This window comes from Pungitius pungitius, chromosome 13 (assembly GCF_949316345.1).
Source record: "Pungitius pungitius chromosome 13, fPunPun2.1, whole genome shotgun sequence".
NCBI classification, from domain to species: domain Eukaryota; kingdom Metazoa; phylum Chordata; class Actinopteri; order Perciformes; family Gasterosteidae; genus Pungitius; species Pungitius pungitius.
Genome location: NC_084912.1, coordinates 7,992,327 through 8,114,222, shown reverse-complemented (window position 1 = coordinate 8,114,222; position 121,896 = coordinate 7,992,327). Strand labels below are relative to the sequence as shown.

The window sequence follows — 121,896 nt, the reverse complement described above, 5'->3', positions numbered from 1 at the left end:
ATGAGCCTCCGGATGACCGCTCTTCAGGTTTGGCAGTCTGCACGTGCCCTGTAGATAGCATAGAGGGACACTGTTGTGCTTAACAGTTTTCTGGTGACTTGAATAATGAGCCATAAAGAGGAGACAAAGGGGCATGTGTTTATAAGAAAGAGCGAGAGAGAGAGAGAGAGAGAGAGAGAGAGAGAGAGATAGAGATCGCTCCATCCTTCCTGGTGGGAGGTTTGAGATGCGCTGCGCAGACCCATCCGCTGCCGACGCGCACCCCCCACCACGCCACGCCACCCCCCCTCCCTCCCTCTCTCTCCCGGTCTCTCCCGGTCTCTCTTTCCCTCCTCTTCTGTCTGCCACTAGCCTACCTGAGGGGGAAGCGCACAAAGCCAACAAGAAAATCTGGCGTGTCGGCTGGGCCCTGCGCGCTATGCTGCGGTAAACAGAAGAAGGAGAAGAAGCAGAGAAAGAAACGAGGGGCCGCCGCTCGCGGTGTTTTGCGGGGGATGTTAGAGAGGGACGGAGGCGCCGCTCTCCCCGACCGGACCGCTCCGTGCGTCTGCTCCGCTGCGGCCGGCCCGCTGCGTCGCTGAGCGGCCCGCCGAAGCCCACAAGATGTCGACCAGAACGCCATTGCCAACGGTGAACGAGCGTGACACCGAGAATGTAAGTGCCGCAAACACCGGCTCCACACCGGCGGGATACCGGAGAGGGGAAGGGGAAGGGGAGGAGGGGGGTGACCCGGCTGCATGGCTATTTCTCGCACTGCTCGGTGCAGGTTTATGGCAGCGCTGCTTTTCTGGAGGGTTGCAGAGCGACTCGACCCGTGAGCATTACGGCTCATTTTTTTTTGTTTGGAGAGGGGGTGTCTCTCTCTCCCCCCCTCCCCTCCGACGGGAACAGTAGCACGGAGCCGAGCGACCTAGAATTAAAGTGCAGTTCCGTTACGTCCGCCCCACTTTGTGGACACGATACGGCGGCCACACAACGCACTGCGTCAGTGAGCTTTCATGACACACGCGAAGCTACAATGTTCATGTTCATGGAGGATGAATTGTGGCCTGTGACAAAATGGTGTTTGCTGAACTCGTGCAACCGGGGTGGGTTAATGGGAAGGGGTTGGGGGGGGGGGGTGTTGGAGGGTATTTTCTATTCTATTCTACTACGTCAGTGTTGGTGGTGGGGGAGGACGTTGTCCTACTTTTCAATGGTAGCATCGCAATGTGACATCCATCACCCATTGCGGCCTGTTGTAACTGCTCTCTCAGTGCTGAAGAAGAAGAAGAATGGGGGGGGGGGGTAGTCTATCAATCACCACACCGCTTCCACGTCTGTGATACGGACATTTAGGCTGTTTTTATTTTTAAAACACCGGGTTGGAACCGACAGAGATGTCTCGCTCACCGAGTGGAGGAATGTCTATGAGAGGCCACCCAGCTGCTCGTGCTCGTATACGCGCACGCGCCTACAATCACGGCATAACAACACAGATCTTTTGGAGATTGGCCCCAAAGTAGGACCTGGGGATGCAGGCTCTGACATATCTAGGGTCGTCTGGTTCTTTTCCTGGAAACAAGGCAAGGCACGAACTAAACCCTCCTTGTATTGTATCCTGCTACAAGCTGTAAAATCAGCTGGGAGCATCCTTTTATTCATTATTATTATCGTTCCCCGATTCAAAAAAAGAGGAGGATGTGTATCTGGGTTATCAATTGTCAGGTGATTGCATTACAATTGGAAGATACATTTCCCAAAGATTCAGTATTCAGAAATGCACCAGTGCTGCACCCTTCTAATGTTGCTCTAGGTCTCGTAACCGTAGACTGCTAAGCGGCTATTAGAGCCCTGCCTCAGCGGCCATGGCTGTAGCCGGAGAGCCTAGCCTGCCTCTGTTGGACTCCATAATGCCGCCCCAGGGCCCACTAGCAGCAGCTCAAATGCGTTGCATAACGGCTAATTGCTCAGAAAGACAAGTGTCTTTAAGTGCTGCAAAACAGAAGAAGCTCTCTCCCTTGGCTTTTTTTCTTTTTTTATAAATGTGTGTATGTGCAGGTGTGCGCTATTTGTTCAGTGTCCGGCCTCCCTGAGGACATACCCTCTGTGTTTGAGTTAATAAGGTGTCTGGAGAAGCAAACTGTGGAATAATCAAGTGCTCTAAATCACCTGCCTGTCCGGATGCTCATCTGCCGATTTACGGACTTTTGGAGGCAAGCCAAGGGTGTGCTTGTGAGCTAAGGCTTGTGTGTCTGAAGGACAAACTACCCACATGAAATATCTGATTTGAAGTCGATGGGAGGAACCAAAGTTACTTTAATGTTGACATATAACGGCTACATAATAAGAAAAGCAACACACATGTTTCTCTCTTCCAGGGAGATGTTTGGTGCATTAGATGGGAAGAGATTGAATCATGCAGCGTAGCTCTCACTCACTCAGGATTTATTCGATCCAAGGTGATGTGCACCCTACGCGGTGTAGTGTTTCTCCAGTGAAACGGAAGCAAAAGAGGAGGCTTTATTCTCTGGCTGGGTGTGGTGCTCAGGAGCAAAGGATCATGGGATCTCTGACCTGGACTGACATCAGCAGCTGCTGTGGAGGAGAGGAAACAGGCCAGCAGACGCTGTGCGTAGCCTGTGCCAGCTCTGTGCTTATAGCAAGCCTTTCCTAATTCACCTTCAAATGCCATATTGCTGGGACCCTGGTTAACAGGTCCGGCCGTGGGGCCGGTAATATTTTATTATGACTCTTGACTCTGTACCGTATATTTTGTAGGTATTCTCAAAGTGAAAAGGTCAGTTTACTTTCTTTAGTTATTGAGTCTTGTCTTTTGTCTGAAGGTCTTTTTGAGGTTGAGGTGTCAGAGGGAGTGGGCGGGCAACACTGTGTGTGTGTGTGTGTGTGTGACGGCATGTAAAAAAAAAAGTAACAGTATGAATGCATATGCACATGTGGATCCCCTGCTTGAATCTAGCTCTAGGTTTATGGGTGCATCTCCGCTTGCACAACAAACCTCCCCAAACCTCCACTCCGCTGCATCGTTTGTCTGTGTGAGGCCCATCTAGCAAGAGGGAAGGGTCACCTTTTGTATTACCGACCGTGTCAAAAAGTCAGAAAGGTTGATGGAGCCGCACAACTGGTGTCCGTTTAAATCAGCGGGGATGTTATTTATCTCGATCCGGTGTCTTTTTTTCCCCCCGCAGCACTCTTCGGTGGACGGCTTTGTTGAACCGCCGGTTCCCCCGACGAAATCTGCGAGTCGCCACAGCCTGCCGCGATGCCGCAACTCTTTCACCTCCACAGAGGAGCACCCCCATGTTGGCAATTATCGCCTCCTAAAGACAATTGGGAAGGGGAATTTTGCCAAGGTGAAGCTGGCACGACATGTCCTGACTGGACGGGAGGTGAGACAAGTTTTCATTTACATCTTGGTATGAATCCATTGTTCATCCCAAACTTTGTGTGTGAACCTCACTCTTTAATTGCCACATGTTAACAGTTGAGACTGCAGCTCACTATTACCTGCAGCATCGCTTTATCTATCGATCGTTGTACTTATGGATTCAAGGAGAGCCATGGAGGCAGCGGCCTGGGATTGATAACGACCCGCGGCCCTTTGGTGCATTTCATCTCCTCTCTCCCCCGTTTCCTGTGATTCTCCAGCTGCTCTAAAACCAGCAAAGAAAAACCTTAAACATTATCCCAGAAATTAAAAAATGTCCATTGCAACATCTTGAAATTAAAATCAATCTAAAGTCAAAAGATATTAAGTTACCATAGCAAACCATGAATGCTTTCAAGAAGAAGATTTAAAGAGTACTTACAGTGAGGTCATCTTCTCATCTTAGTTACAATTTTACACATCCATCAGAGAAACCTTAGTGTAGCAAAAAGAAGGTGTTTAGTAAATGAGAAATGTTGTTTTAGCATGTTAAACCTCTTTTTTGGCATGTGCTGATTCTCAGGAGAACAATTGATTTCCTTTCACGGCAATATTGTCCCCGTCCATGTTAGTTCTCCCCATCAGGTCGGGTCAGGCTCTCTTTTTCTGCTTTACACACAAACACACACACATACACTGCTGACCTGTCAGACTGATGGACATTCTGCTTTGGTGTGTGTGGTAATTAAAGCTTCTGTTTCCCTAAGGAGAAAACCGTGACCTGCGATCTGTCTTTCAAACGGCACGTACCACAGCACTCACTGGGAGCCCTGAGCTACCTCACATATCCCGTCATGTCTTTTTCTTAGCCTCTTGTTTCATCATGTCCCTGCTCTGATCAAAGTACGGAGGGCATGAATATTCTCTCAGGTCCAACCAGTCTGATCCATTCTGCGTCCTTTTATGCTAATGTTAAGCAGGCACATCTAGCACAGTGCCCACTGCTTGCTGAGAAGGTCAGCCTGTCGCTTTGTGTACCTGAGTGCCCTTGCTGGCTCATCAGAATGCAAAGACATAGATCAGAGCGAGAGGTGGAAAGAACACAACGCACACAAAAAGAAGGACGCCGTGTGAGCTGCAGTTTGTTATCGGTTGTTGTTGTTATCGGCAAAAAGCTTAAAAAAAAAACAACCTCTACCTCTGTAGAAAACCATGAAAAGAGTTCTGTCTAGGGAGCAGCAGCCACTTCTAGGAGACAGAGTGTCCTCTATCTCTATCTAGGAGGGGGACTACATGACGTAAAAACACACACACACGCACATGCACACACTCCCATGCTCAGCTCCACTGATGGAAACCTTTGTCCTCATCTCCTACCCAGTAGGGAGGGCGATGATACATTATTATTTATGTATCTTAATGATACCTCATCTTCTCATTGTTGCACTACATTTTGACCAACGTTGGTTGTTTTTTCATTAATTGATCAACCCATGAAGAAGTTAGCATAGCTGCTGCGATGCTATAGTGTCATATTTTAAAGAACAACATAAAGATGTTTTCACTCTTCTCCTGACTTGCTTCAGCAAGAGTTTGATTGAAAAACGTTTCATCCAGTAACCTGCCACACATTTTTAAAAGTGCATCCCCTTTTCAAACAGTTCCCAAAGAGGGATTCTTTCTCGGCTTGTTCTTCATAAACCATACGACGAGTCAAATGAATCGATCGATCGATCGACTGACTGTTTCGGCTCAAATGTTACACATAAAAGGGGCAGTAACTTTTTATGCACACACAGAGAATATATACAGACACCATACTAAAACAAGACAACAATGCTAACCACAAATAATTACAATAATAACAACAATTTTTATTTTTATAGCCCAAAACTAAAGGATGGTTACCAGAATACTTGCTAAGATAAAAGAGTAGTACGTTCACTCTTATGCATCATATTCTTATATTCGAGCAACAGTAATGCCTTTCTCTCCTGCGTATGAAATAGGACCTTGTGCTCTGCCACAATAGTTCCCTTCAGCTCACAGAGGTAGTCTAGCTCAGGCGGAAATCAACACGTAGAGGAACATGTAAAGCTTTTTAGCACACAAGTGAAGCTATGATTCAATTTCCCCTCCATGTCCTCCAGCTCGATGTTCACGTTTACGCCGCTGAATTACGTGCGCAATCGGAAAAAAACTGCATTCGGTGAGGAGCACCAGAGTGTGTTACGAACAGCTGAATAATTAACAGTGACGCGTGTTGCCCTTCTGACACGCTGGAGCTAAATTATTCACCCTCAAATCCTGTACACGGAAAACCCACATGCACACACACACACACACACTGGGATATGCCATCCCCTCGTTCATTGAATCTGGGGGGAAAAGGAAATATTGGTACGGTGTAGCGGAGAGGAAGTGTAAAGGATATCTCTGACTCATGCAGAGGGAATAGTGTAAGATGAAACAATGGAGTTATACACATGAGGACCACACCTGTGGGCATACTTTTACGCACACAAACAGGCATACGCACATCTGCGTCCACCTCAGGTTGAGTTCTGACCAAGGGGGCGAGGTCTGTCACGACTTCAAAATGTGTCACTTTATATCAACGCCACCATGAAACACATTTAGCGTGAATGTTTGTTTTTGTACATACGAGATGCAAAACATGGTAATACTCATTATAGAGACTCTTTCATTGCAACTGCATGACTATGAAACCGTTTGGATCTCAGTTCACACCAACATTTTTAAGATGTTTAACACTGTGAAATGGTCTAAACTCCCCCTGGGGCCCAAAGGAGGCCCAGCATTCCCAAATTGGTCTTCCTCAAACCCCTGTGTTCTCTTAAGCAAGGATGAAAAATCTCAATTGCTTGGTGGGACCGCAAAATAAGACATTTGTTTTCATTTCGCCACTCTTAAGACTATGCAAATAAAAATGTAAATATTGTATTAAAAAAAGAGTGCAACATCAAAAGGCCACATGTATTACTTGTGTAAAAGTGATTATTATAAAACGGCTCCTCTAATCTCCTATCAGCACAATGCTACGAGCTTACTGGGAGTCTGCAGTGTGGCTCAGCTAGTTTGTAAAAAGCTGCTGAGCTCTCAGAAAGGGAAGGGAGCAGGTCGGTTTCAGAGTGCACGTATTGAGATGGATGGATGCTTCAGACTAGCAAGATTTGACCGGCCAACAATAGATGCCCGACCTGCAGAGTCACACGTGCTAAAGTCGGCCTGCCACACGGGGAGGGGGTCTGTGGATGCATTTATCATCTTGCATTCATCATTTTTTATCTCTACACCCCCCCCCCCCCCATTTCTTCTTTTGACTCTGTTGTTGTCTTTTCTGTTTCTAGGTGGCGGTGAAGATTATAGACAAAACCCAGCTAAATCCCACCAGTTTACAAAAGGTGAGTCACTCTTTTTATGGCCACATGGTAACATTAAAGTCTTGTTTTTTCCATTAGTCATTTCCACGTTGCTGCTGCTCGTGTGTCCTTGCTCTTTGAACTCCGGATGTGCCGTTTTACATAACGTAATCAGATGAAGTCAGGAGAGACCACAAAGGTACTTTAATCCAGTGCCCCTCTTGACTTTCTGTTGGTATGCGGCGACGAGCCGCCAAAAATACCCCCGCCTGCCTGTTTGTCACTTACCCTTGTCCAGCAGCCATAACACATTACGGCAAAGAGTTGGGGACAGTTTCCTGATTACTAGATCCAAATCCAGCTCTTTCTGATGATTAAACGCACACAATCCTCCCGGTAGATTACACCATGTGGAAGGAAAGCTGCTGTAAGCATCACCTACTGTGAGTCTGAAAGTGATGCAGGTCTGCAGCTCACAGACAGGATTTATTTTCTAAGGTCAGAACATCATTGTACCTTGTCTTCCCATATCTCCTCTTTTAAATTGAGCGTTTTTGTAAAGGATGGAGAAATTGCTAAGCAACTTCTGGAGGGACTTGTTGGTCTGTAATAAAGGGCTACTGTTACCAGCACCACACCTACATAGTCGATGGCAGTTGATGTCTTGATGGACCTCTAGGACTGCCAGGCCGAGAAAATATTGCAGCAACAAGCTGTCTCAAATAGCAACAGCAATTTGCTTCCCAAAATGTCTCCCATCCCACATTTGTCTGAGTGGGTAAACCAATGAGTCTGGCTAATCAGACCCGGTAGAATTGTTTTACAAATGGTCATATTTGTGTCTGGCCCTTTAATCCTTGTTGAACTGTGAAACAGGAATATCGGTTCTCCACAAGAAAATAATCTGTAATCATCTTGGATCTTAATGGAATCCGACTGCAATTCTTCAGGCAATCGGGGCGATGGAGCTTTGAGAATTCCAAGCTTTGAGTTCTGCACTCCTCTAATCTGACACAGATGAATTTTATTGTGAGAGGTCTTTTGTTAGACAGCCTATTGTGTAATTTCTAATCTGCAAACGCACAGTGGGGTAATGAACATTTGGAGTGTGTGTGTGTGTGTGCCGCAATGCAAATGTGAATACAAACTGGTTTCCCCCGCTTTGGGTCTTGTCTCGGTCAGGAGAAGTTACGCACCCCTTTGGTTGAGATGTCCGCTGCCTGTTGACGGTCACGGCAGGCGCATCATGTGACACTACTGACCAATAAGGATCTGTCTGATCAATTATTCAGTGAGCCTTTGAGATGTCCGCTGTAGACCCGAGAGGGTCAATATGGAGAATTATTTTTGCTTGTCATGGGGGATGAGCTATTGTTGGTATGAAAGCAGGTACCAGTGTAAGTGTTTGTGTGTAAAGTCTGGTGTGTGTTCGTGTACTGGAGTGAAAAGACATGTTGATATGTGCACGGCTTGCAGTTGTATAAAGAATGATGTCAGCTGCTCTGCACTATAGATGCTGTAATGGTGGTCAGAAGTGGCATCTGCAATGCAGAAGCTTGCCTTATAATGCAGCAGTCGTCTCCTGGGCTGAATCAATAGTCTCATTGGGTCAGGGTGTATTTGCTATCCTTCTGAAAGCCCCACTGTGCATTAAATGCATTAAACATCCACCTTCACACAGCTTTTAGACAAATAATATTTGGAAAGAATGAAGTCAGTGGTTTTCATTCCTGTGTTTTTGGGGGGTTTGTAGTGCTTCTGGTTTTCTAGTTAATTATATCTGATGGCAATGAAATCGGATGACGGAGTAATAAACAAAACAAGGTATTAGTCCCAAGGAATGGAGTTCCATACCAACACACTAATTTAAGGATAATTGTAAGGATACTTTGGTTAAATTCTGGTGGCTATAATGACCTCGTCTCCTCTTGCTTTGGAGTTGTTTGTACTGGGGATGAACCATGCATATATTTAATTCCCTGTAATAAAACTGTTTTTTATTAGTGATTCCGCCTGTCTCGTCAGTGTGGGTGAGCGAGGTTTCAGAGGTCTAATCTGGCCACATCGCTCCTCCTCTCACTGTTAACTGCAACTCATTCACGTTATCCCGTCAAAATGCAACTGATCTGTCTTTTTGTGGTCTCAGAGGAGCCAGGCTGTGGGCACACCATCTGCCTCAGTAGGCACAGCCAGCGCACTGGCAGATCCCACAAAGCTACACACACGCACGCACACACACAAGACTGCATGACAAATACATAGGTACATACACAGGAGATCCTTTGGTTTATGCAGAAGCCTCCAGCTGGCACAACCTTTTTTTTTTTTCAGTCACATTTGGCATAAATTCATTCGCATGAATTCCTGGATTGATGCAACCATCAATTCATCCATACACATGCAAACAACCTCAAAGCTATCTCAAGAGTATTTCGAGACCTCAGAGAAAACAAATATTTTGTTTTGGGGGTTTCCCTCTGATTATTTGATTTGAAAAACAGGTTAGCTTAGGCCGACAATTGAGTCACATGGCTAGAATGAAGCTCTGGTCTGTTCCTTTATGGTCCTATCTTCCCTGGTGGGACTTTTTGGTGGTTTCAGTGTAACAGGAAATGAGGTCAGCTGAGCTTCCAAAGCACCTCCTTAGATCAGCCTCAGGAAATGCATCTCATGTCATCTCTGGTCAGGCATGTTGACGTTGTCAGGGTTTTTAGGCATGTTAGCCCTAAAATAGGCCTCTCTGTTAATCCCCCTCTTTCAGTAGGCAAACGCTTCCCTGATCCCACCATCCCATCGCTCTCTGTCGCTTCCTAATCTGTAAATATGAGTCGAACAATGACATCAACAACAAAATATTAAAGGTTATATAATGTGCCGCTTCCAACACACGTTAGAGCCTGGTGCTTTTCAGAATGCAAGACACCATCACATTGGGAAAAGGTAGATGATGCAAAACAGGCCGGAGAAAGTGAAGGGAGTAAACAAAGTGACAGAAACACTGGCAGCTTCACAACTTTTTTTTTTTTTTTGTAATCTCCTTTCCTCTGTGGCTCAGAGCCGTAATGCTGCTAACCTTCAGTCTCCCAATGTTATGTCTCAGTGTCGCCGTTTTACTGCAGCCAGAGCGCGTTCAGAACAGCATACTGTATTTTCCTCCAGTTGCAAAAAAGCTCACCATGGGGTCAAGCTCTTTTAATGGGTGTTGTTTATGTTTCTGTCTTGCGCCTGCCACACTACATTAGCCAACAAAATGCTGTTGAGCCCATTGGCCACTGGGGCTCTTGTCTGGTTCAGATGACTGGAATGTGATTGGACAGACAGCGCTTTTCACTGCCGTGAGACATGAAACTAATCAAATGTTGAGGCGGGAAAATACGGATGCATGTTTTTATGTATGTGGAGTGTTCAAACACAGGTGTTTAGTGCTAAGTTTTCACTCACGCAGTACTGATCCAGCAGGATGTTTTGATTGGGAAGCGAGTAGCCAGTTGTTCCTGTGCAAAGTAAATTAACTAAAAAAAAAATGCTACGGTGCCATGATATCACGTCTATGCGCAGGCTCGTAAACACTCCACAATACCAGATCCGACATTTTAGGCTAAACGAGAGGAATCCCCAACACCCAGTAATGGGCTCCCTGGTAGAAGTGGAGTTGTGTCTTGGTGGCACGTCTTTGCAGAAGCAGACAGGTGTTATTTTCAGCAGCAGGAGAAAAGGACAGAGACACCGTGTTCCCACCGCATGTCTGTCGTCATGTCTTCTTTTGACATTATTTACATGCATGCGTTGTTCTAAAGTGTTATTGGCGCATATGAAGACACGCACGCACAGACACACCGATCGGAACGGTGAGGCAACTCATCCTATCAATAATCCCCATGTGGAATGAGCAACTGCGCTGCTGTGACAGAAACAGTCCAGCCAGTCCCCCCCCCGTCTGATATCTGCTGTTCTTCTCCTTCTGCATGGGGGGCTGTGCTGTAATTAAGGCTAGTTTGGGAGTCTGGGTGCCCCTGGGTGGCTGGAAGTAGGTCACTGGCACAGACCACTGACATGCAGGCGCATCGGAAACGTTGCGTTTGTGATACACATATTGTTTTTTTGTCTCAACTCCCCATCTCAATCAATATTTTGTATTATCCAATTTAGTTAAAACAAAGTAATTTAGCCTCAAGGGAAGTTGGCCCAGATATTCAGGACTCACCTTCTCCGGAATCACATTGACAGCCACGCTGTGACTCCACTGTATGCCTGTAGGTAGTATTGATATTAATTGTAGACTAGATCGGAGAACATGAACTCATTATCTCCTGTCAGCCTCCTTTGTGGCTTCCTACATCCCTGTTGTGCTTTTATCGTCGGGGCTGCGTTTGTTGTCCTCGTTTTCCTCCGCTCTTCTCAGATTTGTTCTAATTTTTGTTTCCAAGCGGCTGCACGCGTGCGTCCCATGTGAAGGGCTTTAGGGCAATGACGCCAACTAGAGAGAGAGAGAGAGAGATGACTCTTTGGTCCATCACTCATTCAGATCAGAATCATGTAGTCGTGTCTCGTAGCGTGCGTCACATGTTGGAGCATGTGAGTGGGTGGATGCATATAAGGCTGCGACTTGTGTGTCTCTTCTTGTGTACTGCAGGATCTTTTGGTTATTGTGTCAGTGCGTTTCCACTCTAATTGACTTTGTTACCGCGGGGGAACCTCTCGGGGCAACGCAGCAGCTGATGAATTTGGAGCGGGGTTTGCCACCCAGGAGAAGCTCGCTGTTCTGAGCCGCTGAGCAAGGGAAGGTTTTTTGTTGATAAAGACATTGGTGCCATTTGAATTATGAAATCTGTATGTACACATTACTTTACAATGTTCAGTGTTTCCCCTACCAATAGAACAACAGTTTTAACTTTCTAAATCAGATTTAAGTCCATAAATGTATATGTGTTATTTAATAAGTGAGTAAACAGCTATTTTTAGTGTAGTAATACACAATGTACATGGGATTGATTAAAAAAAAAAAAACTACAGTGCCTATCTTCCCTCTAACGAAGGCAGATGTCACCCAGTGCAACAATGCGTCTCGCTTTTTTAAATTGTATTCCGACAACAATGGAGCTCTTGGATACAGAGGAATAATCCATATTGGCCCTCACAAGCAACACTTGTCAGCAAGGGGGGGGGGGGAAATGTTAGTTGGTTTTCTAATTTCTTTCATTTTCTGCGATTTTTGGACAATGAGAAGAATATAGAATCACAATTTTTTTGGAATGCCTCTGCAACAGCACGCTGTGTCAAAAATCTAAGACGAGAGGCAGGAAAGAGGCAAGTAGAGACAGAGAAGAGAGGAAAGAATTAGAGGGAGAGGGAGTACCTGCATGTTGTTGAACCAGACTGTAGCTGAGAGGTCCTACTGGGTTGGGCCTGCTCACACTGGTATAATGGCTGTGTTAGATGACCTAGAAACATAGACTATCCTGAGCACTTATGTAAGACCAAAAAGGCCATTAGAAAAACTGCAAACGCACACTGACTCACACACACCACTACAATGTCCACTCTCATTTCTAATTTGACGTGTTCCGTAACGACGCGTGTAGTAAACTATTTTTATTTTATTTTTCAAACTTCAAGGACACACACGGGAGGAGACAGCAGTGTCCCCCGGGGCATGTTTGCTTAACCAAAAAGCCTGAGCAAAACGGCAAAATCTGTGCTCTGTTTTAGTGGATGCTGAATCCCAGCAAGCATTGTGTTGAAATTGAACACTCACATGCAGCCTGAGCACGTAAATGATTCAACAGCACCTCTAAGTGGCTGCAAGAGCGAGGAGGCAGCTTCAAATGAATGCAATAACTGAATTCCCTTCTTTCTCTCTCTACACGGCGCTCAGAGAAAACAAACTTTGAGGATGTGATTTTCCTTTTCTTGGTTTCCTCGGGAGACCGATTCAACACCTTCACTGCTTGAGTCCTATTGCTTTCTGCCGTGCGGTAGATGCTCATGTTCCTGTGGGCCGGGACCCTGACTCTGCTCAGCTCCTTCTCCTCAGCGCCCTAATCAGAGCGTGATCACATTTTTGATCTGTGTTTTTTCCCAGAATAGATGAAGCCGACACTCAGGGTCATGTTGTGTTATTTGTTGTGTCTTTTTGAATTGGTTGAATCTCCCTCTGTGTCTCAACAGCTCTTGAGGGAAGTCCGAATAATGAAGGTGCTGAATCATCCAAATATTGGTAAGTTCAAACCGGAGCCTGAACCAGCTCGATGGCAGCACTGATGTTCCTATTTGATTTGGATCAATGTTACCAGTTAAACCGACACCCAGCACCAAGCAAAGCCACAATAACTTCCTCAAATAGCCTCATGGAAATATAATAACTCTGAGCTCTGAAATCTGAGCTTGCACTTTAATCAGAAACCTTTAGTTTGTGTTATGGATTTCCCATGTTTTGCAGTAAATGAATGCATGTATTTCTATTTCAGTATATTCTGTCCTTCAAATTTGAACTTTTACCAGATATTGGGGAATCATCCGGTAGTTAGATGAGCTTAACACTTGGATTGGTTACACACAAATACTTGGCTTCCCTTGACAATGAAGTGTGTTTACTTCAGACTCAGATATGAGTTTTATTGCAATGAATGAAATTTCATTAGATGAGTAAACTCTTATCTATCTTTATTAAATAACTAATGTATTAGTTTCTCTCCCCTTTCTAATTGCTCCTGCAGTGAAATTGTTTGAGGTGATTGAGACGGAGAAGACGCTTTATTTGGTGATGGAGTATGCGAGTGGCGGTGAGTCACACATAGTTGACTATTTGAGTGTATTTCTGCTTTTTATTTCCGCAATATCAGTTCTAGGGCAACTTCATTAGCAAACACGGACAACTAAAGTCATGACTTTACACCACAAGGTCATGTAAATTACAGCTGCCTTTAATCTAATATCCATATACAAAGAATACACTATTTCGTTACTATGAGGTATCTAGAATACCTCATAGCAACAGGGACTACTACTATAGCTGTGACAAAGGTAACATAAATGGTGAATATACTGACTCACAATTGTATGTTTCCTCTCTTTACTCCAGGAGAAGTATTTGACTATCTAGTTGCTCACGGCAGAATGAAGGAGAAGGAGGCCAGGGCCAAGTTCAGACAGGTGAGTCATCAGTATCGCTGCCCTCTGTCGTCATTCCACTCACTGCATGCACCAAGATCGTCACCGACTGCAGAGCAAAGATGGAGCGTTGAAAGCTTGGCCAGAGAGAACGGGGGGGGGGGGGGGGGGGGCAACTTCATAACAGATGCTACCATGACACCTAGTGGTACTATAAGAGCAATAAGCCATTGACAGCAATTCGGTGGCCTCTTTTATGCTCACTTATGCACTGAAAATGGACAGAATTAGACCAGTTATTTCACATCCACGCTGCTCATGTTTAACATCCCCCACTGATGGTCATAGATGACTCAGAGGAACTGTGTGTGACACAGTGTGGGAGGTTTGTGTGTGTGCATGTGCATATGTGTGTGGGTCTCAAAGAAGTATTTGTGTGTGTTTGTGCGCATAAGAGCTGGAAGGTGGGCGGCATCTGTCAAAGAACAGTGTTTTGTTTTATTTGATTGATGCTATTCCGGCATATGTTAGTGATTTTACAACTTTCAGCTGTCTTAGTGCTTACTATGCGTCATTAACGTGATTAAAGGGACTTTTAGGCCTAAAGATCACAGAATTTGCTTGCATGAAAAAAAGGTCTAGGCCTTGGATAAAGATTTAAAAGCCTCAAAAATGTCCAAAAAGGCAGAAAATACTTTACTGTCTCCTCTGCTTTTGCCGATCGCATTCTTGTTAGCCCGTTAACAATATTCAGGATGTCAGCACAATTTCCTTTACCATCTTCTTGAAATTTTGAACATAGGAGACGATCAAAATTCTGAAATCTGAATAATGGTTTTACTTCTGCTCTCATCAATGTGTTTTTTTAATCTATTTTTATTTGCTTACCTGTGAACAAAATGCATTTAAATGTTGGTGCTGAACCACCTTTGAATATGGGATGAACCTGTGGTGTCTCATGACGTGTATGTTTGCATTTTAGATTGTGTCTGCAGTGCAGTATTGTCACCAGAGGAGAATAGTACACAGGGATCTAAAGGTGAGGATCTTGTAACTGATTTCTCCTTATGGAGAGGCATCCATGCGCAGCCTGTAAATCTTGAGAAAACCTCTTGATCATCTTGTTTTCCGTAGGTTTTGACATGTTATCAAGCCACATGATGAGTTTGCTTCATCTCTCCCCAACCTCAGGCAGAGAACCTTTTGCTGGACGCTGACATGAACATCAAGATTGCCGACTTTGGCTTCAGCAACGAGTTCACTGTGGGCAGTAAGCTGGACACTTTCTGTGGCTCCCCGCCGTACGCCGCTCCAGAGCTCTTCCAGGGAAAGAAGTACGATGGACCAGAGGTGGACGTGTGGAGCCTCGGGGTCATCCTCTACACGCTGGTCAGCGGATCACTGCCCTTCGATGGACAGAATCTAAAGGTGTGCACTCTTTTTTTTTTTTGAAGAATGCATTCCTTTACACAGCTCTTACAATGTTGTTTTACGTTGGATGTCGTAACTTCTGATCAGCCAGACATGTTTCCACAATTTTAGGAGTTAACACATCAGGTTTGGTCACACGGTGCTTTCAAATCTTGTTTGGTCTTTCATTCACCTCTATTTAACACTGTAAGATTTTCAAATTCACGCATGGGTTTCCTGTTTTGGTGCAATTAAGTCATGTTCTGACTTCTGCTTTTTTTCATCTTTGTCTTAGTAGACATGCTAGGTCTGATGCTTATGCGCTGTATCTGGAAATGGTGACTTTTTTCTAGTTTCATCAGCATGTTTGGTACTTAATTGAACTAATGCGATTCTACCTGAGATCTTTACACAAAGTCTTTACCACTTCATGCTGCCAAGTTTGAATTTTTAATTTAATTTGCTGTTTGCAGAGAGAAATGCAACAATAAAAATTGCTTTGATTGTATGAAAGCGTACAGCGTCTCCGCCCTGCTATTTGATGGCGGCTTTTACTTGTCTCTATTCAGAAAAGCTATTACCACTTTGAGAAATATTCAGAGGGAAGACACCCCAGCTCATTTAAAAAGGGCTGCAGCTTTCTCGATTAATTGATTGATTGCTTGGGCTTGAATATATGAAATGATTGAAAAATGCTCCTTTTAACAAAAAGGCCTATAATGCCGTTCTTAATTGTGTTGTTTTGTCTACTACTAACTAAAAATACAACCAGACTAAATTTGCATGGACAGCAAAGGCTAAAGTGTATGTGATTTCTCATGCGGTTTCATGTGTGTGTTTGTGTGACTTGGTGTTCAGGAGCTGAGGGAGAGGGTCCTGCGGGGAAAGTACCGTATTCCTTTCTACATGTCCACCGACTGTGAAAACCTGCTGAAGAAACTGCTCGTGCTCAACCCTGTCAAACGAGGCAGTTTGGAGGTATTTCTGCGGTTTTTATTTATCCACCAACACAATATTTCCCTTTGCTGTCAATTCTGAACCATTATACATACGTCTGACATCAAAGAGTGGTCTTTAATAAAAGCATTAATAACAAAGTGAAAGCACTGTATGTGATCAACATTTGTCTTCCAATGTGTCTATATAATCAGGGAAAGTTGTAGCTTATTTCTCCTTTGACTGCAGTATACAGTTGTTGGATCAATTAATACTCCGTCTGTCTAGTCGATTCCGCCCTGCACCCAGAACCACGCCGGAGTTCAATAGTAAAGATTTCTCCACCAAAAATAACAATTGATTACGTTGTTGTTCAGCCCCAGCTGATTAAATAAACAAGTCATTTATTTCTGTGGTGCCATTTGCCTAAAACATAGCCCTCATGTTGTGTAATTAACAGTTTATGATTCATTATATGAGCTTATATGATTACATGAGCTCTAACTGTCCTGTTTCTTTGTTAGCAAATAATGAAAGACCATTGGATGAATGTGGGTCACGAGGAGGAGGAGCTAAAACCTCACATCGAGCCGGAGGCGGACTTCAGCGATTTATCCAGAATAGGTATGTCTGAAAGTCTGTGACTGTGTGATGATGTCACTCACCATGTCCTGTCTAGTTTAGGGATTCATTTTGACCTCTCTCTGTTATCAGAGCTCATGGTGACGATGGGCTTCCCCAATGACGAGATCTCAGAGTCTCTACAGGGCCAGAAGTTTGATGAGGTCATGGCCACCTATCTGCTGCTGGGCAGAAAAGCTCCGGAGGTCAGCTTGTTTTGACTTGCATCATCTCGACAACATCACCAGTGGTTAATGCACTAAGTCATGTGACCACGTCCCTCACCCTATGTCTCTGTGCCTCAGTTTGAGGGGAGCGAACCGATCACTAACAGCGTCCTGGGTCAGCGACAGCGGCCGACCAGCGACATCAACAACAGCTCCAGCATTTCTCCTGCTCATCCCAAGGTCACACGCAGCATCTCGGCCAATCAGAAGCAGCGCCGCTTCAGTGATCATGGTGGGGATGATGAGGGTGGTGGTGGTGGTGTCGTAGAGAAGCCAAGTAAAGTAACCTCATCTTTCCCGGCTCTGAGAGTGCTGCTGGCTGCGTTCTGTGTAGGGGGAAGTTGCTCTCAGTCACTCAGAATTGGCCTGTTGATGTGCTTATTAGCAAGGCATTAGCTCCTACCATCTTCAACTAGTGTTCCTAGATGAAGCAAGCTGATTGAGCATTAAAAAAGATAGTAAATAAAGAGGTAAATAAGTAACTTAAAAGTGAATACAAATGGCTTGTTTTAGCATGTTTGAACCCGGTTAAGTGATTTAATGTTTATTTTCAAGATCAGTCTATCCAAATGTTCAAACCAGTGACTCAACCTCAACTCTGCACCGGTTGTTTAGCAGCTTCCTCCTAAGTCTTGTGGGGCTATTGTGTCTGGCGCCATCTGCTGGCTGGCGTCCTTCCTGCAGCTCCCTGAGCAACAGCACCTCAAAGCATGAGGAGGGAACCACTTTGCTTTGTACATGCTTGTACAACCCTGGCTTCTGTAGCTGTACGACTTGATGAACAATGTGTTGCAGATCTATATTTTAAAGACTAGATGGTGTCTAAATCTTTGCTTTGAGTGGCTTTGCTTGACGCTATTGTAACAAAGACACTGTGCTTGTTTCTTGCTTTGTTTTTTTTGTTCTTTTGAATTCCTGATTTGACCGGTTTGAGATTTTTTTTTAATTTCGTTCTCATATGTTTGTGTCTGCTAGTTGGTCCATCTGTTCCCCCGGCAGCATCGTACACGAAGCGCGGCCAGGCCTTGAGTGTGGAGAGCGACCACAGGGAGGAGTGGGACGGAGCGCGCCGGCTGGAGCTCAGCACGTCAAAAGGAGACGTTCCCGCCTCGCCACTGGGGGTGCAGGAGAGGAAGAAAACTACAAGTGCTGTAGGGGTGAGGAAGATGAGGACACAATTCCTCACACATGTCCATAGACGGCACATGCGCTCATACAAATAGGTGCAGGGGGTCTAAAGCGAGCTGGCTTTACTAATGCTTTAGAGGCTAAAAATGCTTTGTCGTTCTTTGTCTCTCTTTCCACAAACAGACCAATGGATCCATGACCCGCAGGAACACGTACGTGTGTGAACGTTCCTCTACTGACCGCTATTCAGCTATTCCCAATGGCAAGGACAGCAGGTAAACACAGACACTTAGCTCTCCGGTATCTCTATCTTTATTTTATTTTTTTCATTTAATAACGTGTTATTCAAATACTTCAATACGTACTAGTTTGACCGAGGTGTCGGGGAGCACCTCGTCGACTGCTATGAGCTCTACACGTCCTCGCCACACCAAGTCCATGTCATCGACGGGGCATCCTTCAAAGAGCACGCTGCCCCCCATCGACGACAACACAGAGCTGAAAGCCAGGTGAGCGGCCTGACCATCACCGGACCATCTGTAAAACTGTAGCTGCCAGGACTGCGTGTTTTATGTTGAAGTCTATTAGGGGCACAGATAGCGATGCTGATAGAATGATTTACCTCTAAAGGACAGTAATGCGAGCATGCAGATCTTTGTCTTTGTAATCCTATTGTTGCAGCTCCTCTCCGCGGGGTCCCTCCGCCTCTCCGTCAGCACACAGTATTAGCACCCCGGAGAAGAACCGCTTCCCCCGTGGTACCACCAGCCGCAGCACCTTTCACGGAGCTCAGCTCAGAGACCGGCGCAGCGCCACTTACAACGGCCCCCCGGCTTCGCCCACGTTGTCCCACGATACGGGGGCTCTCGCTCAGCAACGCAGGGGCACTTCCACCGGGATCATCAGCAAGATCACGTCGAAGTTTGTCCGCAGGTCAGTGAAGACAAACCACCGCCCAGCAGGGGTTGTACTTTGATCACATTTCCTTTGGCCGTCGAGTCTCAGCTCTCACAAATACCACAGGAATAAAAAGCCAAGCGTTGCTACTATGTGACTTAAGTACTGGCATTCGTGAGTCCTTCAGTTTTCAAGTAGTTGCGGTTCCTTAGCAACTGAAGGTTGATTCATACTCCTGCTACTGTGCACCTATACAGCCTTTGTATCGGTCATAAACCAAAGAAATGGACAAATAGAATAGCTAAGAAATAAAATGGCTAATTCTGGATTCAAAGTGCCGGCAGTGACATAAAAACTATAGTAAGATTCTCCAAAACCAAACTAAAGAGATTAAAGAAGTATTGTGCTCGGATTACTCTAAACTTTTTGAGCAGTAAACACAAAGCATCACACACTCTCCCTGCTTCCTGAAGACTCTCGGATCTACTCCCAGCCCTAAATGCTTATCCTAATTCCACGCTGTTATTGTGACAAAGAATAGGACCACATGATGCAAACAGCAGCTCCTCATGTCACCTTCACGGCTGCCCATAGCGGCTCACAGCTTTCTCTCCTTCTCTCTCCACATAGAGCTATGTCTTTCAGGTCAACCCGGAGGTAGGAAAACACAACGCTTGCTGCACCTGCCCCCCCCCCCCCCCCTGTCCAAACACAACTAACAGAACTCTGTGCCCACTATGACCTTGGTCCGTGTTTCCTTAACCCTTACGTATTTGCCCCACGACACCACATCCTTTGCCTACTGACACCCTTGTTATGCCGTCTTATTTCCTTCCCTTGTGTCCACTGCCTCGAGAAGAATTCTCAGGGTTCACCAGCCGTTCCTTTACTGAACGAAACAACGGTATTAATTTGCCCCTTAAGTGGTCCTTGCTCTCCCCTCGTCTTCGTGGGGACCTCAAGCTAAAAAGCATGTAATGGCAGCCGGATCAGAAGATTTTAGATCACATCAGTTGGGATTAAGGGGAACATAGCGCTCAGTACACGGGACGGTGCTTGTGGTTATTTTGAAGTATGGGCATCATGGAGTCTCCTCGTTGTGTGCTGAACCCTGTGGCACCGGGAGCGTGGATTCTTTCCCGGCATGATGCCTGACACCCTTCTCTGTATCCGTTCATGGTGGGGGTTTGGGTTGGGAGTGTGGTGGGTGAACTCAGTGTTGACGACAGCCCCGGGGGGGGGCCTGACAGTGTGCTCCTGGTTTGTTTCAGGGTGCCTAGCGAGGGAGAGGCCAGCGCCAGGACAGAAACGCCGAGGTGAGAATTTGATTGAGGCGTAGTTTTCAAAGAAAGCACGGAACCAACTTCCGCCTCCTTCTACGCTTCTATTTCTCTTCTGTCTCCCCTTCTGTTGGTGTAGAAGTGCGTCAGGCGACACCAAGGAGGACGGCTGTCGAGACTCCAAGCCCCGCTCGCTCCGTTTCACCTGGAGCATGAAGACCACCTCCTCCATGGAGCCGGCCGAGATGATGAGGGAGATCCGAAAGGTTCTCGACGCCAACAGCTGCGACTACGAGCAGCGCGAACGCTTTCTGCTTTTCTGCGTCCACGGCGACGCCCGCCAGGACAACCTGGTCCAGTGGGAGATGGAGGTGTGCAAGCTGCCCCGGCTTTCCCTCAACGGCGTGCGCTTCAAGAGGATATCGGGCACGTCCATCGCCTTTAAGAATATCGCCTGCAAAATTGCCAACGAGCTCAAACTGTGACGGCAGATGGAGTCCCAGTCAGTCTTTGGTGAGCGCTGGTTACGGTCTATTCTCATCACTGGATTAGTGTTGACTTACAGGACAGCACTTAACAATTCAGCACTGAAGGTCCTCACCTCGCAGAATTAAAGGGGGGGAACTCGGCTGGTAAACGTGCAATTACTGGCCACGAATGTACTGTACAGGGTAGTGGGTCGGAGAGCGAGCGCAAGGTTTAGCCTCTGTGACGGAGAGAGAGAGATAGAAAAAACAGCTAGACCCCAGTTTTGTTTTTCTTCCGTCCGGCCCTCTCGTCATAGCACACATTCATGTAACACGTGCAGTATGCAACTGAAGATGACCATCCTGCAATAAGGTTTCCCATCTCTTTTTCTAAACGCCTACTACGAGATCTACTGTCCTTGCTGAATAACCGTTTAGTTACTGAACGCTAAGATAGCCGCTTTTCCACCTGTGTTAAGTCAGTATATAGATCAGGCTGGAGCCAATACTAAAACTACGTAAAAAGAGAATTGTACTGTATGCATAACATCTGCAGGTACTGTATTGTATAATGATTTTAAGTTCTGTACATAATTTTATTGTCAATAATGTATTTTTTTTCATGGGATTTCAGTTCTTTCCTAATATAATTGATGTCTCTTAAAGCATTATCCTTTTTGTCTGTGAAGTTGTTGTTTTTTTTAAGTCTTTTTTTTTAAGAGCCAACATTTTGAAAATAGTGTTTTTAATTTAATTTAAAGAGCACTAAATTATTTTGTGGAGTATTAAGGGATGTGTTCCCTTGCCTTTTGTGTTATATTTTATTTGCCTATGGAGAAAAAAAATACTAAGTTGCATAGACTTGAGTAACTTCAGTTAAACCCGAAAATGTGTTCACTTTATTTTGTCTCCGCAGACGGTAGGTGATTTGGAGACCCTACTGCAATTGCACAATTTTTTCCAGGGTGATGATCAGGCATGAACATGAGAGTATGCACCTGTATTTCCTTCATGTTGGTTTGGTAGTCCTCAGTTTAAAACAAGCAGGGTAAAACTGGTTTACTTTGGAAAGCAGAGGACGCTTTTATCCTGAAAACCTGAAGGAAAAGTCAAACAACCACAATGAAAGAAGCAGTTTGTCTCAAGAAGCCTTTCTAAAGAGTCTGATTTAGTCCTCCCACCAGGATGGTTGTGCAGGTACTTGTGTATCTCCTTGCTTGTGTTTTCTTTTTCTTTTTTATTCTACAAATTTTATTGTATTTATTCCATTACATTGTAATGTGCTGCTTTGTAGAATTGAGGCGTGCACTTTGTTGGAGAAAATAAAGATGATTTTATTTGTTTGTATCTATTAAATTTCTTTTCTTCACGTCAATTTCCTTGGAGCAGTGAGGTAGTTGTGTTTGTGCGTGTTGTTGTTTTGCTTTGGTGTTGGTATTTCACACTGAAGCATTGCAGTGAGACACAGTGCCATTACAAAGCTCAAATAAGATGTAACAGCTAACAATGTAAACCTTTATTGACTCTACAGAGCATGATATTAGTCAATAACTTAATTCTAATCATCACACAGTTGATTTATTATGCGCAAATGTCAGTCAAAGGTAAAATATCACAAACAATATCCTTAGTGTCTTAATTAAGTTCCTTCAATTGTGTGAAAATAGTTCCCGTATTCCCAATCTGTTTCCATGCTTATGAAAAGCTGTTATTTTCAATACTTTAAACATTGTACAAACCATTAACAATAAAAATGTCAGTTATACCGGATACCTGAAAGGATTTTTTAGCTATATTCTTTACACATTAATGTGGATATTTTCCAAATTATAAATATAATCTCAAATCCTTAACAAATACGTATCCAACCGGCATGGTCCCTCTTAAATTTACAAAAGCTACATTTACAAATTGTTTAGCGCACAAGTGGAAAGACAGAAAAATGTAAACATTTTGTTTTGGCAGATTTGTTCAGTTAAACATGTTACTAGATCATAAAGTACCATTTCATCACTACTTTCTGTAGATAAATATATGAGATTACAAATGTATAAACATTGCTGAGACACATCTAAAGCTGAACATAAAAAAAACAACCTACAGGCAAGATTGAATGGATTATTGAGCATGGCTGTGGGGATGGCCGCGGTGAGGCCCTGCTCATGCACTAACGTCATGGTCTAATCCTAATTTGAGGTGCATGCATTAAAACAATATGCATCTCAGCCAAATGTATTTGGTTGAAAATACATTCACACCTGCCTTGCTCAAGCTAGGATCCCCTAAAACTTGCAGTGTTGTTGTCTAGATCTGCTACGACAAGCAAAGTAACCAACGCAAATAATCAAACAATCCGCTAAACCGGTCGAGAGATCAGTCGCTCAGATCGATGACCAGGTGCTCGTAAATCTGAGTTTTCCCTTTGAAACTGGAGGCCAGCAGGAACTGCCGGTTGTCTATGGAGATGGGAGAGAAGGCCCTCGGCGCCTGGATGTTCACCTCCTGGAAGTGGACAAACTCGCCCTCCTTGGCGTCCCAGCGGTACACCTGGGTGAACGAGTAGTCGCTGCCCAGCACGGCGTACTGCCAGCTGCCCACGGAGAAGGGCTGGAACACCATGGAGCCGCGGGAGGGCATGGTCTGCAGCTCCCTGAAGAGGGCCCCGTCCCAGCGCATCACCTTGGAGTCGCCGATGAATCGCGTCAGGCAGATGAAGAGGTCGGACTTGACCTGGAAGTGCTTCACGGCGTAGACGTCCTCCATTTCCGGGATGTCGGTGCGCCTGTCGAACAGCTTGGTGGTTTTGTTCCACTGGTAGATGACCGGCCTCTGGGAGCTGCTGGACAGGATCAGGTGAGGCTTGGAGGAGATCTCCATGTACTCCACGTCCGTGTCCCGGTACCACGGGTGGAGCGATTGGTGAGAGTAGAAGCCGTTGCCGTTCCACTTGTAGATGGTGGTGGATCCGGCCTTGGAGCTGTCTGCTACGACGAAGAAGGACTCGCCGTCGATGCGGAACGTCTCCACGTCGTTCGGTTTGCGGATTTTGAGGATGTCGATGCCTTGGAGCTTGATGAATTTGTTGGCAGAGGAGTCGCGCTTGTAGATGTGTGAGCCGCCAAACAGCTGGGCCACTATGACGAAGAGCTGGTTGTCAATGACCAGAGGTTTGCAAATCACTGTGGATGTGCCTGCGGAGGAGGAGGAGAAGAAGAAGAAGAGAGAAAAACAAGATAGTTTCACTTGTTCCAGACGAATGTCTCCATCTAGGGGATCGTCTTTCAACCTCATCCCCCCCGCCCCCTCATTTTAGACTCACACAGCTCATTCACAACCACATGACAGCTTATGTGAAACAGCCTTTGCTTACTGTCAATGTCATCGAAGCTTCTGAAGACCATCTCCACGTGATCCCACTCTAGAAAGCTGCATTTCCCTATGAAGGGCTGAGCAAACACCACATACTGATCGCTCCCAAAGGAAAAGGCCTCCACGGATATGGATTCAAACTTCAGGGACTGGTAGGAAGCGAACTCTATATGACAGGAACAAAAACATGGCGTCAGTGATTTAAAAAAAAAGCCAGGAGAAGCTGGCCTCGTTGCTATAAAAAAAACCAAGCTGAATAAGAAGTATTTTGTGTTCTCCACCTGTGGTGATGCAGTCGAAGGACAGCGGCACCAGGTCGTTAATCTTCTTGTCCAGCTGTGAGGCCGGGCCTTTACAGTAAATCTGGTCCACTGTCGCGTTGGTGCTGTACATCCACTCCACCAACCACTTCAGCTTACAATCACAGGTGAACTGGTTCCCTCTCAAGTCTCTGAAGGGGAGAAGACCAAACTCACTTCCAGCGGCCATGCCGTGAGCCTTTTCCAATGGTAAATGCAGACGTTGGCCTCTGGCCCTCACAGCTCAAGAGGAGACCACAAAGGAGAAGTGAACATCTTCAGCGGGTGATGGATTACAAACCATCCCTCTTTCTCACTGCCGCTTGCAATTTTAATGGCGCTAAAAGCACCACCCACTCATTTGTCAAGCCTCGGCTGAAGAGAAATGATTAAACACAGGTCTATATATAGAAGGACTTGTCCACCTTATACTTATGTAACACTGTGTAATTTATCTCTTTGTTTCTGGATAAATGAAGGATTTAAATGATCCTACTTACACTTTTGTCAAGGCCTCGAGACCCTTGAACAAATCTTTGGGCAGAGTCTCCAGATTATTGTAGGCCAGACTCCTGGAAGAGAGGAAGAAAACAACAGATACTTTGCTTATGGTTTGTGTTTCACCATGTGTGCATTGTTATATCCATTTGTAAAAGGAACTTGCAGTGCCTCATAAAATCCAAATGAGGATACTGTATGTTATGCTGTGATTCTTCGCAGAGGACTATAAGGATATCTGTTAAAGAGTTTGGGCACATCTTGCCACCCTGGAGACGGGAGGCAAGAACCTTGAGTTTGAGGAAGACATTAAGCTATTTTTAGAACTCCCTCCTCAGCAAGTTAATGGGTCTCTCTGCTGCGAAACCAATGGTAAAAAATGCTTCTCATGATAAGAGATTTTTCATCTGAAGCAAAATGTACATGTAATGGGCCTTCTAAGCTCATCGAACAGCTGATGTGACTGGCTTCATAGTCGTGTCAACAGCAGCATCAAACATTGTGCATCACTGGAACAGTTTGTACTGCACGAAACAGAAAGCTACTATACATTTGCTTTTTAAAGGGATACAATTTCGTATTAAAATGGAACAGAAATCAGCACATCATCCTATCTTTTGCATTAGCTCTACATTTCTTGCGCAGGGAGTCAGAGATACTGTTTATACTTACAGATGCACGAGGGTCTTCAGGCCACGAAAAGCAGACGGTGAAATCGATTTAATTTGGTTGTTTTCTATGAACCTGAAAAAGGTGTTGAACAAATGCACGTTAGGGGTAGACAATCGTGTTATTTAACAGCTTTTCAACAGCTTGTAAAATTGGGGCATCGACTCACAGATACTCAAGATGGGGAAGACCGAGGAAAGCATCCTCGTTTAGAGATTCCAGGTTGTTGGCTGTGAAAAGACTGTGCAGAGAAAGCCATTATATTTCAGCAGCTCGGATGGAGCTTAAACCCATCAACAGGACCAATTGTTTGAAGGACACAGTGACTACGTCAGCCCTTTAGACAGGCGTGACGGGGAAGTCCCTGTTCAGAAAGAGGGATTCCCCATCAATAAATCTCCATCTGAAACCAAGTCTCACCACAGACACACGTACATGTTGGGGTAGGACTTCTACCACAGCGTGAGACGGTATCATTTTGAAAAGGTATATTTCTCCAAAAGGCTTTCAGATTATCCAGCATCCATTCTATCATAATGTGTTGGGGGGGGGGGGGGGAGATGTCTTGAGCACTAAACATGGCGTTGATCACCTCACTGGGGTCTGGCAGCATGCAACAAAGACTGAAGAACAAAAAGCTCCAGAGAGATTTCTCACAGGAGATGCAGGGCAGGCGTGTGGATGAAGCTCTCCTTCGGGATTTCAGTGAATTCAGACTTGACGAATGATCTGAGGGAGGAGGAAGAGGAGGAGGAGGAGGAGGAGGACACATGACAGGCAGACACCGGTTAGCTTTAAAACACAGCACAGACTGTCTCATGTGAACAGTGATCCCTGTAAGCATCCATGTGCAACATTAAAAGTACGAAATCCACCACGTGAGTGGGTTCAATTCTCAATGAAATAAAACAATAATGTGACTTACAGTGATATGACATCGGGCGGAAAGCTGCGAGGGATCAGTCCTGCGCTTTCGCACAGCGCGTTATCTTTGGTACATGTGCACGATGAGGGGCAGCGGGGTGGTCGGACTCTCTTGCTGCCCACCGCAAGTAAAACACACGCCAAGACCAGTGCGCAGAGCCAGTGGGATCTCCCGGGCGTCCTGCGTGTATTTGCCATTCTTGTTGCGGAGCGCTGCGGGCACGACGTGCGCTCGGAACAGTCCAGCACATGAACCGCGGCTCCACTTCTCCCACTTCTGCAGGCCGAGCGACACGCTGTCCTCTCCTGTTTGTCTCCGCCCCCCCCACGCCGTACGTCCACAGCGCACTACACCCCACCCCACCCCCTGACAAAAACAAATCGATATCCCCTGTGACAAAAATAAAATAAAATGATATTCTAATCTAATCGCATTCGCCGTAGTGGCTGAAGCTCATAAAAACCAGCAGCCGGCCCGGTGACAAACGCGGTGTGAGGGCAGGTGGGGGTCCCAGCGGGAGCAGACGCAGCATCTCCATCCAAAACCACGCCTAGAGGGGGTTCTGCTCTCTGCGTGTCCGAACCTCGCGGAGGATTCCGCACCAACGGAAACGGGCTAAATGTCGGTGAATCAGCTGAAGCCCCGAACGTGAGCCAGCGGATCGCAGCCGGTGGCGCAGACGCACACGGGCTGTCTATGCGGGGAGCGGGCGGGAAACCCCATGAAAATGAGTCGTCGTCGTGGAAATGCCCTCGTAATGGCTCATTGAGCCCCTCTAGACTGCCAACATTCTGCCATTAAATAGCTTGTAATATTATGGCTTTGGATGTGCTCATATTCTTTGGCACTTTTGGGGCTCAATACCCGGTTTGCACGTGGTTTCCATGGCGACTAGTGGATGCAAAATCTGGCTGCCCTGTGATGGAGGGGTGTGGGGAAGCCCTCCTGTCAACCGGACATCTGCTGTGCTTTAATCGACTGGACCCCATCCCCCTCGAGGCCCCTCGCAGACAAAGGGGAGGACTTTGCTCACATCCTTCATTTTTTTTTCACGAGGTTGTTTTAATGTCATCTCAAAAAGCCACATACTCTTTCCTCCCCCACAATCCCGCTTATTGTATTTCGATTAAAATCTGCCTTATCTTCTTTTTAACATAATTTCTCAATGTCCCGGATCCCTCCAGAGACTAAAGTTAGATTAATATGTTTATTCAATTTTCCTGGCAGCGCTGCATGCGTCAGACCCCGAGTTTAAAAAGGTTGCTGAATAAAAACACGGTGCTCTGGAACTCTCTGTTATGATTAAACCATTTGTTATCCAGTGTCTGTTTAGGATGCAATACTATTTTGCCTTAAAAGAAAGCAGGGGAGGAGCAGGGTGGTGCTTCATGCAATGCTCCCACAGACTGAGAAGGGAGGAAGAATAAAGCCAGCACCCATTGGTTTTTGAGTGTAGATTAAGTTGAACGAACAACATTTTATTATATTTGATTAACGGAATCTATTCATTTGAGATGAATGTGATCAAAATCAGTTGGGCTAACTCAATTTAATCCCATTTCATGGATGTTCGGTTCTTTCATGGATGTATTGGATGGATATCCTGCACACAAATTAATTGAGTTCATTCAATGACTTTTCTTTTTTCAAAAGCAGCTTTGAAACAAAATGGAGAACAGGGGATATAATTGTTGTGCTATAATGACGGCTAGTGTCTGCGCTTCATAAATGCCGTCATTCATCTGAAGAATAGAACACACTCTGTCCAGCAGCTATTTGACCACAGCGATGTCCACATCTATTGATATGCCCCAGCCCGGTGTTTCTGGCTGTTGATGGACTTTTGAGATCTGAGTTGTTGGTTTTCTGCCAGTGATGACCAGCATATGACTAGACATAAGGCAAGTGCATGATTTCACTTGGCTTTCATTACAATTAAATGTACCCTCTTCTTGTTCCAGGTGCAAAGAGAGCCTGTATTACCCCAGCACGCCACTAGAGGGGAATGTAGAGCCATGGTGCAGGTGATTGATTTATTTTAGTTCTCAGCTCCTTACAGGTATTTGTAGCTATTTTTTTTAAAGGAAAATGTATTTAAAAACTTACATCAAAAAGCCACTGATGCATAATTTTAAATATCTTGAAATGTAGACAAGAAGTCCAATGTTGTGAAAGCACCTCTTTTGTTAAGTCCAAAGACTGCGTTGCCACAGCAACAGAGTACATGAAATGCTTCTTGAGTTGTCATGAAGGAAGTGTTATGTTCGTGTGGAACACAACCCTCACCGAGCTGTCACAGCATTGTCCACTGGTCGTGTGTACTGGTTGTGTAGTGACCCGACACACAACCGTCCTTATTGGCCACAGCCCTGACCTTAAAATTTACCAAAGAGATCCTTCAAAATAGGAGAAGCAAAGTAAAATTTTCATTCAGCAGCAGCTATGTGATTAGTAGAACATTTGAACCAAAAATGCAGGTCAAGCATTGTGATGTGTGATGTTTCCAGAGGCCTGGAAGAGGTAAAAACCTCCAGTGGTTTACAGGAAAACGCCAGAGAAAGAAAGACTTTGCCTTTAACTCCCTCTGATTTATTTTGGATCCATTAAACCAGCGATTCCCAGCATGTGCGTCAGAACTTGGCAGGAGTGCGAGATTAATTTAAGGGGGTGTGAGAAGATTGATGGGATGGGGAAAAAACAAAATGCAGAATTCAGGAACATGACATTTTCCATTGTCTTTCATTCTCTCCTGATAAATGATTGTCTTTATTCATGCTGTCATGATGTTCTGTTGGGAAGTGTCTCTCTCACTGGTCGAATGACAGACTGTAGTGGAGCAGTCCTCCAGGGATTCCAGGCTATGTTACACTTTTGTTATCTGAGTCTGATTTCAACTTTGTTTCACGCCTTTCTTTCCCTCGTGAAGCAGGTACCCTCGACATAAATCGCTGAGGATCACCTTTCAGGTATTAGTGGAATACTGCTGACAAGACTTAGGTCTCTAAAAATGTATTCATTCGTGAATGAATACCAACTGTCATCTTACATGCTTCTCACGCATAGCTTTGTACAAATCATTAAACGCTTGAAAAAAACGGCTACAGAATGTCTGACTGACTGATAAGATCCAGCGTTTTGCTTCTATGTGTTTCTCTGACCCTGTTCTGGCTTTGGGTTTAACACTAATGACCTAAGACTTGCACACTCACGTCCTCAAGCACGTGTAGAAGTATCTGGACACTTCAGAGCAACCCATCTTGCAAATGCTGCAGTCAACTTTCCGTTAGAGGCACTTAGCTTTCGGACCTCCGCTGTCAGCGGCTATTAAGCCATTAGAGGTCCATTATAGCAGCCTTGTAATATGCTTTTAAATTGAAATCCTCAGCTCAGCCCGAGGCTGATGGGAATGTTGTAAATATATCGGTTATTTGGTATTAAACCAAACTTGGCCCTGACCTGATAACAAGCTTCATTACGTCAGGGCACCACCAAGGTCAGCAGAAATGTATCCTTGAATATCTGTAACAAAAACAACAAAATCCATCCAATAGTTAGATTGGATTGATAATTCACTCACAATCGAAAATGTGAACCTCATGTTGGTGACCACCAGTCATTAAAAAAACATCCTATATCTCGTAGATGTTGTGACTTTGACCTGCTGCTAGAGTTTAAGTCGTAGGAATCAATCCTCTAAGGTACTTCAATATCCACAGATCTGCTAGTGTGACTACAAATCTGCTATTGTCTGTTAACCAGAGCTTTGAGAGTTCATTGAAAATCCTATGAAGCGAAGCCATGGCAACTGATCACATGGTTTATTAAGTTGACGTGTTCCTCTGGTTCCACAGCAGGTTAAAAAAAACAATGCATAATCCAGAAGACACATAAAGAAGGACTGGGCTTGGCTTATTTGAGACAGATCTCCAGGTGGCTCATCAGTTCCCGGTGGTGACTGACTGGGTACTCGGCTCGGCAGCTGGGACACTCCAGGAAGCTTTCGTTCAGCAGGTTGCGGGGGGGGGTCCATGTCGCGCTGTCTCTGGAGCACAGGCCTGACGTGTGATCCTGCTGAATGGAGTCAGCAATCATGAATGAAAGATAAGACTTTGGGTGATTAAATTAGCTTTTCATGGAGCGATTTTTTTGAGAGACACTTAAAGCTGTACTAAAAAGCTGTAATATTAACATATTAACAACAAACAACAAAGTTACTATGATAAGTGAATAAGGAGTCACTCCTAGTCCAAACTGCTTTTTTTTCAACAAAAAGCATCAATGAAGATAGGATACAATAATAACTAATGAAATCCTTTTTTTTATTCATGCAAACCTGATTCTGCAGAACTCTGACTATTTTCTTCTTCAAATATGAACAATTCTGCTTCTCATCCTCAAGGTCTTGTGAATAAATCTGGATCTAAAAATGAAAACACAATATTGTATAGTTGTTGGATATTAATTTTCAAAACACAAAGAATGAGATCACTTGCTTAAGTGAGGAAAGAGGGTAAGTAGGAAAGGCCCAATTATGTGAAAGATTGACGTTTAGATTCACAAAGGCAGACTTAAGTAGACGAGCTGATGAGCCTCCTCAATGACTGCTTAATGGATTAAGAGTATCCCTCGATTTTCTCATTAAAACTAAGGATTATATTAAGTAAGGGGAGATGATCGACAGATTCATACCTGTCGTTCCAGTTCCGCAATCTTTTCTTGACCAGTTACCAATAACTTCTGAAAGACAGAAAACTGAAGAGAGATTTAACTTCTATTTGTCCTGATTGCTTCCTTTGCGTGTTAAAGATATGATTCTTCAGTTCAATGAAGACTTACCTGCAGCGCAAAGCCAGACAATCTTCGCTTCTCCTCATCCGGTCGGCACTGAAGGTCTTCGCTCTCAGCACTCAGCCATTCCTCTTCATCCTCACAGCATTGATCGTCGGACCATGAACTGGTTCTGCTCATATTTTCAGTCTGCAGCTGTTGCTTTAGCTCGTCTACCTCCCTCTCTCTTTCCTGGCATCTGCACATAAAATGGTCCATCTTGCCGGTGACTACCAACTTTATGCCGCAACGTATTCTTCATTTTTGAGTAGCAGACATACTGGTTTTCGGTCATTATCAGTTTCCGCTCTATCGTTTTGAAGTTCTCTCTGAGCACCATCAGCTCGTCTTCAGCTTTCCGTAAGAGTCTTTCATGGTGCTTCTGCATCTGGTGGAATTTCTCCACTTCTCTAATGAGAGCTGAAAAGTTAAATGTTGAAAAAAAAGACACAATTACACAATCAAAGATGCCTCAGACAGCTGTAATCACGCATGGCGTAGTATTGAAATACATGATTTGGACCCATGCATTGCAAGCCACGTATTCTGTAACAGCCAGCTACTCGAGGACAATCTTGATATCTTAAAAACCTTGTTGTGACAATCTGTTACCCCTTGTGCTCCCAGCACCGAGCGCCCGCTGCCCACTGTCTCACTCACCATTTGAATGGTCCTCATTGTTCTGCTGTAAGAGAGCCTGATTAGCTGCGTTCAGCTGCTTCTCCAGCCATAACATTCTGGCCAGAGTCGCCCTCACGTAGGCCTCTCTCTGCTCGTCATATTCCAGCCACTCCTTGTTTTTCTCCAATCCCTCGGGGGAGTAAATAAAATAACGAGAAGCACATAACAGCAAAAGCAAAAAAGCAAGTCTTACCGGGGGGGAGGTGGCTCTGAAGCAAAATATACTCAACAAGACATGTACACTGTACACAGGCCCACATAGAAACAAATGTGCATACAAGGTAGCCACTTAAAAGCAACCACGGATACAAAAAAGGTATTGCATTGTTGGTTGAGGCCCATTCTTCATCTGAAGTGGAGTCCAATTTAACGACAGGATGAAACAGTACAGTATTAAACATACATAAATGAACAATTTCACACAATTCTCCCCACTGCTTTAATAAGACATTACTATGTGAAATGTTATGACAAGGCCCAAAGCCCAGAGGATTGCATTATCCCTTGATCACTGTGAAGGTATGCTCTGTATGAAATGTTTTTTTTTCCATTTAAATGGAGAACAGGATTCTTCTTCTAAATTGAAGAACCTTCGAAGTAACTGCTGCCATCTAGTGGTCTAAAACTGGTAAGAGCGGTTTAGACAATCCAAATTATACAAGGATATATATAAGCGTAATATAATATTGTTAATGCTGCTAATAGCACCTGTAATTATCTACACAATAAGAAAATGGTCATCCATACTTCACGTAAGGTTGGAAAAAAACTCAATATTTATTGTTAATGTAACACTGGGATTTAAGTGCGGAATAGCATCACTTTTAAAAGGTAATTGCATTAGAAAAAGAACAAAAATAAATGACTTTAAAGTTCCTTCAGCACTTCTAGCAACTCTCGAGATATTAACCTAGTAGAGACGCTCACAAGCTTGTTCTTAAGTTCTTTGGTCACTCTTGAGTAAGTGGAAATACTTCTCTTTCTCCTCATACTCACTACGTCTATCTGCTTCCCTTCTTTCTTGCTCATCTCCTCTGACTGCAGAGCCATCTCGTCTTTGGTGGAGAGCTGCTGACTGCTCCTCAGCTTAACAGTTTGAAAAGAGAAGAATCTCTGAAAAAAAAAGAATGAGTTTTTATTTTGCAAATGCTCAGCGACAGTAAATTAATACCCTGCACTAAAACATTTATAAGATCCAACATCATTTAACAGCTTAATGTGAGAAACCCTTGCGAGTGGACTTGTGTTAGTACACAGTTCTTGTTCTGATCTACCTCTGCAAGCCGGATTTGTTGAACCAAGGTCTTCTTCAGACAGGCATTCTCGGCCCTCAAGCTGATCACAACCACATCGAGCTCTGACTTTTTTTTTAGCTCTTTCCTGAGAAAACGCTTGGATCTGGTGGAAGCCATCTACGCATGCTGTGGACAAATTATACAAGGGACAGACACAAAAATATTACATTTTTGTCACAACATACAATTTGGAGAAAAAAAAATGGATGGATTCCGTTGCAGATGTTTTCATTAGCAGTAATGTTAGATCCAGGATGGTTTTCTATGCTTTTCAGACATTTAGCCTTTGCTACAGCCACAGATGGGAATAGTTAACACTATTACAGTGTAAATCCTTCATTTAAATTATTCATCCCACAATAATGTCAAAGTTTCTTTGTATGACATTTAGTTAGTGTTGACTTAAAAAATGTATTGTTAATATTGGCTACCGTTAGCACGACTTTTAAAATAAGAAAAATACTGTAACTCAACTTAACAAAGATATCCAGTGATATTCTTAATATAATGAATGCAATATATAAAAGGCTAAGCTAACTACATTTACTACAGTGACCAATAGTGAACAAACGTAAGCGTAAACTTTACCTTTGTTAATTTAACGCTAGCAAACTTAAGTAGCTAAATAGCTAACGTTAAAGTTAGGTTAGCTAAACGTCAACTCATCCAATGACTATTTTCAGATTTTTTGGTTTTGTTAACAACAGTAAGTTTGAACAGCAAATACATAACATAACATTAAGGATAATTTAGTTGCGTGGTAACTAACCTTATTTTTTAGATTCCAATTTCACCAAGTAACGTTAGTAACCTGACAGCTAACGTTAGCTAGTCAGGGAGGCATTTGTCTAGCTAACGTTAGCTAAAGCTAACGGAGCTGCTACAAAAACTGCCGCCTTAAACTCGTCCCGGTGCAGCCAGAGCAGTTCCGTGCGAACATCTAAAGTTAAGTAACAACCACAAAGTCTCTGGAGCAGCGTGTTTTTGTGACTTAATTATTAATAAGATGGGAATTTTATTTGTTTTTAAAAGTTCGTTCTTGTTATTGTAAGCATGGGGGGAAGGCGATGCGTCACACGCCACCGGGGAGCGCTGCAACACAAGCCGAGAAAGGTCCAACTCCGCGGGCTTTGCTGGATTTCACACGATTTGCCCCTTAGCTCTGCACAGTGGTATCAGGCACCATTAAGTTATCTGCACGAATCCCTTTTTTAAAAGGCAACGAGGAAACTAGGCTGTGCTTTCCTTGTTGTCTCTTCCCCCACCCAGGGAACCTGTGACTCATGGGTGAGGCAGCCCTCTGGGATCCAGTCCTCACCCCTGTGCACATCTGTGTGTTTCAGTTCCGTCTGTGGAGGCTCCGAAGATGATTCCTTTCTCTGAATAGATGTGGACTTAATCAAAATGCTTCGTGTAATTGTGGAGTCGGCCAGTGGGATCCCCAAAAAGAAAATTGGAAACCCAGACCCAATCGCTGCAATTATCTTTAGAGGTGAGACTATTGCATTAAAAATATATATATATAAATCTGAGGTAACTGCTGTATGCTGTATTAACTCTTTTCTCATGCACACATTGTTTCATTTGTATTGTCAATCTATTATTTTTTTTTGTAATCTGTGATCAAAGATTTTGGATATTACTTTTGCAGCAATGTGAGAGAGCAGTTTACAGTAGTTTTAATGAATAGGCAGTGATTCCTAATCAAAACGAGAAGTACATCCTTATATTATCATAAAAGTCCTCTGTTTACTGATAACAGCAACTGTATTTGCCCTCACAGTTTTAACTTTATATTTACAAAAGTATAGATGCCTTTATGTTTTCAGGGTTACGCTCTTTCTATAAGATTGTTAAAAGTTGATTGAGTACTTTTTTCTATTCTCTGCATGAAATCAAAATACACAATGCATAAACAAATATGTTTTGTTGTGTTCACAGGTGAAAAGAAGAAAACCAAAGCAATTGACAATGATTTGAATCCTGTATGGAATGAAGTAAGTGCAGAATGAGTTGACTGTGATGAGAGACATTTACTTGGAAATTAATTACTCAGCAGCTGCTGTCATTTCCTCAGTGAACGTTTCTGTATGTTGTTGTTTAAAATGATTCATCGCCTCTTTCCTGTAATTACAGGTGCTTGAATTTGATCTGAAAGGCTCTTCCTTGGATGCATCTTCCTTCATCGATGTGGTTGTCAAAGACTATGAGACAATCGGCAAAGACAAGTACGAAAATGATGAGCGTTAAAGCATCAAAATTGCGATATATCCGTTTTACCATCGCCGTTGAGAGCCAAGAGCATGTTATAACTTCACTGAGTTTAAAAACCACAGGACTCACTGGCTGTGTTGAGACTTGCTGTGGTTTCAGTGTCAAGGAAGAGGCTGTTTCGTCTACCTAAGAACAGCACTATCGCTCTAAAGAGCAATGTTACCTTAAAAGGAAAAAAGTAACTTCTTTCCAAACCCTCCCCCCACCCTTACACACATAATTTATGCAATTTATGTGGGTTCTGCTTAATTTCTCATTGTTTATCTGTTTTTATGTGTTTTGGTCTTCCTGCAGTGCAGACAAGAATGTAGAAGTAATAATAACAACAAGAAATACAATTCCACTGAGTCACTCTACATTGTGTATAATATAAATCATCTTGGGGCAGGCACAAGGGATGGGGGCGGGGGGAAGAGGGAAGGAAGGAGAGGGTGGTGGGGGGGGAGGGGGGTTAGTGCTTCGGCCACTTACACACAGGGATATCTTTCCATGATCACTGCATGAGGTGAACAGGAAAGCTTGTGTGGACTTGTCATTGGCACATTTTGGAGGACTAGTTGTACCACAGCCTCTAATGCAGTGCAGAATAAAAAATATATCAGTATGTCAGTGAAGCAGATCTAAATATTTGAATGTTTTTCTCGTTTCTGAAGTGAGTAACGCCAACAAGCCGAAATTTGTATTATTGTATTAACCAGTCCTTGCATGCGGCCTCTGCAGTGGGCGAAGCAATACATTCTGCGTTGTGAAGAATGTAAACGGCCTTTCCAGATTCTGTCTCATCCTCCACAGTTGACCCTCCTTTCAAACGACGAGCCACGTTTTGTAAGCTCGGTGCAATGATTAATTACACAATAACGGCACAACTGTTGAGAGAACGAAGCCTGAGCACAAGCATCAATAGGGTTTCGCTTGCGCTTGCGTTGCTACGGCTGCCTTTTACCCCCTTCCTTTGCTCTAAATGTTTCACCACACTATAACTGGGCACATGCATGTGATAATGGAAAATGCCCATTGTGATGAGATCTATTGTGTTGAATAACCATTGTTGCTATGCCACTTCTGTTGGGTAGAAAAAGCGTGGTTTCTAGGCTTCTCATAATATGTGAAAAACGAAATAGGGAAGTACAAACCGCCAACTGCACAGCAACGAGTAATAACATTCCCAAACAATGATTTGAATTCCCTCAAGTGGAAATGGAAGAAGTTTGTCACAAACTGGAACCAAAGCATCCTCTTATTGTTGCTTTTAGCTTTTTAAGTTGTTTTATCCGGACGTAAGTAATAATGCATTTAATAAAAATGTGTACAGCTGTCGGTCCCGTCGAAAGCAAAAATATCTGTGTTTTGTTTTCAGGTTCATTGGCTCGGCAAAAATTCCGCTGAGAGACTTGGCCAGTGGTCACATGACGTCTCTCCCATCGAAGAACGTGCCCTTGATCAATGAGAAGCAACGAGCTACTGGGGTGAATACATGTAATTGGTGTTAAACATATACAGTAGAGATGATGATGCTAATTCAGAAAGCATTTTCTTTTATTAGGCAAACATCAATTTGCTCATTCGGTATGAAGCACCTGACGACCTTAGACCAGACCCAAATGAGCAACCTGATGGAGAAACGTCTCATGTGGATGCAGGCGAGTAATCTGTTCAGTCTATTGAATGATGGGAGATGGTGGTTGTGATTTTACTTATTTCCTTCAAAAATAACAAAACCAAACATCGCATTTCCAATAATTCATATCAGTGTTTTCTGTAAGGTATACAAAGTCATACAGATAATTAAACAAATCAATTAATAAACCCATTTAAAATTAGCATTTTCAAAATTAGAAGTTTTAACACCAACATCAAATTTTAAGGTATCTCCCAGAAATATAGAAAAGACACACTGATTATTATGTCAATATTTAAATATATTTAATGACATGTGTAATGGTTAGCATATACAGCAAATACAGGGATGTCAGTATTTGACCAATGAAAACGTGTCTTTTCTCCACAGGAGACGGTGGTGAGGGTGATGAGAGGGATGCAGACGTGGGAGGAAGAATTCAGAGTGGAAGCCCCGGCGCTCCCACTTCCCCAAACCAGGCCGGGAAACCCAGACACAAGTCAGTCCACCTCAGCCGTAAGAAGAATAGAGCCTTGGCCAATAAGCCTCAGGACTTCCAGGTATTGTTCACATTTTGAGTACTGGGTTCCTGGATCATCACTAATGCCAGTTTGAGGTGTCAAACATGACAGTATTCTGATGCAAATATACCAGAATTTCATAACATAGTGAATTATAACACAAATCGTTCATTTAAATATTTATTCTGGAAAGAGCAAGCATTTTTACTGATTATCTTTTGGAAATCTTTTTTCTGTGTAAACAGTCTTTGTCAGTTTTTGTCAACCCAAATATATCAATGGTACCTTTTCATAAATGAGCCGGGTAAAGGTTCCCACGGTTGGTCCAGCTTCCTCACTGCGACTTTCAATGTTCAGATTCGTGTCCGGGTCATCGAGTGTCGACAGTTGCCTGGCAACAACATCAAGCCAGTGGTTAAGGTGAATGTATGTGGACAGACGCACAGGACCAGAATCAGAAGAGGAAATAACCCGTTCTTCAACGAGGTAATTAGTCTGCAAAAAAATCCAATATAAAGTAACTGATGACTGCTAGCATAGCATTTCATCTTGCTTGCCAACATCCACTTGTCTTCTTACTAATAATCCCGACCATCTACAATAACCCTCTGGTTTATTTCTCTTGGCTGGTTATATACCAGTTGACCGGATGGTCAGTTTATCTAAATCCTCCACTACATTTTCCTCTGTCTCCATTTCTTGCCAAAGCATAAACATCTCAGCAAGTTGTAAGTCTTTTCATGTTTGTCACAATCCCTGATAACAATGTGTGTCTCACATCAAAATGTATTGTGGGAACTACTAATTTCTTTATGACTTTTTTTTCTCTCTCAGATGTTTTTCTACAACGTTAACATGCTACCTTCAGAGCTCTTTGACGAGAGCATTAGCCTTCGGGTGGGTAGAAAACTCCTTCTTGAAGCAAATCTATTTTGCAAACACAAAAAAAGAACACAACATTTTTTTAATGTCGCTTTTAGGAGCTTTAAAGTTGTGTTTTTCTCGACAGATTTATGACTCCTTCTCCCTCAGAGCTGACGGTCTATTGGGAGACTTCAAGGTATGCCCATTTAATTGCCAGCAGGATCACAGATTTAACACTTTTCACTGATAAAAATGCATTTTTTTCTTGCTCACCCAGCTGGATGTTGGCTACATTTATGATAATCCAGGTCTGTATTTCCATATAAAATATATACCATGTGCAAAATGAAGATTGTTTGTATATATTTTACTATATTGTGGGTGTTTGAAAATGTTGAATATAACACAATGTCCAGGTCATGCAATAATGAGGAAATGGCTCCTCCTGAGTGACCCTGATGACTCTAGCTCAGGGGCCAGAGGTTACCTGAAGGTCAGCATAACTGTTGTGGGGTCTGGAGATGACCCACCGGTATGTGTACCTTCCTCCTCACCAACAAGTTTACATCTACTAGACACAGAGTACATATCCGTCCTTAAAAAGACCACGACGAGTTATCCTCTCTTCTCCTCTGCCCAGACTGAGAGGAAAGAGATGAGTGAGGAGCATGACGACATAGAAAGCAATCTCTTGGTGCCGGCAGGTGTCACAATGCAATGGGCCACACTCAGACTCAAAGTCTACCGTGCCGAGGACATGCCACAGAGTAAGTGACCTATGGATACCTGGCGCCATCATTGTTTAATGCATTCAAATCCGCTTGACAGACTTCTATTTGGAACCTATTTTTCATTGCAGTGGATGATGCCTTTATTCAGACAGTAAAACAGGTCTTTGGAGGAGAAGGAGACAGAAAAAACTTGGTTGACCCATATGTGGAAGTCAGCTTTGCTGGCAAGAAGGTACTTCATGTTTGACTTAAAATAAGACAAAAAAAATTAAATGTTTTTTTTGTGTGACTATTATCTTTACTTTGTTTTAGCTGTGCACCAAAGTCATTGAGAAAAATGCAAACCCAGAGTGGAATCAACTCATCAATCTCCAAGTCAAGGTAAGAAAAATGGGACATCAAGATGTTTCCAGTGGGCTGGATTAAACATTTCAAACCTCTGCACAAATCAACAAGTACTTCTGTCTGCCTCTCTAGTTCCCGTCCATGTGTGAACGCATACAGTTGACTGTATATGACTGGTAAGAACTTAAATCAATACAGCGCTGCACAAGTGACGTTACCAAAAACCAATAATGAAGTGCCAGTTAATTCTTCGTAGGGATCGTCTAACCAAGGATGATGCCATAGGAACAACGTTTTTAAACCTGAGCAAGATGTCTTCCTCTGGTGGAGAGATTGAAGGTCATAATGTAATCTGTTTTTTTATAATGATACAATTGTGACATTGTTCCATTGAGTGCTTAAAACTCTTGTTCTTATGCACCTTATTGCTTTAAATAATTGCAACTGTCCAGGTTTTTTTTTTTAAAGGAGTGACTGTATATTACAGTGAGCACCGCAGCATCAGAGGTGGGTTTCCTGCCAGCTTTTGGGCCTTCCTACATCAACCTATACGGCAGCCCGAGAGAATTCACCGGCCTGCCAGACCCATACGACGAACTCAATTTCGGAAAGGTAAGCACACTTACATGCTTACATGCTTAGTACATTTGATCCACTACTACTAGGTATAGACACCGGATGCAGTTCACCTGCATGACAATCTGTACATTGTATTTTGATGCGTTTCAGGGGCAAGGGGTCGCCTACAGGGGGCGGGTCCTTGTTGAGCTGTCCACAGAGCTTGATGGGAAGGTTGATATGAATGTGGATGACATCTCCAGTGATGACATCCTTGTGGCACAGGTACACACTTTAACTTAAACTACCACTTTCTCCATTTTTATTTGATTTATATGATAATCCTTACGATGAAAAGCCCAAGTCGTTATACATTACTTTTTTTCCTTTCCAGTTTTACCTATTTACCTATAGAAATCATCTACATCTATACTGTTAGAGTTTCTAGCAAAATATTTTTCTAGCTGAGAGCAGAGACAGAAATTTCTTCTAACAATGCCACATCCTTATTCACTGAATGCAGAAATACCAGCGGCGGAGGAAGTTCTCTCTGTGCGCGGTCTTCCACAGTGCGTGCATGCTCCAGGAGCCCGGCGAGCCAATCCAGTTTGAGGTCAGCATTGGTAACTATGGTAACAAGCTGGACTCCACCTGCAAGCCCCTGTCGTCCACCACCCAGTACAGCTTTGCTGTGTTTGACGGTATGAAATGCTAAAGCCTGCAAGAATTAAAACACTTTAAAGTTATTAAGTTTATCATGTTGTAAATCTGTGGTTCAGGGGTCACGCAGCCAAAGAGAAGAACCACATGCTAATGAGCTTTTCTTCTCCAGAACTTGTGCTTAAAACGACTGGGTGTATTTATTCTCAATTGTGCAGGTAATCACTACTATTACCTGCCCTGGGCTGACACTAAGCCTGTGGTGATTCTCACCTCACACTGGGAAGACATCAGCCACCGTCTGTTCTCCGTCAACATTCTCCTCTTCATTGCTGAGAGACTGGTGGGAATAAGTTGCAGTTTCACGTATTAATCGTCTCTACCCAGGTAGTACTGCTCACTCATCGGCTTTCATCTGTCTTTATTTTAGGAGTCCCACCTCAACTCTTTAAAAAACGCCATGTTAGCCAAAGAGGCTGAGACACATCTGGAGGAGATTTGCCGTGAACTCATCAACCACATGATTGAGGACCTGAACAGGTAAGACATGACTGGTATTGTGTGTTGTATGAAGTAATGCTATAATGCAACTTATCATTAGGATAACTGTCATGTGGTTATTGCTTTTATGTTAAATGCAATTTCAGGTGGTTACTATGGTGGAGTTATGTCATTACCTTGTGTTGATTGCATCCAACATACTGTAACCAACTTTTATAACAGTTTTCAGCTTCCAGTGGTAGAGGGCCAACCCCATGTGACTGCACTGGATCTCCAGTTGAGAAAACTGCGTGATGCTGCTATTGACAGCATCAGAGAGATGGCCAATCGCATGAGAGAGGGTGCCATAGATGTCAAGGCTACTGTTGAAGACATTGAGGACTGGTTGGACAGGATCAAGCAGCTCGCAGAGGAGGTCAGGAAATTCTAAAAAATATTATGAAACGGAGCACATCAATCACATTTTATTATGTAACTGAAATGTTTTGTGTCTCCATCAGCCTCAGAACAGCATGCCAGATGTGATCATCTGGATGTTAAGAGGAGAGAAACGGGTGGCTTTTGCTCGAGTCCCAGCAAACCAGATCCTGTTTTCAAACTTTAGCGAACAGGCTTGTGGGAAACACTGTGGACGCACGCAGACCATTTTCATGCAGGTACAAAACTAGTCGACATACAGATCATACATTTTTTATTTGATATTTCCCTGTTACATTTTTCGAAAGAGTTCTTTTCGGTTGGTCAGTATCCCATGGACAAAAACAAAGGTGTGAAGGTCCCTGTTCAGTTGCGGCTCAACATGTGGCTCTGTCTCTCTGCCCATGAGAAAAACTTCAACAACTTCTCAGATGGGAACTTCAGCGTGTACGCTGAAATGGTACAGTACCTGCTCAAAGCATGAACCTTTTTTTAAACAAATCAATATTTAACCTGCTTTCAGTTGTGTTATCTCTGAATTTAATCCCACAGTATGAGAACCAGGCCCATGTTTTGGGGAAGTGGGGAACTACCGGTTTGGTAGGTCGTCATAAGTTCTCCAATGTGACTGGAAAGGTGAAACTCAAAAGAGAACGTTTTCTGCCACCACGTGGATGGAATTGGGAGGACGACTGGTTTGTTGACCCAGAGCGATGGTAAGTGTGTGAAACTGACCACATACATACACAAGCGCACACTCGCACAGCTGTTTGTGCTCCACAGCTCATTTTAAATACAAAAATCCAAGTTATCCATAAGCATGATCCTGTTTTTATTTCAGCCCCTGTCCTCTATTAATTGGCAGTAATCATAAATCACTGCTTGTACCAGCCACATCTTGAACACAATGACAGGAAATGAAAAAGAATTTTGGCATCACTTTTGGGTTTAAGTAGGTCTCCCTCCCACACAGACTCATGTAAACAATGTTAGCTCTCCATAGCGCTTCTTCCTGAGCGTTTCCTGCATCGCTGCCCTCTGACTACCACAGCTTCTCATCACTGTGGTGGTGTTCCCTACAGGCTGTTGACAGAAGCAGACGCCGGCCACACAGAGTTCACAGACGAAGTTTTTCATAATGAAACACGTTTCCCTGGTGGGGAGTGGAGCGCTGCGGCGGAGCCCTACACAGACGTGGTATGACATACTGCTCTCACAGACCCAGTATGCACACGTTTCATTTGTGTGGAAAAATGTGGGGGAAGATAACAAAACAAAAGGTGGTCTGTCCATGTTAGTTTTCAATGTTATCAGTTTTTCCTGCACCATCATTTGCTTAAGAAAGGTAGGATGCAGAGTTGTTTTTATTCAGATAAACATATGACCTGGTGTCGACCTGGTATCATTTGTGGTTTATAATAATAAGTAAAATTACTCATGTACCTTTTCTGAACAGTATACAAAATAAATGAAGCTGCTATTTTCAATATTTTAATGGATGATGTGCAGAGTGGGTCACTCAAAGAGAACATCACCCAAAACTGCTCAGTTTCTTGGGGGCTTTTTGCATCTTTCAACTTATTTTAGTTTAATTTCAGCTTTACTATCAGATTCCCTTGCTTTTCAGACAGATTTCTGGTAAACGCAGGCTACGCTACGAGCAACAAAAGATAAATGCAGCAAATGAGCAAATAGCTGGTGATCATGAAAACTATGTCTGGCTCAGGAGTTATAGAGCCGAAAGGAGAGGCCATACTGGATTCCACGGTGTCACAAGTAGTCAAATAAATTAGTGATAGAAGGTTTAAAGGTGACAAGCATTTTATAGGGATAATAACGAAAATGTATTTTATAAAATAATGGTCTGTGTTTTCTAGAATGGAGAAACAGCTCAGAACCCCAAAGATTTTGAGTGTCCAATGGGATGGCGCTGGGAAGATGACTGGAGCTTTGACAGCGACAAAGCTGTTGATGAGAAAGGTAACGTGGAGACTGAAACTGAACTACGTCATCAAAACTTCACTTCACTGTGTTCATCTTCGGAAAAACTGCAGGTTTAATTGGTCTGTGTGCATGTCTGTGTGTGTCTTATGGCACTAGGTTGGGAATACGGAGTAACCATTCCTCCCGACGATAAGCCCAAATCATGGGTCGCAGTGGAGAAAATGTATCATGTCCATCGCAGAAAGAGACTCATCAGACCGCGGAAGAAGATATCTGACAAAACGGCTGTTACTGAGGTGAGGAAGAGGCGACAAAGAGTCGATTTGGGGGATTCGAGGGAGTTCAATTTCTCAGAACTTCTGCCCGTCTTTTACCATACCGCAGACGCGAGACCCAGGGGAGGGCTGGGAATACTCTTCCTTGATTGGCTGGAAGTTCCACAGGAAGGAGCGCTCCTCTGATACGTTCCGGCGCCGCCGCTGGAGAAGAAAGATGGTCCCATCAGACCGCCTTGGTTCTTCCGCCATCTTCAAGCTGGAAGGGGCATTGGTGAGTCGGCGATTGTCCCCGAACGTCGCATCGTCCATTCCAGCTGTGTCAGATCTTGTCATTATTGCCCTGTGACAGTTCCTCTCAGATGTTTGCAAACCAATCAGGAAGTTTATTTTGGTTCTGCTGTCGTTTGTTAACAGGGAGTCGATGTTGACGAGAAAGCCAGTAAAGCGGATGCAGCCAAACTATTTGGTGCCAACACACCCTCTGTTTCCTGCCACTTCACCCGTAAGTGTTTGGGTCAGATAAAGCTAATTACTGATCACTCAAGCTGATTGTTTCTATAAACCTCCTGATGCACTTTTGATAAAGAAGTCTGTTTTTGCAGTTTACAGTTTAACATGCTGATAAATCTCCCTTCAGAGTCTTACCGTTACCACTTGAGGGTGTATGTGTATCAGGCGAGGAATCTCTGTGCCATGGACAAAAACAGCTTCTCAGGTAAAAACAAAGCAAAGTACAAGCCCAGTCAAGTAGAATCCATTAAAATGACTCAGGATGTACCATTTTGCCACAGTAGAAAGACCATTTCACAGCAAAGATTCACATGTTCGGTCTCACCTTTCCGCCAGATCCCTATGCTCATGTGTCATTCCTACATGTGAGCAAGACGACTGAAGTCATAAGGTCCACCCTGAACCCCTCATGGGATCAGACTCTCATCTTTGAAGACATTGAAATCTACGGAGACCCACAAACTATTGCCGTCAACCCTCCAGATGTGGTGTTGGAGCTGTGCGACAGTGATCAAGTAGTACGTTGGGTATTTAATCTGCCTGGGCTTCAGGCTCAAAGTGATGGGCTATGCTAAGTCTCTGTGTACCATTCTGCTTCCTTTCGAAGGGTAAAGATGAACCCCTCGGACGCTGCACATGCCCGCCAGTAGTGACACTGAACCCCAGTATGGCGGTCTGCCCAAAGCTGCTGTGGTTACCGGTCACCAAAAAAGGTTGCAGTGCCGGGGAGATTCTGCTGGCTGCAGAGCTCTTTCTGAAAAACAAGGTAAATAGGAAACCAGAGAAAGTAAATGTACTGTAACTTTAATTCTGCAGCTGTATTTAGGGGGGGATGCTGTGCTTTACCTTACAGGAGACTGACGGAGATCTGCCCCTGGTGCCTCCTCGCCGGGGAGAGAAGCTCTACATGGTTCCCCAGGGAATCAGGCCCGTAGTGCAGCTCACTGCGATTGAGGTACACCATCACATCGCGCTGCTCGCGCACATGACTTGATTAGACAAGACCGGCTAAACCCAAAGATTTCTGTTGTGGTTGCATTATCTTTCACCTGTATCCTACAGCTATGCTAGTCCCTTAATCTGCCCACTAAGGTTTTTGTGTTTTTTTTATCCCAGATCTTGACTTGGGGCTTGAGGAATATGACGACCTACCAGTTGGCCACCGTTTCCTCCCCCAGTCTGATAGTGGAGTGTGGTGGGGAGGTTGTTGAAACCGCTGTGGTCAAGAATATCAAAAAGAACCCCAATTTCCCCGGATCAGTGCTGCTGCTCAAAGTGGTACAAACCCTAAAACTTTCTATTCTATTTATGTGTTTTATGTCAAGACTTCTCCTGCAAGTTCTGTGCTATTGTTTTCTCGCCTTAGCTTCTGCCAAAAGAGGAGATGTACACCCCTCCTATTGTGCTGAAGGTAATCGACCACCGGCCATTCGGTAGGAAACCAGTCGTGGGTCAGTGCACCATCGACCGCTTGGAGGAGTTCCGCTGTGATCCCTATTGCATTAACAGTGAAGTCTGCATGTCTGCTAGAGGTATATACAAAAAATGCATGCATATACAATACATGCACATTCAGCTACACACAGTAGAGACTCATTGTATCCTGTTCCCGTTGACTTTGCAGTGGCAATGATAGCTGCGTCCCACGGAGAAGTTGTCATAGACATTGAGGAGGGAACCGTCGTAAAATCTGAGGTAAATAGGAATGCAACCAAAAAACATAGGCAACAATATTTTTACGTATACTTACTTTTATTAATAATAATTCTTTGTCTGCTTGCCACCATGCAGCCTCAGGCAGAAATGGTGAGTCTCTTTTTCGGAATTTATAGTCTACTAACATCCCGTAAAAATACTAAGTTCACCCTTATTTTCCATTGTGTAGGAGGAGACAGTTGACTGGTGGAGTAAGTTCTACGCCTCTGTTGAGCAGCAGGAGAAGTGTGGGCCTTACCTGAAAATGGGATACGACACATTACATGTAAGAACATGATGTTGCCCACCGCACATTTTTTTGATTTTACCGTGGCTTATTTCCTTGATAATTTTGGTTCCACAAGCAGCATGCAAGATGTGATAGGCCGGCGTGCTTGCTTTTGTTCCTTGACATAATAGTTTGTAGAAGTGTGTATCCAAAACATAGTTGCTGACAAGGCAGTCTAAGAGAAGGTAAATAAGTGTATATGTTACAGGTCTCAGTATGACAGAGCCTGATGACAGGCTTGTGCCTCAGAAAGGTGTAAAAAAATAAGACGGACAAACATGTGGCTACTGTGGTTAGCGTCTTTATCTCTCACTTCTAGTAGAAGCGATCATCTCCTCATGTTTCTCCATGTTTGCCTGACAACACACTGCAAAAATACATCTCAAACAAACCCGTAAAGGCTTACATCACTATCATAGATGACATCATTACGTTTACTCAACAAACCTGTTACTTTGAATTAAACCCTTAACTGCACTTTACAGCGCTTCACCGCCACCTGCTGGGCACAGATAGTAATACACATTACAGAAAAGTTTTTTGCTCCAAATGAATAATAAAATACAAAAATGTGGCCATACATTTTGTGTGCGTCACAAATAGGTATCGTGAAATCCATTAGTAATGCTTAGTTTTGTGAAGCAGATGCATGAGTTTCCGCCTGTGATGTGGTTGTGTCATTGTTTTCAGATGTTTGACAGTGAACTTGAAGAGGTTGCAGAGTTCCAGGGACTCAGTGATTTCTGCAGCACCTTCAAACTTCAGCGAGGAAAGACTGAATATGACGAAGATGATCCCTCTGTGGTGGGAGAGTTCAAGGTACCAAAATTACATTTCAAAAAGTATTTCCCTCACAAGCATCCGGTTACACCTGAGATATTAGCTGTGTCTCAAAGTCGCCAGGCTGCATCCGTAAGGACGCATTCATCGACCGTATACCTCACTGACTTTCGTGTCCCATTCCTCTGAACACGGTCGAGGTTCGCAGCCCTCCAGGAGCCGATTTGAAGGACACATCGGATCTATTCTTTGCGGCCGAGCATATCCCAGCATGCAGTGCGGGCCAACTGGAAGAGTTAACTTGTGTATTGTGTAATGTAACGTTAAGTAATATAATTCACTCAAATATCTACCAATATAAATGTTATAATATAATACAATATATAACATCACATTTTAGTTTATGAAATCGCTTAAGTTACGTGATGTCGTGTTTTTAAATTCACATAAGACTAGGACAAACTGCCTCCCCCATACAGCCACTGACCTAGACCTGAACCCCCCCTGGGTCCACATACTGTTCTTATGAACATCAATGTAGCAACACACATTTATAACAAATACACAACGAGCAGCTCACGTTACCGGGAGCCGCTGCGCTGTTAAGCAGCTCGTCTGCCCGGATTAATAAATGTGTTTGCTGTTGTCATTTTTATTGAAAACATTGATGGAATCTCCACTGCCTAAACTCTACTTTTAGCTGAAAATAATTATAAGTAAAGTATTATACATTAACTTATTTAATTTGAATTTAAAATAACCAGATGTCTCAACCTGAAATATATTATGGTCTGGAGGAGAAGCGTATCTTCTGTTTATCTTCTTAATCTGTACTTTAAAGGTTTTCGGGTTTAACAGCTCTTATTGTTAAGCTCAGCAAGTTGCTAGGCAACGGAAGCAGTTGAGGTAATGCTGATGACGCAAGCAGAAAGTCCCCCCGTGGGGCAAATCGTGCCATGTCAGAGACCGTTGGGTTCAGCCCAGGTCTACCACGAAGGCTGGAGGCAACAAAGATGCAGCCTTGAGACTTTGAGACACAGCCATTGTAACCTGAGCGCCTCTGCTGGTCTCTTGCTGTTCCACAGTCACTTCTGCCCCCTTGTGGAGGATTTATGAATGTCATAGACATAGAGAATATACTGTCCATAGTGTATTGAGAGTATTATAAATTCAGCCAGCAGATTGATAGTCTGTTCCATGGTATTTCATCCTGTCCTAAATGTTAAATTCAGTACAGCTAAATATTGAAATGGAATTCCCTTGGAATGATATATATCATTATTTCACATTGTTGAAAATATATTTAATAATTCAAATATATATATTTATATATATATATGACCTCAAGTTCCTGTGTAAATCTAATCACATTAAAGATGTTGCATGACTAATGGTGCTGTCCTTTTTGGTGATCCAGGGCTCATTCAAGATTTACCCTCTGCCTGATGACCCCGGGGTGCCAACTCCACCCCGCCAGTTCAGAGAGCTTCCTGAGAGTGGACCTCAGGAGTGCCTGGTTAGAATTTACGTGGTGCGCTGTCTTGACCTGCAGCCAAAGGATACCAACGGCATGGTGAGCATTGTATGATGCTTCAACTCACGACCACACTGGTGTCTTGATAAAGAATTAAGTCACAACTAGGATCTACATTTTATTGAGTGAAAACGATGACTAAAGCTAATGAAGCTAATTTTTTTCCATTCTCATTTCAGTGTGACCCATATGTGAAGATTTCACTGGGACGGAAAAAACTGGATGACAGAGATAACTACAAACCAAACACCCTCAACCCGGAGTTTGGAAAGTGAGACTGAACTTTTTGTTAATTTATTATTTGTTCAAATGATGGCCGCTTTTAAATGAATTCTTCATACCCAAAATGACCATCTGTTTATTAATGTACTTGAATCTAAATGTCTGCATGTCCATGGGGGCCATATTTACAACAACAACTATAAATCATCCATTTACAATCTCTCACAAAGGTTTCTTAGGATGATTCGAGTCTCATTTACTAGACTACTTCCTGAACACATTCCTCTTTGTTAAAATCTTACAAAATCTCTCTTTCAACATTTGCATAAATGGTCTCACCTCTGCATAGGTGTGTAGCACACACAGTTTTTTAGGAAGGAGTCTTTTAAAGGAACAACAAATACATTAAATGCCCTCCATTTTTGTCCAGGATGTTTGAGTTGTCCTGCTTCCTACCTCAAGACAAGGACCTGAAGATTGCTGTGTATGACTACGATCTACTGAGCAGAGATGAAAAAGTCGGTGAGACCGTCATCGATTTGGAGAACAGACTCCTGTCTCGTTTCCGGGCCGGTTGTGGTCTGCCAAAGACTTACTGTGTGTAAGTATGCACTCTACAATATCTACAGTGTTATTAATAAATCCTACAACGTAAACCTCAAAGGCAAACCAACAAAGCTACATTATTCTGACAGCTCAGGGATCAATCGGTGGAGGGACCAGCGGAAACCTTCTCAGATCTTCCAGAACGTGGCCAAAGTGAGAGGCGTTAGTCCTCCACTCATAGAGGGAGATGGCAGCTCCCTGACTTTCTCAGGAAAACGATACAACCTGCAAGATTTTGGTAATGTCATTATTGAGCGCCCTATTTTTAGCAGAAGTATTACTTGTTTGTACTATCTCATTGGACATGTCTTCTGTATATTTGTGTTGTAGAGTATTTCAAAAGTATTAATTATGTTGAAGTTGCCGTGGAATCTCATTTTGTTTGTTTTACATATATGCAATATTAACATCTTCTGCAGTATACTACCCTTTCATCCTTGACTATGTTGGTTTGCTGTGCAGAGGCAAACACTGTGATCCACCCGCACTTAGGACCAGCCAGAGAGAGGCTGGCTCTGCATGTCCTCAGAACCCAGAACTTGGTGCCAGAGCATGTGGAGACCAGAAGCCTGTGCAGCTCCCACCAACCAAACTTGTCTCAGGTTAAAACAACAGCAGTAACACCTTTTTAGTGGAGCTAGTAGTTCATTCATTTCAAGCGTATGCTTTCTAAAATAAATAAACTCAAATTGTTCCATGGCTTTGTTTAAAATACTAATTGTTTTGCACAAATCCAGGGAAAAATTCAAATGTGGGTGGACATCTTTCCAAAGAGCCTTGGTGTGCCAGGGCCTCCATGGGATATCACTCCACGCAAAGCCAAGAAGTAAGAGACACTCCAAATTATGTTTTATCACAGACTATTCAAGCATCAAATATGACCGTATATTTAAAATAGGTACGTTTTGCGAGCCATCATTTGGAACACAACTGATGTTACTCTGGACGAAAGAAGCATCACCGGAGAAGACATGAGTGACATCTACGTAAAGGGGTACATTACTTGTCCTGTCTCTTACTTCAACCCTTCTTCTGTGTTCACTATCAACTGGACTCGTTCACAAAAAGCCAATCTGAAGTCAACATTATGATGTTTCCTAGATGGATGCCAGGTATGGAGGACTCCAAGCAGCAGACTGATGTTCACTACAGATCCCTGGATGGTGATGGGAATTTCAACTGGAGGTTCATCTTTGGGTTTGACTACCTGCCTGCAGAGCAGATGTGTGTTGTTTCGAGGAAAGTGAGTGAGATTGTGGAACAGGAAGGAAGCATAAAGTGACTGTTACTATGGTATTTTTAGTTTTTGCTGCTATGAAGCCAGGTAATAATCTGAATAAAGTGTTTGTATATTACAGGAACACATTTGGAATCTGGACAAAACTGAATTAAGGATTCCTCCTAAATTGATCATCCAGATTTGGGACAATGACAAATTCTCTTTGGACGACTACTTAGGTGAAACATCATTGTTATTAAATAAATTCTTTGCCATGACAATACAAAGGAAAGACCTTTAAAGAGAGCTATCGGCCCAAGAGGACTACTGCGTGGGAGACACATTTGTATTTTCAATCTTTGTATTTGTTACAGGTACAGTTGAACTGGACCTTCTCAACCTGATCTCTCCTGCTAAGAGCTCAGAAAAGTGCAGCCTGAAGATGTTGCCTTGGAGAGAAGGCTCAGTCGCCTCTAAGAAACCTCTGCCCAACTCACTTTTCTCCCAAAAGTCTGTTAGAGGCTGGTGGCCATGCACGGTCGAGCAGGATGGGAAACTTGTGCTTGGTGTAGGTCTTTGTCAACAGCACAGTCCTTAGTTAATGTGTTTTTACCCAAGTTGCTGTTCATGATTGTGTTTCAAACCTCTGCAGGGTAAAGTAGAGATGACGCTGGAAATAGTGGAGGAGAAGGAGATGGAAGAGAGACCTGCGGGGAAAGGCAGAGATGAGCCAAACATGAATCCCAGACTTGATCCACCCAAGTAAAACATCATTAAAAAAAGACAAACAAAGCATGGAATATGAGGTTTCTAGTCCAATAGATCGCATACAATGAATCATGTGAATGTTGCTGTCATTCCCATTCAACAGACGCCCTGACACGTCATTCTTCTGGTTTACAAGCCCTTGCAAGACCATGAAGTTCATTGTTTGGCGAAGATTCAAATGGATTTTCATTGGAGCGATTCTTCTTCTGCTGGTCTTCTTGTTCCTTGGGATCCTGCTTTACTCCCTACCAGTAAGATTACATATTTTACTGATCATTTATTAATTTCTGTATTTCTTAAACTGGTATAAATAAGTTGTTTCCTTCACACTTTTCCAAAGTAGTATGTAATCTGAGTGGCTACCTTAATACATTCTATATCCACAGAACTACATCTCAATGAAGATTGTCAAACCTTTCTCATAAGGATCATTGAGGAGAAGTGCCTTCCTGATGGAATCGTCAGTGTTTCCATCACTGAGAAACATGCAATAACTTCTTCTGTTGATGCCACAACAGATTGATATTCAGCATTCTAATCCCACATTATCACACCAGATTTTCTCTATTTCTTTGCACTACTGCAATCTATATTTCTTGTGATCCAAAGTGTTTTATCTTTACATGTAAACAAAAAAAATCAAGAAATTCAAGGATTATATATTGGAATAAAATGTGTGATAAAGAAGTTGTGATTGGTTCTGCACACGATAGAAATCATTACACATATAATGTAAAACTGTCTAACGTTGTAGGATTTTAACTATGAAAATGTAACACACATACGTTTTGTAACATCAAAACCAGGGACATCTTCTGTGTACTTTAGGTTGTTAACGTCAACATAGTGGTATACTCGATGCCGAGTAAAATTTACAATGAAAGAACAACATAAAAAGTGTCTTTTAGAATCTCATTACTGATTTTTGATGTACTTTTCTTTACCCAACATCATTTTGCTAGTTTTTTTACTTTTGTCTAATTAATATATATATAGAGAGAAAATAAGACCACAAAATATTTAGGAAACAGTCCAAGTTCCTGTTTTCAACACAGATACTTAATTGAACCGTCTTTGCTGTGTAGGATTAAAACTCAATCCCCTTGTCACCCCCGACTGTCACCATGTCTGCAGAATCCTCCAGGTGAGTCTCAGAGGAAAAAACCTTTGGGACAAACACATGTTTTAAACATTCAATTTTACATTCTTTGTTGGCTAGCTCTCATTAAAGATCTTGTATATTCACATATTATATTTGATGAGGAAATATAAATTGGATGTACCTTTACCTCACTCACCCATCTAGTAAACTAATGCCGCTTTAATGGTTTCACGACACTAAACTCCTTTTTGGCCATGTTGCTATGATACCCACTCATCATCCCGCCTCTTTTTTCTGGTAAACGTGTGATTGGTCCGAGTGTTTGTGCCGTTGACGTACAGGAACTGTCTGCAACAAAGAAGGAAATGTGAACCAATGACCGCACAATAACTTTTGAAGTGATATCTGGTCGGGGAGAGAATTGTCGCTGGTTGTATATGGCAATGTACTATGATAATGTAATGCAGATAGATCACAAGTCTTACACAAAGAAGGACATGCTTGTAAGTTGTATTTTTTCGTTTAATGGACACAGCCCCGCTAGCTTGATTGTGGTTGAATTAAGTTACGTCAGCGCTATCTACGCGAACTGGTGCTAGCAAATAATAGCTAACGTTTTGATTTTAGCCAATCAAAGCTAAGTTAGCTCAAGATGACTTGATGTTTTTGTCTTGCAAAATGTTTCCGCATCAAAGCGGTAAGCTACTGCCCAAACCTCTGGGAAATACCCACCGCACATCTATGGTTGATAGCCCAAACATTAGTTCAGTGAAGATAACTAAACCAAACGGTGTGTTGTGGTTGGTTAGCTGGCTAATTGTAGCTTTGTTGAACCTGCCCCGAAGGAGCCCTACGTCGTGATATAATAGTGAAATGAAACCTATCACTTATGCCGAATCGAAAGAAAAGACTAGTACTGCTGGCTGTCCACACTGAAGGTTTGATTGTATCTTCCGTCCATCACCAGACTTGAGACAACTTTAGACTCCATTGTCACAGCAACACGGGCAGGATATAACTACATTATAACTAGATGTTTCTACATCATTGTAAAGATTGTCGCAGCTTCTTGATACTTGATTTGCTTTTTCTTTCTTAAGCAGCTATCGTTGATCCATCTTGTCTGACCTGCTGAAGACGCCGGAGGAAGGGATGGACTCTCAAGAATAGTAAGTTAAATCAATCCTGCCACAATTTGTTCCAAGTAAGTTTATAGATAAGCCATCTGGGCATATGAGATACTTGTCAACAAGGGGCATTCTGGGAAAAAAAGGGGGCAGATGCAGCCTCCTAACAAGGCCTTCTCTCGCTTTGTTCTCGTTCTGTCTTGTTCCAGTGTGACCGCTGAAGTCGAGTCAGAGTGCGTCAACGAGGATGTTTCAAAAACAAACTCAGCGGATGGAAAAGACGAGCTCTTTTGTGGACCACAAAGCAGTGACGCAACGAAAGACTGTGCACTTATGGAGAGCACGCAAGCTGCTGCAGCATCCCAGACTTCGTTGGATTGTGGTTCTCACAGTGGGCCGGATGAACCTGTTTTTACGGGAAGCAGCAGTGACGCAGCTCTAACGCACACGTCTAATGGGCAGAAATCTAAAAGGTCATCTTCACCTGGTCATCACCCTGTTAAAACAACTTGTGTTGCTGCACACTCTTCGAATCCCAAACTCACCCTCTGTCTTAGAATTAGTCCCAGGAAGGATGTCAGCACCCCTCCCTATGACGTGGAGATGTTGAGTCCAGACAGCCCCGTTTCTAAAACCGCGTTGGTCGACGATCGTGACGGCACGGCATGTGCAGAGGACTCTCAGCAGTTTGTCAAATACTCTGATTCTGAATGTTCTGCTAAAGAAAACATCAACATGGGAAGTGAGGATGCCGAGAAGGCTGAGTACGGTGGATCATCTGAAATCAGCCAGGACTTAATTGGAAGCCAGTCAGGAGAACTTTTTGAAAGGTACATGTGAACAATTTCTGTGTCAGTCTTTTTTTGTCATTTTGTCACAATGAGTGAATTGGTTTTCCTGTGGTGCCCTACCTCCACCGTGTTCTCAGTCTTCTTCAGTAATTGTGTGGCATTCTGCCCTGTTGTGTTTTTCTTCTCTCCCTCGTTTCATTCGCGCTGCATTACATGGACAGAGGATGGCTCGGGACACCCATAGATGAGCTGAACCGAATGCCCCAGTGTGCCCCCCCACTACCTCACCTGAAAGCAACGCATAACCACACTGTCACAGTCCGGGTGAGTAAACGCCCACTTGCTCGTTTTGTGTTCTTTGTGTGTAGTATGTGGTGAAGAACACGCCGTCAACTGACCACTGCCACCCAGGCAAGATTCTCTCCATTAGCCCCTAAAATCACGCCCTGTTTTATTATTGTTTTAAGAAAATTATACACATCTACATTAAAGGCAGGACAGATGATATTTATTCAGGATTCAAGGAAAAAATGAGTTTTGGTAAAACAATTCTAGGGCCAGAATTCCCATTGTTTTACTGTACGTTTCCGGTTTAATGTTCATGTGCATCTGTTCATTTTTTTATTTTTAATAGTTAGTAATAAAATTTGCTAAATTAACTGACTTCTTTATTTCACGTCATTGACCATACCTTGTAATAAGTTCCTAAAGCATTTCAAATCTAACAGTTGCATCTTATCGATAGGCAAAGAGGAAAATTCATTGTAAAAAAATCTTTTTTTTTATTCTGTTACAGACAGATTTCCTCAGAGAGGGTGAGGTCCCTGTTCCATATCCCAGCAAGTTTAAAGATGCATGGGACGACGTGGCCGTAAAGATGCCCTGCTCTGAGAAGAATCTGTTTCCTATGGAGACTGAGGTATACTAGTGCATCCCAACTTTGCATGCTTATATACTAGTGTACCACAACAGTGTTTGTCACTTTACGAATGTTGAAGTAAGGGCGATGTGTCATCAGGATGGCGGTGGCGTTCAAAGTCGCTGGGAGCTGATCCAGACTTCCTTGCGGGGAGGGATGAAAAGTTCTCTGGATGTGAGGGTAAGACAACTGGAGCTGGAGTGGACTCCGCTGAATTAGTCCCAATCGTCTTCTTTGTCCTCATTAAATGTCCCCACAGAAAACAGCCCCTCTTTATATTGTCAAACAACAACGTCGCACATTACAGCCATCATCTTGTGAGGACTGTGTTCACTCTGTTTGGTTGGAGTAGTTCTGACCTCTGTTCTTCCAGCTCCTATTTTCCACGATTCAGTAGAGATGAACATGGTTAAGTTTGTAACCAGTGACTACCGAAAAAGAGAGACCAAGTGATGAGAGACACCACCATAGTACGGAATATGTCTGATAAGTAATAGTTTTTACCAAAATGTGGGACTCAAGTTTTAAGAGCTGAAAATCATTCTGATGTGTATTGTCAGTAGCTCAATATATACAAACATGTTCCACAAACAACCACATGGTGGCAGAGTTTACAAAAGATATAACTGTTTTTCTGTTTTTAAAAATCCTTAATCTGAGATCCTAAAACTTGTTGTGCTTTAAACCTGCGATCATTCTGTTGCTGTACATGTAAATGGTCTTAAATGTATAAATAACGTCTTGTTCCTCTCTACAGGACGCTATATTAAGATACAACATAGCCCACGCAAAGAAATGGGACTTCACGGCTCTGAACCTTCTTTGCACAGAGGTAAGCTGTCAAAAACATCACTGATACCTGTTTTTTATTTGATTTTCTTCTACCAACCAGGAAGAATACCGCTTCCCGAAGTTCTTGAACTGTATCGTCCCAACAAATCTTGAATCTTTGCCGGACATGAAACGTATTCTTTTTAAATCCAATCATTTGGGAGAGAAACCTCATTTAAAGAAACAATACTAACATTTAAAGCCTAAATCCACAATCTGCAGTACAACAAGATTTTGCTTTTTTTTATTTTAATTGACTTCTAAAGAAACACCTCATAACACCTCCTTTTGTGTGTCTCACAGCTCTGACAGTTGCAGTAAACCTGGCAGTGTTTGTTTAACTCACCATGATTAATGATGTCCTTTTTAAAAAAAAAAGAACCTTAATGATACTCTACTGGAGTTGTTGTTGTTGCAAAGGGAGCCCGCTCTCCATCAGTGTGCTCCGTCCCCTCCCCGTACCTGGGAGCCTCACGGGAGCAAAAATGCTTCAGTTAGGACAGAGGAGCACGGAGCATGGCGGCAGCAGATGCTGCTGGTGAACCAGGGGAATGACTGTCTTTTTTCTGTCTACTTCCTCTTTTTTTAACACTTCTTTTTCCCGTCTCAAGACAGTTATGGACTGTAATCACATACCTGTTGTGATAGAAACTTCCTCCCATGTGGGATGAGGATTTATTTAACTGTCACGGTGTTATGGCTTACTATAATTTAGTATTTCCACAAAAAGCTTCAGTCCTTTTGCAAAGATTCCTTCCATATCTTTTAGATGATATTTTTAGTAATTGCCTACTGGACTTAAAGTAGAGTTAGAGTTTATCTAAATGACATATTTACACCCAAATTGGCCAAAACAAAGGAGACAGGGCCTTTGAATGGATAGTAAACACACCTAATTTGGTTACCTACATGTATTAAAGCATGTTGTTTTTTATCCAACTCTTTCAGGGTGGGCTCATTTCTTGGCTGGAGCCATTAGGAACGAGGACATTATTCCAATGAAGCGCTTCCAATTAAGTGGGAACATTTCATTCTTGTTGCGGTCCAGTCAGATAGTCGTCTGAACGTGATGTTCTTCTCCTCGTTGATTACTCAGCAAAATTCAGCCCTTTAGTAAATTATATTTCCCCTCTCTAAAATAATTTCTCTGAGTAAAGCAGAGAGCTCGGTAGATCATTAGCTCCATCAGCCTTTTTATAGCTTAATCCAATTGAATTAAAAGGTCCCATTAAATCTGCAAGGACGCTGACTGTTGCCAGCAGAGAACTCGCCCTTCCAGGAGTCTTTTGAGTCCGCGGCGCCACTCGCTGCCCCGTCCCCAGTATTTCCTTGCATTCATTTCCTGCAGAGGAATTTAGCAACGAGGGATGGTGTTGGCAGAAGAAAGACATGTCAGCGTTATGTGCAGTAGTTGATAACGGATGTAACAATGTACAGGTGCAAAATACCGCTTGGTTGTGACTGCTTTCTATCCCGTTACATTTCTATTAGTTCATTGATGAGGATGAAGGAGCATTTAAATTCTAAAATTCTACAGAAGATGTACCACACAGAGAATATTTTGGTGAAGAATCTCGTGGACTCGTTTGCCATTTTTTGGACAATCCAATTCATTAGTAGTTGATAGAATTTTTTTTTTTTATTGCTCGCCCACTCATGTCTTTTTATTTTTTTAAATCTATTTATCTTTCTCTCACTTAAATAAATCTGGAGCAACATTTGTGCAGCATGGAGGTAATTGTCACGAGGTACATTGCCTGTGGGCCATTGATTGACACGCCGTTCAACATGTAATAGCCATAGTGGGGGGGGGGCTGGGATGGGATGGGAGTTATCCAAATCAGGGCTTGTCTGTAAATTGTCTTGGTGTTTCTCCCCTGCCAATTTCAACAGTCACTGTGTCACTGTCTGATGAACGTCTTGATTGACGAGCAGGAAAGCGGTCCAGAAGTAAACACAGCTGATGGTACCATCGTACCTCAACACTCTGCAGCAAGACCACTGTTACACATTCTCACTCCCCTGTGAACTTGTGACTCGCGCGAGTGGAGCTACCAGGAAATCAAAGTCACTCATATAAACACGCGAATGGATGGAAAAATAGGAGTGTGATCGATCATCAGCCTCCGCAGCGGTGCTTGTGGAGCGTCCCGTCACACGTGTGCATGTGAAGGTGTGGTTTTTCGTGCGCTGCCTAACCTGCGTGTGTTGCCACGGTGGCCCGGCGGCTGGAGCTGTGGAAAAGGCCTGGGAGTCCGCTTTCTACACTCATCCTGTCGCATCACCAGCTACCATCTATTAGTCCCACGAGAGCACTTTACGATGCCTGCCCCCTCATTACTTGTGACAGCATTTACTCAGACCTGCTCCGCAGCCGTACAAATGCCCCTCGGGCCGAATCACCCACCGAAGACTTCCTGCTGAAATTCGAGCCACCCTGTCACTCTCATCCCAACTGGCCATTTGCATTTACTCCAGAAGTCCATTTAATCAGCACCAGCCCCCCCCCCCCCCCCCATTGCTTACCTCAATAGAATAAGGCAAGTGATTGATGAGTAAGCCAATACACTCATAAGTGATTGGGTTGTAAATCTGGGTCTATGATGGAATAACTGGGTGTTTATTTTAGAGGGGATTGCAGGTGGATGCTGAGGTAAGCTGAAGGCTGGAGAATGGATGCTTCGGCCGTGGCAGACTCGCTTGCAGATTGATGGTAGTTTCTTCTGGAACAGGTTTCTGTGTAGCGAGCAGCTCTGCAGCAGTTCTTTTTCTTCTTTATCCGCTGAAGTGGTGGGATTATTGATATCTGAGGTGTGGAAGTTCCCTCTAAAACAACTATAAACCTCAACCGACAGAGTTTTCCCGTTGGATATGAGAGATTTGAGATTAGATATTGGTTACTGGTGCATGACCTCTGACACGGTCTCAAGCAGTTATTAGACCATCTAAAGCTTTTGTGAAATATTTGGCTGCTCCTCATATGCTTCTCGGCCAGGTTTTCTGAAGACAATAATAAACCCGAGAAAAATTGATTTGTGTCATTGTATTTTGTAGTTTGAACAGATATAGAGGTTATGGGGTGTGGGCTGTTCAGAGCGATGCCCAAAAACAGTTTTCTATAAGATAAGGGTAACGCAGCGTATATATCGAATGTGATGTGAACAACTAAGACATTATTTGAATCAATTTATATAAATAACATTTATTCGGATACAAAATGATACGTAACTAACCACTTAAATCAATACATCTCCCTTCTGTTTCTTGCTGAAGTTTGCGTTATCATTATTGCTAGTATTGTTTGATAATGATGTTAGTTCATGAATATTTCTTTTATCGAAGTCTGAATTTTTTCTCTTTTTTGTACCATGTATTCCAGGGTTTGTAAGATCATTAAAGAATCCATAGAATTCCTGAAACCAATGTAAGGGTATAGTATAGCCAATATAACCCGGAGATAAAAACTGTTAAATTTGTCTGTCCTCTATAAAAGAAAGCAATGAGACCAGATCAGTGGTGTTACAAACCCATATGTCACTTCAGATCTAATCATTCACTCTGACTAGTGGCTCTGAGGCAAAGAGATCCCATCTAACCAACCTGCTGTTTTTTTTGTTCCTCTCTCCAGTATCTTGACCAATCAGAGTTACAACCCCTGTTTGATGTTGTACTACCAGCTATGGTTGACCTAGCCCTCAGTGCTCCTGTCCTCTGCACAATGGTAAGTGCAGTTTTATGTTGTGTTGTTTGAGACAATCGTATGGTGAGCCACTGCCGTTAAACAGAGATCAAATGGTCAGATGGTGGCAGTAAATAAAAGATCAGCTCATGACTCACAACCGGCAGATAATGAGTCTCCGGTTTTGGGCCGTATCATGAACCGCTTCATCAGGGAAGAGGGCTGCGACAGAAGAGCTCTCATTTCCACTCATCCATCCGATGTGTCATGCTTGTGCACTTCGGGAAATTCCTCTTATGAAATAAATAAAGTCAGTCCGTTCCTTCGGACACATTCGATGCGTCTCCTCCCGGCGATGTGTTTTGACAAGCAGGGGCCCTCTCTTTGACTCACAGAGAATTGAGCTGATCCGTGTCACAGATATTTTAAATGTCAACCCCATCTGTCTTCATTTTGGTTCTGTCATCAATTATAGCGATTTAAAAATTCCACGATCGGTATTTCTGTGATTCGGTTATCTACTTCAAACTCCTCCGTTTAATCGAATCATCTTAGATCAGCTCCCACTCTGGGGAACGTTGAAGACTGCTCACGCTTACCCACAGGAGGGGAATCTGCCTCCGATTTTCCACCTCTGAATCATTTGTAGCGGTTGGCCAATGAAGCTTTCCGACTCTCCGCTTTAGATGGCAGTATTAAGCGTCGAGGTGTGTGTGTGTGTGTGTGTGTGTGTGTGTGTGTGTGTGTGTGTGTGTGTGTGTGTGTGTGTGTGTGTGTGTGTGTGTGTGTGTGTGTGTGTGTGTGTGTGTGTGTGTGTGTGTGTGTGTGTGTGTGTGTGTGTGTGTGTGTGTGTGTGTGTGTGTGTTATTCGAGCCGGTATTGATCTGCTAACTGCACAGCCTTGGGAGGCTCTTTAGCCCTAATCAGTGAAGATAGATGGGCCCCGTGTGTCTGACTCGACGGACCCCCGGGGGGGGGCGAGGAAACCAGGACCTTAATTACTACCACCCATTTACCTAATGGAACTCTCCCCGTCTCCTCTGCTTGCTAGATTGCTAAACTAATCATCTTCCCCCCCTTAGCCATCAGAACCACACGTCACCTCGCGCTGTGTGTCTCGTGCGTCTCTCTCTCTCCGTCCCTATGTTCTGACCTCCAGTCCCTCAGGTGGGGCCTCTTTGTCACCTCTCTTGTTCTCTGTTTCTCTTTTCAGCCGATACCCCTTCTGAAGTCCAGGATGAACCACTCCCTCACCCTCTCTCAGGAGCAAATAGCCTGTCTCCTGGCCAACTCCTTCTTCTGCACATTCCCCCGACGCAACTCCCGCAAGTCGGAGTACTGCAATTACCCCGAGATCAACTTCTACAGGTAAAGGCACGCTGTCCTTCTGGAGCTAAACAACGACCGGTAATTGAGGGTTCTCCAGTTGTTTTTTATTCACAAAAGGACATTTCTCCCCACGAGACTTGAGTAGGTCTGAGACTCCGATATCGACCTTCAGGTGGCCTCATCGTGCTTTAAGAAGAAGCTTACTAAGCGGTCAGACCGGGGGCCGGGAGCCGTTTTTGCAGAGCATCCCGTGTTGCACTGACAGCGTCTGACCCACTCGCAGTACGCTTGCATTGAAAATGCATTCAAGGATAAATATTATTGTTTATTAACTGATAGGATTCCAATTGACTAGCTCTGGTTTTAGTGATCCCACCTCTCTGATTTCCATAAGGGGGCACTACTGTCTTAAAAACCTTGACAGAATTCATCTATTAATTCAGCTTTTATCCGTATTTTCACACACAGTGATCTGGGATTGTGTGTTTGTGTATTTGTACTGTTGGTGTCTACTGTATAGTGACAGTCACCTATTGGCCTCGAGGACGGGACCGTGGGCAGAGTCTCTTTGAGCTTCATGTCTCTGTCATGCCCTTTTGAGTGGGAGTGGGAGTCAGAGTGGGAGTGTGAAATTGGGGTTTGCGGTGTACCTACTCGGAACCAGTAGGTGTTTTTTTTTTTGTCAAGGCACAGCACCCCTATCTATCTTTCACTGGCTTCTCACAATGTGGAGGGAGGTGATGCATGAACGCAGTCGCGTCCACATTGTCGTGACTGAGGTACGGGGCCTCTGCTGTGCTGGTGTCACGTGTCATCACACTATTCTGGAGTCTGTCTTCGCGGTCCCGCTTGTTCTCCGTTGGAGGAGGTCTGTGTTGTTGTTGTTGTCACGCTTGTCTATTGTTTCTTAAGACGTTGGAGGAAGCTGATAAAGGTTACGGATGTTGTGTATGGGTGATACAACCTCAGTACAAACTGACTTGACATTGTCCAGATATCACCTTAACTCAATTACCCTGTATTTCTTTGTGGCCGCGTCTCCTCCGTCGTGACGTGTGGAATCACTTCCAGTGTTGTTGCCTGACAGGCTGGAGATGTTGTTGTGGCAATACCTTTTTGAAAAATATAAAGGGTAGGTATAGTACTAATATCATTTTGATATTACTTTACAATCTGCATGGCTGCTACCTGCTATCCAAAGTCCAATTAGCCATCTGCTCCACCTTCGGGGGTCGAGCAGTATTACTTTATGACTCCCAGGAATGGTCATATTGATTATGGGGGATTTCCCCACCCCTTCAACTCCCTCATTTTATCTGAATCTTAATTGTTACTCTCACAATCAGTCATCTTGGCAGGTGCACGTGCTTCCACATCAAATGTTAGTGGCCCGCTAAGTGAAGAGGGCTCTGTAATAATGTCAGCATTGATTCCTCTTGCAGGGATGGCTGCTCTGATACCAGCACTTGGTTGCCTGCCTACCTTCACTATTAGACTTTCCGCAGTTTAATACAGGAAAGGGCAAGCGGGGGGGGGGGGGGGGGGGTTGTGTCTTAGTGTTTCTGAGAAGATGAGACGAGACAACCAGCGCAGTCTAAAACGGGCCCTGGATCGTTACCCTCCCCCCTCCCCCTGTAATTGAGGTGGTGTCCGTCACTTTGCTTATCGGCTACAGTAGCGCTCTGTCTGCGGAGCAGCAAGCAATCTGCTGATTGCTGTTTTGGCAGAACTGTCAAGGTTTGTCCTCTGTTAAGTGATGGATAGATTTCGAGGAAGAGGACAGAAAGCAGACTTATCTCTTCAGCGTGTTTTCCTCTGGATGAGAAGATGACATAGGAAGCCTGTTTGGAAGCAAGACAAAAGCTCACTATTAAAAAAATACATTTTTGGTCTTGTTTCTGAACCATGTGACCGTAAGTTGTGACACTTTATTTGCAAGAAAAAGCAACCTTTTGGGTGCATATGCAACTGTCAGAATTCGTATGTCTCCTGGGTCACAGCAAGTTACTGTGGATAGGATAAAGTAATTATATGACTTTTGATATGCTGGCATTACCTAATACATCTTTTTCTTCCTATTCCTTCCTTTCAGTGCATATCATTTTCATTGGACCTTCATTGGTTTCTATTTCTTTACTGGTGTGGTCAGAGAGTGGCATGAGACTAAGATGAATGCTTAACGGTGATTAATCATCAGCGCAGGTCGCTTGGAGAGGGAGTACCAGTATGGGGTGATTTTTAAAATGTCCACCCGATTCACGCTTTCTTTTCTCCCTCCCTCCTTCCTTCCCTCCTCATCCTTTTCCTCAGGCCACCCTAGTTTTTATGGTAACTCTAAAGAACTGAAACACGGCCCTGGGCCTTACCATTGTATGAAGGACAGAGGTAGATGGAGAGACATCCAGCCGGTTTAAATGCGTGACCTCACTCATGACATGTTGTGGCATGGTCATGCACTGAGCTGTAGATAATAAAGGAAAAGATCCATGTTTCTCATCTGCTAATACTTATATCTATATATATATATATCAGATATATAGTTTAAGTAAAAGAAAATAAATATTAAATATACTATTCAACAAAATTGGTACTCTACAATCTCATGTGAGCTCAAATTCCTATTTGCTTTTTTTTCAGGTTTTTTGAAGGTACTTCACCAAAAAAAATTGAGAAATTGAAAACTCTGCTGTGTTACTTCAGGAGAGTCACACAGACCAGTAAGCATTAATAATCCCCCACGTGATTCTGCATGTACTGTTTCTCTGCAATGCTCTCCCATGTTTTTCAGTTGATTAACATTTTCTATTTGTTTTTAAGAGCCCAAGGGTCTTGTTACATTCACAAGACAAACTCTGAACACTCCCCCGAACTGGGAAAGGTATTAGCTTCTACTAATAATTATATCATTTTAATGATGGAGCACAATCCCTATTATTGGAGATTGGTTTTTCAAATTTGTCCAATATTTATTGACATTATGTTTTGGGTCAGTAAATATTTTTTATATAATATAATATCTTTTTTTTTTTTCTCTGAAGTTCCAAGACTCTGCTGAAACGCCTACACATCACTTGTGAGGGGACAATTGAGGATGACGGATATGGGATGCTGCAGGTAGGAATTTGTTGGCACAGCAGCATATTGTGCATATAAAGCCATCCAGAAGTCATTAATCAGCCTGGCCTAATTAAGGTGTGTTTTCAGGGCAGTGTCTTCCAATCTTTGGGGAACTTCCCCTTTTAAATTATTTCCCTTTCTCAATATAAACAAAATGTCGGGCAGAGCGTCGGATTGTAACTACCGTACGTGTTTTGCATTTGTAGTGGTCAAGCCTACTGAATAACATATGACCATCATCAAGCCTTCAAAGCTTTCAAAAGACAAAGGGACACTTAGTGTGTTTTTTTTATCCCAGTTGACAGCTGATCTTTACACTTGAGCAGTTTAGAAGAGGCCAGGGGAAGGGGGGGGGGGGGGGGGATGAGACCCTTGGGTGGAGGATGAGGGAAAAGATGTAGAGGGTGGGCCATCTCACTTGGGGCGACCCAGTGGGCCACAAGTCCTGCAGGTGGATTGATGGCTACTTCGGCACGCTGGGCTGCGTGTTGAGTTTAAAAAAAAGAAAATGTAGGGCAGAGTGTGCTGTCATTCTGTCAGGAGGTGAGATTGAAGGGGGGGGGGGAGGAGGAGGAGGAGTTGGAGTTAGATCGGAGGTGAACCGGTGAAGGAGGTGAGAAGTCGAGCTACTGGTTAGACGACATGCACACATGCAAACACACTCGCTGTCACAGAGTCTGACGCAGCTGTGGGCCAGTGAGCAGAACCCTCACCCCTGACAGCCTGTTGGCATAGCAGTGTTGTGATGGAATCTGATTTCTCTGTATGCCACAAACACAAGGAGTGGGCTGAAATGGCACAAAGCAGCAGGCTTACACCTAATATTTGGCTCCATTAAGGAGAACTTTGTTACACTTAAAGCACACATAAAGTGGAGACATCAGTAAACAGTGAGCCAACACAGGAAATGGCAATAAACGTGGTTTAAAATGATTACAAATAGAGTCAGTCTGCAGACATTCACGCAGATTCTTCATGGCTGCTGATTTTTAACTGAAGATTTCAATTCAATATCAATTTCTGAACTATCTCTGTACATTTCATGTGTTCTGCTTCAACTTCCTGATTGGATTATTCAGTAGCAGGAAGCAGTACAGTGATCCTTAGTCATTCATCTGCTTTAAATGACCACAGCGGTGGGATAGATGATAAGTAGACACTAATCATATGGGGTGTGTGTATATACACACACACAAATATCTATAGTCACTGTAGCTAAACCTCACAGTGCTTTGGCTTAGTAGACAAGGCAATATATTAATGTTGTTGAGTAAATATTACTGAGGGATTGTGTCATCATAATTTGACTCCTAATATTATTCCACTAGGTGGACTTTGCAAACAGGTCTGTTGGCGGCGGAGTGACGGGACTTGGGCTGGTCCAGGAAGAGATCCGGTTTCTCATCAACCCCGAACTCATTGTCTCTCGCCTCTTCACTGAAGCTTTGGAATGCAACGAATGCCTCATTGTGACAGGTACGTAGTCACGCACATGCGTAGTACATATATTTTGGATACTACTGAGGATGATATTAATTACTGGCCTTCTGAAACAATTCTTTCACTTTTAGTAAACCAAATTAGATAAATTTCCTCTGTCAGCAGCTCCCTGCTTCTTTTATTGTACAACAAGCAAACACATAACGGTGTAGTATATAGCAAGTCATATTAAATAATAACCACAGAAAAATATTGAGAATCGAAAATGAAAAAACGTGAAGTAATGGCGTATGAACACAAGTTCTTGGTCTTTAAAGTTTGGTTGGCACAGAGGATTTCTTAGCCGGTTCGCTAAAACTTACACGTGGGATGACTGCATGACTGAGGGTTGTGGTCCGGTTATCTTGGTGTTTTCATGGCACTGTGACCTCTTGCACCCACCGGGGCCGTTTGCATCTGTGTATGAAATGGAGGAGTTGAGAGTCGGCACCGTTTTTCAGTCTGAGGCTGTGACATTTTTCCAGAAAACAGTGAATTTCCCCCCATTGGGTTCGGAGCAGCGGTGTGACTGATGGAGCACGAGTTGGAGCACGAGTTGGAGCACCAGCAGTTATTTAGGCGTTGTTCCAGATCGTTGCGGACGAAAAGGGAGCCGAGCCCGAAGGCCAGTTCATCTCCGTTCGTCCAAGTCCCGTCCTTGTGCCGACGAGCAAAATATACACGCATGTATATATGTGCACAGTTCTGCACACGCACGCACGCACATTCAGTAATGTTTTCATATGGAGACTAGCTATTAGGGCAGGTTATTTATAGGTTTCCACCCAGTTCAGACTTCCTGTGCCGTGGTACGTGTTGGCCCACATAGTGCGGCGAATGGAGCCATTGTAGAGCAGACAGTGTGTCATTGCTGCTAAGGTATATTTCTTTGCTGCTGCTATCCGCCAATGAGCATTTTATGTAGCTCTCTGGTCAGTGTATATATCCACGGGATTGGGCATGCCAGGTCATAGAAATGAACATTTCTAATAAACAGTGGATTTCACTATTCCCTAATTTTCCACTATTCACTACTCCCCTTTCATTGGCTGTTAGGAATAATGTGCATTTTGCATTGGCTTGACTTTTCAGACCTGAAGGTTGCCGCCGGGTAGCGGCAGGGTGATTTATTTATAAGATTCGGATGACGTCAATCGTGCATCGTTACGATCTGGGCAGAAAAAATAGCCCCGATATGTGAATCCACCCCTCTGAATGAAATGCACTGTCATGCCATGCGGGGCGTCGTTTGATATTTTGCAAGCTTACCTCAAAGTTTACCTAGAAACCACGCATGACTCTCATGCCTCTATTATTACACTTAACATTGGCTGAACCAGCGCTGTTTATTTCCTCTCATTCATTGAGCCCTGTGTGTTTATTGGGCTCCATTCATTTATCCCCTCGTCTAACAGTGGAAATCTATTGCATTGATCCACGTGTGACTGCCCAGGTACCCTTTATTCCTCTCCAGCAGAATTGCTCTATTCTTCAACCTTCTGCTTTGGTCAACCTCTCTGTGTCGTGAACCCCCCCCCCCCCCCCCTCCTCCTCCTCCTCCTCTTCCTCCTCTGGCCATGCTTTTGCTCTATCTCTATATCTCTATATTGCACATTTTTAATCCAATATCCATTTGCAGTTACTGAGATAACGTACATGTTGTGGTGGACGCAGTGGGATCAAATATGTTTAATATGATTTAATCAAATACACACATGTTGATTCAGATTACACTTTATCATTCATGCGTTGTTGTTGAGTATGTAAAAGTTTTACCTCATTGACCCTCCCCCCTCACCACATTTTAAAATATTCTCTGTTGAGTCCGTGGATTTATGTTTGCATCATATTTATTTTATTGCCACTTTATCCAGCTTGACAGAGCAAATATTTCACATAACAGTCCTGCTTTGCTGCCTGTACCACACACGGGCATTAAAATGAGCCTTCAGATTTGCTTTTGATGACACAAGAGGCTTCATTATCCGCTTTGATAAATCCATCTGTTGAGTGCATGTATTATAACTTGCGCCTGCAGAAACTCAAATATAAATGTTGCTCCCAAATGTATGCTCTTCATTGCTTGTGTTAATTCTTTGAACTTGTGCCGAGCAGAAGAGATACACGAGCTGTGGTTTTAGTACCAAATCCAGGAGTTTCAAGGGGGCAGGCCGATTGACGTTGGTCCTGATTCACATCAATTCAATCTTTTCCCACTTTACCGCACCTGGACGAGAGGGTTACTTGAAGTAAAGAGAGAAACCGAGTGAGGCTACGTCACCTCTGCAGCTTGTTCAAGTCACAGTGACTCAGAGCAGAGGCATATGAGGGGGAGGGGGAGGGGGGGTAGGATGGGGTGCTCGACTGGGACGACACTCTCTGCGGTATTTTATTATGCTAAATGCAAAGCTGGCCAGGGCAACACATGCGCCTCCACCGAGGGGCAAATGAGGGCGTGATAGGCTGAAGGTTGTAGCCGTGGGGGGAAGGAGGTACAGAGGAGTTTCATTTTGTGTGAAATGTTACACTTTTGTCATTAGAGAAGCTAAAGCTGGGTACCGATACCAGATTTTCTTATAATGTCAATGGTTGCTAACCGACATGGACAAAACAAATAAGAGTTTGTGTTTTATGTCTGCACCCCGCATAGCTTCTACTGTGCTTTGCTTGTTGCATTGTCCCGTTGGAACAAGAGAGTAAAGAAAAGGAAGAGACAAATGAATGCCATCCCCTCTGGTCCACAGTGTTTATACAACAAAACACACACACACACACAGCCAGTGCTGTTCAGTCAGAGTTTTACTTCGCTCTTGTTCAGGGCGCTTCTTCCAGCCAGCCAAAAATTGTCTCTTGTCTGGCGCCATGTTATCTTCTCCGGAACTCCCATCCCTTCCAGGTCACCTTCAATGGTTAGTCACTGTCCTCCTCCCTGCCTCCCATCATTCTGCCTCCCTCCCTCCTTCCCTCCTCCTCCTGTCCACTTAACTTTATTACATTTGGACAGAAAGGAATTTATTGCCCCACTAAGGTCATTGCTCCACTAATGGAATGGCCAATTATGCCATAGATTAATTTAAACCTTGCAGAATATTCTTTGCACGCATTCAGTGTTTTCTCTTGAAGTCAAGTCTCTATTCCTAGACTCTCGCTCTTTTTTTTGTCTTTTCTAAGTGTCCTAACATGGCTATTTCCGTGCAATTGGAACTTCCACGTCACATCAGTTTGTTTTGGATCGGAAGTAAGAGGCGCGCGATGTAATCTTGTGACGGAAGCCTGTATGCCAGGAGGCTTCTGTGGGCGGTTGCCAGGATAAATAGGATCAAGGTGAAGGAGGAGGACAACTCTGTTGATGGAGAGCGTGATATGGGTAGCCTGTTTGTTGAGTCACTAGAAAAACTGAGTGGATATTTAAAATAAATGTTCATTTGAGCGAAGCCATGTATAATAAATGGCCCAGTTTTACTGTCATCGTCGGGTTATGTCTTGGCTCCAGAACAGGCCATTATCTGTATCGTGCTTTTACGTAGAATGGCACAAAAAAATCCTCATTCACACTTTGATTTCAAGTATTACCAGATGGTACATGCTTAAAATGAAGTGATGTCAATTATGAGTAAAAAGCAAAAGCAGAGTTTAATTGCTGCGCTTCAAGAGATACTTTCAAGGAACGACATTGCTCTTAAAAATATATTTGGTCTATTCTAATAGCATACGGAACTCAGCCAGTACATATTAATCGAATGGTAAGCACCTGCTCTCTATTGAGGTGCAGTGAAACCTCCTCATCCCCAATGCAAGATGTTTGGACCCTTTAATAGGCGTCGTTTTCAGAATTGAACAGCTGTATTTGCGTTAAAGAAAAGATTGAAACTTTCTCTCAGCGTGAGCACATACCAGTACAGAATGTAAAAAGGCTAACTTCATAATAACAGAGGTGCCTTGCGCTGTCGGAAAGTGAATGATTCATGGCTGTTTCATGTTTGGAAAGCATTTTCGGAATTCGTCCAAGGCCAGCTTCTTCTGTTCTTCCCCTTTCTTCATATTATGTCTGAAAGCTTTTTATTTAAAAGCCCAAAGCGGATTACTTATTAAATCAATGGCCTTTATGTATGACAATCCAATACAAGCTGATACTGTGTACCCACATGGGGAGCACAAAAGGCACAAAATGTAATTTAGGAAATAAGGCGCTGAACAGATTTTGGCCCACTGGGGGCTCCTACTTAATACTGAGGTATTGTGTGTTTTTCTATACTTTCTTTTTCTGCAGGTACTGAACAGTACAGTAAATATTCCGGCTATGCAGAGAGTTTCAAATGGAAGGACAGCCATAAGGATGAGACTGCCAGGTATTTTTCCCCCCCTCACATAACAGTTTGGTCAGTCAGAAGAAGCTTGACAAAAAGTGTGCAATTATTTTCAATTCCGTCGCTCTTTTTTCAGGGACGACTGGCAGAGACGATGCACGGAGATTGTGGCCATCGATGCTCTTAAGTTCAGGCACTTCCTTGAGCAGTTTCTCCCTGAGAAGATGACCAGAGAACTCAACAAGGTGAGGGGGAGATGATGCTGGACATTGTACTGTTTTTGAGTAAAAGCTCATGGTGAACTTTGACATATCATCAGGTACCATGTGCAAAGATATCCATTTAAGGATCAGTGATTTGATCTCAGGGCAACCGACAGCTTGTTGAACAGAAGTGGTACGGTCATTATCTCTTTCAGGTGAAACATACCTTCCTTCACGAGCGAGTGTTCACCTCTGTCTTTGTCCACGGCGACTCGGGCATTCTGCTAAAGTAAACTGGATTTGTTGAAGGGGCGATTTAGGCTGCATGCTCAAGGTCCATTTGTGTTTTCGGTGAATCAGGCTTTCCTCAAACACCTTTTACACCCTTTTATTCTGCAGCTAGATACACAATGTGATGGGCTAACCGCTAAAACAGAAGGACCAGTGCACACACTGCTGTACCTGGCTGCAGGGTGCGGATAGCTTTGTGAATTTGTTTTTTGTGTATTACATTATGACGACTTCGAGTTTGCTTTCACGCATATATGCATGTTTTAGAGTTCAAATGAAGTGTTTTTATCAATGCTTTACAGTTCGGGGTTGTGTTCTTTAACATCTCGCCATTCTAGTGTTCGACTTGTTCTGTTGAGGAATCAGGCAAAACGTGCACCTGTGGGTACTTTAAAGGCTGACATTGTTCCGGGCCCCCCCCCCCCCCGCTTTAAACCATTCAAACTGAAAACAATACTGCTTTATATAAAATATCTCAATGCATCCTCCATAATTCTAGTATGTTGTGCAAAAGAATATTGAAAAAATGGATGTGGATTTATCGCAGGCATACTGTGGATTCTTCAGAAACAACGCCAACAGCAAGCACCTCTCTGCAGTAGCCACAGGGAACTGGGGCTGTGGGGCCTTCGGTGGAGACACCCGGCTCAAAGGTATGTGATCCGGAGAAAGGAACAAAAAACGACAGGAGAGCTGAACTGCTACTATTGATGTTGGTCAGGTGATAAAGGCAATTGCTTACATTTAAACATTAACTGGATTCGCCAGCTGTCGGTAACTACAAGTTGCTCGGACGGGTTCAGCCATTCGTCTGGAGGGCTTCTTGCAGCCATTGAAGCTCCGACTCTCATTCCCAATCTCCTCTGGCCAATTAGTAGCTCTCCCAGGGTGTCACTCACCCGCCCCGTCCCTCCCTTTTATAGATCAGCTGACGCACATTTATGTTTTCCATTAAAGGGGGAATTGATTGCAGGGAGGGGACACCATAAATCCAGACAGATGCAGTTCTCTGGGGGCTTACACAACATCGCTCTTCACAAGCCGGGGCCCGTTCCCGCCCCCTCGTGTAAACCACACTGCAGATTTTGACTGGTTTTTATTTTTTATTTTCTAGTCGATGTCTTAACACAAACGAATGAACTGTTATGTTAACGGGGGCTGTGCTTTACAAACACCCAAATCTTCTCATGGATGTCCTGCATTATTAATGCAACTGGGATTGGAATAGCACGGGTCATTTTTCGTACAATTTAATTTAAAACTGAAGCCGTTAATTTCCTCTGCAGCACACAATGAATAGATCCGCTGGACTTGAGTCCCCGAGGATGATATTAGCTTTCGGGGACCCCCGCCCTTAAGCCGTGAAATTAGCATATTTGGTATGTCCCGCCGTTGAACTATGAGATGTCGTAGTTACATAAGCCTGAGCGGTTATGTTGTTGTTAAGATTATAGACCTTTTGCAAATGATGTTTGTTTAGCGTGTTTTAATCTGGAATCAATATCCATTATGTTAAATATTTAATGGTCCTTCATTTGCGACGGCTAAATGATTGACTGCTGTTGATGAAGGCTTTGCTACTGGGGTTGGATTATTTACTCTTCTGATACAAATTGCTGCTGTCACCCGTGTTTCTTTCTGCCACAGGCCCTACCATGTCCAGCTTATTGACCAATCGCTTCGTTTTCTCAGCTTCTTCTCCGCAGTCAATTACACATTTCTGATAGTGTTCTAAAACTGATGGATACTAATGATGCAAATATGGTAAATTGTGGTTGCCAGAATTGCCCTGTAGCTTTCAACCGCTCCTCTTTTTCAGCACTGATCCAGTTGATGGCTGCTGCAGAGGCCGGGAGAGACGTGGCATACTTCACGTTTGGAGACGCTCAGCTTATGAGGGATGTCCATGAAATACACACTTTCCTCACTGAGAGACAAGTCACCGTCGGTAGGAATCACACACAAAAACAGATGTTTTCATACCGGCCACGGCACAGAGCGAGGGGCCTGTGAGCCTCGCACGGCACTCGGAGGTTGTCCTTGCTGGCGTCATTACAGGGACAGTGCGTATAAATAGCTGAATGCAGTCCATCCCATTGTTCAGTCATTCCGCCTTATGGGCCATCTCCGTTCCTCAGCCAAGCCTTAGACGCAGAGTGGATTACTGGCTGAACTGACCCCAGCCTCTCCCCTCCCCCTCTTTTCATTTTTCTCCCACTGACATTTATTGAAGCCTTTCAGAGAAATTCCCCTCTAGCCATCCATTTCCTAAAGTGGCGCGACGGAGAAAAAGCTCATGACTCGTGCGTGCGTGCGTACGTGTGCTTGATTTATAAATGAGCCCAAACACGCTTTCATTTATCTTTGCTCTTGTCAGACGGCGTCGGTCTCTCTCGCTTGTACTCTGACTACCTGTATAACCTCATAGTCTGGTTTTATTTCTTCAATTGTCCTCTGCACCATCCACTCTCTCCCACTTTCTCTTGTCCTCTATGCTCACCTGTCACCTTTTTTGCCTTGCAGGGAGGCTGTACCACCTTCTCAACGAGTACTCCAGTTCCATGTGCAAGAATTGTCGCACGACGCGACCCGACGTCAGTCTCTACAGTTTCATCTACGAGAGAGTCTCTTCCCCTGCGTCAGCCGACGGCCCCGACTCAGCCAACGACTCTGGGATATCCCCTCCAACATCGGACTTTCGCTAAGATCGGACAGAGCTGCAACTTCCCCTCCTTCCCCGTCTCTGCGTGTAAAAGAGACTCCAGGTTCCAAAAGCCTCAATGTGCTCTCAGCCTTGTGCTTACAATCGTTTCCCCTGCCTCTCTCTCTCTTTCTCGCTCTCTCTCTCTCTCTCTCCCCCACACGCTCTCTTTAATTTTGGGATCCCAACACAAACTATCAAACACATAGCTTGGCCTTTCTCATTGGCAGTATTAAAGGAGGCTCGAAGTGGTGAAATGTTTCAGAGACTTATAGCAATAGTAAATCCTTGTTGCTGTTGGGCCTTTCTTTAATCTAAATGTGATGTGGAATCATTTTGTTTTTACACTAATTACAAGTATTGCCAAATAATCATCATATGCATGGTTGTGGAAACTTCTTTATTAATAATACTTGATAATTAATAATCATCATCCCTTGTTATCTTGTCCTATATTGTGTTTGCTTCTTTTTTGGATGAGTTTTCTCCTCTATTCGCCAAACTCAGGCGGTGGTGATGTTCCTGAAGACGACGAGACGCCATACTGTAGTCTATGCATGGGTAACATTTGTTTATCAAATATTCTACAAACATATGCTGCCTTTTATATCCCCTAGGATGTAGATGTTCAACTCACATATTGTCTTTATTTTAATCAGTCGAAACCAACTATGATGTCACCGGTATGAGAATCATCTCAGATGGAATTGGATGCATTTCTTTCATGCTGATTTTCATCCTCAAACCTTTGATTATATTCTGAGTAATTTAAACATTTTCAAATATATTCACTTTTAAGCAGAGTAGTACTATTGTACTGTATATACAAATAAATAATGGGGAATCCGATATAGTTGCACACAGAATATTATTTTTGTTATGGTTTTTACTAGAATTTTACTTTGGCAATATCCCGTTTCTTTTTTTTTTTTTTTCATTTACAGTATTTCTTCTGATTGACAGTGTGGGTTCTATTTAATGGTGGGTTCATAAATAAAATGAAAGGCTGTAAATGTCTTGCGTAGTTATTTACTTGTTTTAAGTTGTACATTCTCAATCAAATGTATCCTGTTTAAATGGTATTTCTGTGCTTAAATCAATATGATTTACGCCCCAAGGATCATACAGTGAATTCAAAAACCGTGACAAAGTATTTTGGGGAGCAGCTGTCTATTCGTTACATAACCTAACTTAACTAAGAATTGTGTTCAGTTTGTCATTTATTTACATCAGAATGTTGTTATTCATAAATAATATAGAAATTATTTCAAACTCAACGGAGGAAATGAATGTCTTATGTGTGCGTGTGCAGTCGTGCCTCGGCCGCACTTATTTGTCACGTGATTTCACAAAATCATATATTATTTAATCATATTGAAATGTGATTGATTTTTTGCCATAGCACGTGTGCAGAGGGCTTTCCGACAAATTTAATTTGGCCTCCGAACATGCTTTATTAGATGAGCTACAGCTCCTAAATAAGCTCATGACGTGGACATAAAGTGTGTGTAGGCTTGGTGAGGGTAAGTGAATTACACATTATCTTTGTACTGTGCCCGTCATTCCCCAAATGAGCAACAAAGTCGATGCGGTTTGGCCCGGCCCGACTGTTGATGGCTGCAGTGAGCCAGGGTCACCTGAACCTGAACTTCATTTAGGTTACTGGCGCCTCCTGGATCCATTGACTGAAAGGGCCTGTGGATGAATAACTAGTCAACGACGATGGTGACATATTTTGACTGTTATTCACATTTTCTGTCAACACAAATAGAAGGTTACAGAAAATGGTGTTTCATTTACCGCTGGTCTAGTTTTGGCCTCTCTGCTGATGTCATTATTCTAAAACAGGATGTAATTTTAACGCGGAGCCTGTAATGTTACCCAGCGGCACAGGTTTTTTTCAGCAATGAACACTATTAATAAAATGGCAGAAAGCAACTAGTCTTCACTCCATCTTTGTCAGGCGGCGAAATCACAGCAACAAAATGGCATTTCAGTTCATAATTGCCTGACCCCATGTTTTCCAGGTCAGCCAGAGACCAGCAGCAAAGAAAAATGCAAACACCGATAAGGGGAGGAAACACTGAGAAATAATATGATTTCAATAGACTTAAAGCATATGGGTTTGCTTTTATTCTTCCGTTAAATATTTTATTTTGAAATGTCACATTTGACAGAGAGGGACACAAAATACAATCGTATTGGGGTGTCGACGCTTTGATATTTAGACCTACACTGTTGTGTCTTGTAGATCCTCCTGTAACTCATGCCCACTCCGTTTTCCCCTTTCCAGGGTCGTGTTTGTCGTGATTGATAATACTGTTCATTCTGTGCCAGTAAGTATGAATGATGAGAATAGACGAGGCAGAGGCCGGGGAGGGAGCAATGGCAGAGGCTGGAGAGAGGGAGGTTCAATTATCTTATTGTTTAACCCACTCAAGGTAGAAGCCCATCAATCTGAAACCGCTTGCTCAAATCACTCATGTTGCAGCTTTTATAAAAGTTTAATTGCCTCACATAATTAACACCGAAGGGGCAAGACGTATGCATGATGTAACGTAAGGGGAGAAATGACCTGTCTGGATGAGAAGTGTGTGCAGGGACTCGTAGATTACGGTAAGTAGTCTGGTTATACAATGGATTGTTAATACAAATAAATACGTACATAAAAAAGCAATGATATATTAATTTCACTTGGGGAAAAAAAAAAGATAAAGATGGTGAAGCACCACCTGACACGCGGGGAAGGGGCGTGTTAAACCGCGCACGCGCTCGGGTCTCTCACCTTCACCGATACCTGTCCCGTTCACATCCCACGGCGAGGCCGGTGAGACTCTAACGCAAAGGTAACGTAGTGAAGGAGAACCGCTCTGCTTTTGCCCCCCCCCCCCCCCCCACTGTGATACCGCGTGAAACGCAGAGACCGGGGAGGGGGGGGGGGAGATTACGAGGATTTAAATTGACGTTGAGGGATTAGCGGTCGAGGGGAATTAGACCCAGGATGAAATAGGCCACGCTTGGGGCAGTGAATCCGCCACTGTAGCGTCGAAGAAGCACGCAAAGCATCCCGCGGGAAAAGGTGAGAAAGTTGGGCGCCGGCGGATGCTGCGGAGGCAGAGGGTCGTACTTCGGTCGCGTCCTGCTGATAGTTTGAGCACAGACGAAAAAAAAAAAAAAAACTCACGAGGCCGCTCGGTGTGCGTTGTCGAGTAGCGCAGATGTTCCTACATTACGACCGCGCTCACTTTCCACCCGCGAGAATGTAACCCCGTGGAGGTCACTTCATCCACGCGGCCCCACGGTCGTAGTTCGGCGGGTCCTCTTCCGTCCGTGCGTGTAACCGTACGACTCAAACGCCACGTGTGACGTACAGAAATATCTCTCCCCGAGGTTGTGTAAGCCCCGTAGTGACATTGGCACCGTGGACGCTCTCTGACCACCCGACTTTCTCCCTCACTTCGCCCGTCTGCAGCTATGAGTCAGCTGCGGGCCCTGGCGGCCGTGCTGAGGGGGGGCGGTGTCGGTGTCGGAGGGAGTCCGTGGCTGCGATGGGGTGGAGGAGGTGCACCGGCCGGCCGCTGGGTTGAACCCAGGAGAGGTTGCCCCTCCGGGGCCGCGCCCGTCCTCTCCGCGGCGGCCCGTGGCTCCAGCTACGTGGAGCAGATGTACCTGGCCTGGCTGGAGGATCATACAAGTGTCCACGAGGTAACAGAGTGCAAACACGTGCAAAGAAACGAGATATAGAGGGATAAGAGATGGACAGTGTGCAGTACCACATTTTGACACACTTTCTCACTGAATTGAATGAGTAAATGTGTCCAAACTTTTGACCACCACGACCTTGCACCGTGCACTTAATACAATGTGCACGACGTGTGCCGATAGCTCAGATGCCCGAGGAGTCAACAAATGGAGGCGAGTGCTCCAACGTCTTGGATTCCTGTCCAGCGCTTTCTCCGCCCCGTCATCCCCCGACCATGGACCCGGTGCCCTCTGCTCCTCATCCGTCTCTCTGTGTCTTCTAGTCTTGGGACAAATTCTTCCGCAACATCCAGGCCTCCGGTCCGTCTGGCGAGGCGGGTGAGAGACGCCCCTCCGCTCTGCTCCAGGGCCGAGCGCTGTCCCACTCACCAGACACGGCACACAAAGTGGTGGAGGACCACCTGGCCGTGCACAGCCTCATTAGAGCTTACCAGGTACTCCACAGCCCCCCCCCCCCCCCCCCCACACACACACACACACACACATGCACACAACAGATTTAGCTTGATGCTATGTTTTTTTTTTTTTAAAGATTGATCACATATACCATGGGAATTAAACAGTAATGCAGTGTCTGTGTACAGAATTAAGATGTCAATTACCTCGAGCCACAACAGCCTGACTATTTCTATCTCAGACGTGTGTGTGTGAAAAAGGCATCAAACAACATCCACTCGCCTTCCCTAAACACACGCATCTGGCAGTGAAAGCTGTTTATACCATGTGTCCTTATATTAAAAGGAATATACAATTTGTTTGTCGCTGCACGAGGTAATGCAAATTGCAGATTAACTAACCTACTTAACCTTGCTGCCTTTTGAAAACTGGAGATATCAAAGAGACTTCTTGAACAAAACAGGAGGTAACATTTCCCCTCGACCTCAAATTAATTCGAAAGAACTATCTGAGGGATTTATTAAATTCTGTCTTTTGGCATAGGCATCCCTTTTATTCCCAGTTTGCTGCCGTCCTGTTGGGAATGTGTGTGCACGTAAATAGACATAAAAGCACTCTCAAGGGGCCCTTTTCTCACAGAGGCTAATCTATAACTGAGTGTTCGCTCATTCTCCAGATGTTCACACTTGGTATCATGACGGCAGCCCCTTGTTGAATCTTAATCTCTTCTTCCCGTCACTTTTCCTTGCCTGATTCTACTCGCCTCGTCTCCTTGTCTCTCTGTGTAGATTCGTGGTCACCATGTTGCCCAGTTAGACCCTCTGGGAATCTTGGAGGCTGACCTGGACTCTTTTGTTCCCTCCGACCTGATCACCACTATCGATAAATTAGGTGAGACACCACGACACCAAGCAAAGAGAAATATTTTCACCATGTCTTGACTGGATTATCTTTTCTAGTTTTCTATTAACTAAAGTATTTTCATAACCATAGGCTCCATGAAACATTTGTCGAAGAGGTTGTATCATTCACAAAAATGGAAAAAAACAGGAAAAGGAAAAAACAGGTTCAGGGTTAGACGGTTTTCTGTTTTAGACTTTTTGTGGATATTGCATAGATGTCCCTTTTTTATTCCCCATTCATAGATAAAGGGATATGGAGGTAAGCCACAGGCAGTGGATATGCTAATTACACTCCTACTAAAGAAGTCCTCCCTTCTTATTACCTCAAGATACTTGTTGTGCTTTCATATTTTAGTCATAAGCATATTATTATTATCGTTTGCGTGTTTACTTCAAAAGCTTAATTTGTCCTATAATGAAATATCTCCTTCATTACGATGTCACTTCTTTATCCCATTGAGGGTTTGTAGAGGACATGGATGTGCTTCTATGAACACATTATGCACACCCAGGGTTGCATAACTCTTCATCAGACTCTGGAGCGTAAGTGATATTTCAGTGTAGTTGGCCCCATCACGTTTTACCGCCGAGTCTGTATGCGGGCCGGTCAGCCTAATGCTGCCATTAATCTCAGGCCGAGCTCTTGTTGTTCTCCATTTCATTTAGCGCAGTGGGGATCGGTGGACGTCGGACGGCCACTGACAGCAATCGAAGTCTACAGTAATAGCTGGTAAAGAGGAGAGAGATTGTTCCTGTTGGCTCTGTTTATCAGTGATCATTGTGTGGCAGGACATAGCGCTGCATTATGTATTGTTACCAGTTCTATAGCTCCCTAATGAAAGCTAATGGCAGCCTCCGTGGACCCTTATTTGGTCAGCCGCTAGTACAAGAGTCTATTCTTGGCCCCCTCTGTCTTTGCTGTTTTCCTAATATGATTTGCACCTGTCTCCTCTTATGTTTGCTGGCGTTGTTGAGCTTGGACAGCTCTCTCAGGTGGGCTTTGTCAGCAGGGTAAAACTTATGTGGGTCCTCTGGTACAGGTTGCCGTGTCTCCACACGTCCCGCTGTTGTACTGTCACCTCCTGGAAGTTGTTTTTATTTTATAACCAAATATATTTTTGACAGTTCTTGCCATCAGAAACAAATTTACATTGATCGAAATGTAACATCAATTCACTGCAACGTTTGAAGGGGGCATGACGTTCCTATTCTTTATAAAAAAGTAAAATGGCTACCCTTTATATATGATTTCAGTCTCAGTTAAGGTCCTCAACCTCAACATGTTACATTTACAGTGTTGTAAAACCGATCAAACAGCAAATCCTCACTTTTGAAAGGCAGGACACAATGTTTGTTTCAGTAGTGTTCAAATCATTTGCATGATATAGAAGTACGTTGTGATTTCAGGTCATGAACTAGCAGGTCTTTCTGCTCTGCTGTGTTGTGGGTGTTTCTTTGGATGTTCATTAGAATAGTGCTCTTTGTAAACCGACAGCTCTCCTCATCTGCAGTGTTGTACGGCACAAAAGCCTGACGGCAATTGATACAAACCAATCAATAAAAAAACAACTTGAATTGCTTTTTTTGATATTATTGGCAAGACTCTGAATAAGTGTCATCTCCTCTTAACACAAACTTGTGTTTCACATGATGTTTCCGTAGGGTTCTACAGTCTCAATGAGTCTGACTTGGACAGAAGCTTTCAACTTCCCCCCACCACATTCATCGGAGGAGGAGACAACCCTCTTCCTCTTAAAGAGATCATACGCAGACTAGAGGTATTTCATTGATCTATTAAAGAAGGGGTGTTGGGGGAGCCATAACACGGTACCATGCAATCTGTTCTGTTACCTCTTCTTTATCAGATATCCTACTGCGGTCACATAGGAGTTGAATACATGTTCATTAACAATGTGGACCAATGTCAGTGGATCCGTCAGAAAATTGAGACTCCGGGAATAATGCAGTTCAGCAATGCAGAGAAGAGGACTTTGCTGGCCCGCCTGATCAGATCCACGCGGTGAGACGTGAATAAGGAACTACTGACTTACCCTTTAATGACACCACTATACCTCACTCACAGATCACATCAGAGACTCACATAACATTAACACAACTCTTGCACATGCATATATTTAGAGAGATAAACACCCTATTCTTCATGTGAGCTAATTTGTATCTTTGATAAATGATCTCAGGAGTCACTGGAGTTTCCTTTAAGTGATCTATCTATTGTTAATGTGCAATCACTTCTTATTGTATTTTTGCTTGTTGTATGCTGGTGCAGGGTTATCATTTCTATTAACATACGCACGCACGTAGTTCCTGAAATACAGAAAATAAATAAGTACAGGTTCTCTGAACCATCGTAGCTTTGTTCCAATAATAATTTTCTGAACAGAGCAGTAGTGGTGTCTCACTTTTTTTTTAATGTCCAGGTTTGAGGACTTCCTGGCCAGAAAGTGGTCATCCGAGAAACGTTTTGGTTTGGAGGGCTGTGAAGTGCTCATCCCTGCCCTTAAAACCATGATTGATACATCGAGCGCTGCCGGAATCGACAACGTGATCATGGGGATGCCTCATCGGTGCGGGGTATAATTTCCTTACATCTACTCTATCTGTGCACAGCTGATTTTTGTCCTTCCATATCTGATCCAGGGGTCGACTGAATGTTCTGGCCAACGTGATCCGTAAGGACCTGGATCAGATCTTCTGTCAGTTTGACTCCAAGTTAGAGGCTGCTGATGAGGTGAGGGAACAGTGGGGAAAAGTATCCAAGGAAAGCAAGCTGGAGAAGCTTTATTTCATAACGTCCTTTACACCTTTAGGGGTCGGGTGATGTTAAATACCATCTTGGGCTGTACCACGAGAGGATTAACCGTGAGACAGACAAGAACATCACTCTGTCACTCATGGCCAACCCCTCGCACCTGGAGGCAGTGGATCCCGTGGTTCAGGGCAAGGCCAAAGCTGAGCAGTTCTACAGAGGAGACACTCAGGGCAAGAAGGTAACACTAAATACCTGGTACCTTATTTGAAGTCTGTACATTTACATTAGGGATCCGTTGTGCTACTCTGGTTTGTTAAGTGTCTTATGCGATTTTTAGGTGATGTGCATCTCGATTCATGGCGACGCTGCTTTTGCTGGACAAGGAGTTGTGTATGAGACTTTCCACCTGAGTGAGCTCCCCTCCTACACCACACATGGTACAATCCATGTGGTGGTCAACAACCAGGTAACGGAGTGTTATTTACTTATTTCCAGAATGCATTTCATAATGTACGGACATGTAATGGCAGTCATACTAATGTAATAGTAATTATATCACTATTACTAATAGAGCTTTATTACTTCTTGAACTTCTTGCGCTCGATAATAATTATTTAAATGAATTATTCCAAAAACTCTTTGGAACAACTGACTCCTAAATCAAAACTATCAAAATGATCTGTTAAATTTTTTGTTTCCCATGTTTTAAGATATTTTAGTTAGTCACACCACATATGCATATTTTGTACTGAAAACTATGTCAATTAATTAGCATGTTATACTTCAAGATTGATTTGCGTGTGCATGTCGCCTGTCAGATTGGCTTCACCACAGACCCTCGGGTGGCCCGCTCCTCCCCCTACCCCACCGACGTCGCTCGGGTGGTCAACGCGCCCATCTTCCACGTGAATGCCGACGACCCCGAGGCCGTCATGTACGTCTGTCGGTTGGCTGCAGAGTGGAGGAGCACCTTCAACAAGGACGTGGTCGTTGACCTGGTTAGTCAAAGGCAAAGTCTTAATGGACTTTCGGGGAAACACACTTCTAAGTGTACACTAAGACATTCCTGCTCGCGTATTTACAGGTGTGTTACAGACGGTTCGGCCATAACGAGATGGACGAGCCCATGTTTACCCAGCCGCTCATGTACAAACAGATCCGCCGGCAGCAGCGTGTTGTGAGAAAGTACTCCGACAGACTGATTGCGGAGGGAGTGGTGACACTGCAGGAATTTGAGGTTTGTGATCTAATGCTGTTTGCTCCTGGTAAATATATTGTTTTCTGGTCGCTGTTACTGTTTAATTTGGCCTCCCAATACGCCGGACTAAGTGCATTAAATCACGCTTCAATATTACCTTTGCCTTCCAGTAAATGTGTTGCACCAGCACAGTTGCAATTGAGTTTCAATTTACTGCCTCAGTTCAAACACCTAGCAAACAATCCCTCACAAAGAGAATATATTGCTCAATGAAGTTGAAATACACCTCAGATTCTTGTTCCAGTCAATGGAATTGCTCAGGCTCTTCATCCAAAACAGAGACTTTGATTGTAACATCCATTCTGAACAATTCTTGTAGACCCCGATGACAGAGGAAACACTTCCTGGCTTTTGATGGACATTGTTTTCTGTTGTGTGGGCTGCTATTACCTAAAATATATCCAGGCAGAACCATTACTGCCGGTGGAGGCATCTCTCCTCCTTTAATATTTATTTTCCTCTCTCTTGAGTTCTTTTTCTCTCGTTCACATTTAGAATCAGTGTTGGTTAGCTGTATCCCTTTAATTGCATCGGTTAATATGTGCTGTTTGACATCGGTTGCAGGAAGAAGTTGCCAAATATGACAAGATATGTGAGGAGGCATACAGAAGCTCCAAGGATGAAAAGATTTCACACATTCGCCACTGGCTCGACTCCCCGTGGCCTGGTAAAATGTTTGCAATACAGTAATTCAAGCCACAGAGAAAAAAATCTTTGAATTGACTCCCCTTTTCTATGAAAACTCACCGTCCCTCTCTCTCTTTCTCTTTCCGTAGATTTCTTCACAGCTGAGGGAGAACCCAGGAGCATGAACTGTGTCCCCACAGGACTGAGTGAGGAAGTCCTGCAGCACATCGGCCAGGCGGCCAGCTCGGTGCCTCTGAAAGACTTTAAAATCCATCCTGGTTAGTTTAGTAGCTCTTTGCTGGAGAAACGTGCAGACCGATAATAGTAGTGCTACTAATATGCTGCACTAGAAATCAATCTACACATTGACAGTAGAGCACACATACCTGCAGGGAACGAGATGCGTGCTGCTGAATGATCCTCAGTGCCACAATCACTTCCTTTGTTGTCTGCAAGGATGATATCAAGTCAATTAAAGCAGTTCACCTGTGAACATGCTCTTTCCTAACCGCAGGTGTTTAGGCTGCACAGCTGATTTGGTGACTTTATGTTATTTACAACACAGTGCGTCAAGCCATTGCGTTTCACACTCACTTCTCCAGTGCTTTCCTCACTTGGTTGTATTTTCTTGTTCATCTGTCTGTCTCTGTGTGTGTGTTTGTGTGTTCTCCAGGTGTGTCTCGCATCCTGCGTGGCCGAGCTGAACTGGTGAAGAGCCGGCAGATGGACTGGGCTCTGGGAGAGTACATGGCCTTTGGCTCCCTTCTCAAAGATGGCGTTCATGTACGGCTCAGTGGTCAGGATGTAGAGCGAGGCACCTTTAGGTGAGTCCATGGCAACACAAATAAAGACTCAATTCTTCTTCTTCAAGGATCTATATGAATCTTTTTTTAAACATCTTGCCTTGTGTCAATTGTATTATAGTGGTACACTTAGGAAACGCCCACTTTCAGTGGATGTAATTTAACCACATTGTAATTTTAAATTGACCTTTGGTGCATGTCCCAACCTCACTCATAAAAGGTTTTCTATTCAACACTGGAACATTATTTGAAAATACTTTTAATGATGATTTGAACTAACCATGCAGTCTAACAATGACTTGATATTTCCCCAAATGCCTTATTTGTTGAATCTGTCGTGGTCAGCTTGCCTGACCCGACATTAAGGGTAAAGAACAGTCACCTAAAAATAGTAAATGAAGTAATTGGGGGGGGGGGGGTCTGACAGACGTCAGCAGAGTCTCCTGGGATCTGTGAATCCCGAGTGGTGTTGTCATGGTATGGAGGAACGAGTGACACATGAACAAAACCAGCTCCCCCTTTTACTGTGCCTGTCTCATCTGTCCCCTGTCATTTCTCCTCCAGCTCATCTTCACTGACACCCCCCCCCCCCTCCTTCCCCTTCTCCCCCTCCACCTCTCTGCTCACAGCAACATACATCACACTAACTAACCACAGGCTGCGGGGCTTTTTCTCCAGCCTTGCATTTACCACTGACATGTACTTCTTCCACTCTGCTTTCCCCTCCAGCAGGGTAATTTGCAAGGGTGACAAAAATGACAGCAGTCAAAGACTCCACCCTTCATCCCCGCGTCACCTGTTGTTCATTTAAATGAGAGTTGAGAGTCTACGTTGTGTTGTTTGTTTTATTTCTCATTGTACTTCAGCTATACTTTACCCCCTTTACCACCACTTACTGCCTTTTCCCCTGCCTACACTTTTTTTTTCACTTCCCACGTTACTGTTTCCTTTCACAGTCCTTAGGAGCTGAGCATATCGGCATGTTGCAGTCGAGTGGGTCTGTTTGCGTTCCTGTGATGTACGTAACAGCGTGAACTAATAGATTCTGTCGTGGTGTTTGGTTGGATTGCGTGCGCCGCGCACTCCTTTTCCTGACTAATGGCGGAACCCCCCGGGCCTACAAACTGTGTGCGTTTTTGTGTGTGTGAAAGAAATGAAGGAGTGGGCACACCGTTTACGAGGCAATCCCAGAGAAAGACCTCATTCTCAGGAGGGTTTTGGTTCCTCTTTGGATTGCATGCAGGTGGTTGAGAAAATGAAACGTGATATGTTGTGTTACATCAATTAATGCTGAATGCTTTTCTTAAACAGAAAGTCTACATACAAATGTGGATCAAGGATCAAACAAAACCTTTATGCAGTACATTATATGCTTTCATTAGTCGATAATTATGGGTGATGTTATTCAGAAGACTCAAATCATGATTATCCAGTCTTCAAGGCGGTAATTTATCATATTCAAGATAATAATCAATAGACTTTGGTTATTTCCTGCAGTTCTTCCGCCCGGCCCTTACACAACCTTTTGCACTGTGTGTGTGAGAGTGTGTGTGTGTGTCTGTGTGAGTGTGTCTGTGAGAGTGTGTGTGGATGTCATTAAAGTGATGTTAAAGGGGTGTAAGTGATTGTCTGATCGTGCTGGTTTTGAAGGGTGATTCTTTCGCTGGGAACAAGCGGACTGCTAGAGGTTGTTACTGCTTGGTTCTTTGCTCCCATCAACTCCTGTTAGGCCTCCTGCTGACTGAAGACGAGGAGAGAGGAGGGCACTCTTCATGGAGCGCCTTTATGTGCAGCGCCTTTATGGGCAGCGTTATGTGTGTATTTGGCATCTACTATGTTTGCCCAGTTGTCTTGAGTCCTGCAAATCGGTTGTGGTAATAATGGTCAGCTTTACATATATTATCAATTACTTATTTAAGCATCAATACATTTTAATTATCAAGTAAAAATCAACTAAACAAGATGTAAACAAAACCATTTCGAACGCTAACACACTTTTAGCTCTTGCAGCATAATAACCACTTACTGTCAGCACGGACTACGAGATCACGGAGCCTAAACCAAGGCCGCAGTTCTGTTTCTCAAAGTCTGTTTGAGTCCTTTCTGTTTCATCGTCTCTTATGTTTTCTCAGTCACCGTCATCACGTCCTGCATGACCAAGGGGTGGACAAACGCATCTCTGTTCCCATGAATCACCTGTGGGCCAACCAAGCTCCTTACACTGTCTGTAACAGCTCCCTGTCAGAGTATGGAGTGCTGGGTGAGTCACACAGCATCCTTTAGTTCAAAAGTCTCTTTTTTTTGTTGCTCCATACAATAATGCCTGTGCCTCCAGGTTTTGAACTTGGCTTCGCCATGGCGAGTCCAAATGCTCTGATCCTCTGGGAGGCCCAGTTTGGAGACTTTCACAACACAGCCCAGTGTATCATTGACCAGTTCATCAGCCCGGGCCAGGCCAAGTGGGTCCGCCACAATGGTATTGTCCTCCTGCTGCCACATGGGATGGAAGGAATGGTGAGAAGGCGGGAAAAAAAGCAGTCTACGCAATGTCAATTCGTTTAGAGCTATTCCTCTTACATTTTGTGTCACACGCTCCTCTTCTCTTCTGCACTCAGGGCCCAGAACATTCGTCAGCTCGACCTGAACGTTTCCTACAGATGAGCAAAGATGATCCCGATCACTTCCCTGTATGTTCACATGTACAATTTATGTTAGGGCTCTGATGGTTAACAATCATTACCTAATGCAAACACTCTAAGTCACCCCGCAGTGTGCTGCAGTTAATATCCAATAGCTTCCTGTTTTAATGGCTCTGCTGATGTCATGACCACTTAAGTGATGAGAGCTGAAAAGTCTCTTCATTATGGCCTCCAAAGGGTTGGTGCTCAGCAGTAACTCAGGTCCTGAGGGTGCGCTGGTATGAGAGAACATTCAAGGAGGGAGCCGCAGCGGGCTGTATCAGCAGAAGCTCCCCAGATTCATCATCAAATTGAGTATTGATCAAACTATTAGTGGGAGCCCAAAGGGATTAAGGTTATCTGTAGCTTGTGTGCGAGAGAGAGATGTACACATTACACCGATGCACTCATCCACTGCATCTCCTGCCAAAATATGATAAAAAGCATAGCTGCAACCAACACAACAACTATGTGATTCATTAACTCTCAAGTTACATTTCTGTTTTCAGAATCAATAACCTTATGGATGTTTTTTTTGGTTTTTTTGAAGGAGTATAATGGAGATTTTGAGGTCCAGCAGCTGTATGACTGTAACTGGATTGTGGTAAACTGCTCAAAGCCTGCTAATTACTGTCATGTGCTCAGACGGCAGATTCTGCTACCATTCAGAAAACCGGTAAAGTGGAACATCGTCTTCCCTGTATTCAATATGTGTCTTACTCTGCTCCAGGTTGCGCTTCTTTTGTAATAATTGATTTTATTTTAGTAAATTCAGCATAGATTTCGTTGAAGACTCGCACATCCTATAAGCCTGCTACCATGAAACATCCAGATGGTCATTTGACAATTCATTACACCAGCTGAAGAAAGCTATGTCTGCTTATTGCTATGTCTGCTATTGAATTCAAATCAGAGTTTCAAATCTGAAAATCAAAGTTATTTAACTGGGGTTTTGTCCTTTTCACATCTGTTCATTGATTTATCATGAGAGACAAACTGTCATGTCATTTTATTATACAATACTATATTAAAAGGGATCTCAGTTTTCTGAAAGATGCAGAACCTTTAATTATATCAATCTACTTATTTATTTACAGTAGAAATGTGTATCGTTATGTTATTTTAACCTCTAAAGTGGAGCTAGTTGGGGTATGAACATTTGGGACGTTAAGATAGTTCCCATTCCGTAATGCACAGCTCTTTTTTCAGTCTCACAGTTTTCAGCCTCATCGAATGTCTTAACTGATCCCCTGTTGAACATAAATGCAATGCTTTGCGAAGCATGAGAAAATGACTTCCTGAGCAAATTAGCCAGGGAGCCAATAGGGGATAATGTTTGTTTTTTATGAAAAACTCTGAGCTTGGTTGACTGAACACAAAGTGTTTTAGTTACTTGATTGTTAAAGAAATGTTTTGTTTTCCCCAAGCTGATATATTGTGTATATTTTTTGCAGTAAATTAGCGTAAAAACTATTTTCTCTTGAGTTTTTGAAGGCGCGCAAAAAAGATACGGATGATAGAATCAATCTGTTGTTTGTCACCGTCGAAAACTTTTTCCTTTTTTTCTCCCACAGCTGATCATTTTCACTCCAAAGTCTCTGCTGAGGCACCCGGATGCAAGGTCCAGTTTTGACGAGCTTGCTGACGGTGGCGTTTTATTTTGTCTCAGTAACATGTGGCTTAAAATAATCCATAAATGTTGGCAGACTGGATTGGTGTAACATCATATCTGATGTCTGCAGGCACTAAATTCAAAAGGTTGATTCCAGACGAGGGCCCTGCGGCTCAAAACCCAGATCAAGTGAAGAGGGTGATTTTCTGTACCGGCAAAGTCTACTATGAACTGGCTAGAGAGAGGAGACAGCTGAAACTGGAGGGAGACATTGCCATCATCAGACTTGAACAGGTTTTTAATCCGTCAGCTACACGCTCCATGCAAAAAATTGCAGTGATACAATGTCATGATTTTCTTCTTCTGCATGTTCTTCAACCTCCACCCTCAGATCTCTCCTTTCCCGTTCGACCTGGTCAGAGCAGAGCTGGAGAAATACACCAATGCTGAGCTGGTCTGGTGTCAGGAGGAGCACAAGAACATGGGTTACTATGACTACGTCCGACCGCGTTTACTCACAGTGGTGGCCGACAGAAAGCCAGTTTGGTAAGGGTTGAAGTTAACTTGTCACGTAATTGGTTCACGACAGGCGGCAAGCTGGTATAAATTGTTTAGAGGAATCAGGTGACAAAACCCTCAATGTTTTATCTCAGGTATGTGGGACGGGACCCTGCAGCTGCTCCTGCGACAGGGAGCAAGTTCACCCACCTGAATGAGCTGAAGAGGTTCATGGACACGGCGTTCAACCTGCGTGCCTTCCACGGGAAGGAGTTGTAACGAGATCAGAAACGGACCAGAGGTGCACTTTGACCTCCAACCATTATTATTTATTCATTTCTTGATTTTGTGTTTTTAGTAAATATAGTTTCTGGTTTCATCAAGTAATAATCTTATGTGAAAAAAAACTTTGAGCTTGTTTATTTATGCCCGGATTAGACGGCACAACATTTATGTTAATTTATATGCTCGTTAAGTCAGTTTTAGAAAGCCGTCATTGTTCAAACTGATCAATAATAGCTTGCAGTCTTTCACGACCTGAAAGAACTATGATAAGAAAACCATTATGAAGCACAACTAAGCGAGACAAACAATTGAACGCACTACTCTACGGCAGAGTCCTCGCTAGTATCCCAACACTGTGCCACGGGAAAGAACAAAAAATGATGGCCCTTTGTTACATCCTCAGTTTAGAAAAGGGACGCTCCCACTTTTACAGGCCAATTACATGTGGTTTGATCTGCCCTTTATTCAATAATCGCCATGTCTGCAGGACCCTTGGAACAGAATTAGTATAATGTGTGTGTGTGTGTGTGTGCGCCACAAAGAGTCGTCTAAAGAGAACAAGACACAAAGACTGTCGGCCTCTAAACTGTGACACAATACCGTAATTTAAAAATACAACAGAATATAACAAACAGCAAACAAACGTTGCGTGATTGTCCCCAAGTTGTTGGTGAAGAAGCAACGATAGCTTCTTGTCACCCTGCAAAATGTAGATTTTTGAGAATCACGGTTATTGGAGAAGCTTTAGCGCCGTAGATACCCCTATTGCTGCAATGCTAAATGCTAGTATACAATAGTAGTTTGTATTTGTGTAGATCTTTGTAGGTGAGTAACAGAAGCAATGAGAGCCACGCAAAACACCAACTGGTGTAATTTAACCATCAATGTAAGATACATATCTCAGGTTTAAAATGTATCACATCAGTGGGTTTAGAGTGTATTTGCTTCGGCTACCTTAGCTGTAAGTGAAGGAGTGAGTATTTATCGTCACACCTCAGTTCACCAGGAGACGTGAGCCAGCTGGCAAAGCGACTTGCAGCCTTGTTTTCCATTTGGGACATAAGGCTCACTTTCCTCTTTGGAGTGTCAGGGATGCGCACACATAAATACAGGGACGCTTTGGATGCTTTCAGAGCAACATTGACGCTCGGTTGTCACATTAAAATCCCGAGGTATCGCTATAAGTTACCACTGTGCTTAGAAAGCTTCCTGTTCAGCTTTAATGTAATTTACCTTTTTTCACTTTTAGCTGTGAAATTTAACCATAAGCAATGTTACATATCTAATACGTTTAAGGAAGGATAATGTGTTAATTATTTTAAAAAAAAATGTACACATATTGTGAGCGCTGAGATATGCAATGAAATATGCAATAAAATATATGTACTTTTAATAACATGCTTGTTTGTGATTATTGGTTGCAGATGATGCGTCACAGAAAAAGTTAGCGGCATCAAGTAAGTTATGTTGCCTCCAACCTTGTCATTTGGTAAAGTGATCACATGTGGCAAATCCATAAAATCAACATGTAAACATATGATGGTATTATGAAATCAGGTTTTTTGTGTGTCAGTTAGTTTGCAATAAATTAACATCCTTTAGGAATAATAAAATTAACAAACCCATGGAATATGCGACACATTCCCCCCCCTAAAAATGCCCGGCCCACAAATAATACAGTGATGATGGTAATAGTAAACCCATAACAGCCCACCTGAATTCATGCAGCAAGACAAATGTTGATAATAATAATAATGAAAAGAAATAAAAATATGTATATATATATTTAAATACAAATCAAATGTCTTATTAGATTGAGTTGTGAACAAAAAATTGGAAAGCTCAGTTTTTTTATCCTTGACGTCACACTATGGCAACATGTGATCAGGTCGAAAGGTCAAAGCTAATCAAACTCCAACCGCAAGCACTGTGTCTGCAGACATATTGGATGGGGAGTGTTTGACCGTTATCAAAACCGTCCAGGAAGACCCAAAATGACACTATGTCTCTAAAACGATCAAGTCAAATATCATCATCTCTAAGTCAATATACTGCAGGATTCAGATTGGATATTTTGCACAATAAGAAACTCAGTGAACAACAACCTCATGGTTTCATATGCTTTAATTTTCAACAGTACTTCATAAATAAAATATAGTCATTAACACAGGGATCACCTCTCTTTGGTAAGTTTTATATGCAGTACTTACTTCTTAAACATCCATTTAAAATGTGTAAACTCACATTATCCATCCATCCATCCATCTTCAAACCGCTTATCAACTTCGGGCAAGAACATTACATTATGTGATACAAAAATAAATAACTTAATTAATATATTATTTTTGTAAATTTACAAATAAACAATTCTTTGATAAGCTAAAAAGTATCCCTTAAAAATCATTAAAAGTTTGTTGCCTTTTCCGAGCACCTCAAATGCACAACTCAACATTTAATGATTTTACACAAAGATACTTCGTTGTTAAATATGCGTGGAATTATTACACTACTGTACTCTACATTATACACAATATATAGACACAAATGGAGATTGCTTAGAAGATTCTAGTGTAAACAAGTTACCGTGATCTTCAGACAATCATTCGATAGCAGCATGCTATTAGCTAGTTAATGTATTGTGAGATGATCACATGGTCATTTATCAGAACTCACAAACTTGCTCAACAACAAATGATAAATTTACTTATTTCATTGCCTTATTCATCTCAATTAAGTGCAAAACGACATTCAAGGCTCAGCTTGACATTTTTTTAACCTTCACATTCTGACCTACATGTTCATGTAATCACTGCTGTATGTTGGATTTTCTTTACGTCACATTTTCTCTGTAATAACCAAACACCTTGACTATTCTAAATTACATTATCACCAGTGCGTCAAACATTTTACATTATACAACAACCAGTTTCACGTAATATTTTGCAACACAGTTACAGTGCATCATTTGTGAGGAATACATTGTGACAGCACAAAGACCCTCTGAATGTCACATCACCACTTTTTTCACCGACCCTGACGGTTCCCAGTTAGTTATTATAGTTTCGTCCTATTCCTCTGATGAAGTCTGGGTTTGGGCCTCCGCTTTAGTCTGGCCTGGGGTCGTCAGCAGAACTTGTGGCGGTGTCTGCTGATTCTTGGTCAGGTCAGTTGGTCTCGCAGGTGGTTTGTTCTGCCACTTTGTGTCTGTTTGCGTGTGCCTCTCAAGTTTCGGACCCTGTCTTTGCTCCGTTGGATTGGAGCCACGGTTACATTTATTGCAGAGATCCCTCAGGTCCAGGAGTCCCTGCACCAGAATCTTGACAAATTCTGCTGAACATGTCTGCGAGCTCTCGTGGAAACTGGACACGGAGAAGATAATGTGGTCTGACTGGGGGTTGTAGCACGCTCCATATCCGTTTGGAACCACCGGCCCGTAGCTGCAGAACATCTCAACCGTAGTAGGAACCTGAGGGAAGAGCGAATCCTTCAGTACTTAAACACCAGGTTAACTAGTGCGTTAATGTAGGTGAAAAGGTTGAGATTTGTAGGTTGTGTGTGTTGTCAAATCTGAAGTCGTCTGTTTAGTGTCACCGGTTTATGTTCAAAATCAGGGGGTGTTTCTGATTAAGTATAACTTCAGTCTAATATTTTAATATCAGATAGCAATACCTGACTTGTAGAGAGAATGAAGTGATTACTGATGAGATGGGCTTCGTCTTTGAATATTTCTGGCGTCTCCATCTTCAGCTCATGTGCAATTTCACGTAGTCCCAGTATGTGATTGTCTATTGCCATCCCTGTAATAGCCTGAAAAGGAGAATGAATACATGTGTTATTGGGTTTTCTTTGGCAAAGTCAATGTTTAGATAGAAACCTGTCTGAGGTTGGAGAATAGTCACCAGAATAGTATACTTTGTTTGCGCGGATATGGCACTTTGTAACATCTCCATCTTCTCCGTATCCTGGAGATACAAACAAATGAGAGACAATTCATCGCTTATTTAAATCTCTTCAGTAAGCAGAGTTCAGTCATGGTGGAGTTCATCAACACAGGCAGAATTACAACATCGAATGACGATGAAATGAACCACTGCCAATCTCATTTATTTTGGACGGTGCAGCATCGTACAGTTGTGCTGAGTTTCCCATCCGTCATTGCTTTGACAAAGGCCAGCGCTTCGGGTGTGGCTGAGCGGATGTTGTCGACTCGGCCCTGCTGAAAACGACGAATCGAAGCACTCTCATAGGTTGCCACCGGTCGGCCGTGACATCTGCAGAAACACACAAAGACGAGGCCTTGTAGCTCGGCGTTCTGGGTTAACGCCACGTAAGAGAATCGGCCGTGTTTGAATCATCTCCTTCTTACCGGTAGTAAGCTAACTGAAGAGCAACCTGGATGTAGGCGTCAGGACTCATTTTCTGCTTCTTGATGAACTCTTTCCCGTAATCGTTGAATTTGTGGACATTCATGTCCAGATTTTTCACCTCTCTGATTGAATAAGGACACGTCCTGTTACAGTACGAGCTGACGGCATCTACTCATGTTTTTCAATGTACAGAGTCAGCCCACACCCTTGTAGTCTGTCAGCAGAGGAGGCGAGGAGCTTGTGAATGTCTGGAGTACACTTCCAGCGGAGGCGGCGCGGTGCAGGCAGCTCGCTCACACTCGCCGCCCTGACCAACTTTGATGGGCTGCCGATCCTGTGGTCACATGAGAATCCTGTATCAATTTGCATGCTATTTTAACATAGCCTTATTTGGATTTTCTGATCACATCACACAGCGGCATCACACATCATTTCCTACATGTATTTGAGTAGATATTCTGTGCACTGCACCAGGACAATTCCTTCAAACGCTGAGTGTTCACACACAACTCCGCAGCAGCCGTCAGCCCCTACGACAAACTGACACAGCCACGCAGTAGTCAGTGGGATTTTGTGACATAACCACGCTGCAATGCTGTGTGAAGAAATCATTTGAAAAGAAAAAGCATCATTCAAGGTTCATGCTAATGCCATCGGGTTCATGGCTTTTAATGCAACGGAGACGTCCACTAGCAGGGCTTCTTCCAATAGACTTTGTTAATATGGCATGATATCGACTATCGGCTAATTTCACTGGCATTGTGAGATAGGAAAATGGAATTTCATCCTTAATTAAGTATATCCCTCATCCACCTGCATTCCTTGCCTCACGTCACTCTGGTTTTCTCTGACTGTTTTAACAAGTTATTTAAAACATTAATAATGAATTAAAAGTGTGCAACAATTGCAGGAGCCCGGCATCAGCCTTAACCGAGCCAGCTCACTGTGCACACTGACCTGCATGGGCTTGTCGTACCAGCGGTTGCCCCCATTCTTGGCCGCTCCTCCGCCGTGCAGCATCAACGCGGCCCGCGTTGTGTCACTTTGTTCAAGCCCACTGGCGTCGTCCAGACAGACCAGACACAGACAACGCTCAATGGTGTCCAGAGAGTCCCTGTTAGTAGACTCTGGGGCGTGTACAGGAATATCGGTTGGAGCAAATAAACTTGGAACTTGGAGGTGCAGCTGGATTAGGAGAGTCTCGTACCTCTCATTAGCACCCTGCGAGACTCTGCCCACTCCGTCCTTCCGTCCGAGGTGAGGAGGCCGATGGGTGGGAGCCGCTCCTCTTTGCTGTCAGCCATCCGGGCGATCTTCTCCAGCTGAGTCAGCAGGTCTCTCTCATTCAGTCGGCGGAAGTTGATCACCACATCGAGCACAAAGAACTGGAGAGTGGTTCAGAATGGAAACAAGACGTTTCAGTCATCAGGGCTTAGGCAGGAATGTACAATGCAAGCTGTAGTACACAAGAAATGTGTCATTGATACCTGATAGAATGTGCATATTGAAGGGTTTAAAGGACCATTTCTGTTTTATTGCCATTAGTAACTGTTACATTTGGATAATTCCATTTGTGACCACTTTGGATTTGTTTTTTCACTGACCTGGTTTTTACAAGCCACAATGATGTGTTCAGGCTCTGGCATCACGCTGCTCTCCTGGGCCACCAGTGTGTCCCTCTCAGGCCCCGGTAGGCGATAGGAAGTGAAGAGCCGATAGTACTGCTCCATGCAAAGACGGGTACCAGCCAGCTGACCCCGAGCATATTCCACAGGCAATGCACGTCTAAACACAGGCATACAATACGTTGCCGAGCCCTTTTTGTCAAACACGAATCACGTGTGTCAATGGATTCTGTTGTGATTGAAGATCTCGAGTTCATTTGTCCTCTCATTGTAAATTGACTTACGAATCAAGAAGAGTCTTGTACTCCAAAGCCCCAGAAATTAAGTGAGCAGCAAATCTAGGGGAGATAAAATGATATGATACTTCCAACACACACACACACACACACACACGTTGGTCTCTCCTTGTCATACTCTCTGAAATCCGTGCTGATACCACTCTGAATTTAGCCTTGTTCCTGTGTAGCTGTATAACAGCCAACAGCACATACGTGAAATATATGATTTGGTTAAGGAGCCGGCCTCAGATCAATACCACGTTAACCAAACCACTGCTTTCATTATCTGCTGACCACTGCACCAGGAGTCTGGCCTCCAAGTCTGCAAGGTGTTCTGTTCTGGTCGGCCTCATTTCTTTCATAATTAAAAAAAAATTCCCTTTCAATTAGTACCGTTTTTACAGTGCTTCACAGTTTGTGTTGTAGAGGATGGCTAACAAGGGACACAACTGGGTGACAATGCACTCCTGGAGTTCACGCGTCTCTGCTGTGCAGCGTCTCGTACCTTAACGAGTCGATGGGAGCCTTGAAGTGCTGCTGTGGGAAGACCATCACTGGGCTGGAGTTGATGGGCAGAGCCAGTCTGTTGTTCAGGTACATGTCCTTCAGCCAGTAGTCGTACACCTGCAGTCAGACGTAGAGGGCTCCTGGTGATTAAAGGCTCTTTCTCAAAATGATAGTGACCTAATATTGATTAAGGTGAAGAAATAAAACACTATGTGACTAATGGCTTGCTAAGTTTACACAGGCTGACTCTGCAAGTCAGTTAAAGCTTTACAACTAATGTGAAGGGTTTGTTTACTTAAGTATTATTTGTAAAAGGGAGCCATGATTTTATTTATTTATTTAATTGTTTGTAATTTACAAGTCTGCCTTTAAAACGGCGTACTTTGAAGTCTAAATGTTAAAAATACAGACTGAATACATTCATGATGATTTTATTCACCCAGTTGGCCTCGTTGTCCCTCCTCTCCATGAGTTTGCTCTGTAGTAGCTCCCCCACTCCTCCAGGTGCTCCAAACTTCTGCACCACATGTTGGGTCTTGTTGAACTGTTCCTCTGTAAGCAGATGCTTCACACACCGCAGGTACATCTCCAGTGTGTCCCTCAAAGCGGGAAGCGGCAGCTTGGGAAGAGCCTGAGCAGTGTGGGACGTTCAAAACGAATTTAGCATGCAGGAACTTGAATAATATTAATTCAGTTTTTAGTTGCACTTGTTGACAACAGCTGCTTGCCAAATTTGTAAATCGACTCAGAAAAAGTGTGATGGCATATAATAAAATGTCATAAAAGTGTTTATTTTCTAATTCTTAGTAATCTTTTTTTAATGCAGGGAAATATCACATGTCCCTTATTGTTTGTAAAACATTGCATTTTCCAGTGAACAGACGATATTCATATAAACAGAAAAGTACATATTTACATCTCCGCTTGGTAAACCTTTAGAGGGCTCTTGATCCAGAACTGGCATGTTGGCGGTACAGACGGGCAGCCTTTAAGGCGGACTCTGTGTCCACAAATGAGATTTCATCAAAAAACAGATGCAAGGCTTTAATTGCCTGTCATTGTGACGGTCTACCTAAGAAGAGTTGTCTTTTCATGAGTTGACATTTCAGAAAGAAGTACAGGGCAACTCAATAACAAATAAAATGTATCACTGTCACACCTGAAACAGTAAAAGAATGAGCATGTTTTTTTAAAGATTTTCTAGCTATCTTGTATTTTTGATGTTAACAAGCTGTCATAAACTAAACTATGCCACAGTTAATCAATTTGAATAAGCCATCACTTTAACAAAAAAGATTTTACTCACCAAAAAGAAGGAACAAATCCCACCTGTCCTGTAGCTCAAAAAAGGATTTTAAGTTTATCCGTCTAGATTTGAATCCATTCCTGGCTGAATTTCTTTGAAATGATTCTGCTTGGATCCTTTTATGATTTTAAGCATCTTTCAATCTCCTTGGAAAGAGCGCGTATCCCTCGGTGGCTCAGCAGAGATGCTGAGAGGGTACCTCACTCTCTCGGCCGCCAGGCTCCTCCCAGAAGTCCTGCTATTCGCCGAGAAGTTTATCTGCCACTTCGCATGTTCACGACACCTTATTTGCACCCCAACTGAACGCTGGATGCTTCCACCATGTTCCGACGAACACGGATGTATTTTCCAATGATTTTTTTCGCTTTGCTTTCTGGATTTTCAACACATTCACTCAAGTCAGAGCGGATTTAGTGATTCCATTTGACTGATTTAATTGACGTTGTGTGTTTAATATCATGTGCAAAGATTTGCATTCTGAACAAGTGCTGAAGTTATTAAAACTGATGATTTTACTCACAATATCAACAGGATCCTATATTAAATTGTATTTTTCTTGTTTTACTCGGAAAAGTTGCTTTGACGGATTTTGTGTAACCAATAATCAACACAATATCCAAGATGCGGCCGGTATTAATGTAATATTAGATTGTGAAGTGCATTCATGTTCAGACGGGTCCAAAGTGGGGAAAAGGGGTACGCTTTATCTAAATACAATATATAAATAACACTGTAATTTATAAATTAACGTCACATTATTATAATTATTTTCTCAGTGTGTTAAAAGTTAAAAGGAATGTGTCTAAGTAATTGAATTAATTGCCTTGATAAATGATTTCCACAAACAGTATCATTCACATAATATTGATTTAATTATTTACATGAATATACATGTATGTACAGTCGCAGATGCATTCCAGAAGTTCGTCGTCCAAGATAAACAAAAAAAAGAATTATTACACAACAAGACGCAGATTTTAGTTCATTTTCATCGTTGTATCTTTCTAAAACTGTCGTGTAACACACAGTATTGCATATTGAGTTTAGCAGCACAACTCTGGCAAAATAAATACATGTTGAATTCACATTGAAAGACGCAGAAAACCATACTTGTTCTTTTGTTAAAATACATTTACTCACAATCCCTGAATATGAGTCCGTTTCTGATACAGTCATAAACACTGGTAATTAATGAACATTTACCTCAACAAATCTTTCACAACACTCTCACGTTAAGACGAACAAACGCCAACGAGCGCCTTTACTGCAAAAGCTTGAAGCCACTCGATTTGACAGCACCCGCAGGAATGTCAACCAGAAGCTGTAAATAATTTGCACAATCCTAATCGTGTTATGCAATTGATTGGATCAGAATAGATGCACACAATTCTACATGGGCACTTCGATACGTTTACACTCAATTAAGGGTCATTTACGCATACTCTCCTCCTGAGGATTCCTCCTCAGAATACGACCGTTGCGCAAAGGTTTCAATACCATTCTCGTCTAATGTTGTACACAAACCCTTTCTCTTCTTCTCTCGCTGCTCCATTTTGATCGTATCATACAGTCCTGTTGGGCCGTCCTCCAGCAGCATATTTCGCTCGGAGAACGAAGGTTTCATCTGTGTCACGTTCTTCAACAGAAGGAGCGCCGGTGCGTAAAGTACATTGGCGAGGCCCATGCCCAAGTTGAGCTGGACAAAGCCCAGGTCGTGCACTATTTGTCCAGCCGCCACTGGTCCTAAGGCATAGGCCACGCAGTAAGAGATATCTGCGATGGCATACACGCTGCCGTACACTGACACGTGTCGCACATCCACCAGGAAAGCCAGAGTTGGAAGGAGCGCCGTGTCCACGAAGGCGATGCCAAAACAGATTCCGCACAACGGGAGCATGAGCTGACCGAAGGTTTTGCACGCAGGCACCGTGCACGAGCTTGCGCCTATGAACACCATACCAATAGCCCCGTAAAACCACTGCAGGTGAGGGTACTTGGCTGCTAATTTTACGGTGAGAAATACGCCTAAAACATGAGGGAAGAAGGCAGGGAACCATGTCATGCCGATCTCCCACTGGCTAGCATGCATGGTTTCCTCCATCCAGTTGGCGATAGTGGGTTCAAGGAAGGCGAGAGGGATGTTACAAATTGTTAAAGCACCAGCCACTACAGCTATATAGGGATCAATCATCAGTTTGTGCATGGGGGTGCCCACCGGCATGTTTTCTCTCTCTCGGTTAGAGAAAGGTTTCAGCACAGTCAGGCACAATATACCATCGAGTAGGCAGACGCAGGCCAGAATGAGGAAGGGCACCCGCTTCCCGGCGAACTCGTAGAGGACCCCTCCAAAGGGGGGCGCCACAAGACTTCCAAAGGAGATGAAAGCCAAGGCGATGCCCAGCGCTTTGCTCCTCGCTTTCTCCTCTGTGTAGCGGTCTGCGATCAGAGCGATGCCCGCGGTGTCGGCGAAAGCCGAGCCGAAGCCCTGCATGCTGCGCGCCAGGAACAGAGTCGCGTAATTTTCAGCGAAGGCAAAAGTAAGGGTGGACAGAAACATGACATTGAGACCAATGAAGAGGGGAATATCATACCCGACCCTATCTATGAACGTGCCACTTAGGGGGTTCACCAGAAGCTGCAGGATGGCTTTGGAGGCAAAAAGAACACCAATCTGTAGGTCAAAGTTCCCCTTGGCTGTGTGTATGGTACTGTTAGTGAGGTTGGTGTGCGGCGCAGCGGCTTCGGCACGATCCGCTTCTCTCTGTAGCTCTTCGAGGAAATCGGGTATGATTGGCACAATGACCATGTAAAGCATGTTGTCTAACAAAAGAGCTGTACAGACTATTACAAGAATAATCCGTTTCTGCCGATCTGGGTCTTGGATCACATTGCCGAGTTGTTTAGTTCTTTCACCCATCTGGGACAGTTTAGAGGCGGCAGATTGTGCCAAATTAGTAGTTTGTCCTTCGGTGGTCCCTTGCGGCTCCATGATTTGCTCCATTTCTGTTTTAAGTCTTGTCTTCTGTAAAAGAAAATCGGCTTCCCCCAGTTGATTTGTTTACAGAATTGCGCACTCCTGTCACATTTGTTCCGTCTTTAATTCAGTGTTGTTTCCAGCAACGGGATCCCTACTAATGAGCTAGATAACTTCCCTCTGCTTTTCTTCTTCTCTATCCCTCGCGCCTTCCGTCATCGCACGCACTTTTCCACTCCCGTGACTTGGACTCGTTTTATCCCCGTGGTCCCTAGTTGCTTCATTGTCTCTTACCCCGTCATCCAGGTGACGCGCTGGTCCCGGCCCGCACTCCAAGGTTGGGGATTCACCTACAACTCACAGCGCCAGCTCCATCAGCGCACTATCGGCTTCGGGTCCGTCTTCTGGTTCCCCTTCGGCTCCCAGACGCGCCCAGCCGTCTCTGGTCACCTGTAACGCTGTGAGCCAAGTCGTCATTTCACATCAACCGGATTGGTTTTGTCTGCCGTGGAAGAATCCACACTGCAGTTTGATGACAGCTATACCCCCCCCCCCCCCCCCACCCCATTCTCCCCGCCACCCCCCACATCGGCTACCACTCCTCTCCAACTCCCATCTTCGCCAATGGCTGTGACGCACAGTCCTGCTGCGCTCCAGAATATATTTTATGGTAATTAAATACTAAAACCTGCTGCGAGTGAGTTACTTCAAACAGAGCAGATGGCGCTCGACTCCAATTTATGTTATATTTATCCTCTTTAATGTAAAATCATAACGTGTAATTTTATTTTTCGATTCCACGAGTAGGATATATCCATATAAAATCTCTACAACTCCGGCATTTCCAGTCAACAACGTAACGAAACATTTAGTCATACAACTGGAGCTCAGCTGAAACCCGGCGAAAATGAGAAAGAAAGCATTTCCGATTTCTTTCATGTGAACACAATCGATTCAGCACCACACTCCAGAGGACAGTTCCACAGAAAATCCTATTGTTATTAGGTGTCAACGGATCCAATTGAAATGTAATCTTTTGAATCTTCCCCCGTTTCCTTTCTAATTCCACCTCTGGCTGTATTTAGTTTGTGAATCTAAGTAGGTTTAGCTTCACTGCCCCGCATCCAGATGCTGGAGAGTAACTGAGCAAAGCACCGACCACCTGAATCCAAATAGGTCTTAAAGTATAACGGACACGATGCCATTCTCAGTCTATAGCTGGACACTGCCACCTTCCGGTAAAGAAAAATATTACGAGCTGTCCTAAATATACACACTATTAAATTGAATCTACTGTATATATTAACGCCTTCAGATTTTTTCTCTTATTATAATATTAGTTTCTTTTGAAAACTTTTCTTTGGAAGACTGTTGTTGTTTCAACTGCTTCTATACATTAAAATAAGTAAAGCTAAAGACTATTGTTGTTTTCATATAAATTAGCAGGCATTTTGTTATGGACAAATTATTTCGTCATGGAACTCTGGAAAACTGGAACAGGACTCTACTGCTCCAAATCCCTCCCAAATATCTGATTCTGTCAATAGAACAAAATCAGCTGCATGATTCGTTACATGCAAATATAATTTGATGGACTCTATTAAAGTAATTAAGTTGGAGACAGTCAGACTACTTGTGAAGGAAATACTGTTTCCACTATTTAAACAGAGATGTACGTGTTTGCATATTAACCTTTCCGTCTAATAGCTTTTATAAAAATACAAATATAAACACAACTAGAAAATGCATTTCCTGCTGAAAATGCGTTGGAATGCATAAAGCTGAAATTAATTTCAGAAAGTTGCTCAAATACAGAAATGAAAAATCTGAAATGAATTCTAAACATTGCTGAAAAAATAGAAATAGGACAAACAGAAATTAACTTTAAAGAATTGCAAAAAAACTGAAATGGGAGAAGCTTCTATGAATATGAAAAAATACAGAAATAATAAAAGCTGAAATTAATTTAAACATTGCTGAAAGAATAGAAATAGGAAAAGCTCAGAATTAAAAAATAGATTTTTTGTAGCAATATATGGTTTAGTACTAGTTATAGTTGTGGTACTAGTGGTCTCTTGTCTTGGGTGGCGTCATTACATGTCGACCCGTCCATGTGTAAGTCAAGTCTGTGTTTTCAAGTCCAGGTCCTTGTTTGTGTTTCTTGGTTTTTGTTTTCGCCTCCTTCCTGTTTTTTTGGTTGGAGTGATTTTGAGTTTGAGTTCTTTGACTATTAAAGTCCTTTTATTTTGTTCATTAACCCTGCGTCTGAGTCCTCCCTCCTTGCCCTCACATTCCACCACGTGACACTAGCAGTAGAATAAGTAAGTACTAGTTTCACTAGTATTTGAGAGCAATTGTGGTGTACCTATGGTTGAGGTACAGATAATCATTGAGGGTTTTATTTTGAAATAATGGAATTGGCTGGGTGGGGGAGGGCGGAATGTTTTTCATTCAAACTAAATGGACTTGGTAAAATAGATTTGTACAGCGCTCTTCTAGTCTTCTGACCACTCAAAGCGCTTTAATACTACATGACATCATTCACCCATTCATACACTAATGACAGGACCTACCATACACCGTGGCACCTGCCCATCAGTAACTAACGTGATTTGAAGACGGCCACGCTCCCCACTCACCCACAGTCGCCCTAAGCTAAGAAAACTAAGAAGTTATTAATTGATGGGCCTCATCAAACATTACAGTAAGAATCCTCCATTAGGGGTTGAAATACTAGTAGTACTACTAGAGGAGCTAGTAATATTAGTAATAGTAAAAGTAATTTTAGTATTAATACCAATTGAAATACTAGAAGAACAAAAATATTAGTAGTGGCGCAAATCTTAGTTTCGCCTAGGGCAGCCAATGGGTTAGAGCCGGCCCTGAGCCTTTACATCTTCCGCAACCCAGTCTCCAAAAAAGCGTGAAAAGGCTACGTTGGTCCACCGTGATAAACGTCAATGACGCGCGTAAAACTCCTGGTTGTTGTGAAGTTGTGCGAGTGCAACTCCGCCCCCCCCCCCCCCCCACTAAAATCTCTCTTTATTTGTTCTGCTTTACTCAATAAAAGTAAAACCTTTACAGATATACTTCACGCACAGGGCAGAGCCAATGGAATCGAGCCAGACCCACGTGGGATAGATCGCCCGTTTTCCTGGCCAGTAAAAAGAGGAGACGTGTGGAGCGAGAATGCCCCCTTTCCCATGTAAACAAGACATAATGTTCGCGGGCTGACAGGGGGGTGCTCGCGGTCGACGGGAGGGTGGGGGGGGGGGCGGAGTTACAGTCGCACAACTTCACCAACCGGGAGTTTTACGCGCGTCATTGACTTAGGAGGCTGTGATTGGAAGTCGGGACTGGAGCTGTCAAAAAGTTCAAATCAAAATTGCCCATAATTCGGGATGTCCCGGGCATGCCTACCCCCGGAAATTATGCATTCTTTCATTGAAAACTCATAAAAATAAGGCAATTTATGTTTAAAAAGTCATAATGTGATTCAAGTGCTTTGTGTTTGTTTTGTTTGGCGATTAGTGGCTTTAAGGCTGAACACCTCTTTACGGTAACCCGCCCACTGGAAGTAATTTTTTTTTAATAATGCGCCGTTAAAGGCGTTGCGTAGCCACGCTTTCCCAAAAAGACACTCAAATCTTCGCAGAAACGAATAAACGGAAGGAGTTCTACAGTCTCTGATAGAAGATTATGAAAGAATAACGCATACTTATCGCTAGAAATGCCATCGAAATGCATACAAATGCTGATGCTTTCTTAAAATATTGTGTTTTTCACGGAGAATATGCTGACCGTCCGCCATGTTTTTCTTTTCGCTAACGGGAAACTTGATAGTCACGTGACCTATTTGCAAAGCAATGTAAATGAATGGGCCAAAAGAAACGTAACATAGTAACGTTATTTTGGGGGAAAACGTAACACGGCTACGTTTATCACGGTGGACCAACGTAGCCTTTTCACGCTTTTTTTTAAAACTGGGTTGTCTTCCGGCGCAATCTAAAGATTTTAGTTTGCAAAGAGTTTAGTTCAGAAGATGTAAAGGCTCTCTGCGGTCCTGACGTCATCAGAGAGCTCATTCCACCATTTCGGAGCAAGGACATGCTTGATTGCGCTCCACCTCCTGCCCGAGCTCCTGCTTCTTTCCCATAAGACGGGAGCCAATCCACGTCCCCAACGCCTGGACCTGCCCCCCAGGCCTGGTGCATCTTGACCCCCCATTCTCGCTACCACCCTTGCAGCAGCGCACCCCACCCCATCGGCTTCCTGGTCCCATGGGCCAGGTACCCTGTTCTTTATCAATCTTTTTGAACCATTCTTTGTCTGGTCCCTCGCCTGAGGTCACTTTGCCATGGGTATCCCTAGCAGGAGCACCAGGCTCCAGGCAACACAGGCCCTCAGGTTCATTGGGACACGCAAACCTCTCCACCCCGATAAGGTGATGGTCCCCAGAGAGGACATACACATATGTATGTGTTTATGTGTATTTTTTTGTGTTATTTTTTATATTATATATTTTAATTATTTTATATTATGTGTGTTTGTGTTAATTTGTTATATATTATATATTTCAATTATTTTATATTATATTATGTGTGTGTTTATTTTTTATATTATATATTTTAATTATTTTATATTATATTATGTGTGTGTTTATTTTTTATATTATATATTTTAATGATTTTATATGATATTATGTGTGTTTATTTTTTATATTTTATATTTTATATTTTTTATATTTTTTATATTTTTTATATTTTTTATATTTTAAATATTTTATATTATATTATGTGTGTTTTTTGTGTATTATATATTATATTATTTTATTTTGTATTTTGTGTTTTTTTTAAGTGTGTTTATGTACACACATTTTTTATATATATATATATATATATTTTTATATTATGTGTGTTTGTGTTAATTTGTTATATATTATATATTTCAATTATTTTATATTATATTATGTGTGTGTTTATTTTTTATATTTTATATTTTATTTTTTATATTTTATATTTTAATTATTTTATATTATATTATGTGTGTTTATGTACACACATTTTTTTATATATATATATATATTTTTTTATTATTTTTTAAAAGATTTTTTTTTATATATTTATATATATAAACACATTAGATAATATATATATATATATATATATATATATATATATATATATATATATATATATATATATATATATATATTATCTAATGTGTTTTGGTGTCCGTGTGTTGGGGACACCTGAAGCCGGGAATTAGAAAAACTTGTAACACTTTTTCTTCGGCTTCTTGGTGATCTGACAATGAAGGTCATTCAGCTGAGACCTGAAGGAGATCTCGTTATTCTGATACTCCTTCTCCCTTTCCAGGGATTGTTCTGTGATTTTAAGGAGGTCAGACTTCTCCTGGTTCCATTTAAGACGTTCACTTTCTCGGTCATCCTCAAACTTCTTCATCAGAGTAGCGAGGAGGATTTTGTGGTCCTCCTCCTGCGTCGCTAGCTCGGTAACACAGTGGCTCTTTGATTTTTCAAGGTGGGATATAATTTCCAGAAAGTTAAGGCGCTGCTTTTCTAACGAATCTCCCCTTTCTTTCTGAATTGTTGAAATCAGCTGGTCTTGGGATGCCTGGTTTCTTTCAAACATCGCTGCTGCCTCCTTCTCCATTGATTCAACAACAGTGATGTTCCTCAGCAGGGCATTTTCAAGGTCCATGCATGTTTCATCCAGGCTGGCTGTGAGGTAAGACTTCTCCAGCTGCCACTCAATAGTACTACTATCTAGCTGCTGCTCAGCGTTCTTCAGAGCAGCTGTGAGGTTTTTGCTGACCTTAACTTGCGCCTGCAGCTCTGCAAGAGTGTTTCCTTGTGAGGATTTCAGCTGTGCAGTGAGGGAGGCGTTTTCCTGACGGCAGGTTTCCAGCAGATCATTGGTAACTTTCATAGCTAACAAGATCTTGTTGGTCTCAGCTTTCTGTTCTTCTATCTGGCCTTGATGGGCTGATTGGATTCCCTCCAGCTGGACTTGATGGGCTGACTGGATTCCCTCCAGCGTCTGCTTGGCCTCTGTCTCCCGTCTTTGAAGAAAAGCGATGACCTTCAGCTGGGATTGATAAGTGTCAAAGACTTCTGCATGTTTGGCCATCAGGGAAGACCTCTCCTCTTGCCACTCAAGACGTGCATTACGCAGGCAATGCTCAGTCTTAAGAAGAGCAGCCTTGGTGCTTTCGTTGATTTGCATCTGTTCGGCCACTCTAGCTTGACAGAGGTTCTGGAGTATCTCCTTGTCCTTCTTTGCGGCAGTATTCAGCTGTAGACGCTCAGTCATAAGCTGGTCCTGTGATGCTTTCAGGGCAGATAAGATTTCCTCCGCTCTCTGTTCGTCCATCTCTCGATGGACAGCCTGGGCTGTTCCCAGGGTCTGTGTGCCCATGTGTTGTCCCTCGGAATTAGATAAGTGGGCACAGTGTTCTTTGAGGGAAAACTTTTCCTGTTGCCACTGGAGATGACCGGCCTTCAGGTCCTGCTCAGACTTTTCCAGAGCAGCCTTGAGCTTAATGATAGCAACCCTCTGTTCCTCCAGTTTAGCTTGGCTGAAGTCCTTGAATAGCTGCATTTCATCCTGGTTAGTGGTCATCTGCTCAGCCTTGAGAAGGTCCTGTGATGCTGTCAGAGCTCCAGCCATCTTGTCTGTTTCCGCTCTCTCTTTGCTCATTGTGTCCTCATGGAGAGCCTGGAATCTTTCCTTCATTTCGTTTGCTGCCTCCTGCTGGTTTTTAAGAGCTTCTGCCAACTTGAATAACTCAATGTGTTGCTTCTTTGTTTGAGCCCTCTCAATTTCCAGTTGACGTTTCAACTCCACGTTATTTTTAGCGAGCTTCACTTCAGCACGGACCTTCAACTCCTTAGCTTCTGCGTCATTTTGAAGGGCCTCTTTTCCCCCCTTCATCCGCTCAGCTTGGAGCTCGTCCTGTGCTGCTTTCAGGGCCGCCTCAACAACGTTTATCTGTGCTTTCCAATTGTTCATCTGGGTGTTATGGAAGACTTGGAATCTTTCCTTCATTTGGTTTGCTGACTCCTGCTGGCTTTTAAGAGTTTCTGCCATCTTTGTTAATTCAATTTGTTGCTTCTTTGTTTGAGCCCTCTCAATTTCCAGTTGACGTTTCAACTCCACGTTATTTTTAGAGAGCTTCCAATTAGCACGGACCTTCAGCTCCTTAGCTTCTTCGGCATTTTGAAGGGCCATTTTTTCCCCCTTCATCCTCTCAGCTTGGAGCTTGTCCTGTGCTGCTTTCAGGGCAGACTCAACACCGTTTATCTGTGCTTTCCAATTGTTCATCTGGGAGTTGTGGAAGACTTGGAATCTGTCCTTGATTTCTTTTGCTGTGCCCTCCTGGCTTTTAAGAGTTTCTGCCATCTTTGTTAATTCAATTTGTAGCTTTTTTGTTTGAGCCCTCTCAATTTCCAGTTGACCCTTTAATTCCAAATTCTCTTTAGCACAGGACTTCAAATTCACAACTTGCCTGTCATTTTGAAGAGCCTGTATTTCTCCCTTCATCTGCAACTCCATGCACTGCATCTTGGTATTGGACGTCTCCTTCTTGTTGAAATTTCTCCTTATGTCCTTTTTCTCGACGTTAGACATTCTTTCCTTTTTTGTATCTGTTACTCTAGAACTGTCAAAGTTGTGTTTAAACAGCACTGAGGATGTCTGCTATCAACTTTTTAGAACTGAACTGATATGTTGTTGTGAACGGAATCAGATGACACTCCAGTCACATGTGTGATGACATGTTCCGTGATGTCATGGTTACCTTTGATCTTTGGCTTTCATTATGTGGTCACATGACTGTGGTCACATGACTCTTGTTGATTGAATGTTTTTAATGCAATACATATATATGTGTATATTTAATATATGTATTATATATATATATATATATAATATTACAAATGCATTATCATGGTCTTAGGCCTTTATGTCAACATATAACCAGGTGCTTCTGATTTAAACTAAAGCCTCTCAGAATACCTTAGATGATACCTTCATGATCATTCCACTACAGGTAGAGAGTACACATCACCAAGGTGTCACTTGGGGATAACCAGGACATTCTGATGTACCATCCCAAAATAAAAGCCTCTTAAAGTACCATACATTACCCAACTTCCATCGAAATCTTTCAAAAGCTGTTTTTTTTAAAGATTAGGGTGTGCAGGGGTTTACACACAATACAATTTTGGTCAGGTCAGGCCAAGCCATTTGGAAGTTATAAATCTTGCCAGATTAAGCCACACCCCTTCTGAAGTTAATTAGCCCATATCTCATCAAAACAATGAGTTATCAGCGCTATTCTGATATATCAAGGGCACATTGGCAGCTGGCCTAGTGTGGTCTTTTTAAAATTTCTAGAGGGCGCTATAGAGACATTTATACCCAAACTTTATACCCAACGTGAGACCCAAAAATTATCAAATTTTTTAACAGTCCAGATATCTATGCCAAATTTAACAACTTTTTGAATCTGATAAAGGCCCCAAAAAGGCCCGCGGTCGTAGCGAGGACCCTAATTATTCCTTTAAATACAATAAGTTCCTCTACGACTAGTCTTAGCGAGGACCCTAATAATCTCCCTGTTGGTTTTCTCGTTGGGTGTCATGGGTTTGTTCAGCCAGTAGATGTCATCATAGCCCTTTAGATGTTTACTGACACGCAGTTAAATTACATCTTTAGTTGTATTCAACTGTATCTATTCATACTTGCCACAGTGATTTAAAATATAGTAATGTCATCATTCAACTTTCAATGTTGACATCTACAAACGCAAAGAAAAGAGTTTCCACTTCCAAAGAATGACATGTTCGGGGAGCCAAAAATAGTATTTTTTTTGCATGGTGTGTGACCAGTGAGAGTTTAGGTATTTTATGGAGGGAAAAAATAGCATTTTGTGTAACATGGTTTACTTCATATTCTTCTTTTCAAAAGAGCGGTCATATTTTTTTAGGTGAATCCTTTGGTGTCAATCAGGTTGGGAACCACTGTACAGAGGGAAAGTAAATAGACCAGATTTACTGTTCAAAAGTTTTTTTGTTCAATTTCTTTGCTGTTTTGGCCTTTCCACATGTATATACAGATCACACAACATGGAAAACCTGTGCAACCTGTCAATTCAGGAAAACTTGGGGGTGGCGGGGACAAAAGGTTTTCTTGGGTGGGAAGTCAAGGCATTCTAGAGCACTAACAAGTGCTCTAGAATGGTCTATGATATACAGTATATACATGTCAGATAACATTACTGAAGGGGTTCAGTGGTCCTAAATTGAATGCAATTCATTTAGATTCAAACCACCAAAGACCCTCTTAATCTTTAGAGAAATATAAGGAATCCGGCAGCTTGTTTCCTTTGGGAAGCTTTGTTTATAGACGCAGTCAGTAAATGTTAGGAATGTTACCAAAAAGAGGCTCAATATTTTTCTTATTTATTTTTAGATGAAATGTTAGGTCATATTGGCGAGAGAACAGCGGAGATAATCACATTTATTTCCCTCTGTGAACATACTGAAAGGTTGAGCAGAGTCATGAAGTCTTTCTCTCTCTTTCTCTCTCTAACAAACAGGTACACACACACACACACACACACACACACACACACACACACACACACACACACACACACACACACACACACACACACACACACACACACAAGCATACTCTTTTTGGTTGTTTGGCCAGTTACCTCTTTTTGGGGGGAACTGCTTGACTGCTGTTGAGGGCGGAGTCAGAACTGTCCTCATCACTGCATTGGCTCTGTTGGGGATTAACATTTTTTGCTATTTTCCCCCGTGATTCTGCTCTGATCTGGTCTGAAAGTAGCTCAGGAGATTCAAGATCAACATGTAATTTTGTGCAGTTGCCAAAGTATTAATTTCTAACAGCCATACAAATGCCTAAGCCACCACTGCCAAATGTGCACAAAAATAACCCTGTTGGATTAGTACAATATGAAGGTCTGTTTAGCAGACTGAAATCTGTGAATGAATGGAAAGTATTCACAAATAGTGCAGATATTGTTGGGGTACTGCTTGGATTTAGTTGTTTAAATGTGGCCCAATAATACTATTAATATTCACATTTGTATTAATTTTGAGATGCCCTACCATTTAAAGCAATATAAATATCAAAATAGAGGTTAGAGGGTTTTAAATACAAAGTTGTCAAAGGAACACAAAAGTAAGATCTAATGGCATGTAAGCACAATTTAGGCCTTCACATTGAAACTTTATACAAAAGCAATAATGCTGATGCAGTAAAGAATATTGCGTGAACTAAATAAAATGCATTTGTCATTTTAGAATGTAAAACGTTTACTGTAATAATGCAGTTGCAATGCAACGTTTTTTTTGGCTTTTTGAAAAAAATTAAAATGGTAACTTTAACAAAGAGTGTTTTAAACGTTTCAAATGTATCTTCACTTAAAAGTATTTAAACAGACCACTCCAAGCTCGATATAATATGTCCCTACTTCTAAAGACTGAGTAGGGGAGATAACTTGCGGACGCGCTCCCTTCAATGACTCCAGGCTACTTTATTATTATTGTTGTTCATTTTGTTGAACTACCGCCAAACATTTAACAGTTGTTTAACTGTTATATAGCTTTACATCATACGTTACACCTGCATGTTATTTGCTCCCAGAGTGAGCCTTTGATGAGCCTTTAATACGTCACCGGTCAACCAAGCGATGCCGATAGCACAGGGTGTGTTTCATTTACCAAAATGACATGAACTGATACGGGTTAGCAGCTGTTTTCTGTGTTACAGGCATTTATAGGTCTTAGTTTTTTTCTACCTCATTGCCGATTGGTATAACTCCTTATTTTTTTTTGTAGAACATTCCTCACCCGCTTTGATTCTCTTTCTCCTGCACTCGTGTTCACGTTGCTGCGTAATCCTCTCAAAATGCTTATACGGAAACTTCATTGGTTCCCCAGACATAATCCTTAGTGGAGTCAAAGTACCTGAATATGTTTGATCATAAGAGTGGCAACGCGGGGCGGGGGGGGGGGGGGGGGGGGGGGTTGGGGGACTAGACTGTGATCTGTTGCCAGACATTTGGATTCCAATTTAACATAATCCAGCAGTAATTTGAATAAGGCCAGTGAATAAGGCCAGTGCGGTTTAAATATTTATTCTGTAGACGTCATCAATGACGACAAATACATGCATACACTAATAAAATAGGAAGAGAGAAAGAATAACTTTTAACACAGAAATAAAAATTGTCAATGCATCAGGTATTTATTTATTTATTTTTCTAATAATTCATTACATCATGTTCCTTGAAACTCTAAAAATACATTTGTACTAGCAGTTGATCATTTTGGCCTGCAGGGCTTTAGCAAGTGGGATCAAAAATAACTTCTACCATCAGATGTCAGCTCCATTTGGCATCCATGTCTGTGACGCTCATGTCATGAAGGGTGTGATGGGAGATCTGTATATAGATGAAAATGTCAAAATACTCTACTCAGGGCGGCGCATCCACCAAAGAAAGGATGCAGGGATGTGTGTGTGTCTTGTGTTTTACAGAGAACTAACATTACAACACACCTTATTTGAATGTATTTCTGATGCTCCTCTGTGCATGTCAAAGACAAACGGGATACTCCTGCCTACCTGCTCACTATATGTTTCATGTAACTAAAGAGGAGGGAAGAATGATAACATAGATCCTTTCAGAAACCACACCTCAGAACGTCCTCTCGCCGGAGATTCAAAAACAAAAAAAGGGGCCGGGCCAGATTCATCCCCCCTGCTGAGGGGCTTAACAAAGGTAAGCCCTGTACACACATACACAGATATACACAAAGTTAACTATCTACCAATCTATCTATCCATGCATCCGTTTATCTGTCTATCCATCAACATTTTATCATAATTTCGAGAGAATTGCACCACATTGGGAGAGTCTTATGCCTTCCTTCAGATGACTAAACTCGCTGCAATAAATGATGATGTTGCTGATTTAGTCTTTAAATGTGTCAGTACCGCAGCAAGCTGCTCCACTGACAGGCATTAATCTGCTTTGAAACACCAACTGGGGGCTTGTACTGTGTGCCGGAGGCTCTTCATCGTGCTGGTTGAACGTCTCCTTTGATGTAATTGCACTGACACTTATTTAATGGTGAAATATTTATTTAATAGAATAGCATAAGGTACATAGCTAAAGTGTAAAAGTAAAAGCACTCCACATGCAGAAAAATCCATCTGAGAATATAATTCAAATGATAATTTCAACAAATAAATATATAAATAAGGACCCTTATACAGTATGTCATAGTAATTGTGAGTAACATGTGTTGCATGGATCTTGTTTTCAGAACTATACTGTAAGAATATTGATTATATGATAACCAGTATGTTATTGTGTGCTCTATAATGCTGTGGTTGGACTATACATTTCAAAATAAATTTGAAAGTAGTGCAGTTTAGTTTCATTTATTGTGAAGAAAAAAACTCTCTACTATTTGTATTATTTATTATTTTGCACTAGTTAAATTAATGAATCACAGAAGGTGTTTAGATCAAATGAAGCATAATCCAATTAATAAATTGATATTCCAAACTCCTTGTTAAGTCAATACCAATCTTCTATATTTATTCTATGTATGCCATGTAGATTTTTGTCTTGATTTCGTATGTGAATCTGCAGGCCAGAAGCATGTCCCGCTAAGCTACAGCCATGGACTAATCTCTAACTTGTCGTGGAGACTGTGAGTTGAAGAATGGTCGCCTTGTTTAGGGGATTAGTGCAGTCCTGCTCTGAATATAGAGGCCGTTCACAATCGCAGAGCTCGACGAGAGTGGCGTGCGCGCACTTCAATTGTCAGGCGCCATAAACAAGGAAGGACACCTTACAAACAATTAGAGGTCAAGCATCCCAAAAGTGTGACATGGATCTTGTCTTTGTCTATTTATATTTTTATTATAAGATCAAATGGAATATTTTAATCATCATGAATGACCTCTGTTTACAGCAAGCGTTTCTCATGAATGAGCTCAAAGTAGAAAAAGCATCCTCTACTTATAGAGAAATAAACAAACAAACAAAAGAGAAACTCTGTGTTTGTTACTGAAGTAGCCAAATTTGATGTATTTTTATTGGAATTAAGTGAATGAAATACTGCTTCACATACTGTAGTGCTGGGCATTAGCAATTTTGCTCACTTTTTCGCAGTTTGAAAGTTACAAGTCATATTACAATGTTTTTTTGCTTGTTTTTTCACAATATGCCAAATCTTATTTGTGGTTGACAAAATTCTTGACGTAAAACTGCAGGAACAAAAAACAACAAATTCATGAAGAACAAGGTACAATGGCCACAACTGTTCAACACACAACATGTGCAAATAGGATCAGAGACAGAAACACGATGACAGTTAGTGTTTATAATTATTGAATTCTTAGTTTATTTAGACTTGTTCTCAATTTGAGGCACATCAATCTTTTCTCCAGTGAGGAGCTGCCAGATGCCTCCTCTGTAGTTCTCGTTTCCCAAAGCATAGAGGAAGACGTTGAAGGTGGGAGAGGTCTTAGCCAATATGGGAGCCATCTGCAGAGAGAGACAGGTGCCATCATGACAACGTTGTCAACGCTAAGAAGACCGCAACAAGCGGATTAAATGCACTGGGTTATAGTGCAGGCTTTCTGTGAGTGTGTGTGTTTGTGCTGACTGTCCCTACCATCCTGAGCTTGGGTGACACGAGGGTGGCGTTCTCCACGGCGGCGTAGAAAGCCAGGAGGCCATAAGGCCCCCAGCAGAACAGCATAGTCTTAAGAGGAGCGTTGGGGTTGAACTACGGAGGGTAAGGAGAAGAGAGAAGGGGGCACAAAACAGGAATGATTAGTTAGCAGTCTAACATGAGGAGGGAAGTTAATATGCCTTTGGTCATGGGGTTTAGTCCCATGCCCGGGAAGAATCTGGGAGAATAACTATGTCTGTTGTTAAGCCCATTTGTGCTCCCCAATAAACACGTTGGGAGCAGAGGGGCAGTTTGTTGTCATCCAGAGTTGGCATTATCCTTAGTGTGAGGTTCCATGTTAATGAGCGTTTAAGGTTGGAAAACATAAATATAAAAAATTGAATACACTGTCTGATAGTATCAGATATTCCGAATTTTCTTCTTTCAAATCTGCATTAAAGCTATATGAAGGTTAAACTAAGTGAACTGGTCAATCTAAAAAGTCATGCTTGTATGGCTGCACCTCCCATGAAATGGAAATATTTTAAGCATAAAAATGGTTTAAACTAAGTGAGTACTAAAGTACTTTGTATATTGTCTTGTCTATAGGAGTCCTGTCCTGATGAGCCAGCCTCTTGTTGGCCATGAGATAAATCTGGACAACTGTATCTCCCCAGGTTTTTGTGTCACAGGATGTTGTGCGACTAGACGTTACAATGCCATTGCTCTGGTGGAGAGCCTGGTCTTGCTACTCTGCAGCCATTGTGCGTGTAATGAAAGTGTCTCCAGCCAACTGTGATGTGAGATGACTGTGAGTAATTGGGCTTATGCAACATAAAGCCAACCTGATTCAGCCCCCCGAAGGAACTCATCTACTGAACTCCCCTTTCACAGATACATTGTTCGTTTCACCACACACCAGCTACTGTCCGCATTCTCAACAGAAGCACACGTCCTTCCCTCAGGGCATTGACCTACATATGTCAACGCCTCCATACTCCCCATTCACTTTCAGTTTCCTCAGTCCAAAAGAAGATCATGTGAGGAAGTTGTGCTGAGAGGAAGATATCAGATAGATGCCAATGTAAGGAGGATTTCTATTATTTCTTCTCGCAGTGATGAATGAGATGAATAAGTCAATGTCCTAATATCACATGGTTAAAATATTCTGTAACAAGTAAACATCCGCCGTTGCTGTTTAAGAAAAATAGTGTTAGTATAATAAGGACAATTTTAAGCTGAAGCAAATTTCTTCCAACTGCCAACAGACATTTCTAAACTCCAGCAGGCATGTGATTCAATTTGATTTTCACATAACTGGAGCAAAACCAAGTCAGTATTTCTATGTGTTGGTAAATCTTTGTAAATTCCTTTATACCTCCGATGACGTGTCGCTGGATTTTGTATATTTAAAAAAAAGAAAACGTACCCTTGGGTTTCCAGTCTTCTTGAATTTCTGTGCAATGGACTGGTAAGAGGACATGACAACAAACACCTGGATGCCCATGTTGAAGATGGCCATGGGGATCAAGTAGGACACATAGTTTCTGCAGAGAAAGAAATCCACATACTGCTGTAAAATCAGTACCTAACTAACCTAAAGAATGCAAATAGATTCAGCGTATCTTGACCGCATATTGGTCGTGTGTGTATGTGTGTGTGTGTGTGTGTACACGGCACCTGTCGCCCTTGCTGTAGTCCAGAGTGCAGCAGGTCCTGAGGGGCTCGTAGTCGTACTCTCCCCAGCCGATGAGGGGCATGGCGGACCAGAAGGCAGTGAAGAGCCAGACGAATACAGCCAGCGTGATGGCGCTGCTCCACTGCAGCTTTGTCCCTGATGAAAGCAAGTGCAACATGTTCATCCTGACTGCTAGCCACACCTCAAGGAAAGGTCACACTGACGCAGAAGCGCTGTTTGAAAATAATCACACCACAGAGGCTCGCTGTCTTATGAGCACAGCAAAATAGGGTGAACCGCAGGTCATTTCTTCTTCCCCCTGTACAGTAATAGAGGGTAAAAATAGCAATGGAGCTTAATTTGTTCTCACTATGAGGAGAAATGGCTTCTGCATTGAAGCTAAAAGCCAAAGTTGCAGTTTTAGCACCAAAAACATAACATGGAAAATGTTTGTTATCTTCACAGGATATGTGTTAATTATTCCTCCATGGCCTCTGTGGCACATTTAAAGACAACAGGCCACTTGTTCTCCATCTGCTCTCTTCAGATTAGCAGGAGGTCTTAATTTGATTGGGTGTCTTGTGTGTGGATGTGTGTGTGAGGGTGTGTTCCTCTGCTCCATGGGCTAGGGACATTACAACACATTTGGTTATATGACTCTGCCTTTTACTGGGACTCACTGGTGCAGTACTGGTGGTATCTGTCCCAGGCGATGGCAGCTATGAAGTGGATGCTGGCGAGCGCTGTCACGAATCCCTGGAAACCATGAGTCTGGCATCCGTCAGAGCCATAAGGCCAGTACCTTGAGACAGAGGGGGGGTTAATACACTAAAACTGAGAGCAGCATGCCTCACGTCATATTTACAGCTTGACCCAGGTGTCATTTAGACGTATATTGACTGCTCACCTTCCCCTTTACAATAATCACACAGATTCGTGTAGATTATTCATCTAAGGGACAGGTAGTCAGGTAGAATTTTCTCCATGCATTTTCCCTGATATTCGTTATTTAAGGGGGGCGTCGGTTACATCACTGACCTCAGGAAGCTGGAGAAAGCAGCGATGGTGGCGTTCATAGAGATGCCAATATCAGCAATCGCTAAACTGAACACTAGGAAATTGCTGGGGGTCCTCAGCTCTCTCACTTTGAGGAAAGCAGCGATGGTCACCGCATTTAGGAGGATGCCCAGCAGACCTTCGGTGGGAACAGAAATAAACAATCAGGAATAAAGGCAATCCACGCAGCGGTGAATGGGAACCAGTGCGCGCAGCGACGCTTAATTGCGTCACACGCAGCACCGAGATGTTTCACAAACACGCTCCTTTCAAAACATCGCAGCCACGTATTTCTGCTTTACAGCCCGTAGCTGCACGTTAAATGCGCGAGCTCCTAAAGAAATTTGCTTACACCCGTCCTGCCCCCCCCCCGCCCCTCTCCCCGCACGGTGCCAGTGACCGGGGCGGCGTCCTGCCAGGAGGTGAACGTTACTCCGACCGGGTGCAGCACCCTCGTCTCCGCGCAGCGTTTCTGGCTGACGTCCAGCACAAAAGAGACACACTCACCCTCCACCAGCAGACAGGATCCCAGTGAGAACACATCGAAGTCGGTGAAGCCGTCCGGTAAGGGGTAAGAAGACACCATCCTGAAGTCGAATTGATGCAACAAAGTGCAGCTGTCACAGACTTTTCACTCCTCCCAAACCCCGGCGGTTTACGATGTGCCCGAGTGTGGGCTGAGGGTGACCGCTTTTTAAAGGGGCATTTCACGTGAAAAGCATACACTTTATTATGTAAAGCCCTCACACACACTCTCGCCCCAATCCGTGCAGGAATGTCTTAATGAACGTAACCACACAAACTGCAACAGTTAATGCGCATTTAGCCGCCGTAACAGTAAGCCCTCAATTAGTTACACAACAAGCCTTTGTGTCTCCGCGTCCGGGAGACGATGCAGCCGCCTCCAATGTCCGAGGACGAGACGATGCGTTTGATGCAGCTCACTGCTGCGAGTCGCTTTAAGGAGACACAACAAGTGTCTGCGGAGCTCCAGCCTCCTGTCAATCAGCACTGAGGAGAAGACGGAGCCCTCCAACCACAGCACACGTACCAGTAATAACCCAATTACTCTTAGTTTGTATGTATGTATGTATACATACATACATACATACATACATACATACATACATACATACATACATACATACATACATACATACATACATACATACATACATACATACATACATAAATATATGTATGTATGTGTGTGTGTGTATGTATGTATGTGTGTGTATGTATGTGTGTGCACACCCACATGTTGTACCTGTATATGAATAATAATATAGATTTTTCAGTCTTTCAGCACATCCAACCGCTGTAGTTTGTGCACAGTAATATAAAATGCTTCAATTCATTACAGCAACCCGTCCCATTCGCTGATGACACAGTGGGATTATTGTGACACTACGGAGGATCAATGTGAGTACTGTTGATCTTTAGCTTTTTTTTTTTTAAATCCTTCGTCCCATATGGCTCTGTTTTGACTTCCTGGATGTGAAACTGAACATGAGGACTTTTCTTTGCATACAAAACTTTTGATAGAAGCACTGACCTGAAAACAATTTAACCACTATGGCCAATGCCTGGAATGACAATAAACTTGACTGAGTTTTCCCTGAGAGATGTAGGTGTTGCACAGTAAAAGAATGTGTTCCAATGCGTTTAGGAGTTCAAATCCGGTCATCACCTCCATCCTTCAATGGATTCGTCATGTTTCCGTTGCAAGACCATTTGCAGCTTTTCATGCCGTGAGGATAGAGGGGACACAAGCCTGACATTGTGCTGCTGAAGTCCCTCTCAACCTATAAGATTAGGGATTATGAGATCAGAAATCTTGAGAAATATAGGTTAAAATGTGTGAAAAGTACCTCATAATATGGTTGGCCAATGGCAAGATCCATTACACAGCAGTGTGGGGTCCACACTCCACATTGTCAATGTAACACACTGTAAGTGTTGCCATTTTAACAGTTAATTTGAACTCTTATATAGTTAAAATTTAACAATACTCAACACTCAACAACGTGTTAACAATTTAACTCGGAATAAGTGTGAAAATAAATCTGCTCAACGTCATTTAGCTGATGCTTTTATCAAAACCTATGTTGCATTTTTAACACATGGTATTTACATTTTAGCCCAGCGAGCAATTCAGTGTTAGGTGTATTGCTCAGGGACACAAGCCAGAGTTCAAACCAACAACCCTGTGCTCCTGGCGCACCATCACCAATCCATGCACCATATTACATGGAGTTAAGCCTGACACCAAGAAGTGTGACACTGTTACATTTCAATCCTATCAATTATTCATTGAACTCTACTAAGTGTTGCAAATGAATCTGATCTTGACACTGGATAATGACTCCAGCTCTTTCGTACATTTGACTCTGTAAGAGTTGAATTTTTTTGCAGTGCGATTGCAACTCTGCACTTCAACACTTTTACCTAACACCGGGAAATTTACTGTGTATATATAACATTTAAAAAATGTGTGTTATATATATGAATTGTTGGACACACTTCAAACCATAAGAAAATATCACTGTGCCCCTTGGTTGACCTAAACATGAGATTAAGTGTGCAGTTGTCACTTTTTTCTTACTCCAATTTGTACTTTTAACAGATAAAAAAACGTTGATCTTTTAGCAAATATAAAACAATGCCATCTAATTCGAAATAATCATGGATCAAGAAATAGGGTTACAAATGCATTCAATGTTTTTTGATGACAATTCTAATATTACCTCAGTATATCTATTATTATGAGACATTTTGCACACTAAGGATGACATTGTACTTCAAGAAAGGCCCAGTCCAATTGAAAGAGGCTTTACTGGTTGCCTGAAATGAGATTAACTACTTGCAGTGCAATATGGAATGTGTACGGTTCTCAACATGAGGAAACATGCCAGCTCAAAACCTTTGGTTTAGAGCCTCAGGAGAGACCTGCAATGTTGTGAAACATTACATACTAAATGAACTGTGATTCGAAGGGATTTCAAAAACAATAAGGGCAACGAATATTTTTAATATCCATGTGGTGCACATGATTCAGTAACTGTCACTCTTGCTATTCATCTAATATTAAGATGTATTAGTCTCAAACGTTTTTTGACCTGGCAATATGTTTAAAAGGGAGTCTGATGTAAAATTGGTTCTTTGTTGAAACACATTGAAGAGTGTTTCGTGCATTTCGTCATCCCTTCAGGCAAGAGTCGGCACACTTTGCAGTGTCAGCCAAGTGTAACACTAAACTCCCTACGCGGTGAACACAAGGAACAGGTGCCAAATTACTCATAGCTTTACCAACATTGTTAAATAAAAACTCTAGAATTTGAACTATTTTCCTTTTGTATTTAACTCAAAATGAAGTGGAATCCAAAGGCTTCTGTGAGTCTCTTTTGATCAAACATGTTCATTTCATTTCACTTATATTCTTTATTTTAATAAATAATGTTGGTTCATCACCGATGAATACGTCATTAGACATATAGAATATAAATTAATAAATCCCATAAATAAATGGGATGGTGGTGTTGGTGGCAAAAGGGGTATAGGTATCATAGTCTGAGATCATTTTATTCATTCTCACAATTATCTTGTTAGTAACAATGGGATCATTTCTTTTCTCTGACTGTGTTGATTAAAAAAAGTTGTTTTGTATTAAAAAAATATACGTATGTATATTTAAAAGTTATCCAAACGCAAGAAATAACTGCAGATTAAGGTAACACGAAATAAGCATTTGTTGAGCAGAGGTCCCAAACCGCAGACTGGGATTAAGGGGCCACCTTGTGGTGGAACATAGCGCTGTCTATTTACAGATTAACAGTCACGGCAGGCTTCATATGAACAAGCTACATTTGAGGGAAAGAAAAAAAAATCCAAACATCACATTGGATTATGACCATTTCGGAAGTGTTTTTCTGTCATAATAAATAGGGACGTCTCTGCACAGCCTATCGGATCGCGGGATGCAATACGCATCCAAATGAAAAGAACGCCAGTCCTTTCGCTAATCCGTGTCTATCCTTTTTATCTCGGGACTCATAGCAGTCCGATCACTATGGGACAGCGAAGCGGTGGGACAAAGCAATGCGGCTGATATTCCTGTAAATGAGAGAAAAGAATAAAGTCTGTTTGACTTTAGTGGGCGCGAACCGGGCGCATGTAGCCAAGTTGCGTATGCGTGAAAGTGTGCCAAAATGTTCCTCGTCCTGCTCCTGGGGCTCTACGCGGCTACAGGTGAACTTTTCTCCCCGGTGAACTCGTGTCCGTCACAGTGCAGCTGTTTTTACCACAACTTGAGTGATGGATCAAAGGCCAGGTAAGGATGATGTCCAAGTCAACAGTACGTGATGTAACGTGCTCTGGGAGACTTGCGTCTTTTGAGAAGGTAATATCGAGTTGACATATGAGGACAGATGTTTGCATTGAGGTGAACACGTGTACAAAAGACAATTCAACGAGTGCATGTCGGTCTAATTTGATGTAATGCTGGATTATCTCTCAAGGGCACTTTCAACCTCACAATCCATGTGCAATTTTATATGATTTAAATGGATTGGAAAATTAGTATTTACATCTAGTATGCCTCTGAATTTACCAAAACCTCCATCTCAGATGTAATGCTAACATGTAATTAACTGCTTTATTCATCATTTACGTAATGCGTAATATGGGTCGGATCATTTTGAGGAGAACAAACATTCTCCCATGCTGTCTCCCTCTTAGGAGCGTGATTTGCAATGATCCCGAGATATCGGTTGTGCCTGTCGGGTTTCCCTTTGACACGTCCAAGCTGCGCATTGAGAAGACGGCCATTCAGCGGATACCGAGCGAAGCCTTCAACTACCTCTCCAATCTCGAATTCCTGTGGATGTCTTTCAACACACTGTCCGCCTTGAGCCCGGACAGTTTCCGGGAACTGCTTAACCTGGAAGAGCTTCGTCTGGACGGGAATGCCCTCACCGCCTTTCCCTGGGAATGTCTCATGGATATGCCCAGTCTCAGACTTCTCGATTTGCACAACAATCAGCTGCCCTCGCTGCCAGCGGAGGCCACGACTTACATCAAAAACCTCACCTACTTGGATCTGTCAAGCAACAGCTTGCTGACCCTGCCGACGGAGGTGCTGACCACCTGGCTGGCGGTGAAAC

General features: G+C 43.0%; 10 protein-coding genes across 15 annotated transcripts in view; 5 read left to right on the top strand and 5 right to left on the bottom strand.

Annotated features, from left to right (window-relative positions):
• The first annotated feature begins 301 nt into the window (after nucleotides 1-301).
• Nucleotides 302-22,173, top strand: LOC119213983 (serine/threonine-protein kinase MARK1-like). Of its 2 annotated transcripts, none has more exons than XM_037465315.2 (18): nucleotides 302-654; nucleotides 3,189-3,389; nucleotides 6,739-6,792; nucleotides 12,919-12,967; nucleotides 13,467-13,532; nucleotides 13,832-13,902; nucleotides 14,843-14,899; nucleotides 15,052-15,288; nucleotides 16,129-16,248; nucleotides 16,731-16,830; nucleotides 16,921-17,033; nucleotides 17,133-17,286; nucleotides 18,030-18,211; nucleotides 18,366-18,457; nucleotides 18,551-18,691; nucleotides 18,864-19,115; nucleotides 20,351-20,395; nucleotides 20,499-22,173. In XM_037465315.2, exons 1-18 carry the CDS (start codon nucleotides 604-606, stop codon nucleotides 20,842-20,844), a joined length of 2,331 nt encoding a protein of 776 aa, XP_037321212.1. In that variant the 5' UTR covers nucleotides 302-603; the 3' UTR covers nucleotides 20,845-22,173. The 2 variants fall into 2 exon arrangements, with proteins under 2 accessions (XP_037321212.1, XP_037321211.1); XM_037465314.2 differs by having other exon boundaries at nucleotides 17,133-17,331.
• Nucleotides 22,174-22,327: 154 nt separating this feature from the next.
• LOC119213984 (leucine-rich glioma-inactivated protein 1-like) lies at nucleotides 22,328-26,927 on the bottom strand. Its single transcript, XM_037465316.2, has 8 exons — nucleotides 26,587-26,927; nucleotides 26,319-26,390; nucleotides 25,831-25,902; nucleotides 25,665-25,736; nucleotides 24,995-25,066; nucleotides 24,477-24,646; nucleotides 24,197-24,361; nucleotides 22,328-24,017 (listed from the first exon to the last, which is right to left on the bottom strand). The coding sequence occupies exons 1-8, from the start codon at nucleotides 26,781-26,783 to the stop codon at nucleotides 23,200-23,202; spliced, it is 1,638 nt and encodes a 545-aa protein (XP_037321213.1). The 5' UTR covers nucleotides 26,784-26,927; the 3' UTR covers nucleotides 22,328-23,199.
• A 3,462-nt stretch (nucleotides 26,928-30,389) lies between these two features.
• On the bottom strand, nucleotides 30,390-34,297 carry LOC119214565 (centrosomal protein of 55 kDa-like). 4 transcript variants are annotated; one of them, XM_037466396.2, is made up of 9 exons: nucleotides 34,159-34,293; nucleotides 33,369-33,515; nucleotides 33,091-33,207; nucleotides 32,074-32,224; nucleotides 31,695-31,833; nucleotides 31,423-31,612; nucleotides 31,276-31,338; nucleotides 30,920-31,006; nucleotides 30,390-30,657 (listed from the first exon to the last, which is right to left on the bottom strand). In XM_037466396.2, exons 2-9 carry the CDS (start codon nucleotides 33,504-33,506, stop codon nucleotides 30,496-30,498), a joined length of 1,047 nt encoding a protein of 348 aa, XP_037322293.2. In that variant the 5' UTR covers nucleotides 33,507-33,515; nucleotides 34,159-34,293; the 3' UTR covers nucleotides 30,390-30,495. The 4 variants fall into 4 exon arrangements, with proteins under 4 accessions (XP_037322293.2, XP_037322294.2, XP_062422669.1 ...); XM_037466397.2 differs by having other exon boundaries at nucleotides 30,390-30,654; XM_062566685.1 differs by lacking the exon at nucleotides 30,920-31,006 and having other exon boundaries at nucleotides 34,159-34,297.
• A 111-nt stretch (nucleotides 34,298-34,408) lies between these two features.
• myofl (myoferlin like) lies at nucleotides 34,409-52,797 on the top strand. Its single transcript, XM_037466394.2, has 53 exons — nucleotides 34,409-34,881; nucleotides 35,331-35,386; nucleotides 35,526-35,617; nucleotides 37,021-37,129; nucleotides 37,207-37,303; nucleotides 37,672-37,841; nucleotides 38,160-38,288; nucleotides 38,637-38,699; nucleotides 38,812-38,862; nucleotides 38,944-38,974; nucleotides 39,083-39,198; nucleotides 39,307-39,433; nucleotides 39,526-39,629; nucleotides 39,710-39,778; nucleotides 39,875-39,918; nucleotides 39,999-40,081; nucleotides 40,230-40,354; nucleotides 40,472-40,585; nucleotides 40,824-41,001; nucleotides 41,179-41,303; nucleotides 41,391-41,500; nucleotides 41,684-41,876; nucleotides 41,962-42,117; nucleotides 42,207-42,338; nucleotides 42,431-42,594; nucleotides 42,961-43,075; nucleotides 43,756-43,858; nucleotides 43,979-44,118; nucleotides 44,207-44,371; nucleotides 44,515-44,602; nucleotides 44,738-44,815; nucleotides 44,947-45,128; nucleotides 45,218-45,376; nucleotides 45,464-45,565; nucleotides 45,727-45,888; nucleotides 45,977-46,142; nucleotides 46,235-46,305; nucleotides 46,402-46,416; nucleotides 46,496-46,591; nucleotides 47,285-47,413; nucleotides 48,792-48,947; nucleotides 49,088-49,179; nucleotides 49,561-49,731; nucleotides 49,826-49,974; nucleotides 50,199-50,338; nucleotides 50,474-50,562; nucleotides 50,635-50,730; nucleotides 50,838-50,979; nucleotides 51,095-51,194; nucleotides 51,330-51,523; nucleotides 51,608-51,717; nucleotides 51,827-51,974; nucleotides 52,110-52,797. The coding sequence occupies exons 1-53, from the start codon at nucleotides 34,794-34,796 to the stop codon at nucleotides 52,146-52,148; spliced, it is 6,123 nt and encodes a 2,040-aa protein (XP_037322291.2). The 5' UTR covers nucleotides 34,409-34,793; the 3' UTR covers nucleotides 52,149-52,797.
• Nucleotides 52,798-53,150: 353 nt separating this feature from the next.
• On the top strand, nucleotides 53,151-74,616 carry parga (poly (ADP-ribose) glycohydrolase a). Of its 2 annotated transcripts, none has more exons than XM_037465725.2 (18): nucleotides 53,151-53,328; nucleotides 53,929-53,994; nucleotides 54,162-54,782; nucleotides 54,965-55,067; nucleotides 55,540-55,662; nucleotides 55,762-55,842; nucleotides 56,420-56,494; nucleotides 60,122-60,214; nucleotides 61,386-61,540; nucleotides 64,139-64,218; nucleotides 64,319-64,379; nucleotides 64,540-64,615; nucleotides 65,947-66,094; nucleotides 70,368-70,446; nucleotides 70,541-70,649; nucleotides 71,446-71,551; nucleotides 72,718-72,846; nucleotides 73,422-74,616. In XM_037465725.2, exons 2-18 carry the CDS (start codon nucleotides 53,978-53,980, stop codon nucleotides 73,601-73,603), a joined length of 2,238 nt encoding a protein of 745 aa, XP_037321622.2. In that variant the 5' UTR covers nucleotides 53,151-53,328; nucleotides 53,929-53,977; the 3' UTR covers nucleotides 73,604-74,616. The 2 variants fall into 2 exon arrangements, with proteins under 2 accessions (XP_037321622.2, XP_037321621.2); XM_037465724.2 differs by having other exon boundaries at nucleotides 53,926-53,994.
• A 1,935-nt stretch (nucleotides 74,617-76,551) lies between these two features.
• Nucleotides 76,552-90,577, top strand: ogdhl (oxoglutarate dehydrogenase L). Its single transcript, XM_037466464.2, has 23 exons — nucleotides 76,552-76,678; nucleotides 77,072-77,304; nucleotides 77,625-77,795; nucleotides 78,546-78,648; nucleotides 80,322-80,437; nucleotides 80,525-80,679; nucleotides 81,098-81,244; nucleotides 81,318-81,408; nucleotides 81,488-81,667; nucleotides 81,767-81,895; nucleotides 82,248-82,427; nucleotides 82,514-82,666; nucleotides 83,252-83,354; nucleotides 83,464-83,592; nucleotides 83,988-84,138; nucleotides 86,250-86,377; nucleotides 86,453-86,631; nucleotides 86,733-86,804; nucleotides 87,346-87,471; nucleotides 88,370-88,442; nucleotides 88,538-88,701; nucleotides 88,799-88,953; nucleotides 89,061-90,577. The coding sequence occupies exons 2-23, from the start codon at nucleotides 77,074-77,076 to the stop codon at nucleotides 89,182-89,184; spliced, it is 3,060 nt and encodes a 1,019-aa protein (XP_037322361.2). The 5' UTR covers nucleotides 76,552-76,678; nucleotides 77,072-77,073; the 3' UTR covers nucleotides 89,185-90,577.
• Nucleotides 90,578-91,685: 1,108 nt separating this feature from the next.
• chata (choline O-acetyltransferase a) lies at nucleotides 91,686-97,919 on the bottom strand. The gene is made up of 15 exons (XM_037466373.2): nucleotides 97,274-97,919; nucleotides 96,884-96,967; nucleotides 96,407-96,598; nucleotides 95,966-96,084; nucleotides 95,467-95,520; nucleotides 95,162-95,342; nucleotides 94,765-94,942; nucleotides 94,515-94,684; nucleotides 93,997-94,097; nucleotides 93,763-93,891; nucleotides 93,557-93,679; nucleotides 93,320-93,461; nucleotides 93,090-93,152; nucleotides 92,860-92,997; nucleotides 91,686-92,656 (listed from the first exon to the last, which is right to left on the bottom strand). The coding sequence occupies exons 2-15, from the start codon at nucleotides 96,929-96,931 to the stop codon at nucleotides 92,258-92,260; spliced, it is 2,037 nt and encodes a 678-aa protein (XP_037322270.2). The 5' UTR covers nucleotides 96,932-96,967; nucleotides 97,274-97,919; the 3' UTR covers nucleotides 91,686-92,257.
• A 199-nt stretch (nucleotides 97,920-98,118) lies between these two features.
• slc18a3a (solute carrier family 18 member 3a) lies at nucleotides 98,119-100,767 on the bottom strand. The gene has a single exon (XM_037466374.2). The coding sequence runs from the start codon at nucleotides 100,272-100,274 to the stop codon at nucleotides 98,706-98,708; it is 1,569 nt and encodes a 522-aa protein (XP_037322271.1). The 5' UTR covers nucleotides 100,275-100,767; the 3' UTR covers nucleotides 98,119-98,705.
• Nucleotides 100,768-113,391: 12,624 nt separating this feature from the next.
• Nucleotides 113,392-117,715, bottom strand: rgra (retinal G protein coupled receptor a). Its single transcript, XM_037466440.2, has 7 exons — nucleotides 117,242-117,715; nucleotides 116,717-116,873; nucleotides 116,359-116,480; nucleotides 115,681-115,834; nucleotides 115,430-115,547; nucleotides 114,001-114,114; nucleotides 113,392-113,870 (listed from the first exon to the last, which is right to left on the bottom strand). The coding sequence occupies exons 1-7, from the start codon at nucleotides 117,318-117,320 to the stop codon at nucleotides 113,727-113,729; spliced, it is 888 nt and encodes a 295-aa protein (XP_037322337.2). The 5' UTR covers nucleotides 117,321-117,715; the 3' UTR covers nucleotides 113,392-113,726.
• A 2,981-nt stretch (nucleotides 117,716-120,696) lies between these two features.
• Nucleotides 120,697-121,896, top strand: part of lrit1a (leucine-rich repeat, immunoglobulin-like and transmembrane domains 1a) — a 4,684-nt gene continuing 3,484 nt past the window's right edge. The window contains exons 1-2 of the mRNA XM_037466439.2: nucleotides 120,697-121,064; nucleotides 121,472-121,896. The exon at nucleotides 121,472-121,896 is cut by the window's right edge and continues 36 nt beyond it. Of these exons, the coding sequence (XP_037322336.1) occupies nucleotides 120,943-121,064; nucleotides 121,472-121,896 (547 nt within the window). The 5' untranslated portion in view covers nucleotides 120,697-120,942. The remainder of the gene's footprint in view (nucleotides 121,065-121,471) is intronic.

What these genes read in the sequence shown, in the direction of transcription:
- LOC119214565 (XM_037466396.2), bottom strand. Translation starts at nt 33,506, where the DNA reads ATGGCTTCCACCAGATCCAAGCGTTTTCTCAGGAAAGAGCTAAAAAAA. An exon ending in TGTCTGGCTTTGCGCTGCAG is followed by an intron (nt 31,339 to 31,422) that starts GTAAGTCTTCAT and finishes ATCTCTCTTCAG; the next exon opens with TTTTCTGTCTTTCAGAAGTT. An exon ending in TCAGAGTTCTGCAGAATCAG is followed by an intron (nt 30,658 to 30,919) that starts GTTTGCATGAAT and finishes GACTCCATTCAG; the next exon opens with CAGGATCACACGTCAGGCCT.
- parga (XM_037465725.2), top strand. An exon ending in AAAGTTCTCTGGATGTGAGG is followed by an intron (nt 55,843 to 56,419) that starts GTAAGACAACTG and finishes TCCTCTCTACAG; the next exon opens with GACGCTATATTAAGATACAA. An exon ending in ACTCCCCCGAACTGGGAAAG is followed by an intron (nt 64,380 to 64,539) that starts GTATTAGCTTCT and finishes TTTTCTCTGAAG; the next exon opens with TTCCAAGACTCTGCTGAAAC.
- LOC119213984 (XM_037465316.2), bottom strand. Translation starts at nt 26,783, where the DNA reads ATGGCAAATACACGCAGGACGCCCGGGAGATCCCACTGGCTCTGCGCA. An exon ending in CCGCCCGATGTCATATCACT is followed by an intron (nt 26,391 to 26,586) that starts GTAAGTCACATT and finishes CTCCTCCCTCAG; the next exon opens with ATCATTCGTCAAGTCTGAAT. An exon ending in ACGCCTGCCCTGCATCTCCT is followed by an intron (nt 25,903 to 26,318) that starts GTGAGAAATCTC and finishes TTCTCTGCACAG; the next exon opens with TCTTTTCACAGCCAACAACC.
- ogdhl (XM_037466464.2), top strand. Translation starts at nt 77,074, where the DNA reads ATGAGTCAGCTGCGGGCCCTGGCGGCCGTGCTGAGGGGGGGCGGTGTC. An exon ending in CACATGGGATGGAAGGAATG is followed by an intron (nt 86,632 to 86,732) that starts GTGAGAAGGCGG and finishes TTCTGCACTCAG; the next exon opens with GGCCCAGAACATTCGTCAGC. An exon ending in ATGATCCCGATCACTTCCCT is followed by an intron (nt 86,805 to 87,345) that starts GTATGTTCACAT and finishes GTTTTTTTGAAG; the next exon opens with GAGTATAATGGAGATTTTGA.
- rgra (XM_037466440.2), bottom strand. Translation starts at nt 117,320, where the DNA reads ATGGTGTCTTCTTACCCCTTACCGGACGGCTTCACCGACTTCGATGTG. An exon ending in GCTTTCTCCAGCTTCCTGAG is followed by an intron (nt 116,481 to 116,716) that starts GTCAGTGATGTA and finishes CTCTGTCTCAAG; the next exon opens with GTACTGGCCTTATGGCTCTG. An exon ending in GACTACAGCAAGGGCGACAG is followed by an intron (nt 115,548 to 115,680) that starts GTGCCGTGTACA and finishes CTTTCTCTGCAG; the next exon opens with AAACTATGTGTCCTACTTGA.
- LOC119213983 (XM_037465314.2), top strand. Translation starts at nt 604, where the DNA reads ATGTCGACCAGAACGCCATTGCCAACGGTGAACGAGCGTGACACCGAG. An exon ending in ATCCCACCAGTTTACAAAAG is followed by an intron (nt 6,793 to 12,918) that starts GTGAGTCACTCT and finishes GTGTCTCAACAG; the next exon opens with CTCTTGAGGGAAGTCCGAAT. An exon ending in TCGATGGACAGAATCTAAAG is followed by an intron (nt 15,289 to 16,128) that starts GTGTGCACTCTT and finishes CTTGGTGTTCAG; the next exon opens with GAGCTGAGGGAGAGGGTCCT.
- myofl (XM_037466394.2), top strand. Translation starts at nt 34,794, where the DNA reads ATGCTTCGTGTAATTGTGGAGTCGGCCAGTGGGATCCCCAAAAAGAAA. An exon ending in ACGAACTCAATTTCGGAAAG is followed by an intron (nt 40,355 to 40,471) that starts GTAAGCACACTT and finishes GATGCGTTTCAG; the next exon opens with GGGCAAGGGGTCGCCTACAG. An exon ending in CAAAGGATACCAACGGCATG is followed by an intron (nt 48,948 to 49,087) that starts GTGAGCATTGTA and finishes TTCTCATTTCAG; the next exon opens with TGTGACCCATATGTGAAGAT.
- slc18a3a (XM_037466374.2), bottom strand. Translation starts at nt 100,274, where the DNA reads ATGGAGCAAATCATGGAGCCGCAAGGGACCACCGAAGGACAAACTACT.
- chata (XM_037466373.2), bottom strand. Translation starts at nt 96,931, where the DNA reads ATGCCAGTTCTGGATCAAGAGCCCTCTAAAGGTTTACCAAGCGGAGAT. An exon ending in GGGACAACGAGGCCAACTGG is followed by an intron (nt 96,085 to 96,406) that starts GTGAATAAAATC and finishes GTCTGACTGCAG; the next exon opens with GTGTACGACTACTGGCTGAA. An exon ending in TCGCAGGGTGCTAATGAGAG is followed by an intron (nt 94,685 to 94,764) that starts GTACGAGACTCT and finishes TACACGCCCCAG; the next exon opens with AGTCTACTAACAGGGACTCT.